General features: G+C 53.4%; 36 protein-coding genes across 36 annotated transcripts, besides 1 other annotated feature; 19 read left to right on the top strand and 17 right to left on the bottom strand.

Annotated features, from left to right (window-relative positions):
• Nucleotides 1-3,151: 3,151 nt before the first annotated feature.
• On the top strand, nucleotides 3,152-4,447 carry CORC01_11067 (uncharacterized protein; the record flags this gene model as incomplete). Its single annotated transcript, XM_022622693.1, has 1 exon — nucleotides 3,152-4,447. One exon carries the CDS (start codon nucleotides 3,152-3,154, stop codon nucleotides 4,445-4,447), a length of 1,296 nt encoding a protein of 431 aa, XP_022470828.1.
• Nucleotides 4,448-4,706: 259 nt separating this feature from the next.
• CORC01_11066 (uncharacterized protein) lies at nucleotides 4,707-4,850 on the top strand (the record flags this gene model as incomplete). Its single annotated transcript, XM_022622692.1, has 1 exon — nucleotides 4,707-4,850. One exon carries the CDS (start codon nucleotides 4,707-4,709, stop codon nucleotides 4,848-4,850), a length of 144 nt encoding a protein of 47 aa, XP_022470827.1.
• A 213-nt stretch (nucleotides 4,851-5,063) lies between these two features.
• CORC01_11065 (uncharacterized protein) lies at nucleotides 5,064-5,816 on the bottom strand (the record flags this gene model as incomplete). The annotated part of the gene is made up of 1 exon (XM_022622691.1): nucleotides 5,064-5,816. One exon carries the CDS (start codon nucleotides 5,814-5,816, stop codon nucleotides 5,064-5,066), a length of 753 nt encoding a protein of 250 aa, XP_022470826.1.
• A 1,099-nt stretch (nucleotides 5,817-6,915) lies between these two features.
• CORC01_11064 (rhomboid family protein) lies at nucleotides 6,916-8,472 on the top strand (the record flags this gene model as incomplete). The annotated part of the gene is made up of 1 exon (XM_022622690.1): nucleotides 6,916-8,472. The coding sequence occupies one exon, from the start codon at nucleotides 6,916-6,918 to the stop codon at nucleotides 8,470-8,472; it is 1,557 nt and encodes a 518-aa protein (XP_022470825.1).
• A 5,408-nt stretch (nucleotides 8,473-13,880) lies between these two features.
• Nucleotides 13,881-14,168, bottom strand: CORC01_11063 (uncharacterized protein; the record flags this gene model as incomplete). The annotated part of the gene is made up of 1 exon (XM_022622689.1): nucleotides 13,881-14,168. The coding sequence occupies one exon, from the start codon at nucleotides 14,166-14,168 to the stop codon at nucleotides 13,881-13,883; it is 288 nt and encodes a 95-aa protein (XP_022470824.1).
• Nucleotides 14,169-14,483: 315 nt separating this feature from the next.
• Nucleotides 14,484-16,386, bottom strand: CORC01_11062 (uncharacterized protein; the record flags this gene model as incomplete). Its single annotated transcript, XM_022622688.1, has 6 exons — nucleotides 14,484-14,522; nucleotides 14,820-15,087; nucleotides 15,158-15,257; nucleotides 15,321-15,629; nucleotides 15,697-16,172; nucleotides 16,283-16,386. 6 exons carry the CDS (start codon nucleotides 16,384-16,386, stop codon nucleotides 14,484-14,486), a joined length of 1,296 nt encoding a protein of 431 aa, XP_022470823.1.
• A 1,606-nt stretch (nucleotides 16,387-17,992) lies between these two features.
• CORC01_11061 (L-lysine 2,3-aminomutase) lies at nucleotides 17,993-19,739 on the top strand (the record flags this gene model as incomplete). The annotated part of the gene is made up of 5 exons (XM_022622687.1): nucleotides 17,993-18,256; nucleotides 18,324-18,490; nucleotides 18,548-18,735; nucleotides 18,807-19,357; nucleotides 19,422-19,739. 5 exons carry the CDS (start codon nucleotides 17,993-17,995, stop codon nucleotides 19,737-19,739), a joined length of 1,488 nt encoding a protein of 495 aa, XP_022470822.1.
• A 2,974-nt stretch (nucleotides 19,740-22,713) lies between these two features.
• On the bottom strand, nucleotides 22,714-23,045 carry CORC01_11060 (uncharacterized protein; the record flags this gene model as incomplete). The annotated part of the gene is made up of 3 exons (XM_022622686.1): nucleotides 22,714-22,902; nucleotides 22,938-22,974; nucleotides 23,005-23,045. The coding sequence occupies 3 exons, from the start codon at nucleotides 23,043-23,045 to the stop codon at nucleotides 22,714-22,716; spliced, it is 267 nt and encodes an 88-aa protein (XP_022470821.1).
• Nucleotides 23,046-26,677: 3,632 nt separating this feature from the next.
• Nucleotides 26,678-28,465, top strand: CORC01_11059 (uncharacterized protein; the record flags this gene model as incomplete). Its single annotated transcript, XM_022622685.1, has 2 exons — nucleotides 26,678-27,964; nucleotides 28,319-28,465. 2 exons carry the CDS (start codon nucleotides 26,678-26,680, stop codon nucleotides 28,463-28,465), a joined length of 1,434 nt encoding a protein of 477 aa, XP_022470820.1.
• Nucleotides 28,466-28,944: 479 nt separating this feature from the next.
• On the bottom strand, nucleotides 28,945-29,178 carry CORC01_11058 (uncharacterized protein; the record flags this gene model as incomplete). The annotated part of the gene is made up of 1 exon (XM_022622684.1): nucleotides 28,945-29,178. The coding sequence occupies one exon, from the start codon at nucleotides 29,176-29,178 to the stop codon at nucleotides 28,945-28,947; it is 234 nt and encodes a 77-aa protein (XP_022470819.1).
• Nucleotides 29,179-30,235: 1,057 nt separating this feature from the next.
• On the top strand, nucleotides 30,236-32,071 carry CORC01_11057 (mucin; the record flags this gene model as incomplete). Its single annotated transcript, XM_022622683.1, has 2 exons — nucleotides 30,236-30,339; nucleotides 30,556-32,071. The coding sequence occupies 2 exons, from the start codon at nucleotides 30,236-30,238 to the stop codon at nucleotides 32,069-32,071; spliced, it is 1,620 nt and encodes a 539-aa protein (XP_022470818.1).
• A 3,765-nt stretch (nucleotides 32,072-35,836) lies between these two features.
• On the top strand, nucleotides 35,837-39,149 carry CORC01_11056 (RNB domain-containing protein; the record flags this gene model as incomplete). Its single annotated transcript, XM_022622682.1, has 2 exons — nucleotides 35,837-35,977; nucleotides 36,060-39,149. 2 exons carry the CDS (start codon nucleotides 35,837-35,839, stop codon nucleotides 39,147-39,149), a joined length of 3,231 nt encoding a protein of 1,076 aa, XP_022470817.1.
• A 377-nt stretch (nucleotides 39,150-39,526) lies between these two features.
• On the bottom strand, nucleotides 39,527-42,137 carry CORC01_11055 (exocyst complex component Sec10; the record flags this gene model as incomplete). Its single annotated transcript, XM_022622681.1, has 2 exons — nucleotides 39,527-41,883; nucleotides 41,942-42,137. 2 exons carry the CDS (start codon nucleotides 42,135-42,137, stop codon nucleotides 39,527-39,529), a joined length of 2,553 nt encoding a protein of 850 aa, XP_022470816.1.
• Nucleotides 42,138-43,088: 951 nt separating this feature from the next.
• CORC01_11054 (uncharacterized protein) lies at nucleotides 43,089-44,906 on the top strand (the record flags this gene model as incomplete). The annotated part of the gene is made up of 2 exons (XM_022622680.1): nucleotides 43,089-43,660; nucleotides 43,718-44,906. The coding sequence occupies 2 exons, from the start codon at nucleotides 43,089-43,091 to the stop codon at nucleotides 44,904-44,906; spliced, it is 1,761 nt and encodes a 586-aa protein (XP_022470815.1).
• Nucleotides 44,907-52,192: 7,286 nt separating this feature from the next.
• Nucleotides 52,193-55,798, top strand: CORC01_11053 (choriogenin Hminor; the record flags this gene model as incomplete). The annotated part of the gene is made up of 2 exons (XM_022622679.1): nucleotides 52,193-53,527; nucleotides 53,585-55,798. The coding sequence occupies 2 exons, from the start codon at nucleotides 52,193-52,195 to the stop codon at nucleotides 55,796-55,798; spliced, it is 3,549 nt and encodes a 1,182-aa protein (XP_022470814.1).
• Nucleotides 55,799-57,220: 1,422 nt separating this feature from the next.
• On the bottom strand, nucleotides 57,221-58,954 carry CORC01_11052 (uncharacterized protein; the record flags this gene model as incomplete). The annotated part of the gene is made up of 2 exons (XM_022622678.1): nucleotides 57,221-58,778; nucleotides 58,839-58,954. 2 exons carry the CDS (start codon nucleotides 58,952-58,954, stop codon nucleotides 57,221-57,223), a joined length of 1,674 nt encoding a protein of 557 aa, XP_022470813.1.
• Nucleotides 58,955-60,969: 2,015 nt separating this feature from the next.
• CORC01_11051 (uncharacterized protein) lies at nucleotides 60,970-63,096 on the top strand (the record flags this gene model as incomplete). Its single annotated transcript, XM_022622677.1, has 1 exon — nucleotides 60,970-63,096. One exon carries the CDS (start codon nucleotides 60,970-60,972, stop codon nucleotides 63,094-63,096), a length of 2,127 nt encoding a protein of 708 aa, XP_022470812.1.
• Nucleotides 63,097-66,110: 3,014 nt separating this feature from the next.
• On the bottom strand, nucleotides 66,111-67,261 carry CORC01_11050 (uncharacterized protein; the record flags this gene model as incomplete). The annotated part of the gene is made up of 3 exons (XM_022622676.1): nucleotides 66,111-66,395; nucleotides 66,449-66,950; nucleotides 67,005-67,261. 3 exons carry the CDS (start codon nucleotides 67,259-67,261, stop codon nucleotides 66,111-66,113), a joined length of 1,044 nt encoding a protein of 347 aa, XP_022470811.1.
• A 538-nt stretch (nucleotides 67,262-67,799) lies between these two features.
• CORC01_11049 (DNA repair protein RAD5) lies at nucleotides 67,800-70,621 on the top strand (the record flags this gene model as incomplete). The annotated part of the gene is made up of 3 exons (XM_022622675.1): nucleotides 67,800-68,507; nucleotides 68,563-68,787; nucleotides 68,900-70,621. The coding sequence occupies 3 exons, from the start codon at nucleotides 67,800-67,802 to the stop codon at nucleotides 70,619-70,621; spliced, it is 2,655 nt and encodes an 884-aa protein (XP_022470810.1).
• A 597-nt stretch (nucleotides 70,622-71,218) lies between these two features.
• On the bottom strand, nucleotides 71,219-73,018 carry CORC01_11048 (uncharacterized protein; the record flags this gene model as incomplete). The annotated part of the gene is made up of 5 exons (XM_022622674.1): nucleotides 71,219-71,690; nucleotides 71,808-71,901; nucleotides 72,039-72,364; nucleotides 72,433-72,502; nucleotides 72,589-73,018. The coding sequence occupies 5 exons, from the start codon at nucleotides 73,016-73,018 to the stop codon at nucleotides 71,219-71,221; spliced, it is 1,392 nt and encodes a 463-aa protein (XP_022470809.1).
• A 1,067-nt stretch (nucleotides 73,019-74,085) lies between these two features.
• Nucleotides 74,086-75,752, bottom strand: CORC01_11047 (uncharacterized protein; the record flags this gene model as incomplete). Its single annotated transcript, XM_022622673.1, has 2 exons — nucleotides 74,086-74,832; nucleotides 74,889-75,752. The coding sequence occupies 2 exons, from the start codon at nucleotides 75,750-75,752 to the stop codon at nucleotides 74,086-74,088; spliced, it is 1,611 nt and encodes a 536-aa protein (XP_022470808.1).
• An 847-nt stretch (nucleotides 75,753-76,599) lies between these two features.
• CORC01_11046 (uncharacterized protein) lies at nucleotides 76,600-77,157 on the top strand (the record flags this gene model as incomplete). Its single annotated transcript, XM_022622672.1, has 1 exon — nucleotides 76,600-77,157. The coding sequence occupies one exon, from the start codon at nucleotides 76,600-76,602 to the stop codon at nucleotides 77,155-77,157; it is 558 nt and encodes a 185-aa protein (XP_022470807.1).
• Nucleotides 77,158-78,368: 1,211 nt separating this feature from the next.
• CORC01_11045 (uncharacterized protein) lies at nucleotides 78,369-80,746 on the bottom strand (the record flags this gene model as incomplete). Its single annotated transcript, XM_022622671.1, has 4 exons — nucleotides 78,369-78,518; nucleotides 78,972-79,933; nucleotides 80,353-80,537; nucleotides 80,595-80,746. 4 exons carry the CDS (start codon nucleotides 80,744-80,746, stop codon nucleotides 78,369-78,371), a joined length of 1,449 nt encoding a protein of 482 aa, XP_022470806.1.
• Nucleotides 80,747-81,954: 1,208 nt separating this feature from the next.
• Nucleotides 81,955-83,535, top strand: CORC01_11044 (uncharacterized protein; the record flags this gene model as incomplete). Its single annotated transcript, XM_022622670.1, has 1 exon — nucleotides 81,955-83,535. The coding sequence occupies one exon, from the start codon at nucleotides 81,955-81,957 to the stop codon at nucleotides 83,533-83,535; it is 1,581 nt and encodes a 526-aa protein (XP_022470805.1).
• Nucleotides 83,536-86,859: 3,324 nt separating this feature from the next.
• On the top strand, nucleotides 86,860-87,967 carry CORC01_11043 (Di-trans,poly-cis-decaprenylcistransferase; the record flags this gene model as incomplete). The annotated part of the gene is made up of 3 exons (XM_022622669.1): nucleotides 86,860-86,943; nucleotides 87,008-87,419; nucleotides 87,477-87,967. The coding sequence occupies 3 exons, from the start codon at nucleotides 86,860-86,862 to the stop codon at nucleotides 87,965-87,967; spliced, it is 987 nt and encodes a 328-aa protein (XP_022470804.1).
• Nucleotides 87,968-88,011: 44 nt separating this feature from the next.
• On the bottom strand, nucleotides 88,012-89,096 carry CORC01_11042 (2OG-Fe(II)oxygenase superfamily protein; the record flags this gene model as incomplete). The annotated part of the gene is made up of 3 exons (XM_022622668.1): nucleotides 88,012-88,639; nucleotides 88,690-88,952; nucleotides 89,016-89,096. The coding sequence occupies 3 exons, from the start codon at nucleotides 89,094-89,096 to the stop codon at nucleotides 88,012-88,014; spliced, it is 972 nt and encodes a 323-aa protein (XP_022470803.1).
• A 422-nt stretch (nucleotides 89,097-89,518) lies between these two features.
• Nucleotides 89,519-91,158, top strand: CORC01_11041 (Met-10+ like-protein; the record flags this gene model as incomplete). The annotated part of the gene is made up of 5 exons (XM_022622667.1): nucleotides 89,519-89,554; nucleotides 89,624-89,879; nucleotides 89,941-90,042; nucleotides 90,095-90,172; nucleotides 90,221-91,158. 5 exons carry the CDS (start codon nucleotides 89,519-89,521, stop codon nucleotides 91,156-91,158), a joined length of 1,410 nt encoding a protein of 469 aa, XP_022470802.1.
• A 689-nt stretch (nucleotides 91,159-91,847) lies between these two features.
• Nucleotides 91,848-91,913: a sequence feature (Short protein (CORC01_11040, OHE93637.1) was converted to a misc_feature.).
• A 10,089-nt stretch (nucleotides 91,914-102,002) lies between these two features.
• On the bottom strand, nucleotides 102,003-102,263 carry CORC01_11039 (uncharacterized protein; the record flags this gene model as incomplete). Its single annotated transcript, XM_022622666.1, has 2 exons — nucleotides 102,003-102,143; nucleotides 102,183-102,263. 2 exons carry the CDS (start codon nucleotides 102,261-102,263, stop codon nucleotides 102,003-102,005), a joined length of 222 nt encoding a protein of 73 aa, XP_022470801.1.
• Nucleotides 102,264-103,570: 1,307 nt separating this feature from the next.
• On the top strand, nucleotides 103,571-104,468 carry CORC01_11038 (uncharacterized protein; the record flags this gene model as incomplete). The annotated part of the gene is made up of 2 exons (XM_022622665.1): nucleotides 103,571-103,639; nucleotides 104,304-104,468. 2 exons carry the CDS (start codon nucleotides 103,571-103,573, stop codon nucleotides 104,466-104,468), a joined length of 234 nt encoding a protein of 77 aa, XP_022470800.1.
• Nucleotides 104,046-104,649, bottom strand: CORC01_11037 (uncharacterized protein; the record flags this gene model as incomplete). Its single annotated transcript, XM_022622664.1, has 2 exons — nucleotides 104,046-104,464; nucleotides 104,568-104,649. The coding sequence occupies 2 exons, from the start codon at nucleotides 104,647-104,649 to the stop codon at nucleotides 104,046-104,048; spliced, it is 501 nt and encodes a 166-aa protein (XP_022470799.1).
• A 5,818-nt stretch (nucleotides 104,650-110,467) lies between these two features.
• Nucleotides 110,468-112,247, top strand: CORC01_11036 (protein phosphatase type 1 complex subunit Hex2/Reg1; the record flags this gene model as incomplete). Its single annotated transcript, XM_022622663.1, has 2 exons — nucleotides 110,468-111,165; nucleotides 111,212-112,247. 2 exons carry the CDS (start codon nucleotides 110,468-110,470, stop codon nucleotides 112,245-112,247), a joined length of 1,734 nt encoding a protein of 577 aa, XP_022470798.1.
• Nucleotides 112,248-121,043: 8,796 nt separating this feature from the next.
• CORC01_11035 (Rad17 cell cycle checkpoint protein) lies at nucleotides 121,044-123,677 on the bottom strand (the record flags this gene model as incomplete). Its single annotated transcript, XM_022622662.1, has 1 exon — nucleotides 121,044-123,677. The coding sequence occupies one exon, from the start codon at nucleotides 123,675-123,677 to the stop codon at nucleotides 121,044-121,046; it is 2,634 nt and encodes an 877-aa protein (XP_022470797.1).
• Nucleotides 123,678-124,551: 874 nt separating this feature from the next.
• CORC01_11034 (uncharacterized protein) lies at nucleotides 124,552-125,890 on the bottom strand (the record flags this gene model as incomplete). Its single annotated transcript, XM_022622661.1, has 3 exons — nucleotides 124,552-124,658; nucleotides 124,715-125,347; nucleotides 125,401-125,890. 3 exons carry the CDS (start codon nucleotides 125,888-125,890, stop codon nucleotides 124,552-124,554), a joined length of 1,230 nt encoding a protein of 409 aa, XP_022470796.1.
• A 1,370-nt stretch (nucleotides 125,891-127,260) lies between these two features.
• Nucleotides 127,261-129,166, top strand: CORC01_11033 (uncharacterized protein; the record flags this gene model as incomplete). Its single annotated transcript, XM_022622660.1, has 4 exons — nucleotides 127,261-128,002; nucleotides 128,055-128,410; nucleotides 128,486-128,942; nucleotides 128,997-129,166. The coding sequence occupies 4 exons, from the start codon at nucleotides 127,261-127,263 to the stop codon at nucleotides 129,164-129,166; spliced, it is 1,725 nt and encodes a 574-aa protein (XP_022470795.1).
• A 737-nt stretch (nucleotides 129,167-129,903) lies between these two features.
• On the top strand, nucleotides 129,904-130,843 carry CORC01_11032 (uncharacterized protein; the record flags this gene model as incomplete). The annotated part of the gene is made up of 3 exons (XM_022622659.1): nucleotides 129,904-129,950; nucleotides 130,181-130,312; nucleotides 130,528-130,843. 3 exons carry the CDS (start codon nucleotides 129,904-129,906, stop codon nucleotides 130,841-130,843), a joined length of 495 nt encoding a protein of 164 aa, XP_022470794.1.
• An 875-nt stretch (nucleotides 130,844-131,718) lies between these two features.
• Nucleotides 131,719-134,194, bottom strand: CORC01_11031 (Ppx/GppA phosphatase; the record flags this gene model as incomplete). The annotated part of the gene is made up of 3 exons (XM_022622658.1): nucleotides 131,719-131,914; nucleotides 132,063-133,631; nucleotides 134,088-134,194. The coding sequence occupies 3 exons, from the start codon at nucleotides 134,192-134,194 to the stop codon at nucleotides 131,719-131,721; spliced, it is 1,872 nt and encodes a 623-aa protein (XP_022470793.1).
• Nucleotides 134,195-135,097: the final 903 nt, after the last annotated feature.

Genomic DNA, 135,097 nt, shown 5'->3' with positions numbered 1-135,097 from the left:
CAATGTACGGATCATGGACTGATTGTACGCGCGCAGGGCGCCATCTATCGGAACTTACCTACTATGTAGGAATGATACCATTGCGACCAAAAGGCGCGACGCGGCGCAAATTGGCCGAGTTGCAGATTCATGGAGCTCCGTCCCGCTTCCGGGTCCCCGTAGGCCGTTGGGTCGGCTATCCAGTGTCGAGACTCGAGCGGTACTGGGCAATTGGGTTAACCGATGGATGAGAGTTGGCGGTACTAGGTAGGTAGATCGGTCCAGAGTCGTGCTGCGTGGTGCATGGTATTCAAGTTCGAACACTGGTCAATCTGGTGCCCCGAGACTAGCACTCCCATCCCTCGGGGGTCAGGTTGTCGGGGGGAGGGGTTATGGGAGGGGAAGGGGACATGGTCCATGGAGGGAGCCTAGGTGCGATCTGGAGCAAGTACCAGCTACATTGGATCTCCCACTTCAGTGTGTAAAACAGCTCGAAGTCTTGGCCAATTGAGATCTTCCGCCCGCACTCTGCGCCGCCCCGATATGAACGGACCTCTCATCGCTGTTTGCAAGAAAAGACGGGTTGTAGAGAGGAGCGACGAGCAGACGGGTTGCAGACGTTGAAAGCACGAAAAGACGGATCAGCGGCCACGAGCAGATGGGCAGCTTGAGTCGGTGCGTTGGCAAGTCTACCTCCGTCTATGCGCATCTTGGACAGACAGACTCCCGTCAGGATTCGAGCGACGGGCGGTGGGAAACACACACACGTTGGACGAGGAACCGATGTGATGCGCTGCAATGCGCTCCGTGGGTCACCGGCACCTCTGTCTGTCCGACTTCCAAGGTTGTCCGTCTTGACCTCGACTTGGTTTGTCCTCCAAGATCCAAGTGACGCGAGGTCGGGTAGGCACACTCGACTTGCATTCTGATTCGACTTGTGTCGTGTGGAACAGCGGGTGACTGGTCAACTCAACAGCGCACAGCAGCAGCCAGACGCAGGCACGAGGCACAGAGCTGCCCCGGATTGGCGTTTCCGGGAGGGGAAGGTGTAGCACAGTAAGTGATGCATACAGCATAGCAGACAGCCATTCGCGGTGTTGTGAGTGTTGTGGAATGGAGGCACATTTACCTGCATAGAGACGACGAACGACGAATCTCGAGAACGGGTGAGGACAGCGATACACTCGCTCCACCCCCTCTTGCGCCGCGCGCCTGTACTGTACCAGTGATTGCGATGATTGGCATGCCCCAGCCTAGACAGTGCCATATCTGGTATCTGGTAGGCCGGACGGCGTGCATGCTCGATCCATAGTCGGGGGTGTCACGGTGTTCAGAAGTCCAGGACCCGTCCGCTTAACCCGTGGAGGGAACCGCAATCTCTCGTGATCATCTGGCGTAAAGTGGACGTTCGTAAGTGTCTGATGAAGATGGGCTACGCAATCAACCGACGACTCAGTCCTGGAATGAATTGGTCGATGTATTTTCTCATTCATTTCCAATATCCTGTACAGTAGCGAGAAGGGTGGCAGACAAACTGTATGTATTGATAGTTCAAGGGATCCGACCTGACGGATGTCGAGGATGGATTGGTAAGAAGAAGAGGAAAAGAATGATGGACAGCGTGTGTTAGGTGCAGGTACATGTACACGGTACAGAGTATCCGTACTTGTCTTCGCTTCCTCCCCTCCCCTTACCCTTCTTTCCCAGGCCCCTGTGCCCCTCGCTAAGATACCCCCGGTTGCCGTCGAGGAACCCACAGTTTTCCCCCCCAGTCCACGCCTCTCAGTCTCCATGCGACTGGGCCTCCACCCACTCCCCCCCCCCCCCCCCCCTCCAGGCCCCGGCCCCGGCCCCGGCCGCTCACCCCCCCCGCTCCCCCAGCCCCCGCGCCCCCCCCCACCCCCCCCCCCCCCCCCTTCATTGATTGCCCGATGGGAGGAAGGGGGCACAGGCAGGAGGAAGAGGGAGACCGAGGAGGGACTGGGTGAGTGCAGGTGAGTTGGGCGCTACTTCCCTTGCGCAAGCCTCCGCCTCCCTTTTCGAAACGTCGTCTCGAAGCAGTTCAACTCCATTTCGTCCTCAATTCACCCGCCTTTTTCTTTTTTTCCCTTAGTCTGTTTTGCTCCCTTTTGTTTCCCGTCCCCCCTCTCTTCCCCCTTCTACGAATCTGGTGTGTCTGTGTCTCAATTTCCCATCTCAAACCCGCCCGATACCGCCAATCGAATCCATCGTCATCCTTCCATGTAGTAGCGCGAGAGAAAGAGAGAGACACGCAGTAGCTTACGGCATACGCCAACGTCTTTTCGCTCACGCGACGCAAGCCTCCGAGGCACTCTCATCTTCAACCATCATCATCTGGTCCTCCCTACTTTCTAAACCGTTCCGTCCGAGCCCGCCCGTCCATCCATCCTCATCCGGCACCCAGACCGCCGCCTCGTGCGCTACGGTCCTATTATCTCACTCCTAACTACATTACAATCCAGCTTGCTTGTGGTGCTTGTCTACTGCATTACAAGTTGCGTTTTTAGTCCCTGCCAGCTGGATTGGACTGCAAACTGCAGACTGCACCGGCTGCTGTCACGCCTGCGCCTGTGCGTGTGCCTCTTACACGCACCCCTCGAGAATAGCACCGCCGTCACTCAACCTTGAAACCTCACTCCGTCCTCCCAACACCAAGCCTCGATACTCCCGGTACTTCGAGGGGCCGCACAGGCCGAGTCACTTTTAAAGCATTCGCGCCCCCGTACCGAAACTGTGTCTTGGGCTCTGCGCCGGTGATTCATTTCAATGGCGCTTTAGACTTCCTTCTGGCACTGGCACGCGGTCCTTTCCCTTCCCTGGGCAACTCATCTAAAGTTCCAAGGCGCCGAGTCCTACCATCCCGTACCTCACCTTATACTGGCTCCCTTTTAACATACGCTTTGTCTATTTGGATTGCCTATTCCTCCTCGTGGCTCCTATCACTTTCCTTCCACCTGGACACTTATTTACTCCCCGCGAACCGCTCGAACAACCAAGTCGGCACCCCCTCCGACACCCACAACCATTACCTCACCACCACCTTGCCAACCCTCCGAATAGACACCTTGCCTTCCATGTATAACAGAACTTCTGGACCCCGAATACACTCCAGACCTTCTCCCCGCGCCGGGGTTACAGCCATACCGCAAACATGTCATTACCAGTCGCCATCCAGTCGGCCATTTTCTACTACCTCGCATGTACACCATGTAACGAGATGAAGGCATTCCGGAAGGCGAAGAAGAAGGCCAAGGAGGACAGGGAGGTGAAGAGAAAAATCGAGATGGAGCAACCAGGGCTCTACCGTCATCCTGACCCGTTTCACACAAACCCATTCTGGGCCGAAGAGATGGCGGCAGGACCACACCTACCCAAGAAGTCAACGAACAAGAATTCGAGCCAGAGAGGCCTGGCGAGTGCCGGCCGGACGAGCACAGCCGCGAGTTTTGGCGGCGCGAGCACTGTCGCTGAGAGTACCAGCCCTGCAACCCCGACAATAAGTACCGAAACCGGTCGGAAGCTGTCCGGCGAGGGCTGGAACAGAGAGCTATATCAGCGAGAGGACGAGGAGCTTTGGGGTCACAACTTCACCGGCATGGGCCACAAGCTGATGGACAACATCGCAAAGGCTGGAAACACGGCAGGGCGCTACATGGAGGAGAAGTTGGGGTTAGAGAAGCCCATCACCGATGAGGACCGCGAGAACTTTTACCGCACGCCGAGAAATCCACCCGTCAACGAGTACCACCCGCCGATAGTAGGAAGCAAGCCATCCCGTCCCGATGCGCTCAAGTGGATGTTGCAGCCGCCGCCCCCTGCCAAGCTCATGGAGGGCCGCATCCCCGTCGCCAGGACGCAGAGTACCAGCACAGTCGGAAGCAGGAGAACAATGGCGTCTGAGGACACACCCTTGGACAGGCTAGTCCGTGAGAAGGCATTAAAGAAGAAGTTGCGGCAACAAGGCGAGAAGCCGCCCTTGGAGGAGACGCCTTCGGAATCAGAGTTGATCGACTCGCTCATCGGGAGACGGTCCCGGCGGACAACGGTATCGAGCAGGGGCATGTCTAACCGCAGCCGCAGCCTCTCGCTAGATTCTGAAGTATCTTCGGACGGCGAGCTGGTAGAACGTCGGCGTATCGCCCGCGCTCGGCGCGCTCCTATGACGCCCGTAGAGAACTCCTCAGATGAGGACGACTTTGTCCAGCACCGCACGTGGGACTCGTTGGAGAAGTCAAGTCCTCCCCGACGGCCCAAGTTGGAGACCATCAGAAGCTCCCGCTCCAACTCCAGGCAGGCATTAAAGGCACGTCCCAACGGTACGAAGCCAGACGTTGCAATCAAGGACAACTCTGACGTCACGCCTAAAGCGTCCGTCAATCCTGTTATAAAGCGCACCGCGGATGAGAACACACCTACCACTGTCACTACTACCACGATAGTATCATGATGTTGAACACATCCCGAGGGCTATGTCGAACGACTAGCCGAACAGGAAAACTTTTTCTCTGGTCGTTGTCTTTGAACCCTCCTCATCTTCATTTTCGAGGATCATCTACTGCATTGTTTACTCCCAGAGAGGGGCATAGCGTTTAAGGGACGGAGCATTTGCATTTTGGGAAACGGAATCGGCATTGGGGCGTTTAGAGGTGTGTGCAAGAAAAGCAAGAGAGAGAGCATGCATACGGTGGGCAATTGGGTATAGTAAAATGGGGTGTTGGGAACCTTGGGTTGGTTTTGTTCAAAGAGGACGAAATCTATGGCTTGTTTCTTTTGGTTTTTTTTTTTTTTACATTGCTTCGTTTCTACATCTTAGACATTTGGCTGCACAAAAAAATGCGAGGAAGCCTTGATTTCTTTCTTGTTTCGATTTTTATTTTGTTCATTTTTTCCCTTTGTCATGGCATTGCTAGCAAGCAATTAGCACTGGAAACATGAGGTATAACCCATTCCAAGCCTATGTCCCAATGATTTACCCTCTTTTAGTCCATCTCTCTCCAATCAGAACCAGCGTCTGTCTCATCGACTGTGAAACCCATGTGTATTCCCAATCTCCGATCATGTTATCACAGGTGCATTCCACCGTCCTCGTCGTCATCGCCAAGACCTCTCATTCGCTCCTCCATGGCCTGCCGTAGCTCTTCGTCCGTCAGCCGACCGCCCGTGCCATTTGCTTGTTGAGCGGCCTGGGCGGGCTGCTCAGGTCGGTCGTCCATCGTAATCACGCCGTTGCGTATTGTGCCCATCTGGAATGTACCGTCCATCCATGCGGGGTGTGACGAGGTCGTCGTAGTCGACGAGCCGCCGTTGGTCGCCGCCGCCGCGCCCTGATGTCCAGCAGCAATCCTATTCTCCTCCGCCGCCGCTGCGCCGAGCCCGTTTGTGGCCGGAATCCCGTTCCCGTTAACGCCATTGGCACCGGTTATAGACTCGCTGGTGATGCCCCGCAAGGCGGCCCCTGACCGCCCCTCCTCCTCCTCGACCTCTTCTTTACTCTTGAACTCATTCCATGAGTGTCCGCGCCCCTCGACCTCGTCGCGAATGATTTGGACGCGCTCGCGCATGCGCGTGATGACGACGTCGTTTTCACGTATGGCTTCTACACAGGTCGGGTCCGGGCGCCCCGCCGAGGCGTCGGTGGCGGAGTCGAGGGTGGTTGCGTCACCGGCGGCGTAGGGGGCGAGCTGGGCGTTTGAGTATTCGAGATGGAGGATGGAGTTGCGGATCTCGAGAGCTTTGAGGTGGAGGGTTGGGAGGGAGAGGTCGCGGAGGGCGGAGGCGAACTGGGTTGGGGATATTGGGCGAGTGTCTGCTGACATTTTGGCGGGTGTTGTTGAGCTTGGTTGTCTTTGTCTGGTGTGTAGATGATGATTTGGGGTGATGAGGTTTTTGTTTGGGTTTTTTTGGGGGGTGGGTTTGGGTGTTTAGGATTTGGATGTCGTCTCTGGAGAATGAGAAGGGTAACTCGTAGGTAGACAGGAAGGATATTTGAGTCTGGTAATTCGGGGAGGGGATAGCGAGTGAAAAATGAGGCGGTTCACGAGGGATGGTTTAAACGAAAGGACGGAGAAAGGGAGGGAGGGAAAGGTACGATGACGATGTGTGGGCTTGGTGTTTGTAGAAGAAAGGACTGAACTCCTCTCTTCCAGGTAGATGACGTGCAACGTCACCGCAGCTTTTCTGTCAGGTAGCTTCCTCCTGTAAAGCTGAGCGCGGGGTGGGATTGAAGGTGCAGTGGAGGGTTCCGGCGGTGGGGATAAGCAGGGGGGGTAAAAGTAAGGTACCTTGGCGGAAAGTGACGGAAGGGGCGTGGTGCTATCTCTTACCTTATCGATTACGTGCCTTAGCTTACGGGTGCTTACCAAGGCCAAATAAAGTGCACCCTGGGTGTGAGCCGGAAGTAGCGTTCGCCGGCCGCCGCTACCCCGTGGTCCCCGTCCCGTCACGATCCAAAGAATTTACGGATTCCTTACGCCTTTGGGATCGAACCACTGTGACAACGCCGCCGCGCGCGACGACGATCACGACGACAAGTACGATTTCGAAACGGCGCAAAAGGCGACAACGCCTACGATATAAGACGAGGTTGACGCCTGCCTACCTATACCCCCATACGAAGAAGAGACTTCTCCAGCGACCGCAGCCGGCGCATTGATGAGTTTGTAGCTCTCAGTGCGCTGCGAAACGGAGGCGCTCTAGGAAGCCATGAACGCCTCACTCGGCCTCGTTCCCTCGAGATCTTTCCTCCACGTTGGCCTGCGTGTCGTATGCCGTTCCGCGCCGAGTACGAGCTGTTCGTCGGCGTCACGACTCCTTTCGACATGCACCACCTCCCGGGCGCCCGCCGCTAGCCGGCCACACTTAACGGGGCATTCACCCCTCCAGCGAACTCAATGGCCGTCCCCCGGCATCGCCGCGATGACGGCCGGTAGATCGATCTGGAGATGGGCATCCTCCTCCTCCGCATTACAAACACCCAAAACCGACTACAAGAACGAGCCCGTACTCCGAGACTACGTAGACCTCCCGCTTGACTACAAGGACAAGCTGGGCCTGCGGTTCAGGGAGGAGGCAAAAGACCTCTCGTCGTCCGAGGTCAGGGCCGTCTTTGGCTCGTCGCTCAAGCCCGCCGCCGCCAACCGGCTACTGAGGATAATGCACGGCCGGCGCGTCGCCGGCACGCTGGAGGATCCGGCATTTGCGATCAATACCACCGCCTTCACTTCGCAGCAGTGCGACGCTGCGTTAGCGTACCTCCGTGAAAAGATCCCCGTGGACGAGGTCCTCAACGCAGGACTCCGGGCCGAAGACGAGCTTGCTGCGTTGGAGAAGGAGCTCGCGGAGAGTGTTGACGAGGATACCTCCTCCTCTTCAACCACCGCCGCCGCTGGCCCCAAAACACCGTCTCTCAGAAAGGAAAACTCCCTCAAGCCCGATCCCGTCTACGGCTACAGCGCCTTCGATGCCATCCGCGCCAGGAACCAGGCCAAGGCCGCCGAGGAGGAGAAGCGCCTCATCGAGGAGGCCGAGGCCAAGGGCATCGAGTACAACCCAGGCACCCTCTCCATCCCGATCAAGCGCCCGCCCATGACCCCGCGCATGCAAAAGTGGACGGAGGAAGGCAGCGCCTCGGACCTGGCGGCGCCCCCGCCCCTGACCCTCGCCGAGCGCATTCTCCCCTCCGCGGCCGTCGTCCTGCTGCTCGTGGGCCTGCTCTCGGCCTTCGCCGCCGTCTACACCCCGCCCCGCAACGCCGACCGCCTGTTCCCCGAGGTCTCCCCCTCGACGGCGACGGTCGGCGCGCTGATCGGGCTCAACGTGCTCGTGGCGTGCGCGTGGCGCGTGCCGCCGCTGTGGCGGTTCCTCAATCGGTACTTTGTCCTCGTCCACGGCATGCCGAGGGCGGTGACGATGATCACGGCCAACTTCTCGCATAGCTCGTTCGGCCACCTGGCGACCAACATGGTGGGGCTGTGGTTCATGGGCACGGCGCTGCACGACGAGGTCGGGCGCGCAAACTTTCTCGGCATCTACCTCGCCTCGGGCGCCTTCGGGTTCCTGGGCAGCCTGACGGCCTATACGTTGCGGGGGCTGCTGACCGTCTCGACCGTTGGCGCGTCGGGCGCCGTGTTCGGCGTCGCGACGGCGTACTTTTGGATGCACCGTTTCGATTCGTTCAAGGTGCTGGGGTTCCCGCCTGACCCGATGAACGGGCCTCAGGGCCTGGGGTTCATTGCCCTGATCCTTGGGTTCCACGTCTACGCCTTCTTCAGGAGAGGGAAGCAGACGATCGACCTGACGTCGCATCTCTTTGGCATGCTGGCTGGAGTAGTGGGGGTCGAGTTCGTGACGAAGGGAAAGAAGGGGGAGGAGGGGGCGAGGGTGGATGGGTTGGAGAGGAAGAGGGGCGATCTCGTCAAGGATGCGCCGCCTCGCGAGAGCCAGGGCGATGGTGGAAATGATGTCAAGGCTTGAGAGACTTAGGGGAGGTGTCTAGGTGTTTGCTCCCCAACAGGAGGGGAAAGGGGGAAGCGTGTAAAGTATGTTGAAGGGCAAGCAAACCCATTTCGGGGGTTATCACCTCCATTCTATCATCATCTCATCGATTGGAAAATTAGATTTTTGTCAATGTACTATACACGTCGATCGTAGACAGAGATACCACTTGTTTGAAGGGATAGGATGGAGTCTCCAATTGTTTTGGCGTGAGATCGTGACGAGGTTAGGTGGCCTGTTTCCCGATCTTACATGTCGTTCCAAGGCTACATACCTACATTCTCGGGCAGGGAGGAAAAAGAGTCGTCAGCTCTTGGGAAAATCAAAGGGAAGCCGATCAAGTGCGGCACAAGACCCTGCCTATGTTTGCAGAGATCCCCAAAATCCGGCTGCGATGTATAAATCATAACAAATTTAAACAAGCCCCCTTTCTTGAGCCCAAGCATATCCTATATACGCAATAGGCCTTTGAGTTGTACAGTAGATATAAAAGCGTTCTAGAATTTACGCCAAGTCCGTTAGTCTAGTTTCGTCTCGAGTACCGACGGCGTCGTCGCACAAGCTTAGTGCTCACGGACAGGAGTCTACGGCCGTAAGCGCCAACGGTGTGGCGTTCTTTTCTCCATTGCAACGGCCTCTTTTTTCGACGACGCCTTCAGAGACGATGATTTGCAGAAGCCTTTCAATCGGGACGGGCGGTGGTGGTCTCTTCGAGCGTGATTTCCCTAGAAGCAATATGTAAGTTTCTAGTTGAGAGCAAGGAGGATCTTGCAGCTCAGAGATTGAAAGAGACACGCAATACGTTCAATTTCACCTAGGAACCATCAATAAGTCTCCGATATGATCACTTCTAATGAAATCAAAGTTTCTCGAGTACAAAGCACGGCTGGTAGTCATCTCGGAGGTCAAAAGGCCTCCACGGCCCGAGACTAGTCAAGGAGAAAGAGAGTTTGGCACCCTGAAAACGAAAAGAAGGCACTCAATGCGTTTCATTATCTCTAAAAACCCTCGTCTATGGTCCCATGAAGTACTTATCGGCCCCGTAAATTGCCGGTTAGTTGTCAATATGGAGTGCTGAGCCCTTGAGAGGGATGGGAGCTAGCGCTGGGATTGCTGGCCGCTATCAAGGAAGCTAAATACACTTCCATGTCCTGGAGTCAGTCTATATATCCTCGTGGAGTTATCTTGCTGATACGTAATACAGCCGTGTGGTGGCTGCCAGCGCCGTAGCCCTGGCACTTGGAGCTTGTAAGCTTGATTGGGCGATCAGCTTACGTCGGTGGTTGGCGGGCAACTACTGGTTGGAGTAGTGCTGTAACAACCTCAACCTTTCAAGGTGTTAATGGGAATCTGGATTGATTTCTTTTTGACACTGAAGGCTTCCTCTGGGATCAGACCTATCCTTGGGCGTACGTCCTGACATGGCTGGCTGATGGGGCAGCCGAATCCTTTGCTTGTGCCTCTTCATGTTCTGGTGGCACCCTGTTCTCATGTCGAAGCCCGCACTTCTTCACAATGCTAATTCATCATGCGGTAGATCACGCCTGTTCCCAAGTATTATGTGAGAAACTCAAGTGGTGCAACGACTATGCTGTAGCGTAAGTCTCACTGACACTTTCCCAGTTGGATCAGCGGAAAGTCGCACAAATCTTGCTTAAGCAGAGATCCATGTACACCATGGTGAATAGCTTTGTAATTTTTATGAAATACCTTCCCTTTATTGCTTGTGGAAACTGGGGAACACGTTGAGAAAAATAGCTGTCCGAAAACAAGGCGCGACCCCAGAAGGTCCAAACTAAGCGGGATACTAAGAGCCACTAGAGGAATGAATGTTATTACGGCCGTTCGCTGAGCGGTCATTGCTCATGATGGCAACTGAAGTTCTGCATTTCAATTCATTGCTATACGGTAAAGGTATCGAACTACTTCCACCGACAAAGTCCGCGCAATAATGATTCCGCCAGTTGCCTCTCTTCGCAGTCGTTGTTAGGGAGAGTCGAACTGGAGTGAAGGGAACTCAGCCTCAGGCAGGAAGCAAAGCATTTCATACACAACTTATCCAATATCGAGGGAGATGCTTTGCGGCACCGCTAGTACCCAAAAAGGCCCCGCCAAAGGTGTGTTGCCGGTATGCAGTATCAAAGGAGGGCCGGGGTCGTAAAATTCTGCGCTGTATCCGCAGAGGGAGGTGTAGTCTTCCGGATGCCACAATGAGCTTTAGCAGACTTCAATGACGACAAGATGCAGAGGTGCTCGAGAAGCTGACTTGGGACAGGTCGTGGTGCAGAAGTTCTGGCTCTTTAGCTCAAAGCCTTCTTCCCTTCCGTCGTTCAGGGGGGGCAAACGAAGCCAAACATCTCACGGGCCTTCACCCAGAACCTTGGGACTCTGTGTAACACTTCCAGGATATGTTCTAGAGACACAGTCTCGGGTTATGTGCGAGGGGAAAAGAGCCTCGGGATGGCGTGAGAGCCTTGCTATCGCTCTACATAGTACGGACCCATCTTGCGAAGAGGTAGCCACTTCTGCTCACTCGGCTCCGCCAGCGTGTGGAGGGACTGGCTACATATGACAAGCTATTCTCTCCTCCCATCAATATCAGCTGAGTGAAGGTCCTGAGCCATGAAGAACTACGTAGTGAACAACATCACTGTGCCGACAAAGCAGGACGAAAAGGACAGACAGCAATACAGGGGTAAGAATGCCTACAGCCATACTCTAGTAAGGTATTTGCGGAAGAGACCGCTATCGCTCCTTGGTACTCTGTATTGGATGGATAACGGATGGTTGAACCCCTCATTTTGGCGGCCAGGGGTAGCGGTACTCAGTAAGCACTTCAGGGGTATGCCTCCAGGCGTTAGTCCTGCTATACAATGAGTATCGCAACAGCTTCATGCTACCCAGCGAGGAGAGCAGGGTTCTCGTGCTATTGCGCTAGGCGTCGTCGTTAAGTCTGGTGCTTTGATCTGGGCTTGCGAAAGGGTTGCCATACTTCGAGGAGAATGTAGACCAATATAGTTGCGTTCCTTGGCTCCAGTGGCATCCTTCGTGTACATACCGGCGATTCAGCAATGAATGACTCCTCCGACAGGGACAAGTAACCGCATGGAAGTGTGTCTACATGGCAAGAAGGATCGTAACTTGGCAAAGAAAGGACTCTAGCAAGGCGAACGACCTACCACACTGCTGAACCGCGCGCCTCGGCAAGCGAACCTGGGCCAGGTGGAAGCGTTTCTTTGTGGACATTGACGGAAGCGGCACACTACTCTTAGGTGATATTCACAACCAAATGGAGACGTTATACCTGAAGAAGCCTCTGTTAGCAAATGCCGTGGTTCGTGGCGACCTGAACGTGGCAGCCGCGCGACCCCCCACAGGGCCTTGTTCGTCCCCCCCTCGGTCAAGATGGTTTTGGTCTAGCCCTCAACCCCCCTTGAATACTATTACAACATTGCTGGAATCTCGAGGGGCCTTACGGCCGAAACGACGACCACGACCTCCGAAGCCAGACTACGGAACAGAAGTCGCACTATCCGTACGGTGCCAAAGATGCGTCACGCCAGCGCCCACCCGCCAACCTGATCTGATGTCTCCCGCCTGCAAGAGACAGTCTGCTGGCGAGCACCTAGTTACGTCAGAAAACGTGTCCTCATTTTCACAACGCAGAGCACACCGAGGGCCCCTCTGAGGTCCCTCCCCCCCCCGGCAGTGATCATATCTCACATTCACAAAAGGGGGTTAACCAGGTCTTCCCGATCCGTTAACCATCTCGGCTCTGCTATATTCCTTGTAAATTTATGCTTCAATTCAGTCATCCATCTCGTCTTGGCAGGGGAGATATCAACGGGCTTGCCCCCTTTCAAAAGAGGGGGGGGGGGGCAAAGCGAAATCCTGTATGTTTTCGAGCTTGGACGCCACGTATCTATATCGTAGCAAATTCGGTAAAGCAAAGTCACAACCCCCTACTCTACTATCTAAATAGGAAGAGAAATTTCATGACGGAGCGTTAGAGTGAAAACATCGACCACTGTTTAAAGTTTCGACTAGTCTCTTGATCGTGACATTTCTGATCCAGAAAACCAAGACATCCGGATCCGACCACGTCGTTTCCCCCCTCATTGCCCCCAAACTCGAACTAACGGGCCGCGCCGAAACCACCCACCTGGCGGGATAAAGAACTCGAGCCGGTGAAAGAGCGCTGATTGCTGTTTTCCACATTCCAACGGATGTGGCTGGCCGATTCCAGAGGAACCGCGTCTCATGCCCCTGTGCCCTCCCCTTCGTCAATCCCAATTTTGGGCCGGGCCCCCATTCGAATGGTTTTCCCCGTGAAAGACATACATACCTTCAGTACATGTAATGACTCGAACCGCTGACCGAGTTTCCTATTTCACACCGGCCCAAGGTTAGATCAATGGAACATCAACTCACACCGAGTGGCCTTCTCAGTGGGCCCCTTCGTCGTCATGTAGGCGGCCAGGTACGGACTCTACCGTCATACGGGGGGTCAAGTTTGTTCCTGGTAGAGGGCAAATTCCTTGTCCCTCGATGGCTCATAACTCGCCACGTCGAACAATGCCGCCCCATGTACAGATAGCTCGTACGGATACATTGCACCTCGCAGGCTCGCGGCGCAGCGGGTATGGGGTTAAGCGCTCGAACGGGAACGCAGCATTAGCGATCTGCTCTCTTTTTGGGATAAGTGACTAGGAATGGCAACATTAGAGGGAGCCGGCGTGGACGTCTTCAAATTTCAAACTCCTTTCAACACCGCCGGGTCTTGACTCTGGCATAGGCTCAATTCAGCAACGGAGATCCCCGTATGTCGGCGCCTGGATTCACTGACCGGTCTCCCATCCGCTGGGTGTTTCCCATTCCTTCCCAACCTATTCAGTCAACCGCGGTATTCATATGCTGCGAGTGGCCAAGCATTTTCGATAGTCTGTCTCACTCGACCCCGGTTGCTGGTGAAGCCTACCTTAGTCTGATCCTACAGTCGCGTAAATGTTGTCCCTTTGATTTCCCCTGAGTCTGTTTGATTGGATCTCTTGATCCGGGCCTCTTCTTGTGGTCTCCCTGGGAAACCTTGACCGGTCATGTCTCACGCTATGGGCCATACCGACGGAATCCTCCAACGTCCAATGGCTACCCCTCAAGCAACGACCCAGGTCCTAATCGGGCCTGTGGATGGGTAATCTTTTACGCAGTAGAGAACCTCCGTGCTGTAATGGAATCCACTCGTTCACTGGAATCATACCCTTCGCATCGGATACGGACAGCGGCGCTCACCGTCCAGGGCCGAGTCAACTGCTCAGCGCACTAACGCTCAACGCTCATAAAGTCCCAACTGACAAGTGGTCAAACTGTGTAAAACGGGGTTGGCTGGCTCATACTCGGTCTTGGCCCACAGGGCCACGTTGGTCGTCCCTTGTCGACCTTGGCCTTGGAAGGCGTAGCGGATTCTCCGGGACACTTTCCCCGCAGGATTGTAGATACGCACGTCTGATAACTTGCATACTCAGATCTTTGATCCACGTAGATGAAACGTACTTCACGGTAGGTATACGGATACGACGAAAGGCACTACTATACCGTTGCCAGCCGGATGACTTGATGACAACCAGTGGAGGCCGCGGGAGGAAGACCCAACGTATTATCAAGCCACATGCGAACATGATTCGAGGACAGAATTACTCGGGGTGAGGGTTTGGCCGAATTACTTGGGTCATGAAAGCTAAGTCAATGAACTCGTGGTTGGGGAAGTAAAACATGAGAGCGCAAAAAGAAAAACAGTTGAAATCTCGGTGTATGCCATCCCGCTGGCTCGGACGAACGTCATTCCTGTATTGCAGTCATACGATTCGTAACCGCTTTGCATTGGGCGGTCATCGTCCTGCAATTTTTGGACTGGTCCTGCAAGTCAATGTCGACGAGGGCTGCATGAGGCGCTCCTCAACTCAGATAGCCAACGCCGTCGTCAGCCAACCACATTAGAACAGTGCCTCACCGAGATAGCCAAGACTGCCGGTCTACCGAGTCATCCGCCATCATCAGTCCGACAGAATCCTTGCCGTCTCCAGTTATAAATAAGAAACCAATCTTCGGCCTTCGAGTTTGGATGGTTGGCCTCAACATTTCTCGGCTCACACCTTTGCTAGCCATTTCCAGCTACGTTTCAGGCACAACCACCGCACAAAGCAGCAACTCACGAGCGCCATTGCGAGTACAACCACAAGAAAGGCAATCATCAAGCGAGGGCGGCTGCCCTTACCGTCTCCTAGCACAGCCTGACTGGCTGGATTACCGACCAAGGTTGCCAGACTCACAACGGCATAGCAGCAGCCGATGTATGTGCCACTGTCTTGCGGGTCGCAGAGACGTCCGAGACATGTAGCAGCCGTTGACACAAAGCTGCCGGTGCCGAATCCAAGACAAAAGGCGACGGCATAGAGCGTAGGTGTGGACGTGTCTCCGAAGGCTAGCCACAACACAAGCATGACCGCCTCGGTGAATATAGTCATGAGTATGGTCACATTGAAAGGGCCTATTTTATCGGTGAAATACCCAGGAACGATCCTGCCCAAAGAAGACCCCCTGAGAAAGTATGAGCTAAAGAACAAGCGTCGGCCCTGGGATCCCGCGGCGATCAAGGGGGTGAACTTACACACTGAAGACAAGGGTCAAGTAGAAAACATCGCCGAGCTTGACTATTCTGGCATACGTGGGCAACAGACCCCACGCTACGAACAGCACCAACTCGAAACCTGTCATCACATTGCATTAGGGCTACTGATACTTGATGAGGCTGGGTGCCACAACCGCCATACCGCATACGCTGAAGGTGAAGAGGACAAACTTCCAACGCCTGAAGCAGGCAAAGTCCCACATCTTTCCCTTGCGAGCCTTGAGTACTCTGGGCCTTGTCAAGGCGCAACCGATGGATAAAAAGGCGCAAATGATGGCAAAGTGAATGAGGCTTGCTGTCGTCCACTCGAAGTTCTTGGTGGTAAATCGGAGTACCACGGAGAAGATCGCGCCACCCAATCCTCCGCCCATGGTGCAAATGCCCATGGCCAGTCCCTTCTTCTCGTCGAACCAATGATTAATAACGGCTAGCGCAGTGGTGGTCAAAGCCGCTACGTGCGTAACGTTAGGGAAACTTCTTGACAGTTACGCTTGACCCGAGATGGACAAAGAACCTACCGGCACCAACACCGGCAGCGCAGAAGCAGACCATGAATTGCCAGTACTGGCTGCTAAACGCGACGCCCAAGAAGGACGCGGTGTACACAATTGTTGCGGGGGTCATAAGCCACCTGGGCCCGAACGTGTCGAAGAGGATGCCAAAGGGGCCGCAGAGTAGAACAGATAGAAACCCAAAGATGGATATAATCCAGGATATGTCTGTATTGGACCACGGGGCCAACTGGTTCTCCTTCCAGTATACCTGAAAGATGCCAATGGTTGTCATCAAACCGAACGTCGGGATCATGAAGGCCGTCGATCCCACGACAATGGACCAAGCTCTCCATCCACGGTCTACAGGCTCTCTCGTGAGCACCCGTACCTGGTCGTTGGAGGGATGATGTACCGCCGGAGGCTGCTGAGTCTGGAGCGACGTCGGGCGGTGTGTTGTGCCAGCAGGGCTGGCACAATTCACCGGTCGTAGCGGCGAGTGTCTGCACAAATGGACGTTAGTCAGGCCCGTTGGAAGAAGCAAGGAAGAGAGCTGAGGGGTCCATGAACATGCCCTATGCCTGTTTCATGGCGGAGTGACGGCATGCCACACGCCCTAGAGCGTGTAGTTTCCCTCACGCCCACGTTGGAACTGGCCGCAACCTGAGACACTGATGCTGTATGCTGATCGATCTGGCTTTGTCTGGGCATGTCCATTGTTATGGTAGTTAGGTACTTGATAACATCTTCTGATATTTCTGATAATCTTGAGAGGAGACGACGACAGGAGGTACACTAGTCTAGCACACAAATCTCATGAAGTTTGGAGCAAGGACAGCGGGCTTCTTTAACACCATTCTGAGCCGTAGCCAATGTTTTCTTTGTAAGCTGCAAACCAACATGGCTACGGGCAATGCCCGAACTTCGTCCCCTTGATTTCAGCCAGAACGAGGTTGGGACTCCAAATTTACCGTTGGTGCAAGTCTGGCAACTCCAGGGCTAGATCAGCAGACGACCCAAGCAAGGGCCCACACCCGGGTCAAATTAAATGTTTGTTGTAGTTCGCAAGTATCATGGGAGACTACATGTAACCTTGACTCGATCCGGGGGGGTTGTGGGTGCGTTATCGCGTAGCGCAGTCGACGGCCAACATCATATCCCGGTGTACCTGGCCAGGACATTCGATCAGGATGCGTGATATCCGAGAGTCGGTGTGCAATCGATGGCTCTCCGGGGCTTTTCTCGGAGTTGAGATGCCAGACATGAAATAGTATGCGTTGACCAGACACCCGGTAGCTAATAGGATGTCAGCGTTTGACGATGAGGGATAGTAGACTAAGCCGGGATGTATGCAAATGCAGCTCAATTTGGATATTGCTCAGCTGAAGGCGAGTACGAGCGTGATTTCATCGACATATCACTTGCACGAGAGGTGGCAATGTTGCAAGGTTGTGGTGGTGCCTCTGGCCTCAAGCGCCGCGGGGAAGTGTAGTAAGGGGTTGCCACCGTCGTGCCTCGAGCTACTGTGACAGAACGCACAGCTAGCCTGCGTAGTGACTAGTGCTTGGCATACAGGTTGGTAATGAAAGGTGCCCCGAGTTATGGCGAAGCAGAGCAATGTTGCACGACACGAGGTTGTTGCGCTTTCCATGCAGTTGTAGCAAACAGGCAGTCTTCTTACTCCTGGGCACAGTATCTTTGTGTCGCCTTTGGATGTCTGAAGAGGAAGTTGACTACGAGAAAGAGGGGCTAATCAAGGTCTTTCCGTGGAGCTGGTAAATGCTCGATCCGTTGAAGGAAAGTTCTCCGTGTAACCTGTTTGCTCGAGGCCGATCTTGGTGTTTGCTCTCCATCCCCTGCCACACTGTTGGTTCTTCACCAACGGCTATGCCCGGAAGTAGGTCGAAACGCCTTATGTCCTTCGAGAGATTGCCATATGTCTAGAAAGCCGTGCAGGAGTGAAATATGGCAACGCCTCCACTTCCTTCCCCTCTTCCATCCAGCCGTTGAATCGGTGTGTCGTTCTCAGATGTTCCTTATCTTACACATCCAGCACCATTTTCATCTGCCAGTTCCGATTTGCTGCATCGATCTTCCGCCAACGAAACCGTCAACAACCTTCTGTGCTGACGGTAGTCGCACAAACAGACGTGGTTGGTGATATTTCGCACATTAACCGCACCTAGTTGCTTTCTACCGTCTCGTAACCGCTCCCCGCCGGGCGCGGCCGAAGGTTTCCACGACGCCCACGGACCGGTAATCGCGTCTTGCAGCTTCCCGCTAGCAAGAATATATCCAAGACTAGGACATCTTCGAGATAATAATGTTATCACCGCGTATTGCAGTCCGAGTTGCGGCTCGATTTGTCAGGCCACAGCGTAGTAGAGGAACTCGCTGGATTGCTACGCCGTCTCGTATGCAGGCGGCTCAAGCTGCGGTCGCTGAAACGGTGGCCGAAGAGCCAACGTGCCATGATCATGTTGCGGCCACACTAGCATCGGATTCGGGTAGACGGGACGAGTTCTGGCGCAAGATCCCTTGGTGGCAAGATGTATCCACAGACGACTTCCTAAGCTACCGTTGGAGCGTAAGTTGGCAGGCATTCCTACTCGATAGAGTTTACCTTTGCATTCTGACACCACCCCCGTGTGCAGAGTAGGAACATGGTCGAAAGGCTCCCGAAGCTGCGAGGCTTCCTCGATGCGACCTTGCCCGAGTACATCCCTGTTCGCGGTTCCAGCAGTGAGATGGAGTCTCGCAACGAGCTTGTCAACGACATATTCGCAGGCATCAAGAAGGCAACCATGTCTGTCCGGCTTACGTGAGTTTGGTATTCCCCGAGACCACGTTGACAATGAGCTAACTCAAATTGTCACAGCCCGTACGTTCTCAGCCGTATCGACTGGAAAGACCCTCGCAACGATCCCATCTTTCGCCAGTTCATCCCGACTCAGTCGACCATGGTACCCGATCATCCGCAACTGACGCTTGATTCTCTGCACGAAGAAGCTGATTCTCCAGTCCCCGGGCTGGTTCATCGATACCCAGACAAGGCCTTGTTTCTCCGTAAGCTCAAGCAACAGACAGAGGTCAAGCACGGCCCTCCTCAGTTCATTCTCTAACGTCGTTTTCCGAAGCCGTATCCGTCTGTCCGACTTACTGCATGTTCTGCACTCGCTCTTACGCAGTAGGCGCCAACACAGAAACCGTCGATAAGCATTCTTTTAAGCCTACCCTTGCCAGATGGGAAAAGGTGTTTCAGTACATTGAGAATACTCCGGATCTGCAGGACATTGTAGTCTCCGGAGGCGACTCATACTACTTGGCGCCTCACCAAATCGAACTGATTGGTGACAGACTGATCTCGATGCCCAACATACGCCGCTTTCGGTTTGCCTCCAAAGGTCTTGCCGTCTGCCCGACTAGGATTCTTGACCCCAACGATGCTTGGGTGAATGCCCTTGTCGCCGTGTCTAGCAAGGCGAGGAGGGCAGGCAAGGCGGTGGCGCTTCACACCCACTTTAACCACCCCAATGAGATCTCCTGGATCAGCGAGGAGGCCAGCCAGAAGCTCTTCGAAGCCGGGGTCGTGGTGCGGAACCAGACCGTTCTACTTCGCGGGATCAACGATGATGTCGGCACCATGTCGACGCTAATTCGTAAGTTGGCGGATAACAACATCCTCCCGGTATGGTACCCCTCCCAAGATGTCTATCGTGCAGCGCTGACTGGGCCAGTACTATGTCTATCAGTGTGACATGGTCAAGATGGTGGAGCACTTGCGGACGCCTCTGCAAACAATTCTCGACTTGGAGTCCAGCATCAGGGGGTCGATTGCAGGATTCGTGATGCCGCAGTTTGCAGTGGATCTCCCTGGAGGTGGCGGCAAGCGATTGGCAAGCACATATAGATCGTACGACCGTAAAACGGGTATATCGACGTATGTGGCACCTGCAGTGACGGGTCGTGACAAGGAAAATAAGGTGTATGAGTACTACGACCCCGTCGACTCTCTTCCCGAGAACTTACCGAGCGACGGTCTCAAGGTGAAGTCCCAACACAGCGGTTGAGTCTGGTCTAGACTCTGCAAGTCGGCTCAACGTAAACTCCGGGTTTCTGAGATCGGCAATAGCATCTTGTTCCAGGGGGATAAGCAGGTGTTTTTTGCGCGTTGCATACATGGGACACTGACGAGGGACCTTGTCAGCGACCTAGCCGGATTCCAAATGTTGCTTCCTTGTACATAGGACGTATCAAGGCCCGGCTTCAGGCCCAGGTAACCATTCTGGTCTTCACCTGCATGGCCTTTGGAACTCACGTCGTTGGTTGAAGTCGGAATGGAGCCGACTATTGGCTCTAGACCGCGTTTGGGCTTATGTAAGGCCAGTGTGGTTACCGTGTGCGGTGAGAGATGGATGTTGGAGGGACAAGCCGGCGACAAAGTAGATATAGAAAGAGTCACGAAGGGCGGGATTTAGGTCTTCATACGTCTATATATAAAGAGAGAGAAGTGTCCAGAGCTGATCTGATGGTCTCATGCTGTGAAACGTTGATATCGTCTCATACGGACGTTTTGCTCCCGTGTAGAAAGGCACGGCCCCGTGTGATGACGGCCATATCATGCGCTTCTCAAGCATGACATGAGCTGAGCCGGACACAGTGTCCGCAGAGAGGGAGAGGGGAGGAAGAAATGGATTCATGTTTGCTTGTCAAGGGGTGTGGACAACACCCTCAAGGCAAGCAGTTGTTTGGCGGCTGAAGGGTGCGAAGGTAACATGACCCAACAGGACACCCGGCATATGCTGTTGGTTTGTCTTGCAGAGTCATCGCCATGATGGGTAATCGGTCTGACGAAAGAGGGGCAAAGTGTTGCGATTCCGTGTCAGATGGCTGGAAGGGCAAGAAAGAAGGGCACAGCAGTTGGAATGCTATCTTCTGTTTGTCCAGAGAGATTGCCCAATAGAGAGGCCGAGGGAAGTAAAGCAGCATGATAGAAGAGGTTGAAGACAAAGGAACAGAAGTAGGTCGCTAGTTTGTCGGGGCTTTGCCATCTCTAGAGTCCCTCCACCACACCCTCTGTAAATAAGTATGTCTCTCAATAGGCACCCGTAACATGTTCGTTGTTCGAATATAACCAACGAAACAAGCTGACCACCCTCCTTCTGCATTCACAGACAACTTGGCGACACGATATTCGGGAGCAGCCCATATCGTGACAGACGGAAAGACATACAGAGACAGCGTCATGAATGACATGCTGCTCTCCCATCCTGCTTGGACTGGAATTACAACGCAAGGCAATTTCGCACGTCGACCGGGGTTGTTTCCTTGAGCGTCGGGACATGGAAACGTCTGGTCGCGGCGCGAGGGCTGTCCATCTCGAACTCGCAATCGTGAAGAGGAGGGCCACCATGAACTGCGAAACGAGACTTCTCTCGGGACTCACCTGACGTGATTTCATTTCTCGTTTCCCGGAAAATTAGACATGGCTTTTCGTGGTCCTCCCAAAATACTTGTTCCATGTCTAGTGTAACATTCCCGGAGACTATGGGAAGGCGGGGGTATCGTTGGCAGAGATGAGGTTAAGATTGGCTTTTCTCCATCCAACTTGTCGTCTTTAGCGACGTTGCATTGACACAGTTCTGGAATTCGACTCTGTTCACAATCGCGACGAGGAAGGGAGAGGCGATTGCACAAAGTACTATGCTCGTGGACTGGGGTTTGCACGATACATCGCCACCCCATCCAGGACTGCGTCGTTGTGAACACACTATGCGGGGGGGGCGACAAACGTTGCTTTAGCCGATTTGCCGAGCGCAAACCCTGGATCTTCTGAAGGAGTGTGCTCTCTGGATTCTGACTGACTGGAAGTCCAGAGCATGGAACAGTTTAGGCGGAACTCGGCCATTGAGCGAATGGACCAGTCGCATGCACGTCGGAAGACGAAGAAGGTAACGTCGGCGCGTGGCGGCGAGCTAAGGAGGAGGGAGCGGAAAAGTTCTCGAACGTTTGTCGGAGAGTGGCTTGACTACGGGGTTGAAGATCACAAGCCACGTCATAGTTGACTCAGTTCTTGACAACTTCAACTCGAGGTTGCTATTCTATCCATCTTGAAAGACGATCAGTGGACACCTTTGCTCTCAATATTCTGAATCCACGAAGGAGCTCGTTGCCCTTTTCGAACGAATGGTTGCCCTTTTAGGAACGGAGAAGAGCTCATTACGAGAAGTTTGAAGCTGCGCTCAAACCCTCGTACGACCAACACAATGACTCGCCATTGCTTGCTCCCCTACTGTGGCGGGAGAGTATAGAGATGTGTGCGACTCAGGCGCTTTTCGCCTACTGTCCGTCTCGAGGTAGCAAGACCAAGGATTTGTGGACGGGCGAACACTCTCACACAAGGCGGATTCCACCCGTGCAAGCCCACGAGACAAACTTGACGGGACTCCCATGAGAATCGAGTCGGCGGTGAAGAATGTACGTTGCGCAATTCCTTTTTCTGAGAGAGCCGCGAAACGTGCCGCATGCGCGTAACAGGTGCGAAGAAGAAAGAAACAAGTCCAGAGGCAGGCAAGATGTCGTGGAAGAAGCAGTTTGCCCGGTTCGAAAGACCCGCCGGCACAGACGCACAAACATCAGGGAATGCCCGGACCACCTTGGGACCCCGTAGGATTTCATCCAAATTGTGCCGACGATCCTGCTTGCTTGAGGACCCTGCTCGACGGCGAGGGCATGTTTGCTTGTTTTCGGGCTTCATCGACAAGCGACGCATGCGGTGAGCCCTCGGGCATGCCGTCGGTACGGGAGACCCGAAGTTCGAGAAAATAGCGGAACGAGTGGGCTACGAGGGTGAGGAGTCATTTGTTTGAATCGATTCCAATCGATCAGATGAGTTGACAACCTGACATGATCGCCTGTGGGTTTTCTGGAAGAAGCCGAACCTGCGGTGTGGACTTTGCGAATCTGTTAGCTTTTTGGTGGTTGGATCAACAACAGACCAACCCTTATTGACGAAGAGCCTGGCGACTTGAATCACGAAAGCGGTCAAGCGTTCAGTTGCCAAGGCCCAGACTCGTCTCTCTTCCACTTCACGCTAGGGTTCCTGCAGGCAGGGGAGGGATGGCCAGCCACAGAGAGATGAGGCTCCGGTCGATGACTACCTACGAACACCCAGTAACCCAAATCATCAACAATTACATGCTGAAACGGAGAACCGGGACCCTGTACCTCTTTCTTGTCTGACGAGGCACAGGACCCCAACGGGTCCCGCGATTCTCTGGGGGTTTAGCGCTGTGGAGGAGGAGGAGGAGGAGGAGGAGGAAGAAGAAGAAGAACAAGAAGAAGAGAACTGGGATGAGGAACAAGAGGGCCCTCATCGGGTCTTTCGGCTCTCTTGCGTGCGGAAGCGTTGGCGAGGAATTAAGCGATTTTTTCATTTTTGTTTCATGATCACGGTGAAGGCGAAGACGTGTCTGTCAAAGGATGGACCCGACAGACGACATATGGAGAAAGGAAGTATCCGTACGGGGGCAATGGCTGCAGGAGAGACAGGCAGAGACGGAAGAGGCTTCCAGAAACGGGTAGAGAAGGAGACAATGGACAAGGAGAGGTTGCCTAAGTTCTCGGCCGAGGGGATCCCCGCCACTCTTCACAATCCGAGTCGTGCGTGACCTTTGTGAACACTCGGGGCCAGGTTGTAAATTGGTGTTTCGACAAAGGGGGAAAACCTGTTCGATGTTTGGCCAGAACCCCTCCAAATTTTATCTCTCGACTATTCGTACCCTGGACTGCTCTGCCCATCTTGAAATGCCAGAAGCGAGAGAAGCACGGTAGTTTTTTTTTTTGCACCGATGACGATGATGTGCAAAGATTGACGATACTCGAGATACGCCTGTCTCCAGAGAGCTGGAAAACGAGGGGGGATGCTCCCAGCTCGTAGCTGCATAAAAGCTAATCATGGGCCTCCACTATTTCGGGAATCGGCGTCGTAATAGACGTGGAGTTTTTGTCTCCCTGATCGAATGTCTTTCGAAGGGTTCGCGTCAAGTTACATATACCAGTGGTGCCAGCAACTTTATGCTATCCCATTTGGTATGTTCCCACTCACTCTGTGCGTGGAGCTTCAACGGTTCGTCCGGTTTGCTGCTGGCCATGCCCATTTTGGGGCCAGAGTCACAAGATCTGCGATACAGCTATCCTATTTCGTCCCAAGGTTCCCCTCGAGTCAATGGCGGGACGAAAAGAAAAAAAAAGGCAAAATAAAAAAAAGAACGGACGATTCGTGAACCAGAATGGAGGCGTTAAGATGAAGGGAAAAGTGGAATCGGGGATCGCACAGGCAGAAGAGGCTAAGGCGACTCACGGATGGGGTTGCACCGGCAATGAAACTATCGTAGGACGCTTCTAGGGTCCGTATGATTGCTCGTTCAAGGGGTGAGCGGCGGGCAAGGCTGGCGTCGTCACGACCTCTCTCTCTCTCTCTCTCTCTCTCTCTCTCTTTCTATCACGTCTCTGCCATAGTTTGTTGATGTGCCGAATTCCGTCAGAGGGCGGAAATAGGGGCGCACGCATCCCTTCTTTGGTGTTGCAAGTTTGTATCATGGATCCCTTCAAAGTTTAGACTCCAATCTCGTGTGGCTACCCCCCCCTCGTGGAGTCGTGTCCGGCGTGTCGGTGTGACTGTGACCTCAGAGCCCCAGGACGGCGTGCCGATCGGTAGGCAGTAGAGAAAGGGAAGGTTCCATTGCGTCCGAATTTCCCGGAGGAACCCTCTCCAGGGAGTAGGGTTGCTTTCTTGCCAAATTGCTTCCCCTTCTCCGTGGACCTCGTCCCATCACTCCATATCATGCGGGCTCTATACCAGCAACGCGCAATGCCTACCCGCAAAGTCGCGTCGGGCATGAATTCGGTAAGCAGCTCAAAGCTGACAATCACGCAAAAAACGATATCCTTATGTCCTCAAATAATCCTCTCCAGCGGCCGCTGTCGGACGTTGCTGCTGACGAAAAGGCAAGCATCTAAGAGCTGACTATGACATTGGCGACCAGGCACACAGCAAGGGGGCACAGCCATTCAACGGCTCGCAGTGTGGGGGCCGCGACAATCGAGAGAAAGGCTAGAGGCAGCCTTGCTGGTCGCTCTCTGCTGACAATTAAACCTTCATCTCGGACTCTCTCGAGAGTTTGCCTTTGTACACTACGTCCGTAGGCTCATGCAGTGAGTGAGGCTGGTCTAGGCTTTTCCCCCCTTGGTCCTCATCTTAGTTCCTAACTTGAGTGTCCAACGTTGCGAATGGGCTGCCTCGATTAAATTGCAGGATCTCTGCTTTTTTTCTCCGGTTTCGTAATCTCACGACAGGGAAAGAGAGGCGCGAAAGTGAGGAGTGGGAGAGAGGAAAGAAAAAGCAAAACTTTTGTGCTCCCGCACTATTCGTAAAGGGTTTGGGTCCAGTTCCTGATCAGTGCTCCCGCTAAGCAAACCAAGATTGTCCCCCTCTGCGACGTCGGTAAAACCGTGAAACAAAATATCAATGCTTTTCTGTTATTATACGGTATCGTGCTTCTTCGCTGTCCCGTGGAGCTGCATTACGTATCCATACTGATAGGGTTTGTCGACTGACTAACCGACCATGTCCAATGATCGCCCGTCAGCAGGGAACGATTAGGCGCCACGGCGATGTTGGCATTTTCCATTCTCGACAGTTTTCGCGCAACTTTACACTACAGAAAGGGTTGTCAGGGTTGCAATCCCGACCCTACCGAGAAACAAAGTTCCCGTGATGAACGCGAGAGAGAGAGAGAGAGAGAGAGAGAGAGAGAACCGTCTAGGTTTGACTTTTGCAGAATAGGTAGGCAGAGAAAGGTTGGCTGGGCTCCGCGACACGGCATTGGGGCTGAACGTGGGACGATGGGTTGGTTACTTGGGGGTGGATGATGATGTTCAGGCACACAAGCAGGGGGGCGACCAAGTAGCACAGACTCACGAGATGGATGTGTGGTTTGATTTTGCTTTCGTTACCTTAGTTTTAGTGTGTTTTTTTTTTTTTTTTTTTTTTTTTTTGCAAGAGAGAGGGAGGGCTGGCAATTTGCGGGCGCGGCATCCGTGTGCAACCACACCAGAAGTCTTGGGGGACATGGGGGACATGGGGGGGATGAAGCTGTCTACACAGTACGAATGCATGACGGTGAAAGCTCTACGACCGACGGTCTTGACTGCTTCGGGATACGGGGACGGGCGAGACTTGCAGAGGAGCCGAAATGCTGTGCTACAACCCGAACGTGTGACAAACCTGCCCGGCCCTCCCTCTCGAGGAATTTCCTTCTACTGGCTGCCACCTCGACAACCTGCAGAGCAACCGCTGAAGATTTCCCTTGTAACCACAATTGCTTTGGTGTGCTTTTGCGAAGCGCCTGTGCTGTGAAATCATGTTTATTTTTTGTTGGCAAGCTCATTTGCTGGTTGTCCTTATCTCGTCAACCAAGAGACGGGCGTTCCTGGTCAACAGCAACCGTCGGGATACGAGATATATGATGCAGGTGACACCTCAAAACTCTCTGCCAGACCCCCTCCAACCTGTGATGTTGACATCTAAATACAGAATGAATCCTTTCCGGCCTCTCCAAATTGGCAATGCTTCATGTTTCCTTTATTGCAAAGTCATGCCCGAATGTGTTGGTGATCAACATTATCAATACCATTCTCGAGAGCTGCACCCCGGTCCCTCTAGAGTGACCCTCTTCTGGAGTCTAGGATTCTGGAGCCCTGTCGGTGGATTGAACCATACTTTTTCCTTGCCTTACCTTTACGCTACCACTCTACGGATATTCGCCGTTTGGATACATGTTCCCCTGCTCTCTGGCTCCTCTTCGCCCAGTGGATCCGGAGCCAACAGGAAGAAGACCCTTACGCACCCCCCCCAACAGCTGGCAGGGACTCCCGGGCTTTGTGAGGTCAGCTCAATACCGGATCCGGCAGTATCTCGTTGGACTTGCTGCCTCAGCGGAGCACCATGATTGCGCTGCTGGGGATCAGCCAGCAGGATCCAAGGCGATTGGGGGAAAGTTTGTGGATGTCGTCGAGGAGGACCACAACCACGGCCGTGTCGTCCTGGGCAGAGGCAGAGGAGCGGGCAAGTGGGGGGATGATGGTCTTTGCTGGCATTGCTCTCGCCGCCCCGGCGCGCGTACCTGGTGTGATGGGCGCGCTGCCGTGGGACCCATCACGACTGTCACCATCGACTGGTAGGCCTGGACCGGGGGAGAAGGAAAAGGGCAGCAAGTTATGCCAGCACCGCCCTCGTCCCTGGGCGGCGGCGGCAACGATGGATAAGGACGTGGGCGGCGTGGACCAGCATGAGCTCATAAGTTTCCTTGACGACACGGATACGAACGCAGACGAGTTTATCCCGTCTTCTTGCTCGACTCCTTCTTCTGCTCCCGTTGCGCACTCTTTGATCGACGAGGACGAGATCGACATCGATCCCTCATCAACATCAGCAATAACCACCAGCACCGGCGACATAATTTTCAACAGCAATACTACTTCGTTCTACTCCTCCGCACGCTCGAGCCTCTCGTCATCGACAACGAATTTGACCTTTACGACATCGGCATCAACAACCAGCACAACGACGGCGACAATGGCGCCAATGACCATTACCATCGGCTACATCAGCACTGAGGGAGGTGACAACGCCGCTAGGAGCAATGGCAAGACAGCAGCGACGGTGGAGACGGCGGCGGCCGGCGGACGGACCAGCGAGGATAGCGTGGACTGGTCTCACGGCCTCTGGAACTATTTGCATCACGGACTCGACGGGTACAGCTCGCCCGATCTGCGGTTGCTCCAGCAGCACCAGCAACAGCATAAACAATCGTCATCGTCATCGTCACATCATAATCTCCATCTACGGCCCGACTCGTCGAGGAGCCACCAACACTTTCACTTCTCCCGGGCGAGCTCCGACGCGGGTTCCCGCTCTGGCCCTGGGTCTACGGCCACCGCGACCGCAACCGCAAATTCGTCGACTACGTGGACGCTGTGGAGCGGCGAGAGCCACGAGAAGAGCGGCAGCAGCGGCAGCGGCAGCAAGAAGACCGTGGCGGCGACGTTATCTGCAGCAAACTCTGTGGCAATGATGCCGACGAAACCAACAAAACTCGGCATGCGGGAACCATCGATGTTGTCGACCGCCACAACCCTCGTGCCTCCTCCGCCGGTATCGCCGTCGGGCTCCTTTGGGACGCAGATGACGAAGCAGGAATTCGAGGCGCTGCCGGAAGCCATTCAGCGAAAGGTGAGCAAAAGATATTCACATGGTTTTTTCTCTGTTTGTGTCTTGCTTTTCCTCCTTTGCACCTCGTGTCTTTTTTCCCCTTCACGGCCCTTTGGCTCGAGCAATTCTGTCACCCGAAAAATCTGCCTTAACCATGTGGCCGTCCCGATTGGCGTTTCTTTGCCCGCCGCAAGTGCCGAGTTTATTGTTGCTTTACTTAGCGTAGTCAACCCAAATTTCCCTCTCTTTTTTTTTTTTTTTTCCCCCAGCGGACGGACTCTGGCGCCCGTTTTTTTACTTTACTTCATCTTGTTTCTTCTCCCCTCGGGCCCTGTCAGCACGGGCTTATTTTCCATGGCCGCCAGCCCTGGGCAGAGAGAAGGAGAGAAAGAGGCACAGACGCGGCCCGGGGAGAGTGTCAAGGACACGGATGAAGTGGGCTCGGCCGATCCTAGGAAGACGAAGAGGCGAGTCGAGGCCCTTCTACATCTTCTCGGGTTCCTGAGCGTTGAGATGAGATGAAATGAGATGCAATGAGATGAGATGAAGTTCATCCTCCTATGACGGTACGGCGTACGCTCACTCATCATCGTGGGTCAAAGGCCCAGACCGACCCCGGGCACAGCTATCCTTTTCCTCCAATGAGTCTCCGACCCGATTTCAGGGTACCTTCGCCGTGTAGCTGCAGCGGGGACTTGCGGCTGGGGGGGCCGCCGTTCAGGTACCCATCGACGCAGGTTGGCTCTCCGAGTGGTTGCCCCAACTGCAGTGTCGGCGGCACGAGAGACTGAGAGAGACACACCAAGAGTGAGAGCGAGAGCGAGAGTGAGAGTCCACTGAGACATGCACCCGGGAAAAGAACAGCCTGCTATGGGGTCTCTCCCGAGTCCACCAACACCCAGCACCTCCTCTCTCTCAGCCCCCCCAACTCGTGTCTTCGCCCCCACACACTCATGCACTCGGCTCCCGATATCACCTACATTCGCTCCAGGGGCAGCCAGTCAGCAATCCCTCGTTAGGCTCAGGCACAGGCTCAGGCACAGACACAAGCGCGGGCGGCACAAGCTCCCCTCCTCTTCTGACCAAATGCGTTCATGCTCATGCATATGCAAAGCTGCCAACCGCTGAAGAGAGCGTTTTCCCCTTCCGCACAGCTGAACTCGAGGGGATTGGGGGGCGCCGGCCACGATGCAGAGAGATGCAGCGTTCACCACCTTGCATATGACGAATCGCATCGTGTTGAAGAGCATCACGAACATTTTCATCACAACATCAATAACAACAACAATAATACTAACCAGCCATCCTTGATCACTTTACCGCCCCTACACGCCTGCACAGCTCGATAACGCGCTCCCAGCACACTCATCATCACACATCACAAAAATAGGCGTGTCTCTCTCTTGTCTCTCACTCTCACACTTTCACTTTCACACACACATACACAACGAACCCCGGCCCGCCAGTTCAGCCATGGACAGTTCCCGTGTCCCGTCCTTGTGCAACCCAGGACCGAACGACATGTCTCACTCCAGTGCAGAACTGGGGCCCAACATGCATCATGTCTCTCCCCATTACCTCCTTTCGTCGCCCCGATCCCTCTCGGACTCTCTCTCCATCATTTGCAACGGCGGGCCTCTCTACTTTGAGGAGCCAGCGCATCCCGTTTCCCACAGTCCATGGAACCCACCTGGGCCACCAAGTGGTGCCGCTGGCTGAACGAACAAGCCAAGCTAAGCCGCAAATGTGCTTGGTGAAGTTGGTGCGGCGAGGATTATAGAGCTATTCCCGCATGGCGTATCCGTACGCCGTCCGTGTCTGCGTCTGTCTGTCTGCCTGTCTGTCTTTCTGTCGTCTCTCCTCAAAAGGCACCACCCATGCACGGCACATGCACCCGCACTGACGCTGGGCACGGTGCTGATGCACTGACCTGACTTGACATGCATCACGGACTCTCACACTCTCCTGTCTCAATTGACGGGTTGGAGCTTTGCGTGCAAGTCTTGGGGTCGGCTCCCGGGCTATTCCTGAATTGGCTGTACGTAGAAGCATTCCCAATCCCAGAACCCCGAGCTTGTCCCTTGAGGGGCCGGGGAGGGGGCTGAATTGAGTTCGAGCGTCGCTGATCTCGATGTATTGGGTTGGCGTTCAAGTCGATTCGAGCAAGTGCTCCTTCTCTCGGTCTCTCTGCCTACTGCAGCTCGACTGCGGTATCGCACCCGCACCAGACAACTGTCTAACCAGTCCTATTTGACTCCTTCCTGTACATCCCCAGTAGCTGCTCCATCCGTCATGCACCTTGGCAGATGCCATGCAGGTCCCGCTCACAAGCACCACCGCAACACGACACAACACGACACAGGCGCGGACGAGCACAGTCTCCTCTCCATATATCCGTACCTTGGGCACATGTAGTGCAAGGAACTACGGATACGTCTGCCGCATTCTTTACCTCTCCCTCCCTCTGCTCGTTCCTGCATTAAGACACTACATGCCCCCTCTCTGTTTCTCAATTCCATTCTTGCCTCCATCTGCATTCCGGTCCACGCCTTTGTATCTTTCTTCTCTTCTCCCTCTCCCACCGCGTACTAAATTCTTCCTCAGTACTTTAGCTCCCTCGAACGCCTTCATTTTGCCAGTCTTGCTCCGGCTCCCACTCCGCCATCCTCACATATCGACATCTACTGTGACCTTCCAGAGACCGCACCTGCACCAAAGACGTTGAAGCAGCGCCGCAAGGAACGTCAAGCCAGACTTGCTTCCACCCAGCTTTCCGACCGCGTCAAGAGACGGTCCTCCCGCCGTGTCGGCTTTCGCGCTTCGACGAGCTCTTCCGTCTACGTACGGCTGCCGGACAAGATTAGGAAGAGGCACTTCACCACCGAAGAGCAAATAGTTGCTTCCCGAAATCGGAGACACGACATCATCCTTGACCCGGCGGATGAGGCCATTTACAAAGTTCGAAGACGAGCCTCTAGCCTGATTATACAGGACGAGCTGTGGAGCCCGACTCTGTCAGTGAGACCTCAGACGATGGAGTCCCGGCGGCCGAGCCACGACACGGGGAAGCAAATGCCCCAGTCGGAGGACAAGAAGGCCCCTCAAAGTCAGAAGAAGCGGGACTCCTTCTACGACAGCTTCCGGTGGTTGGAAGAGGATGACGACCTAGATCTGCGCTTGTACCTCGATGACTACCACGCCAACTTGAGAGAAGATTTGCCGGCCAACTCGAAACAGCGCAGGCCGTCCTTTCGCAGGCACCTTTCCATATCCAAGATACCTTTCGGCCGCAACTCACTCTCTACCAACCGGCCCGGCACGACACCCGCCGGGGCAAGCAATCCTACCACTCCGCTGTTTTCGAGTTCCCCGGTCAGCCCTCTTACAGGCTCTCCAGGCCACGGCCGGCGAAGATCGCGGGCTCTGTCGTTGATTTCGCCAAAGCATAGTCCTCAGGATACAGTTGCTGCCTTTGACCCGGAGGCGGCCCACTACCAAGATCCTGAGGCTCGCCTGAAACTGCGGTTATACCTCGCCTCCCCTCAAAAGTTTGACGAAGCCATCGAGTTTGGGTTTCCTTCAAAAGAAGCCATGGCCAACAAGCCGGGCAAGGATGTCAAACAACCCAAGCGCAGACAATCCAAGGCGGCGCTGGTAGACGAGTCGGAAAACCTCGGCACTTTTCTCGCCGACGATCGGTCGTCAATCTTCAGCGACGACGGATCCCTTGATTCGGACTCTCCCAAGACACCCCATACAGTGGAGATGACAGCGCTTCGACCGCCGCCCATCAAGAGTGATCAGCTCCAGTCACCAAAACCGTCAACGGAATACGCACGGATGCCGGCAGAGGCGAGAGAAATGACACTGCGCATGACCCTCACTCGACCCGACCTCCGGGCCCACGAAGATCAGATGTACGGCTGGAAGCATAAGCCGCTACCACCGAGGAAATCTCAATCCAACGGCGTACGAGATGAATTTCCGACGTCGACGTACGTCCGGGATGCATCCTCAAAGGAGAGCATAGAACGTCAGTTCGCAGCCATGGACCAGGAAAACGCTCAGGCCAACGACCGAGGCGTTATGAAGCGTTTTTGGAATAAGGTCCGGCGAGCACCGGCATAGCTCTCGCCACTGCATATTGGCTGTCTCTACCTTACCTTTACCCTGCTCGGACCCGATACTCTCGATTCACAAATCTTAACAAACGCCCGTTAGACACAGGCAGCAAGATTGCAACAATAACAACAACAACAACAACAACAACAACAACCTGCATAATGAATCTGAACAGCACTGTTTCTTATACCCCCATTCAATCTGTATAATGCCATATTCCATAGTGTCTATTATTTCCTATCTCTACAAAATTCTTGCAAAGCGACCTTTCATGGGGTAATTGTATTGAAGCTGGGAGTTACTATCAGGATAAGCATATAGGGGCGGCGGGACGTGGTAGTTTGAGACGAAAGAGGCCTTTACCGCCCTTTCCGCCTGTCACATTTGACAGAGTACTATATTGGAGGAGACAAAGGCCGTCGAGAGGGGTAGATGTTTTACCAACAAGGGAGAAGAGCAAGGGATTGCATAGGGTAGCATCGTCCGTGGAGGAGGAGGCGCTCGCGCACAAAGCGTCGACCAGGTAGATATGCCGAATCAAAATAAAAGAAACCAAATCAAGTAATGCCCGCTCAAGCTTTTCCCCATTGTGTACCATGTGGCTGGTGGTGGGTGCATGACCACGAGGAATGCATTGGTGACATGCAATTTGTGTTACAGAAACGGGAAGGGGGATGCAGTGTTACCGTGAAAGCGGCACGCACCAGCCAGACCGGACTGCCTAGTGTCACTATGTCAAGTCACCCTGTCAGACAAGTCGAAGAAAGGGTTGGTGCAGAAAAAAAAAATAAAACAGTGTAGGCAGGGAAATCCGAGCGTGGTGGCTCTCTGGGTGCTTGGCTTACATTATCTGACGGACCCAGGAACCTGGTTGATAGCCAACTAGCTTTTAAGCTCACTCGGACCTCTCCCTTTTCCTCGTCCAGAGTTTTCTGATGTGTTATGGCCTTCACATAAAGTGGTGGGTATGGATTATGTTGGAAACGAAACGAGCGGCATGGGGCTGGGGGGGTGGGGGGAAGGACGGAGTGAATGTGTGGATTGCATGAAGTTGAACTTGTTGTTGTTGGTTATCACGTTATCCGGGTGTTATACCTACGTGCCAAGACAAGATCCAGACGAGGAAACTTTGGATTAAGATATGTTTTGAAGACACATGGAAATGAGCAGTTGTTTACTCTGGAACCTCTCTTTTTTCGAAAAATAAATAAATGAAGAAATGAATCAATATGGGCGCCCGAGGGTTCGGAAAGGTAAAGACGAGCTATTTTGACTTTTGACGGGAAGTTTGTTAGTGTAGTGATGATTGTAATTGGGATAGAAACCCCCCTGCAGCGTAGTGTACTCCCCAACTCGTTGTCGTGACGAGCGCTCGGGTCTTTTTTTTTCTCCCTCCCCCCTAAATAACCCCTTGCCTACGGAGTAATTCTTGCCCAAACACGAACACGGAGTTGCGTTAAGAGGTTTGACGGGAAAGAGGGGGCGGGGGCAATGGGCAATGGGCATGGGCATGGGCATTATACACTATATTAGTGCCGTAGTGGGAAAAGTCGGATACCGTGGGAGCCGGATGATGCGAAAGTATGGGCTTGTATATGGAATGGCTGGCGGCGGAAAGGGAGAGAGAGAGGGGACTGTGCGCAAGGGATGGGGGTTTTTTTTTCGGGGGGGGGGGGGGGGGGGGGGGGGGGGGGGGGGTGGGGGGGGGGGGGGGGAGGGGGGGGGGGGTGGGTGGGGGGGGGGGGGGGGGGGTTTTTTGTGTGGGGGGGGGGGAAGGGGCATGGTCAAGATGGAAGGATTCCCAGTTGTTTCTCTGGAATTCAAATGGTATTTTCCTAGGGGTGGGCACCCGGGGAGCTTTTCGGCAAAGTTGCGTCCCGTTGAGGTTTACCTCTTCTGTCGAATTTCCCGGGGTCGCGATGATGCTTAGGCCCAGTTCAGGCCCGGGTGCCTGTCAGTGGGATTGACCGTTTTTTTGGTGGTTTATGGGTGTGGAGAGGAGGCTTGACATTGCTCATGATGGGCGTTTGGTACTACCTAGAGTCCCCTGTGTTGGTCTCGGCACTTTTTTTTCTTTATTTCGTAGATCGAGGGGGAAAGATGGAATCGAGGTGCCAAGTTTTTTTCGTGCCAAGCTAGAAACATTTGTGAGAGTCAGATGGACTGCCATGTTTTGGTTATGATTTTTTTTTTTTTTTTTTTTTTTTTTTTTTGGCACTAAAAGTCTTTTTAGAAGGGCTGAAGAATGGGAGGGGGGGGGCTAGATGAGAAATGTAGCCGTTATTTGTAAACTCTGCGCGTGCGCGCGCCAATGGTTCACATGAAGAAGAAAGCAGAGGCTGTTGTTGTACCCTGGTGCTCAGAGATTTGGAAAACCCATTGCTTCTGTTGCAGTTTTTGAGACGAGAGCTTGGGCCCGGCAATGGGAGAGAAACAAGTCGTAGCGTTTTGGGGGTGGGGGGAGGATTGTGCAAACAAAGGGACGAAAAGCTGGATTCAGCTTGGGGGGGGGGGGGCCCCCCGAGACATGCTTTTTGTGGGCGACAATGGGACCCACCCCGGTGCCCCTTTGCGCCGTTCCCCGCCCGTTTTTTTTTTCTGGTGTTTTTTGCTGTTGTTTGTTGTTGTTTTTTTGGGGGGGGGGGGGGGGGGGGGGGGCACCCCGAGACATGCTTGTTGTGTGCGACAATGTGAGCCAGCCACGTGCGCCTTTGTGCCGTTCTCCGGCCGTTGTTTCTTGCTGATGTTTCTTGCTGATGTTTCTTGATGTATGTTTCGGGGTTCGCAGGTGGGGGAAGGGGATTGGATGGCTTGGAGGAAACGAAACGATGAGAGGATTCTGGTGGTGCGGAGTTTTTTGCGGATTGATACATTGCCGAGAAGAAGGACTTCAAAGCTCTGGGGGGCCATCTATCTCACTTGCAGGCCTGGAATGGATACGAGACGGGTCAAACTATATTTTGAAGGCAGGGGACAAGGAAATGATGAGCTGCAGTGGAAATCCGTTTCCGAGCTGGTTCTGGTCCTGGAGCTATGTTGGGCAATCCGGGTGGGTGGCTTGTCGCGAAATCTTACAGGGTATCGTGGAAGACGGAGGAATGCATTGCAACACTAGACAATCGATGCGTCGTTGTAGAGGCTATGGGGTTAAGATGATAGCATGCGGAGTACGCCGCGGCGTGCCGGATGAAGTGGTCGGGAAAGGGGATGGCCGGTGTGGGGCCGACCGGCACCGGCGGCGGAGGACATCAACCGGCGACTTCGACAGGCTCCACTACCTATTCAGGAAAATGAAGGCCGGATTTAATGAAGAGGCCGGTCGATATGCGCCCGAAGAACCTCAGCCTCGCAATCCGCATCGATGGAGGACACGGCTTTGAAGTATTTACGATGTCGCTTAGTGATCTATGACGGCGAGACGACGGTTTCCCACACAGATGGCCAGTGCCTGAGTATGTTCATCCTCTCTCACAACGACAATCCCGAGAGCTCCCATGTACCGAAAACCCAAATTAATTGCTCGTATACTCAACGAGCATGCTTCCCCCCCTTCCTCTAGTTTTTAGTTTTCTTTTCAAGGCCGAATCAAGACCAAGTTGTAGGCGGATACCTGTCATGATCACGTGATAGCGCGAAAGTGGGGCGAAGAGTGGATAACATGTGGCGCGGCAAGACGACCAGAAATTTTGGTGAGCTGCTGAGACGGAATTTCGTGGCGAAGGACGCCGCTCAACACCACGTCCTCACAGCATTGCCCGATTTTCGCCCGCAATGTTGAGAAACTCGGGCAGACCGTATGTGTGCTGGAGATGTCTTACATCCAGGACGTCACGGTCACCAGTCACCAGCGGCTTGACCTTTGCCCCATCCGTCCAGCTGCTAGGGATAGGCTCACCCGCGGAGTCTAGAAGAGTAAGTCTTACTTTTGATGAAGACTCTCTCTCACCAAGACTGTCATCCCAATGTTTACGAATTTTACTAAACTCATTCGCAGCCATACACTGGTGGAAGATCCAGCTACGGTGGGAACCATGGCGGGAACTATGGCCACCAAGGCGGAAGCGGTCGTGGGGGCAATTATGGCAGAGGCAGAGGTGGGCCTCGCAAGCCCATCAACATAGCCACGGAACAGGAAATGAAACTTATCCGTGAAAAGTCGGATATCAGATCGCGGCTCCGGGGCTGGGAGGCTACACACTACGAACCCTCCCGGCGTCTGCTGCAGGACCTGCCCATGCAGGACACGCCGCTGTTGAACTACCTCACCAGACCGGACCTGCTCCCTGCCTCTATGGAATCCATGGGAGCTCAAGACAGCGAGCTGCACGAAAACGCCAAGAAGAACCGCGGTTTGTTCGAGGACGACGAGCTTCAGGACCTGCGCGGAAGCACCTCGGCGCTCAAACCCGGCGACCTGGTCGAGACGAGGTACAGTAGCGGACGCCTGCCCATCCTGGCAATCTGCGTTGGCCGTCACCACAATGTGCAGTACTTCTACATGAGCACCGGTGAACTCGTCCCAGAGCGCAACATTGCTACACTTTTCCTCCTCAAAAATTTTATCGAACCCTCTAGGCTCAAGCCACTGGTCGACATATTACCCGAAGAACCCGATACGGAGCGGCGGAACGCGCTCTTCCACAATCACACGCCGGCCGCGCTCAAGACAGCCGCTCGCTTGCAGGGAGAGTTGATCAAGTTCTATCAGGAGTCGGTCTCGTTCTACCAGACCCAGCTCACCCTGGACACCGCGAGCAGTTTCTTGGCCAAGGACGAGCCCCAGTATCTCAGTCTCGAAGAGCTGGCGGACAAGCTGCTGCCCGACTATGTGAGAGTCGACGACAAGTTCCTCCCTCACCAGCTGTATGCCGTGCACACCGCCCTGAACCGCGACGGATGGGGGTTCCGGCCGCTCAACATGAAGTGGCACAGGCGCAACTACATCTACGAGGTCAGGTCCGCCTCCGACCTCAAACTCCTGCGCAAGGTCGAGAACCAGGTCCGCGAATTGGTGGAGGGCGCAGCGCTGCGTGAAAACCCCGCGCAGTCTCTCTCCCTGCTCCGCCAAAACAGCCTCGGTTCCTTCATCCTCAAGGCGCGCGGGGTCATCCAGGCGAGCCGACTGAGGCGAGAGTGGACGCCCCACGGCATGATTGGGCCCAGCAACGACAAGGTGGAAAACTTGGCGACGTGGAGCAAGCAGGACATTGACTACATCCGGTTCATTGAGCTCTGGGCGTGTCACCGCATCATACCGAAGCCCTCTCAGCTCGAGAGCCTGGGCTCCACCATTCTCAAGCTGACAGACTGCTACAACGAGTCCGACTGGGTCGCGCACTGGACGGGCTTCAGCTTCCTCCAGGAGATTGGCTGGATCCCACCCTGGGACATTCCAGCTCGCTACGAGTACAAGCTCGCGGGCGCCACGGTCCAGCGGGGCGCCAACATGGAGACGCCCCTCGTGGACGTCAACGCATCGCTCCGACCTGATATCGCCCAGGGCCACCGGCGCGACTGGGGCCAGACGACAATCTTTTGCGTCGACTCGGAGCAGACGGCTGACGTGGACGACGGCTTCTCCGTCGAGGCGGCGGAGAAGCCGGGAGAGCACTGGATCCACGTGCACATTGCCGACCCGGCCTCCCGCATCGACCCCAAGTCCGCGCTCGCCCGTCAACTCGAAAAGGCGCCGTCGAGTTTGTACATGTCCGGATACCACAAAAAGATGCTGCCGCGGGACCTCGAGCAGCAGTTCTCGCTGAACCCCGGCCAGCCGACGCTGACGTTCAGCGCCAAGGTCAACGAGCAGGGCGACATCCTGGACCACAAGGTCGAGCCGGGCACCGTGCAAAACGTCGTGCATGTCCCCAAGAATGAGGTCTCGGCCGTCCTGCCCGGCCTGGAGCCGGCGCCCTCCTCCGAGACCTTTGCCGTCGGCCAGCCGCCCCAACCGCCGCGGCCCGTGAAGCACATCACCGCCGCCGCGGACCTGTCCCAGGAGGACAGGGACGACCTCCTCCGCCTCAACCGCCTCTGCAAAGCGATCAAGCGCCGCCGCGTCGAAAAGGGACAGCTGCCCCCCTTTGAGAACCGCTTCGGCTCCCCCGAGGTGTCCCTCGACCACATCGTCGTCCAAGGGAACGCCGAGGACCCGGGCACGTCCATGGCCTGGCAGGGCGACCCCTTTATCCGATTTAACACGCCCACCCGCAGCAAGGCCGACCGCCTCGTCGAGACGCTCATGCACACCGCCGGCGAAGTCGCCGCAAAGTGGTGCCAGGCCCGCGCCGTCCCCGTCCCCTACAGCACCCAGCCCGACGCCGTCGTCAACGCCCGGGGCCTCGCCGCCTACCGCCGCGAGCACATTGACCCCCTCGTGGCGCAGGGCAAGCCCATCCCCGCGGAGCACATCCACCGGCTCCTCATCTACGTCGGCAACTCGGAGCTCTCGGCCAGCCCGGCGCCCTTTTACGCCGTCGGCGTCGACGCCTACGCCAAAGCCACCAGCCCCCTCCGCCGCTTCGGCGACCTCGTCGTCCACTGGCAGATCCACGCTGCCCTCGCCCGCGAGCGCGAGACGGGCCGCTCCCTCGTCGGCGAGACCTCCTCCTCCTCCTCTGACGATGCCGCCTTCCTCCCCTGGACGCACCGCTCCCTCTCCCACGCGCTACCAATGCTCCAGGCCCTCCAGCGCCAGATCAAGCAGGTCGACGACAAGCACGGTCCCACGCAGTGGGTCGCCCAGGCGCTGCTGCGCGCGTGGCGCTTCGGCGAGGCGCCGCTGCCCAAGACGTTCCGGTTCATCGTCGACGGCGTCTACTCCTTTGGCTTGCGGGGCCGGCTGACGAACTTTTACAACCTGGGCGCGTCCGTGAACCTGGTGAGGCTTGGTTCCTTTGCGAGGCTCGCGGACGTGCAGGTCGACGACGTGATGGAGGTCGAGATTGCCGATATCAACGTCGTGACTATGCAGATCTGGTGCCAGCCCCTGGGACGACGGCGGCCGGAGGGCAAGGATGATGCGCCTGTGGGAGATGTGGCGGATGCGGTGGCGCAAGGCGGGGAGATTCCTACGCCTGCTTGATCGCTTTTGGGCGGCAGCTTTATCGTACGTGTAAAAAAAAACTATCTAGAAGGGGGGGACTCTCCCTCGTGTAAGAAGAAAGAAGAGAAGAAGGACAACCCCAAATGTACAAACATCACATAGACTGTATTCGAATTTGTAAGATAGCAGAGAACCATGGAAATTTATCCGCTCGGAAAGGCGGTAATGAATCAAAAGTCACAATCACCTTGAAAGGGCTTGATACGTGCGCATCAAACCTGGTATCATATTCGATCATTAATAAGACAATACATGCATCCCACCTCCCCTGGTGCCCTCCCGGTGCCCTCCCGATTCTCCCCTTTTCCCATTCCATACCAAGGTAAAGTATACACACCGCCCCCCGCCCCCCATTCTCAAAGCCCAGCCAGCACGCTCTGAATACCAACACTATTAGCATCATCGCGCCGCTGCACAAAGGCCTTGAAGTCGGCCTTGGTCAGCTTCTTGCCCTGGCCAGAGGGACCCGCCGCAAGCGTGCGAGACTTCTCCCTCAGCGCCTCGGGGCCGACGATGAAGAGGGACCCAATGTCGGTGAGGAGCTCGGCCGAGGTCTCGACGTCCGCCGCGAGCGACCACTCCTTGAGAGTGGACGAGTACTTTGACAGATCCTGCGCGACCATGAGGCCGCCCGTGGCATTGATCTGGAACTTTTTGAAGTGGTCAAACAGCAGGGCCAGGACGGCGAGCGCGACCTCGGAGCTCCAGACCTCCAGGTTCTGGCCGTCGACGGCCTGGGCGGCGTGCTTGGAGACGCGCGAGAGGAACTGGCTCATTTGCAGGCACGTGGGCGTCTGCAGGGAATCGAGGTCGGCGTCGCGGGGACGGAAGTCAAACTTCTTTTGGCTTGCGAGAGAGCGCGTGACCCAGTTGGTGACGACGTCGATGGAGCTGCGCATGACGGCGTTGGTCTTGCGCTCGATGCTGTCAATAGCAGACTTCGTCTGCGTGGACATGCTGCGGCGGACCGTAGTGTTGGATTCGGCCAGCTTGATGAGCACGGTGGTGATGAAGCGTTCCATGATGCTGGTGATGGTCACGGCGGGACGGATCGAAGGGAGGTAACTCAGGTCGGGCTCCGACTTGATATTCTCTTGCGAAGTCGCCTGGTCGAGGGCGGCGTCCAGGGCCGTCTCGACGTATACGCGGCCCATTGTTGTGAGTAAAAGGTTGAGGAGAACATTGACGTCCTTTGGTGTGTCGGCGGGGGAGCCGAGTTCCAGGGTTCTGCGGACGGATTCCGCAAGCCACTTCATCATTCTCTTGGCGTTTGCGATGCTCAAGATACCGTCCTCTTCTGACACCTCGACGTCGTTCTTGTTTTCGTTGGTATCTTGTATCCCTGCAACACGAAGCATCATTGCCTTCTGGGTGGCTGTCAACTCGGACGAGCCGAGACGCTCGAGGTACGCATCCTTGGCCGATGACAGCATTTGTGAACTCTGTTGTGCGAGTGAGGCCATGAAGCCAGTCGGCGCCTTCTTTCTCTTGGAGTGGTATGTTGTGAATTTGAAGAGTAACGAGTTGTACGTCTCCTCGAGACTCTTCTTCTCTCGGTCAATGTACGAGTTCCCAACAAGATAGGGGACAAAGAGCTCTTCCATCTGCTGGTCCAATGTCTGAGAGATTTGGGGGGAAGCTGGCTCCGGGTGCTCGGTAAGGCCGTGGGATTTGAGGTCTTCGATCAAGGAACTGATATATGTCCTCGACGAGTGCAGCGATCTGAGGAACGCCAAAGAAGAGATCTCGTTGGCCTTGTCAAGCACCATCTCGAGCCGTTGCTGAACGGATTGTTGAAACACTCGTTGGATGAATTTGATCAAAACGGTCTCGTAAAACGGGAATGCGCGCTTGATAATGAAGGATTCCTCCTGCATGACGAGCTTGACCTCATCAACAAGAGATTGCAGGCTGGCTTCAACCCCAGGTGGATCGGAATCCGGGTCTGCAATCTGTTCCCACGTATCTCCGTCCAACATGACTTCATCGGAAATCAATTGGTCCCTGTCGATGAAGAACTGGTGCTGGTTGACAAAAGTGGCAATGACGCTGGAGCCGCCGTTGAAGTCGTATAGCACCTTGGAGCACTCCATCATGTCGTCAAAGTTTTGACGTCGATAGCTGCTGTTGAACTGCTTGAGAAGCTCCTGCTCCAAGGACTCGGAGAACTTCTCGAGGAGTTCCCTCGTGTTGTGTACGCGATTCGTTCCCGTCACACCGTTCGTCACGCCGTTTCCTCGGAACCCATTCGTCCCATTCGCCTGACCCCATGAAGACGGGTCTAGTCGCTGACTGATGCGCATGAGCTGGCGAGAGATGATCGCACACCGGACCTTGTTCTCTGCGCCTCCCTGCCTCTGAACTTCCTCCAGCGACGTCAGCTGGCCCGTTTCGCTGACCTCGATCCAGCACTGGATGAGGAAGTTGGCGTCCTGGGCTCGCCTCCGTTTTCTGTCCAGCTCTTCGAGCTTCTCACCAATCTGCACAGCAATATTACCGCCTGCTTCTTGTCTCGCGTTTCTATCGCCATTCGTCGCGGATTGATTTAATGACAGATCGAGGGCCTCAAAGGAAGCCATGGACTGGTCGAGCTTTCGGCCGAGGGTATCGAGGGTTTGGTCATGCTGGGCTTCGGCCCTTCGTACATTGGACTGGAGTTCCGATTCCTTCTCTTGGAGTTCTTCGGACAGCGATCCAAGCTGCGAAAGCGCATCTACAGAGACGAGTCAGCGAGGGGTACACCACCGAGCAAGGAAACCGCGATGCCGTACTCTCAAAGGTGCGAATAAGGGGTTTGGAATCAAAGGCGGGTTGCGAGGGACCCGATCGACGGTTCGCAGGTACGGCGTTCTCGGCGAGGGTATCAACGAATTCGCGGACCACAAAGTCCTGGTTCGAGAAGTCTTCGAGGGTGAAGCTGGGCCCTTGAGGGAACAGGGACTTGGCCCCAGACCCGGCCCGCTCCATGATGGTGGTCGGGTGGGAAGCGAGTTTACTTGTGCAGATTCAATGAAGGGCAATCTGCTACATGGCTCTGAAGTCTTGATACCGTGTGCTCGAATTGCTACCGGCAGCTTGTCGCCCAATGTGTCATATCGTGGTCGAGGCCGTGTTTCGGGAGCACGGCTATCCGCGTGGCTCTCAGCGAGTGACGAACTGTCTGTCCCTTGCTTGTGCTTGGACCACCAAGGTAGAAGTCACTGCCCCGCCTCAGCTGGTCCGTGTGTAAGGTACTTCGGCTTGTTTGGCTTGTGTCACGTGACATGAACGGTTCCCGACGACCGTAACCATCAAGGATCCTTTCTTCGGGTAATACAACGAGCAATACAACGAGACTGCCTCTTGCTAGTCAGGCCCATGTCTATCCCAAGGCAGAGCACCCTGGAATGAATCGAATGTTCTTTTTTGAGAAGTGTATCGTCAAAAACAAGCCGGGGAGCATCCATCTTGCCTCTCGCGACTCTGCTTGGAGACTTTCACAGATTTGGCATGGCCCTTACAACTGTCATATCCAATACGAGTTTTTGACTGTTACAGTCCGAACGAATCTGTATCTATGTTTGCTGCTGCTTAGGTAGGACGGCTTGAAGCGCGCCTTGTTCCTGCAGGTTCCTAGGCTGCCATGAGATGTCTTCAAACCCATTGATAATTCGCAACTCACAACTCGAAATACTCACAAGAGATAGGGGCTGTTGTTCGCGCCTTGCCTGCTTGCCAAGGAAGCAACGGGCAGAAGTCAGATAGGCAGCCAGGTAGGGGTCCCTGTCTGGCCCACCCTTGGTCTGGTAGCATAGACGTATAAGTCTTCAACGAAGTCTTCAACGAAGTCTTCTTATCCCCCCTAACACTCGACAGAACTGTCACAGTCTTCTTTTGTTGATTCGCCTACACAAATCTGCGTCTCAAACCCCGGCCACCATGGCGTCCGAGCAAGAACCAGTCGAGGGGAAAGACTTTCTCACTCTACTGCCAATAGAGCTTCTCGTAAATATCATTGAGCACATAGACGTTGCTTCGCACCTGAACTTTGCCTGCACATGCAAGAAGATCGCCGAATGCTCGGCCGTTATCCTGCAACGCCACAGAGAAGCACATGATCAGTACGGTGTCGTCTCAGACCTCCAGCCGTTGACCATACCCACGTTGTTGCACAACGCTGTCGTACGCAAGGATCCGTTCGTCGCGTGGCACGTACGCTCACTAGAAATATGGGGTCCCCGGAAGTCTTGGAGCCACTGGCGGCCGTTCATGCTCCAGCCGCCAAACCGGTTCGACACGGGTGCGCCACCGTTGGCATGGTCGTTTGGAAATGAGGAGCGGGCGGAGTATATCCGTCTTCTCGGGGATGTGCTTCACTTGGCCGACGATGATATCAGCAGGGCCATGAAACAGCTCGATGAAGGCAACGATGGCATTCTCAAGGTTCTGTTCACGGCTCTCTGTCCTCGTCTGAGGAATGTGAAGTACGTTTGGTGCAGCGAGGGCAACGAGTGAGTTGAAGTTTGTACTCTCCTGATGTCAACCACGTTCTAACACTTCTGGCATAGGGATGACAGCCTAGAATGGCTCGCCTCAACAATCGAAATCAGTCGATTTCTCGAATCGTGGGCACCCGGGCTGCGCTCTCTCCGTGACGTCTCCATCGGAGTGAGCTCCGGCACCTGGCTGGACCGAGACAACCAAGCCCACCACGATCCCCGTCTCCTGGCAAGTCTCCTCCAGCTCCCCAGTATAGACTCGATCTACTTCCACGGCTTCTACGAGGACGGCAGCGTCCAAGATCCAAGCCGCGGCCTGTCGCGCGGCTGCTCAACCCTCCAGCACCTCTTCATCGACGGAGCAGAAGATATGAGCGAAGAGTACCGCGTAGCCCTCCTCGACGCCCCGCGCTCGCTGAAAACCCTCCGTCTCCGCGGCAACGTCAGGCGCGACCAGGGCTACTGGTACGATATTGAAAAGTTCCTCCTCAACGCCCTCAACGCCCAGTCCGCATCTCTGGAAAGCCTCATGGTACACGAAGCGTGGGGGATGCGATCTACTCGCGAATCAAGCCGCCCCCTATACCCGCTACACTTGATCGAGCCCAACACCCTCCCGCACCTCCGCCACGTCTGGCTCGAAAACGCCGACCTCGTTCAGCAGGCCTCCAACTACGACCTCTACACGGTACCAGAGCTATGGCAGACCCCATCCGAAGCAGCGCTCGCATGGGTCCTCTCGCGTCTCCCCACGTCGATGGAGGTTCTCCTCCTTGGCAACTCGACGGAGCAGAGTGACCCGAGAATGACAGAAGATCTCCTCATCGGGCTTCTGGAGTCGGGCAGATTCCCTAGGCTAAAGGCAATCTTCATCGAGGACGACGTCGTCCGGCGCGGACAGTGTCGGCAGCCGAGTTGCACGAAGCACGAGCCCAGAAACAGGCTCTACTTCCAGCGCCTTGTCGCCGTCGGCGAGAAGCACGGTGTGGACGTGAATTGTACGGCTAGCGGGAACAGGAGGCGGATACATGGCGACGACGCCATCGGATTCCCCCCTAGTCCGGATGACGCCACCGCGCTGGTGTTTTCGCCGCTGGATTCCCGGGCCAGGGCCGGCACCGGCACCGGCGCGCGCGAGTTCAATGTGTTTAGTGGTCGATGGCAGCCCAAGAGATGCGGCAACTGTGGCACTTGCAAGAGGTGCTTTCAGGTGTATACGAAAGAGAGTTGGAAGACGAGAAGTGGGGGTTCCTCCTGATGAGGGACCATCCAGAAAGTCAGATATGCCTGTCCGCACTAGAATTCAGACTGAGAACCCTCACTAGCCATCATCGGTCTTGTCCAAGTGCATGTTCTGGTTTCTAAAAAGTCAGTGACTTGCAGCGGCTCATGGGCTACGTAGTTGCCCAGACTACAAGCCGGATACTGCTCTATGATTTTGCAGTGCTGTGCCATCCAGAAATCAGTGGCCGCCGAAGTAACTTACATTACAAAGTGCAGACGATCCATCTGCCAATCGATCGCCATGAACTGACCTGCTCTTGGAGACCCACCATCCTGTCATATAAAAGCCGCCTTCCAAACACTGATTCGAATCTGGTTCAAGAACTTAGACGGAAGTTCTGGTGGTTGGGTGCTTCTAGGAACGTTCATCGTAGGGCGGTCTGGCCGGCTTGAACCGGGTACTTTCTATTCTCTTCCAACATGGCCCTCATGATGTCTCCGTCTCTGCTTCATACGCATCGTCCCTTGACTATTCTGATCAGAACAAGTAGTTGGTAGGGAATAGAAAGGGCGCTTTATTGACCTTAGCGGGGGCCCATTAATCTCCTTCTCACTACGCGATCAAATAGAAAGCTAATGTACCATTTCGCTTATCCGTGTCGGAGGGTCAGACTTCCTTTAAGTCTGCCATATCAGGGAGTTGCGGCAGTCTTAACAAAGCTTAAATCTGAATCTTTCATTCCGAAGAGCAGTTTCACGTCAGAGACTTGTACCTTTTTGTACCGATCTGGCTAGGTACTCCAAATAAGGAAATTGAATCTTACCGGAGGCGAACAGAGCCCGGCCAAAGCATCACTATTCTTTTTGCCCAAGAACACTACGATGGAGACCTACGCCATGTCGAAGCTTCCCCGTCTCGATTTCTTCGGGACCTGACTTCTCAGGTAAGTAGCATGAAACCGCAAAGAGACTTGAGAAACTATTCAAGCGTTTCCTCGTTGTAGCTGTTACCACGGGAACGCGTGAGATGCGCTGGGAACAAATAAAAGTTGTTATCGACACCCCGCAGGGGAGGACAGTATTCAGCTGCCACGCCGTCACCTCTAAAAGATCATGGGAGAAAGGAAAAGAAAACTCCACCCTACACATCCAAAGACTGAACAGGCTCCTTCGTCACTAGAGTCTGAGAAAAGGGCGAGTACATGACACAAAGGGTATTTGATGAATATATACATACCCGTCGCCGCTGGAATCTCCGCCTTCTGCCTCGCAAGCATCTCCGAGGGTAACTTGTAACTATATTCCCTTCACAACGTGGAACCAACCCCCAGTCCCAGCGAGATGCCACAGTACTCGGCTTTTCGCCTCCAACCTTGGTAAACACCAGGGTGGTAAGTAACACTGGCTTCGATCCGTTGTAAGTAGCCATACTCCACCCACAGACCAGCTGTAGATGAGAATGGATTCCAACAAAGCCGGAAGAACTCCGGGGTAGCAACGGCCTTGGTTTTTGAAAGCTAGGATCTGTGAAAGCTAGGATCTGTAAACGGGCACAGCTGTCTCTCTTACGCGGCGGGCGCGGATTAACAGTGCGGCTCTCACGAATGTCACATCAACCGCTTAGCAAGGTACAACCCACACCGGCATAAGCCTCGCTCACCCGGGAAGGTGAGCGTTTGAGATATACTGCCAGCATTTCAACGATTCATCCGATAGCCAGATTCGGGAGCGATTTACACTGGGGTCAGGGCTCGTCACGTCATGCTTAAACCTTCTCTAGGTTTCGCAACCCCGTGGGCCGTTGGTAGAGCTAGGCGCGGAACGCAAACCTGGCTAACCTTGCCAAGGTCGATATCCACTTGGATAGAAACTCTAACGAGGGCTTCCCGTGTGGCCTGAGCCGCAAGCGTCCTAGAGTTTACGAGGTTTGACTGACGCAACTAGCTATCCATCCAGTCAACATCGGCCATGTCGGGTATGTCTCCCAACCGTACAAGACAAGTCTCGATGCCGAAATGCTTCCACGGAGGGGCGGTACCTCCACCGGAGCGAACACGGCCTTGACCGGACGGACCTCTCGACCGCAACAGGCGATTGCGCGAGTTTACCTCAATGGCCTATCAATGTCACGTACTTTGAATGGCCATCAGTGAGACGAGGGATTCAAAAAATCTGTCGGGGTCCGATGTAAACATGGCGAGAGCCAGACCGTGCGGATCGGCTCAGCCATGCGAAAACGACGCAACCGGAGTCGTCAGCGCGCCCGGTTGTTAGGTTAGCATACTGCGTCTTTCTCGCAGGACCCGAACTCCGACGGCGGGGACGACGTTGACCGAGTCGCGCCGGAGTGTGGGGATGGTGCTGCAATGCTGATCCAGGATTGGAATGGTCCCGGGTTCCATAACGCGGTCCCTGAAAAAAGGAGCCACCCCTTTTAAATATGGAAAATGAAAAAGGTAGCCCTCGTGCCCTTGTTTCCCATCCACTTTTGCGGAGTGAGATGAGGATCCAGAAATGCGGCGCCGCATTGGAAGATTGGAATTTGAAGTGATCGGATATCAAATCAGATTTGGGGGCTCATGCCCGGAGCCTCATCAAAATGTGGCCAGCACGCCACGCCGAGTATGGTACTTCTTTGAGGCACGACTCGTTGGCTCCTTTAGTCTGAGCACCAGCCATCAGCTGTCAGCAGGATGCGTCCAGAAGACGGAGTTAGGACGAGATAATGGGCAGCAAAGTTGGCGGTCGGCACGGGGAGAGTTAGTAAGCGAAAATAGGACCAGGGTGCGGTATGACAAAAGGGATGGTTCGGAAATCCTAGATCGACATATATTGCGTGGACCGGCAGACTAGGCAGAGCGAGAGAAGACTAGACTAGACGGTGAGATGCGTTGTCTTGTCTCGGCCTCTCGGATGAGCCTAGCCAGCCGTCAGCTGGTGAGAGCACGTTGGCAAATGGCGAGATCTGAACGGGCCGGTTGGAGATGGCGGACTTTTTTCCTTATTTTTGCTTCCCTTTCCCAAGGCGGGTGCAAAGGTGGCTGTGCTTGGTCCGGCTGGGCGGGCAGGTGGGGAGGATGAACCGAAAGCGGGTGGATCTGCCGCGACTCTGTCGACTGTGGATGAGATGATGCGTGGGACAGGGCGCAACTGGGGAAGGGAGGCGCCGCGAAGCTATTTTTACCCAAAGCTTCTTGTGATTGTTCCTTTGGGTGTGGTCGTTTGATGGTTGGTCGTTGAATGTAGTGGGACGAGGCCTTCTTTGTGCACATGTCTCCGTAGGGTACGTGGGTGCTACCGTCCGCTTTCCCTTCCTGGGCCACCCTGCTGGGAAGACCAAAACCTTGTGTCCGGATCGAGTAAAAACCAAAAAAGACTTTCGGGGAGTTGCACACAAGGTCTGACGGGACGCCGCGTATACGGTTTTGCCTCTTTGTCGGGCCACCCGCTGCCCTCGACGGCTTTCGTGTTCGATGGCTTGGGCAGGGATCGGTGGTAAAGTGAAAGTCGCCAAGGCAGATATAGACCGGGCTCGGCCTGTTCGTTTCAAACTGCTGCTGTGGTTGTGGCCGTTGCTATTGTCGCTGTCAGTCAAGAACGGTTGGACGCATCAGCAGCGAAACTGCCCCGAACGCTAGCGAACGGTGAACGAGTGAAAACGAAGCAGGATGATCCGTGAGGAAAGGGAGGGAGTGGGCAAAGCGCACGTTGCTGCAGGAACTGAGCTGCAAACAGATAGAAAGGGGAGCGAAAGTCTAAGAAATGAGATCCAAGTCAGCAGGATCAGACGGAATCGCAAGATCGGCACCAAATCGTCCAATGACCGATGCCAAAGTATGTAAAAGGTGACATGTGTGCAACATCAAGAAGAAAGCATCAGACTTCATTGGCGAGTCTGGATGATGAACGACGCTGAACAAGCCGCCCTCTGCCGGGCGCGAGGTGTTTCCGTTGTGTTTGTTTTCCATCACGTCACCAGGTGTGCAGCTGCCGACATTGGACGACGACGGATTCTCGGGTCCCACGAACATGTTCCTTCCCAGGGAAACGAATGACGGACGATAGAAACGGGACGAAAGTCAATTGGACGAAACGGAAGCAAACCATCAAGGTCAGACGTGGCAGGACCTTGTGCAGACTTCGCCTTCCTACCGATGTACCAAGTCAAGACGTGTGTCAGACTCGCAAAAGATGGTGTCATCTACCTTTCAAGTCAACATTTCAATATATTCCCAAACATGGAGTTAAATGCCATGCTTAATTAATCACAGCTGGGAAGAGACAGCCCCGTGGCACGCCTTACCGCCAGCTCGCCTCGCCTGCTCTGCCAACCAGCCAGCCTGACGCCCATTCGCCCTAGGAATACACAGCTAGCTAGCTGTGGTGAGATCTGGAGTACATGATGTTCCAGCGGGAGAAGGAATATCTGTTCCTCGGCCTGGGAAACTGGCATATCCCCGCGGCTTTCCAGCACTTGCCGTCCAATCAAACATTATAAAAGCTCGGTTGAAGTTCCTCTACCCCTGATTCTCTCGAACATGGCAGACGGCTAATGGTGATCCAGGTAGGCTTGCAGACGCCAATGAGCAACTTGCTTGGGTCCAATAAGTCAAGAGAGCCGCTCTCTTGGGGTCATCCGAGTGGCATTATCATTGGGATTGGGGACAACGTTTCAAGTATATGCCCGGAACCCAGCAGCAACTAAGAATAAGCAAAGTTGTGGAATCAAGACTAGGGAGACCAAGAACATGAACTGCCAACATTTTGCCAACCTATATACTCTCGAGAGTTTGGTACACATTGGAGCATGAGGATAGCGAAACAGCAGCCAGAACAATAAGACATAAGGGCCGAGAAAATGAGACTTCGTTTCGTACGCCGCAAAGCACGCGTCCGCACGGCAGTCCGGTTGCAACGGTACGCGACGCTGGGAAAGGGCACTGACAGGACCCCGTGTTTCCGGTTTCTCGGGGTCGGGTCCAATTGAAGGTCTGGCTACGACCCCGAGCTGGGCCAGCGTAGCACCGGACCGCAGACGTTGCGGCTTTTGGGAGTCTGGAATCTGCAAGAACGAAAGAAAAAGCCCGAAGGGTGTGCATTAATGGACACACAAATAGGCACTGCAAAGTATTTCCATACACACCCAGCGCTCATGTGGCCCGACCCGGTTTCGGCATCGCCTCAGGTTATACTACTGGATCCCGTATGTAGGTCCGAATTCAATGCAGCACAGTCCAGTCGGTCCCCTACGAATCGCCGAATTTCATCACCAGGTGGTAACCGTGGTACAATTGCACCCACACTCACCTGAAGAAAGGGAGAGTCCGTAATTCTCTCTCACACTCTCACGCTCACAGACACACGCACATGAGAGCTATACGAGGTAAAAAGCTGCCGGCTTTATCCGCCAAAGAAATGGAACCGGCCAAGATGAGCGATGCGTGACTCCGCGCGAGGCGAGGAAAAAAAAAACAAGGGCCCATCGCAATTGCATGGCGCTACCTGAACCACTACCGTCGATGCCGGCGGCCAGCTCCCAGTTCCGGGAGTTGAGGGACCACCCCAGGCTGGGCCATGCTGGGCTAATGCAAGAACGAGCCTGGGCTGGCAGCTTCCTGAGTTGAGAACTTGAGATGAGATGAGCTTGAGCTGAGCCGAGCTGAAGTGAGTGAGGGACATGGGGGTATGATGGGATGGAGGAGAGACGGCTCACTCTCCAGAGAGTCACGAAAAGCCCTGAAAAGTCCTGAGAGTCCCCCGTCGTGAAATTTCATCTTGAAGCAAGCCCAACCTCAAATGGCCACACGTCCCCTTTGCCTGCCGGCCCTAAAGCTGTCGATCCAAATGGCGATTACGTACCTTTCCCGCCGTTGCATTCGCGGTCCCCCTTTACTATGCTGCAGTACCTACATCTGTCTCCGATGTACTTGGATACTTGTTGGAGACCATGAGAGTGGTGCTTCTTTGGGTGTACATTCTTTCCTTCCTGTCCCTCCGTCCAAGTCTCTCGTCTCCACTCCGCAAAACGAAACGTCATCCTTCAGTCGGATGAGTGGTCTTGCCCCTCAAAAAACGCCACGCAGAGGTTGGCCTTGGGTCACAGTCTCCCAGATGCCACCAATAGGTACATGGAAGAGGGAGGAAGATACGGATGTACATTGAGGCAGTACGTACCACTTTGAATAAGGATGAATTGATGTGATGTGGGGCATGCACAAAGATCCAAACTGGAAGGGGACCAAGAACTGCAGATTTACCGTGCTGGACCCACCGTAAAAATTAGAAGAAGCAGCAACGGAAGAAGAGAAAGATGCACCGGACAGGGCTGCCCTTGCCGCGCCGTGGAATAGGTATGTCATCCACATCCGTCGCCCATCATCAGACTCCCCAGAATAGAGAAAGGGAAAAAAGAAGTTTTGTGAGGTGCCTTGCTCCGTACCTTACCTTACCTCATAACGCCTTCTAGTACGTACCTTGTCCTACCGCACCGTTTCCTCTCCTAGCTCTAGCCCTCTTGCTCTGTTTCCCTCACCTCACCAACTTACGTACTCTTCACCTTTAAACGTAACGGCTCCGTTTCCCATCCACCGCCAGCACCCGACGGCTGAGAAAAAGCGCGGCATCCCGAGCAAAGCCTCACGGGCAGGCAGACAGACTGACAAGTTGACAACTAGACCGGACCAGGCCAGGTAACCTCCACACCCCTCCCCTCCCCTCGCTGAGCCCGTCGTCCCCTCTTCTCACCCTCGTCCTGTCTTCCTGGTCCGTCCTGTCTTGCAATACCTACGAATACCTTAACTCGCTCACTCTGTGTATCCGCACCATCCCAGAGACTTTCTTCCCAGGGATCCGGTGTCTTGTGTCTTACCTCTTACACTAGACTCGAGCAATGTTCATGGTCTAGGTAGCTCGTACATGGGCTTGTGCACGCCATTCCATATTCCCACTCTTCTCTCTCTCTCAAGGAACTAGGTCTCAGTCCCGCAGTCGCCGTCTCTTGGCCTGCCCTTCCGCCCTTTGTTTGAATTCATAATCCCCGCGTCCGCCCGCCGTTTCCTCCTGCCGCCCGGAAGTCTGCTTTGCTGTTCCTGGTCTGGACTGAACTGTTTGTTTCCATTCCTGCTGCTCGCGCAAAGAAAAACGGGAGAGGGACTAGCTGGTTGTTGGCTGCGAGATCGCTCCTCCAGCTCCTACTACTACCTTGCTACCGCCACACGCTTCTCCTACTTGCGCCGCAGCGAGGTGACATTCACGCCAGATTCAGGCGAGGATTAGACTAAGCAAGACTGAAAGACGGCTCGGCTGCTGATTATGCCCAGCATGACGTCGAGTAAGTTGTCGGTTTCTCGAGCCTCTCTTAAGTCTTCTTTAAGCCACTTCTCCTTCTCTTCTTCTCAAGTCAACCTCACCAACCCCGTCTCGCCCAAATCACGCCGCGAAAGGCACCACAGCGTATCCGAGCCCGTACACGAGCAAGCTGTCCACGGAGACGCCGCTGTCACCAACGCCAACGGTTGCACCTCTTCCCGCCAGCAGCATCCCGCATCCCCGAAACGATCACAGACCGACACCTCCGTTAACTCGCCAACGACAGCTGCGGAAATCAATGCCGGAACCCTGAACGTGACGCTCGAAGAGAAGGAGAAGCCCTCCGAGCCAGTGCTCGCTCCCACTCGGCCCCCCAACAACAGAAAGTCCCGGTCTTGGGGCAACCGTCTATCTGCTCTGTTTCCCTCGCTCATCATCCAACCCACAGACCAGCCTCAGACTCAATTACCGCCTGCCCAACCCCAGCTGCAGCAACACCAACAACACCAACTACCGATTCACCGCAAACCGCTCTCCGACGACTCTCCTCCCGCCTCGTCTCCCTCCGACAGCGCGCCCTCCTACCACACGGCTGAGCATCCCACCGTGAGACCTGTGACGAGCTCCGGCCTGGGTCTTGGAATTGCTCCTGCGGCATCTGAATCCCTCGACCCACCTCCTCCGGCTGCTCCCTCTGATGCACCGCCTCCTATTCCTAGAAAAATCGCCCCCGCACCTCTAGAAGCTTCAACAATATCATCCCCGGCTGCCGATCAGCCTTTGGTCTCTCCCCCGCAACCTCCTACGCCCACAACACCAAGTATGATGGCCGCCCCCTTGCCGCCTTCCGAGGCGCCTCCTCCAGTTCCCGGCAAGCTGCGAAAGGAGAAGAACTTGCCGACGCCTCCCGCAGGACCACACGCCAAGGAGACCCCTTCGCCCAGAGCTGTCTCCCACCCGGAGGCGACGTCTCCTGCGAAACTCAAGAAAGAAAGTGCCGAGCCTAGGAAGCGAAGCAGCTCCTTCCTCGAGAACCGAAAATCGGCATTTCCTACACTTGGCGTTCGTGCACCGTCGCCAGATGCACGGGGTAGAAGCACCTCTGCACACCCGCACGGAGCCAGAACCGACACTGGAAGCTCACACAACACCGGGTCCAACGAGAGCCACAGCCCGACCCGCGACGAGAGACGTGGCCGCTTGCGCAGATCTTGGCTGCCGGGTGGTGGAAGATCAAGGTCGAACTCGCATGACGTTTCTGCGGATGTGAAGAACTCACAGGCGTGGGTCCTGTCGCCGGACACGCCTGGAGAGTATAACACGTCATTTTTGCTCAATGCTGAAAAGGTAAGCTTTCTGCCACGTGCCGCACCACATCAGACGGAGAGACTGATTCACTCGCAGGTCCCAGAGTTGTGGAACGAAAACGGCAATGTATATGTTTACCTTCAACCTAGAAGCAGTAATGCTGGACCTTCCTTCAAGGTTCCGAGCTTCTCCATCATCAACTCGGTCATTTTCAACGAGCTCATTCAAGCTGAAATGTCATCGCCATCGGGACGGAGCCGGGGAAGGAGTTTTGGGGGCAGTCTCTCCGTTGACGATGCGCTTGTCAGGGCAACCCTTTCCGGCTCGCCCCCTGCGGAAGATCAAGACAGCCCTGGCGACGGCGAATTGAAGTTGTACCTGCCGGCGACGCCCCCACAATACACGCAACCCGGAAACGGTCTCGCCGCGCCGGGACCCCAACTCCGTGCCGATGTCGACCGAGCTATCGCAATTCGCAACCTCTTTGCGTTCTTGACCGGCCAGCCGCTGGTGGCCACCAAGGCGCACCCTACTACTTTTGCCGCATTCTTGCAGATCTCCAAGTTGCTGAAGGAGTATGGCTTCACCAACGCGGACGGATCGTCGTTCGGCGAGGCCGTCGACCTTAGCTTTGGCTTCTTCATGGAGCAACTTTCGCTTGCAGACGTTCGTCACAGCCGCGAAAAGACGCTGGAATCTTTGATCCTGGGTGAGAGCATGAAATCAATGGATTTGTACAACGAGGCATTTGCGCACGCGGTCGGCAAGTACACTGCAATTCTCGACTTGCACTCTCCTCTGTTCGAGCAGGTATCGCTGTACACCAGACAACGACTGGAGCGCGCGCATCTGGATCTCGTCAACCGCCAACACAACGTCAACAGCAGACTGGAGCGGTTTGAGTTCCCTTCACTGTTCGCAGGTATCGCCAGCTCCACGTCAGACCCCGGGCTCAGGGCTGTCCGCTTCAAGGTCTGGGAGAAATACTTCAACAAGATGAAGCAGTTCGTCATGGGCTACTACAAGACAAATTTTGGTTCCTGGCCCCCCAAGGCCAGCAGCAAGAAAAACCCGTTTTCGGAGAGCGGTCTCAACCGGTTGGTGTTGAAGGCGCTCTTTTCTGACATGACTGCACTGTACGACCTTTTGGTTGAGCGCGAAAACATCACCACCAGAGTGATGGATGGAAACGCCGATGAAGAGTCTGCCAAGTCCACAGATCCCCTCTCGATCATCAACCTGCGCAAGATGCTCACCGAATTCGACAACTCGACGCCTCCTGTATTACCGCCAATCCCATTCGATGTCCCCAAGTTGCCCTCAATGACGTCCATTCTCGCGACATACGATAACCTGTCAGCCAAGGAGCAGGCCAAATTTGACAGAAAAATCAAGGAGCACGAGTTGACGCTGGTTATTCAAAAGGCGTACAACTGGGATGCCAACAGCATTAATGTTCCCTTCCTCATGGAGTTCAAAGACTTTGAGCAGCATGAGGCAAAGGGAAAAAACGCGGCAGATCTCGCTGATCAGCGCATTGGCTACTGGCTCTTCCTTTACGTCGTTATCCAATCGCTGCCCATGCTCGTCGTTGACGCGCCCAACCTCAAGTTCAACGAGGGCGTCGAATACTTCCTCTGCGAGCCCCCCATGGGTAACCTCCCTTGGGTCGAGGATGCTCGCCAGGTACGCAAGATGTGGTACGAAGTCTCTGGCGGCAATGGGTATGTCGAGCTCTCGGCCGACAGCGTCCTGTTCAGTGTGGAGGCAGTCTACCACCGCAGCCACTGCTGGCTCGCGGCCAAGGAGTGGGAGGGGCTCTCTGGCGCAGACGCCCCGCCCCCACAAGACGCTGGCATGTCTCCTCTTGAACCGCCCCGGCCAGTTTTCCCTGGGCCGGACGGCATTGTCGGCACCCCTCCGGCTCTCGGCACGAGTGGAACCCCGCCCACGCCTGGATCTCCACAGTCCCATCTCCGGCCGCGTAATGCTTCGCCAGGCGGACGTCAGCTTGCTAGCCGCAACGCCGCGCATCGCTCCAGCATGATCTTTGGCCTCGAGCCCGTTCCGTTTGACGAGGGCCCGCCTGGCGATCGTACCTCGCGCGTCGGTAGCGCACGAAGTAGCTCGGCCGGCTCTCGTCCCCTGAGCATGGTCATGCCGCGCCCGCCATCTGGTGCAAACTTGCGCAACATGTCTGTTGACCACACCCACGATGCCGCTACATCAACCATGACATTTGACGATATCCTCGGAGGCGGAGGCGAGGATAAGAAGGCGGCCAAGAAGAAGAAGGGCAAATTCTTCTAAGCGACTTATTACTTGTCATGAGGTCTTCCGCTCCATTCTTTACTGGGTGGGAGATCTTTATTTATACCCTCACTAATACTGCGTGCATGTGTGCTTGGCTGGGGCTCATTTTTCGGCCACGGCGCGGAGTCGATACCTGCATTTCCACCAAGCTATCGCGGGTGCCTGTTGATTTGAATCTGCATTAAAAAAAGGGGGGGGGGAGACAGCGGCATTTACGATTGCGTCTATTTAGGGGAGATTGGTTGGTTGACTGCCTCGAGGGGCCATTGACATCAAAAAAGAAACCTAGTGCATTTTGTGTTGGTCGTTTCATGGACATGACTCCCCCTTGAAAAGATCCTTTTTTTACATTTGGGGATTGGTGTCTCGACGGGATGACGGCACCCCTTTACATAGATCGATAATGATATCTGCCACGGTGGATAGAGGCAATAAGGGGGTTATGAATACAAAGACTTTTGACCAAATTATGTCTTGACCTTCATATTTGTGATTTGCGTGTTTTTGATGGATTCGATGGGGAATGTGGCAGGTTTGCGAATAATATCTGCCGTGCATACTGATCATCCAGTACGCCACCGAAGGCTGGCTGGTGATGCCATCGCTGACACGCTCTATGCCTGGTGCCGCGATGCGTTGCTATGTAGGTCCTTTATGTACTGTCTTATTAGTCCAGTCGGAAGTGCCTGTTCTAGCACCGCCGGCGTGAGGCCAGGACACTTTTCACTTTGCATCCATCTCTGTGACATTGAGAGAGCACTGTTGTGATGGGCCATGGACATCGGCAGCTAGAAGTAGAAGAATTCCCCTGTGTCTGAAGGTTCGTCACTAGCCATCCAACGGGATCGCCTTATGAGTATTCTAATTAGAAAAAGCACCGCGGCGGAAGTGGAAAGAGAGGATGTGTGCTCTGTCGACAGATAAGACCTATTTCCCTTCTGTATAATGAGACAGTTGGTTTGCGGCTCCGACATGTCATCCATTTCGGAGTTTACTCTGGATGGAGCAGATTTGACAGTGTCAAGTCAATGACAATGAACCATATAATTGGCGCTGAATCTCAGGACACTTGGTGGGCTGGCTTGCTTGATATATGTATAATTTTGCTACCCGGCGTACTGCCTGATAAAGGAGGCTTCACTGCGCTCCGCTCCATGAATGTTGCACCCGCTGACTTCCAGCCTTGCGCTTTCTAACACACACCCGCTGAAAGACTCGAGTGGACGTTTGTAGAGCGGGAACGATGAGTTACTTTCTGCGTTCATATGGCGGAATGGTGTGGTTTCAGACAACCTGAACTCATCCTCATGAAGTCACCTCTCAATCCCTTGCTGTCCCAAATTACAAAACTCCCAGACCAGTGACATGTCGCTATCATATGCCTGGTACGTCAATGCTGGTTTGACTTAATCCTTCCTCTCAAGGGAGATTAATTCTGTACTCCAAATCATCCGGGCTCACACTCGCAGGATCGTCCACCTGCTTGATCCACACCACAGACTTGTCCTCGTAGACGACCTCGACATCAAACATGTGCTGCTGCTGCTGCGAATCCCTCTCGCCAACCTGCGTCGCAATCGTCGGGTTCACCTCCTTGTAGCTCTGCAGCATGCTCAGCCAGGTCTGCGTGTCCCACAGCCCGTCGCGGCGCGGGTACGCGCGGAAGAGGCGCAGCGCGTCCGCCCGCACCGCCTCGTCCGCGCACAACAGGGACGCCGCGCCGAGCGGCCAGGTCGGGCTGTTGCTGTCCATGGTGAACATCTCGCCCGTCGTGCGGAGGAGCCGCTGCTGGGCCTGCAGAAACGCCTCGCTGAGGGTGACGTAGGCGCGGAAGCGGGGCGTCATGGCCGCGAGGGCAGCCGAGTCGCAGTAGTTTGCCGTCCTGATCGGGATGGACAGGTACGTCGAGTGGATCTGTAGGCCCAGGGCCTTGAGGTACTCTCTGTCGTTTGCTTGTCTGCCGTGCCGCTGCGTCTTGAGCAAGGGCAGGAACCTCGCGCGCCACGCCTCCACGAAGCGGTCGTGCGCCTTGACCTGCTCCGGGTCGATCGGGAGGCTGGCGTTGGAGGGAAGCACCGGCGCCTTGTTCCCCGTCCCCTCGACGCGGAACCCGATGATGAGGGGCGCGTGGTGGATGACGTGGTGTTGGGTGATTTCCCACCAGCGGTGCGCCTCGTCGAGGGACCCGAACGTGTCTGGCATCTCGTCGACGGCGTATCGCTCCGTCTGGCCCCGGCAGCACCACGGCACCTGCGTCTCCGTCTCCTTGGGGTGGTCTCCGTTGTGGCTCCATGACTGCAGCGTCAGGCGCTGGAAGTTTGTGGCTATCGCGTCCACCAAGGGGTTACGGGACGTCGTCGTCTTCTTGTTCTTCTTCTTGGACCGCCGCTCGTACTGGTCGAGAATGTTGTAGCCATGGTTGAGGTGAGTCAGCGCCGACCTCCTGTCGCCATGCAGGGCCTCGAACGTGATGAACAGGAGACAGGTCATCAGAACGCTGGGGAAGGTCTCCTCCGTCGGCGGCGACTTGACAGTCAGCTGCAGGGCCCGGCTGTAGTACTCCAGAGCATCGGCAAAGTAAGGGCTTTTCCCCGTGAGGCGCTCCTCGCGGGTGCTGCTCCCGAGGGCCGCGGCGCCGATGGCGAAGGCAGCGTTCCTCACGGCCAGGTCCGAGCGTGCGATTTGCGGAATGGTCTCGGTGATGAGCTCCGACGGGAAGACCAGCGTGTCTGTCGCGAAGGACAGCCACTGATCAAAGTGGTCCTTTTGGAGCTGCGTTGTGAAGACGAGGCTTTGGTAGCTCGGCTCGATGGAGAGCGGGGAGCCATTGGTGGTTATTGCCGCGAGCTGTTTCGAGGAGGCGGCGGCGGCGGCGGAGGAGTTTGACGATTTGGGTTCGTATCCCTCGCATGTCACCCGCCGCTTGAGGCAGTTTTGACAAGACGGCTTCGTCTCATCGCACTTGATTCTGCGCCGTCTAGATCATAGTGTTGGTATGATGAGAGGAGATATTTGCCGTCGAAGAAGGTGAACCTACTTGCAAGTGACGCATCCCGTCCGGACTTTGGGCTTGCTAGCCCTGGTGCTAGGCCCGGCGTTGTGAGGCCAGTTGTCAAGCGCAAAGGTGAGAATGTGGGGACCGGGGGAGGGCATCAGGGCTGAATATATGCTTCGTGTAAGAGGCTGAGATCTGAGAGGGGGAGAAAAAAGTGCCAAAGGTGGGATCGTGAAGGTCCAAGGTACTCGGGACTCGGAGACTCAGTTCCCACTATAACGTCTTTGTGCCAAATATGAGATTGCCGTCTTTGGACTCGAGCTGGACCTCTGCGCATTTCCAGAACCGGAGACTTGGCGACTTTTCTGCTGGCGGCGGCGGCTCTTACAAAAGACTGATGTGGCTGTGTTGAAGTTGTCCTCTCTTTGTTGACGCTCAAAGAAATGAACGACCGATGTTACGTTGCTGCCTAAAAACGCTTTACATTATCTATGTCCTGGTTTTTGTTTTCCCCTCCAGATGAACGGCCTGGGATGAGCAGCTTGAGATGAGCAGCTTGAGATTAACAGCTTTAAACGAACGGCTTTCGATGAACGACTTCAGATGAACGGACAGGGGAAAAGAACAAGGGAGGTTGAGTCCTGCTGCAAGTCCACAAGTTGAGAGATATCAGTCAAGTATGGTAATGGGAAGAGGGGTTCGTGGAGGATACACGTGGAGCGTCATCTCCGAGCCATGAGGTTAAAACTAATTGGAGATTGAGGATTGGGTAACATTGGGGAATTCGCACCGCCACCCGTAAGCACAAGTTGGCGGCAGGTCAGCATGGGTGCCAGGAGTTCAGGCAATCGATGACGGCTAGATCAGACATGACAATTATTACATAACCTTGGACAGCACCGTTGGGTTCATCGACTTTCCTAAGCCCGTTGGGCATTCTCAGATGTTGCCCTATTGCAAGGACTCGAGGGACGTGGCTATGTCGCGCCCTTCCCGACTGCGCCGTCGAAAGACGCGGTCTTCAGGTCTGGAACGAGCTAGGTAGGTCGGTAAAGGTTAGTCAAGTAACTAGGAAGGCGGCCCCGCGTGGTGTCAGATCGCTGTTTATCTGTGTGGATGTCTGTGTGACAGGTTCAACTTGCCCCGCGCGCGGGGGGGAGATACGGGGGAAGAGGCAACCCCAGCGAACTCCGCAACGTGGCCGACTCGGGGACCGAACCGGATTAAATCATTGTCGGTAGGTTTTACTGGATCAGTCCGGCTCCGAAGGCGTGACTGAGGGGACGGACGCTAACAGCCCTGTAGGATCCAACCGTTGCAAGGTAGTGGTCAGTTCTTGGTCGACAGTGTGTGTCCTCATTGGAGGGGAGGGAAGGGGTTATGCAGTCATCTAAATCCACCCAAAAGATCCAGAGCCTTCTCACCTTCCTCCCCAAGAATCTATCAAAACCACGAGGGTCAAGGCTGGAGAAAAGGGAACGTGATTGCATGCGCTTGCTCCGAAGAAGATGCCCTCTTTGAGACCATTGGGTAATCCAGAGCCTGGCCCATTCGTGCCATACAGCCAGCCTGTTGGAGTTCGATATCAGTTGATCATCCCGAAACCCAGTTTCATTCGATGTTGAGAGGCGCCTACCCTAGGCTCTTGGTGCTATCAAGCCCCGTTCCGACATCATTCATAGCTAGTTTGCGATAACGATCCAGTGGGATCCGTCATTTCCAACCAGAGTGTTTATCTTAGGTACCAACTCGGCGAGAGGCCTGACCGATACGTTCAGTGCGGTACTCATATTCCGCAGAAATGGACCCGTGAACACGACGAATGAGGGACGTTTTTAGTACACCCGGGCCAATCGACCAATTCTGTAGAGGTAGCTGGAGCCTCCATGATCTAAATCAAGGAATGTGTGTTTTTCCGGCTCAGGTATGGGCCCACTTCCTCTCTCGCAGACGTATGGTGCAAGGCTAGTTTGCATGCTGTTGGATCATCACCTCATTTGGGGAGCACTCTCCAACGAACAGGAGTTTTCCATACGGATTTCAGACCTTCGTATGCGCTCCCAAAGTCTTCTTCGTGGTAAAGATTCAGTCATCTTCCGAAGACCGACTCTGTGCAACGAAAGCTCCAGTTTGGTGACCCCGTTCATCCGCCTTCGCAATCATACTACCCAAGATGCAAGCGCCGCAACAGGACAATGAGGTCCCGGACCTTCACGATGATCTCGTTCGAAAATATAAGAGACACGGCGCTAAAATCCAGCAAATCTGGAGGGAGTTCAATGTAGGCCAGCGCGCGAATTGTGTGAAGGCTGGAGTGATGGATGGCGTCTTGTTAAGACACTCGAGAGATACTTCCCTAGGCAATCTTTACGCGATCATTCCCGAATGGAACTTATGCGACTTGACTGAACAACCCGAACATTTTCTAAGCATGCTAGAGTATCGCGCCAAGAACACACTCGAGGAACAGTTCTTGAAGGGACCTAACGGCGGTGAGGGCGATAGCGGCATCATCAATAAGAGCATGCGGACCCGGAACCTAAGTCCTGTTACGTCTTACAAAGACTCTTACATCCTGTTTTACAACGGGAGACATTACGGTTTTCCTGTTCATTTACCCGAAAACGACGAGGAATCCTCGCGTCGATTCGCTCCAGCGAAAAGAGCAGGACTGTTGCCACCAAGAGCCACTGGCGAGCTGGTTTTGCGACGTCAGACCGACTTGCTGCGGTCACTCAACATCCTCATCGACGATGTCCTGGAGCAGGGCTCAAAGGTGCGAAGCGAGACCCAGCGCCCAAAGCATTCCGAGGAAACAGCCACTGAGACATTCTCAAAATTGAACATCAGTGAATCACCCGCCAAGCTTTCCCTGACCGATCTCGTCACCGCTGCTCGCGACCAGGCGGCGTCTCTCAAGGAACGCCTAGAGTTGTACTCAGAGCCGGTTGTCCTTTCCCACGACGTTAACTTCTGGTTCTTCAGTCGCCCGGAGCTTCTTCCAGACGAAAAAGGACGTCGGCTGCCGCTGGTTTCCGACAAGTACATCAGTGCTAGTGTCTTCGACGCCGTCCATAACGCCGTCAAGATAGCAGCCTTATGGAGCTACATCCAACAGCTTCTCGAACGTTTTGAAAGCCTGAACAAAGACAAGGCCCACAGAATGATTCTGTTACAGGAGATAGCCAACGCCGCCCAGCTCGCATACGCCTCCGCCCGGTCCCTATTCAAGCGGTATATCCAAGTATATTCGGGCAGCAGGTGGTACAAGCGGATTTCCAATGCGTACGACGACGCCGGCAACGCGCGCGTGACGCTCAAAGGCAACCCAGGCGACTTGACAAGGAGCGATCCTCAACTTCACTACATACTCCGCCTTTGTCACCCTGACACCACTGCCTCCAAAGCTGTCGATTGGCTGAAGAAGTTGGGCGATCTTCATCAGGCCTACCCTCAAGAGCGAGAGAACTTGGTCGAAAGCGAGTTTGAGTCTCTCTGTGATCTGGCCACTACTGTCGCCTTCATTCAAGATGTTACCAGAACGATCTCGGCGCCGGCTCCGTCCCGCAAAAGGGGGCAATTATTCGTCTCCAGATCCCAAGAGCTGGAAACGGAACTGAACAAGCTCAAGACAGGCCTTGATTTGAGGGACTTTGCTGTACCTATCGACAACCTTTTGGAGCCTGGCATGACCGAGGCCGCTCTGAAGACCCTCGACCAGTTTGTCGTCGATAATGCTGGTGCAAAGCTCGGTGTGCTATATGAAGATCTCGTTGACGAGTGTTTCTCCGACCTTGAGAACCAGTACGAACAGTACAAGGCCAAGATCGAGCAAGGCCACAAGGAGTGGACACCCGTCGCGGTGCCTGCTCCCGAGCCGCGAGAGGCCTTGGTTGAGCAGCGGAAGCAGAAGGAAAAGACTCGCCCTGCTCACATGTCTGCCTATGAGATCGGTCCTCCAGCTGAGGCTACAATTACAGAACCAGCCAACGAGAAGCAGACGTTCAAGGTCACACCGGCGACCGCCGAGGTTTTCAATACCCTCTTCAACAAGTCCGAGTCCCGAGGTGCGGTGAACTGGACGGCGTTCGAAGGCGCAATGGCGGAGCTTGGATTCTCAGTTCTGCCCAAGTACGGTTCGGTCTTCACTTTCATACCGCCTGCGAGTATGGCATTCAAGTGGTCTTTAACTGTCCATCGGCCTCACAAGTCCCAGATTGAAGGATACATGACGCTAGTTTACGCTCGGCGACTCAAGAGGGTGTATGGATGGGATGAGAGGACGTTCTTGGTAGTGTAAATGAGATTTGTGGTTTTCATCGCAGGGAATTTGACGTACTTTACTTGGGGGTGCACTGGCTGAGCTGGCTTTTGGCGTTTGAAATTTTACACCTTCGTTGAGGATTGCGATGTAAGGGAGCCAGTGAATTTGAGGAAGCTGTAGGCGGCTGGTAACCAGATGAACCGGACCCTGAAAGAGCGAGATTGGCGTCTAACGACAAGGATGCGCAGGTTTTTGGGGAGGATAAGGCTCAGGAAGGTCGGTTGTCATGGTCATAAACACCATCCAGACTTCAGAGTAGAGACAAACACGAGTTCTCGTTCTCGTCCTGCGCACAGATAAACTTCCACACCTGATACACATGACGCTTGGCAGGATGCAAAATCTTGCGGAATCACGAGAAGCACGATACAATGGCCTTATGGATCTCTCTCCAGGAGATTATGCACCGCCCGTTGAGGTTCATAACCATTGAGGTTGGATGAGTCCTCTCGTCTACGATAGTTATTGACGTCCGCGGCCGATTACCTTTATAGCCGACCCCTCTGGCCGTTGACCTCTGTAACCGACGCCCTTGTTAGAGGTAATTCGCCCACAACCCTGTGGTGTCATACAGGCTTCTTGAAATCGCCAATTGGGGTTATTGGCATGGCTTTGTGGCATGGCTTGTGTGTAAACTATCGTGTATTTCCCATTGAAAGGTGGACTCCACTACAGCTATCAAAGCCGAAATGCCACTTGTATTCAATGCACCAGAATAACAGTAAACTTTCAAAGCTCGGCTCTATTGAATGTGCCGTCGGGCTATTTTGAAGATATGCTAATTCTGTGTCTTGTTATTGGTATAAGTATCAAGTCCCAATCAGCCGCTGTCAGCTAAAATATAAGAAATCGCTGATCACGATCGTGAGAAATCGCTACTTCCGACCGCCGGAAATTGCTGATTGCGACTGTGGGAAAATGTTAACTACGATTATATAGAGTGCAGCTGGCGGGCACAGCACACGGTCAAAACAGTCGGGCTTAATTTTATGAGACGCTTAGTCGAAGACATTTAGTCGAAAATATAGCCGTAGCCGCAAGGTCGCAGGCCAAGGTCATGGTGGTTGCTTGAGGACATTGGTACGCAGACTGAGGACATGGTGCCGATGATGGGACTGCGGAATGCCAGGACGACAAGACCACCCTGACCCACTCCTTGTCGTCTTGTGCCGGTGTGTTCGGTGAAGGAAGTCGCCAGGTTATGCAACAATTTGTGCCGTCCATGGGCAATATTCTGCATAAATCGCCAATGGGCGGGACCTGATGGCGGAGCATGGTGAACCTGTTTGTCACATTTCCCACCACAGTCCCTATAGACCGCAATCGGCCGGACGCTCAAGAAAGTACATAGTAGACCAAAAGACAGTGGGACTCAATAGTTGCAGTAAGCCAATGGTTGTCGGCTTCAAGTCTCACCGTCTGTTTGTGGATCGTGGTGGATGTTTTCGCGTAACTCACCGGAACTGTCTCTGGTCCAACAAGCTTATTGGACATGTTTGCAGCCAATTTCCGCACGTATCCACACGGTGTAAGGTTTCTCCTTGCCCGGAATGACTCGTGGCCTCCCGAGTTCTGCCGCCGCACCGATCCGCGGCTCGCAACACCGCCCAACAGACTTCTATATTTATTTTGAAGACTATTGTAGATTGACAGTCTTTTACAAAAGCTATCAAAGAGTATTAACAGAGCCTTATAATCATGCCTAGCTTAGAAATATAAATAGCCTCGGTAGCCTGAATAACATCAAGATGTGGCTGAGGAGGGGGGGATCAAATCATGAACGCATAGTGTAACGTTGCTCGCTAAAAACGCTTTTCATTATCTACATCCTGGTTCTGGTTTTTTCCCTCAGACGAACGGACAGGGGACAGGAAGAAGGTAACTTGAATTCTGTTGCAGGGCCACAAGTTGAGAATATTAGTCATCGATATTGGTGGGGGTATATCCCGATTAGGTCTAGCCAAAGCGGGCCGCGGGTGGGAAGTGGCCTGTGCTGACGGGCCGATATGCGGGGTACGACTTAGCGCCGAGCGCCGATATCACCGAGCCATCTCGGCCGAGACTCCGGTGCGCGCATCAAAATTTCAACAAAATCAATAACTGAATCCCACACAGCGAAAATCGGCCAGCCCTTAGCTGATGGCTTATTGGGAAGCTGGCAAATTACTTGCAGTCAAGCGAACCTCTGGAACACGACGGATGCCTCATACAGCCGCCATTCCTCATTATCACGAGCTTCTTCTTCATGGCCCTAGGCAAGCTAGAGCGCATAATGAAAAATTCGCGTCGCCTGGAAGCAGTGTAATACCAGGGACACAGTGGGAGGAGCCGTGTGCAAGCACAGAGGGCTCCCCCCGCGACCAAAAATAGGAATAATCACGATTGGTCTCCTTGGAGACCTTTCAGAGATTAAACTGAAAAGAACAGATACTACACTTGATCTAAGCCAAAAGGCGAAGAGAGCTGAGGAAGGAAGGAGGAAAACAGTAAATGAAGAAGGGGAAATGGGAGTTATATAGTTGATTTGGACAGATACTGCGGATCGGCCGGTCATACCGGTGGTAGGGCAGCTGAACCCTAGTGTCAGTGCTTCCACCGACGCTGAGTCGAGAGTGAGACATGACTGGTCGATAAGACGGAGATAAACCGGAACTATTCGTAATGAACACGTAAGAGAACGTTGGTACCCCGTACGGATTCAACCGGTAACGGACAAAATTGTTGATCACAACCCTTGTTGAATGCGAGTATATTGTATTGAGTGCACGATCTGGCTTCGTTTGGCTATGCCAGTTTCTCTCTGTCTCTCGTCTTGTTGCTGCTGGCTAGGTACCGCGATAAGAAAACCCTTGAAGCAACTCCGCCGGCCGTCATGTTAAAGTCTCCCTCTGAGCAGCATGCCTCTCTGCGTTTCATCTCCCGTTGGGCTATCTAACATCCGGCCCACCTGGGAGATGTGACCCTAGACTGGTTCTCTCCATCTTCCTTGTTTATTCTTGTTTGCCCGGATACTCCCCCTTCAATCTCGCGAGCATTGGCCAGGCGATCCTGTCTGAATTCTCGACGGTTTTAATGCGGATATCCGCATCGACATCGTCTGCAGACACCCGTTGCGCAATGACGGCGGCAGGGAAATCAAGCTTCAAGACGAGAAATCTGAGCTTCTGGATTTCGCTGAAGAATGTATCAACCAGCTGCTGGATGCCTGGGTCGCCAGGAGACCCTCGGCTCACGATAGAGAGATATGTCAAATGTGTGAGGTTGTCACCCAACGCCTATGAGTATTAGTGAATGAGAACCTCGGTATAATAAAGTCAAAAATGTTTACCTTAGCAAGCTGGTCGTTCCGGTTGGTCGGGAGGGTTAGAGAAAGGCTTTTAGCGAGGCAGAACTTTGTGGAGAGACACGCTAAATGCAGGTCCGTCAAGACTCCTGTTTGCCCGGTTCTCCCCAGCTCGAATTCTCTGGGTTTCTGGTTCTCGAGGAGAAATGTCAGCATTGAGTTGCTGCTTAAGCCGAGTAGGGCTAGGCTCTCTAGTTGGCGCGCGTGGAGCCCCTCCATGATCAGGGATATCGACTCGTCATAGCCGTGTATGCGTAGTGACTTTATTGTTCTTGGAAGGAACTGAGGGGTGACATAGCGCCTAAGTCTTTCCAAGTCCTCAGTGTCTAGTCCGAGAAGGTCCAAGTTGAGAACTCTCAGGAAATCGCCGTCGATAAGAACCGCAATCATGTTGGACACGAGGCTGGGGCACCCCTGAACTCTCCAATTGGAGCCAAAAATCTCCCAACCAACTGGTAAAGAGCGGACGATGACGATGGTAAGGACTCTAGAAAGACACGATGAGTTGACTGGTCACCAATCGAGACGAGCTTCAACATACCTGTATGCTGATGGAATTGACCGTAGCTTTCCTACGGCTTGTGGTGCTACGAGTCTCTTTCTCAACAGCCGGTTGAGTTCCATTGGCAACCCAATAAGAGAGACATCTCGATAAAGATGGTCGAGAACTTCGTTCCGGATCTTGTTATTTGTCCACATGAGCTGAGTCAAAGCCTCCTGCTCACTTGCCTCGTAGATCTCGCGACGGATCTCCGAAGGCAACTTCTCAAAGTAATGAAAGGATCGGGAAGTAGACATATTGTTTGTATGGTGTTGCCTTATCAAATGAGAGGCCTCGGAAATCTTAAAGAGTGGAAACGAAGCTAGTATGCAAATATTTAATTCGAGTCTGGAGATGGAAAAGGCAAAGGATTCACGGCTTTGATAAAGAATAAATCAACTCGCTTCATGAAGGCGTATTTGGGCAAGCACGGCCACCGCATCCTCTGATACCTCCCCTCTCTGCGGCTCCTTCCCCCGATTTGCTCGGACTCAAACCCAACAAACACCTACCCACCTTAGCATCTCCTCGCGGTTCTACTTTCTTTACACAACAACGTCGCTTCACACGTCGACCATTGTCTCGACTTCTCTTCTTATCTTCATTCATCGACCCTGGCGATTAACTATATTACCGGTTTGAGCAGCGGACCGTCTTCTCGTTCACAACCACGTACCGGTTGAACAAGAGGTAGCTATTCCCTCACCCCCAACCCGATTCGATTGAAAATACTAACAAACATCTTGAAAACCAGATTCGATATCGTCAAAATCGCTACCTAGGGAAAAAAAAAAGATGAGCGGCTCAAGAAAGCGAAAGGGAAACGGCGAGGCGAAACGGGGTCGCGACAAGAAGGCGCGGAGGGGCGAACATGAAGCACATCCACTGGACTCTCTCTTAGGCGGTGCTAGAAGAGCTCGGGTCTACAACAGTCTGCAATCAGATGCCATTTTCAGGCAGCATCTGGAAAAAGAGCTGAGAGAAATCACCGATCAATTGGACAATCTCGCCCAAGGCGTCGCACAAAGGCCCAAGCTTGACGCATACACGAAGGCGACCATTTCCAGCCTAGAGATGCTTGAGAAAATGTTGACGGCTCTCACCATCGAAGAATCAGATACAGAAACTGGCTCTACAGCTCTCGATAATGATAATACCGACGCAGAAATAGAGGAAACGGCATTTCAGAAAGCACGACAAGATCTGGAAAAGCTGATACATACCGTCGAGGATAGCTTCTGCGATGAACAAGACGATTATGAGATATTCTTTCGTGATCACGACATACAGTATACTGAGGCACAAAAGATTGAAGAAGATGAGAAGCCAAAGTCTGACCAGCCCAGCGAGGCCGGATCTATTCAACGGTCAATCACGAGAACGAGAACCGCAGATCCCGGTAGCCTTGATGGCCGATCCCTTGTGGACCGCGACTACGTGCGTTTCAGAGGAGAATGGGTGCACATTGATGAGTTCCTGGGTGACAAGTGGAAAAACAAGGCAGTGAGTGGATGCGTCGCCCCTAACAAGATTATAGCACTGACATGTAGCTTTACAGTCTGCCATTCACAATATCAGTCTCCCTTTTCTTCCTCCCATCCCAGGTCTCAAGACGAGCCTGACAGTATGGCAAAGATATGGTGTGAAGAAGATGCTGAGATGCATCGAGGAGTTCAAAGGCTGCATCCTTGCGGATGAGATGGGCATGGGGAAGACTCTAACCTGCATTATTACGGCCCTTCTTTACCGCAAGTCAAATCCGACGACAGGATTCATCCTCGTTGTGAGTCCAAAGTCGTGCATCCGAGGCTGGATCAAACAGCTGAGTGTACACTTTGAAGAGGCAAGTGACATTGGTCCCCTGTTCAATATTGGCTACTTACTAACTGGACTAGGGAAAAGCACCCAAGTTTTTCGTCCTCGAGGATGCTCGTACGACGGCGGAGGACATTATTCGGATAGACCCTGCCTTTGTTCTCGTCACCTGGGGCTTCATAAAGTCACGGCACAACGCCTCTAAGCTGAGAAGAGCGCTTCAGCGTCTGTCCAAGATCAGGGGTTTTGGTGGGCTCCACTCGGAGTATTCAAGCTATCTTCCTCAAGGAAACATCCCCGAGCGCGAGAATGAGGTCTTGCACTCAGATTTGTACGATTTCCTTGGGAAGTCATCGATCGTCTGCATACTTGACGAGGCTCAGCTGGCGAAGAATCAGGAGACTGTGGCTCATCAGGCGGTTCTGAGTTTACCTATCCCAGTGAAAATTCCGGTCTCCGGGAGTATAATTCACAACACCTGGGCAGACGGGGGTGGCATTGTCGCTCAAACAGGACTCGGAATATTCAACAACGTCCAGCATTTCCAGAATATGTTCTCTGTTGCCGGAAAGAATGACAACAGTGGGTATTCATACGAGCTTGCCCCTGAGAGAAAGAATCACTTATTGCGGCTTCTTCTCACGATCACCATTTCGAGATCCGCTTCCCTGTTGCAGCTGCCAAACCGAGAGGAGCATGTGGTCGACTTTACTATCTCGGATGCTGCCGTTGCACTGATTGGAGACTCGATCGCGAAGTTCTTCAAGGTGTGTCATATGCCAAAGACCAAGGGAGGGAGGAAAGCGATACTTCATATGGTCAAAGCTCAGAAACACGCATCCAACCAGTTGCTGCTTATACCGATCAGACCACCAAGAGCAGAATATGGAACGGATTCAGAGGGATCACAGTCTGGAGTTGACAATGACGAGGACCAGGATAGCGAGGCTTCCTACCATGCTGACGAATCTCTCAGCTCCGATGATGGAGATACAGAAGAGTCAGATGGAGAAAACGAAGCTACGCATGATGAGTCAGATGGAGAACACGAAGCTACGCATGATGAGTCGACTCGGAGCAGCTCAGAAGTTGAGCTAGAATCTGACATCGACATCGCAATGCATGACGACGAAGATGAGACTGACACGTGGACGGACAGCGAGAAGGTGGTCTGGGAAAGAATTCTCAAAAACGCCAGCAACGAAGACGTCCTGAGCCCTAGAGTTTCAAAGATTCTCGAATGTCTTCAAGGGATCTTCCACAGTCATCCAGGAGAGAAGATAATCATATTCTCGACATATGTCCGCTTTCTAGACATCATTGAGCTGGCAATCCATCGAAACGCGAGTCTCAATTTTCACCCTCTCCGATTCGATGGCAGCGTAGGAAGAGAGGAGCGAGATCGACGCGCTACAGAATTTGACGAGAACCCGAGTCTACCGGTCATGATGGTGTCAAAAGGTGCTGGTGGTGTAGGCATGGATCTCACTGTCGCTTCTCACATCATTCAATGTGAAGCATGGTGGAATGGAAATGATGAGGCCCAGGCTCATTTTCGATGTTGGAGAGGAGGGCAGACGAGAAAGGTGCATATCTGGCGGATCATGGCAACCAACTCTGCAGTTGACCATTACATTGTGACCCGAAATCAGCAGAAGATGAACCTCGTCGGCGAGTTCATGTCTCTTCTACGGAGAAATGACGAAGATGCAATCATCCTTCCACGTCTTTTCACTAAAGAAGACGAAGAGAGAGAGATTGAAGCGGGTACCGACACTGAGGACTCTGCTGATGATCCTTGAGTCTAATAGATAGCTAGCATGGTGATGCCGAGAACTTAGAATAATAAGAGATGCAGGAGTGGTAGAATAGCACCACCAGACACCACTTGATAGGAAACGACCGTTCCGTGGGCTCGCTGCGTACGGCATATGAATCCACGATCCCGTACAGGGTCTTTCCTTACCTGAATCAGGCCACTTACTATTATACATGCTCGGTATCTTCTCTTTGCGACAGTTATGACTCCAGCCCTCCCGGAAGCCTAACCGTACAAGTAGCTTGACGTAAGGACCACATCCGAGTCTTCAGGTTCGAATCCCGCTCGAGTAGGCGCGTCTAGGTACCTAACAGCAGGTAAAAGTGCCCCCAGTGGCCCCCTTACTGCACTAACGTAAAAGAGAATCAAAGCAAGGAAAATGTTTATTAACGCGAAAGTGATGCTGATGATTCACTCTAAAGTGAGGAGTAGAGAAAATAGAAGGGGATCATGTAAACATGCCCCCATGTCAATATCCCGTCTCAAATGCCAAGACTAGGAAAAGATGAAACGCGTGCAAAAACATTTAGAAATCTAGAGGCATCAACTTCCGCATTTGATGATTTAACCTCATCCTGGTTTAATCATCGTCATCCTCCCCTCCATCTCTCGTTCCTCTGAAGTGCTGTCTGTTTGCCTCGAGAGTCTGATTGAGATACTCGTTGGGGTCGGCGCCTGTAGCATGCTGCAACATTCTTAGAACTGTCTCATTGATCAAGTATTGCTTTGCTTCCGGTGCTACCGTCTCGATATCGGCAACTCTCTTAAAAAAGCGGGATCTTTGATCCGCTCGAGTCTCCTCTGTCTGTTTCTGATGGATGCTCTGATCCTTCTTCGACTTCGTCAGGTAGTACTCCATGGCACTAGTGACCTGCCTCTTCGCGTCTCTCTGTGAGCTATCCTGCAATCTTGCACTTGACGGCTCTTGGTTAGTCTCGGTCATTCCGGGCTCGCTCCATTTTCTCTTCGACGAGTTGCGGTCAGGGGTAGGAGAAACGTTGGTTGCTCTGCGATTGTCAGAGAGTTGTAGGTTATCTGTTGGACGATTATCCCTCTCCTTAGCCCAGTCCTTATTCTGCCACGTCCCTGACCGCACTGATTCTGACCGCACTGATTCAGAACTAGACGATTGCCTGCTTTGTTCGTTTTTTTCCCCGAATAGCAAAGACCATTTGTGTCGACTGTCGTAGCTGCCAACCTCTTGCTGGTTAGACGAGGCTCGAAGACCACCAATCGAATTTACGTCGTCGTTCTCGTAGTTTTCTAGATGACTTTGTCTATATCGGTGAATGTTCTCAACCGCAGACTCACGGCCGTGAAGGCTCAGTGACACCGGCTCGGATATAGAGGATTCTATTGTGAGACGTGCTTCATCGAGATACTCTAACTGGGGAGTAGACTTAGAGTATCCTCCAAACACATGCGGTTGGATGTTGTCGGAATAGAGAGCAGGCGGTTGAGTAGCAGGCGGATGAGGAGTAGGTGCCTGAGAAAAAGGCGGTAGAGTGGCAGGCAGTTGAGTAGCAGGCGGTTGAGGAGTAGGTGCCTGAGAAGCAGGCGGTTGAGAAGCAGGCGGTTGAGAAGCAGGCGGTTGAGGAGTAGGTGGTTGAGGAGTAGGTGCCTGAGAAGCAGGCGGTTGAGAAGCAGGCGGTTGAGTGGCAGGCGGTTGAGGAGTAGACGGTTGAGAAGCAGGCGGTTGAGGAGTAGGTGGTTGAAGAGTAGACAGCTCAGATGCACTCGGCTTGCTGTTATGGGCGTTCCCAGGGATAGAGGCTGCCTTATCATTGTGTCTACCTCTCTTCGAGGTAGAAGTTATGTTGCTGCTCTGGGTTCTTGGATCTTTCCCTGATGGAGAGGGCGCGGCCTTTGGGTCCCGAACGACATTGTCGTTACTTGGTAATGTAGCAGCACTCCTCGACCCAGTCTGATAGTAGAATATCCCGCTGATACCTCGGGACTTTTCCCATAGCGTCTCGATATGATTCCACCTCTCTTGATTGGGATTGGGATTGGCTTCCACCATATCCAAAACTGCAGCAAATCGATCGACCTTTTCCGTAGTCCAGCGTGCCCTCTTGTCCGCGGGGACTTTGAACAACCATAACCATAGGTCCAGCTCATTAATAGAGCGCGAGATCTTCTTGCTTTCCTTCACGGCTTCGTGTTCATTGGTATTCGTAAAGTTCAATGTTTGTGCCGTGGTCGGCTTCTTAAGCGCCTCCAAAATCTCGACTCTCAACGACTCGCTCCAGATGATTTTATTGACGTCGCACTCAAACGCCTTCATCGCTCGCTCAATCCAGCCGTCTTGTTTGACAGGGCGGCCACTTTTGCTCTTGAGGACGAATTCTCCTGTCAATGCTTTGTTGCGGGGCGCCATCAGTGAATTGTACCAAAATTTGTTTCTTCTCCTTAATTTGCTCCTGAGAACGTGTCAGTCATCGATCGCGGCTGATCTAGACATATTTCCCCTGAGCCTAATTTTTACTTACATGCCTTGAATATCGATGGCAACCACAATATGCTTGTGTTTTCGTGTGTCAGCCTCAGCACTTACCAGGCGTCGGATTGTCGGGCAGGAATGCTGTGATATTGACGGTGATCAAAGCAAGAGATTGCACAAGTGGTCGAGAACTCTGATGGAGATTCTCGAATAAAGGGTGTCGAGAAGCCAAATTTTAGAAAAAGAACTTCCTGTTGATTTGAAATTCAAGATAATCGATCCCAGAGATGGTTTCTATAAGAAGTAAAGTGAATGGGTTAAAGAGAGAAGAATGAAGAGCAAGTTCCATGCTTGGTTGCTCTACTTCACCTGCTTCATTCACCGCCGCCCCTGCCACGCCCGCCGCGTCTGCCGCGCCTGCCGCGCTTATTCACCTCTTTTTATTCAGGTGCACAGGTGCGTTCTTTCCTTGCGACTATGAAAACCTGGGGTCTGGAGGGGATTTAATATTTTACTGGGGCAGAGTGTGTGGTCTTTTCCGATCCGGGTGAATAAGGTGTGAGATGGGAGACAGTATTTGCCAGTTGAGTGGTTCCTTACATGTTCTTAGTGTTTCAAAAGTTTTTTCAGAGGTAATGGACATTTTCTCACATATACATGCTTTATTCTCTGATCAGGGCAAGTGTTGTAAGACATATTCACCGTCAAGTCTGAAAATTTTCAGTTAATAATTCTTTTCTTCAACTTGGGGGCCAGTTGCTAGCCGGCCTATCTTATCCCGACGGATATCATAAGACACATTTATAACAGTGTTGCTGCAAACTTTTGAGTTCTTGAAACGAATGTATCTTTGCAGGTCATTTAATTATCGGGGCTTTTGCTTCTTCCACTTGGCACGGGGAATAGTTTTGCTATTTATTGTTCGCCCAGAGCTACTCTTACATGGATGGGCAGCAGAACCAGGGCCGGCGACTTCATCGTTGCCCTACATCCATTCCAGTGACCTAATTCACCGAATAGCTTGCCATGTTCTCATCTTCCTCGCTGTTCTCATTCTCCTCGCTCTCATTCTCCTCACTGTTCTCATTTTCCTCACTGTTCTCATTCTCCTCGCTCTTCTCTTCCACCTCGCTGTTCTCTTCCTGAGAACTCTCATCAATCTCTTGCTTGGCTTTCTCGCGAATCTTCGCTCCGAGATCTTGTAGGCGTCGGATGTGAATTTTCATCGGCGAGAACAGGTGTTCATCTTGGATGGTCTTCATTTGCTGTCCCAGGGCGCGTAAGTAACTCTCCGAGGCGACGTGGGCAGTGGCCCGGTCTGAAGTTGTTCGGAGCTTCTTTGCTGCCTCTTTGATAGACCAACTGCATGGAATGCTGTTGAAGAACTCAAATAGAGCTCTAGAAGCCCCTGTATAGCTGGCGGATAATTTTTTCAATATCTTGATCTCTGACTCAATGAAGTTGAGAACATTGATTTCTGAGAGTTGATATGTCGCCGATCTATTCGGCGCGACTGGGTTTGTGTACAAGGATACGAAAAGGCTTGAATTCTCGATGAGGGACTCAAAATCTTTGTCACAAGTGGGCGGATTGCTCTTCAGGGTCGTTGCGAGGTGCGTGAAGAACATGCGGGTTGTTGGCCAGCTCAGGCAAAGTTTGTCGGGGTTGGCGCACAAGACCCGCGACACGTGCCCAAGTACTTCACCTGTCACAACTCCCATCGCTTCAAGTTCTGGCTGAGGGTAAATTCGCTATCGAAATATTGGTTAGTTCGCTTCCGCATACATCCATGGAGTGGTTTACTCACAAAGAACTCCTCCACGGCCTTGTCGGCCTCCCAAGGAGTCAGTGCCTTCGCCTGAAGCAATTTTTGTAAATACTCGCTCCCTACCCACAGCGTCGGATCACACTGCACTGCTTCTTCAATGATTCCGGTCGCTGCATCAATGTGTCGCTTATCCTTCGTGACCGAAAATTCGGCAAAGTGCGTATATAGGTCGATGAGGATGTCTTCGCCTTGTGGGATGCTCTGCGCCACCTTCCCAGAAACTTGCTCCTCTTGATTCTTGTCCCTGAACAAGATCTGCTTCCACTCCATATCTCTTTTTTCGGTACTCGTTACGGCATCGTTCCGGAACTCGGGGTGGAAGAACACATGAGCCTTGCCCCCGAGGAGGATGGCTTTGCAGATGCCTGTCATAGGGTCCGGGTAAGCGAGCGCATAATACCTCTTCCCGCGATCTTTGGCCACCGATCGACAAACGATCTTCATTGCAGTAGCCTGGTGCTCAAAGACGCGAACCAACCTCGACTTCGACGTGCTTGTACCCTCGGTGAGATCATCAATGCTACATCCTTTGAGTCCTTTATCCGGAACTGGAAGCTGGACAAGAGGCAAAAGCCACCCAACCCAGAGGCCCTCGAATTGAGGGTTTGTACCAGAAGCTTTCTCGGCCTCGAGAGGCAGTCCAATCGTCCCTGTGGTTCTCCCTGCCTCAAGATCGCTCTTCAGCTGCTGGCGGTCATCAGCCTTCTCAGATAGGCTCGAGAAGCGCAGAATCTGATTCCGTTCTCGTTTGAGTCCAAGACCGTCATCGTAAGCGTGGAGATTTGTGGTCCAGGCGAAGACGTTCGAGGGCTGGCGAATGGTTGTTTCAGTAGCACTGTCCATTATCGAAAACGTAAGTTCGCCTGTCGGACAGATGACGCAGAGAAGGCTCTTTGAGAATGTGATGTCATAGAATTTTTCTTGACGAAACTGTTTAAAGAGTTAGTGAAATGTAGACGAGGAAAAAATTGATGGGTACGAACGAAAGTTGAGGTTGTCACCGATTGAGGACGTCGTAGACAGTCTTGAACAAACTGTGCGAGGTTGATTGTGGGTAATGGTTTTTTGACATGCAAAATAAGCCTTAAAAATGGAGAGAAACCCTTTCGCTTGGCATTGATTTTGGGAGATTGAAGTCTGAGTAAACTTGGAAGAGCGAGTTGAGGAGGATTTAATGGAGATGCTCCTGCCAGGCTGCCTCAAGTTTCAATTTTGCCCTGGACCTGCCAGTTTCGATAAGGGCCTTTTAGACGCCATAAAACCTGGGCCTTCAATTCGGAGTAATCCTTCTATCTTTTTAGAGTCTCTCTCCTGTCAACACCGGCTCATTCGCGTATTATTTTCACGTGACCTGCTCAACCATACCTTCTTACCCCTTTGCTGGGCGAGCAAAGACTTCCTAATTGCTCTTCCACGTATTTCTCGGACGTTGAAATTTCAATCAAGTCAATCGAATTTTCTCCACACTGCCAAGAAGAAAATCATCCAGATTCGTTCGCAGCTCATCAAGATTACCGACAAAAGATGGCGCGCAAACGCATCATTCCCCCCAATATGACCAAGAGTCAACTTTTACGGTGCGTCGAAAAAGACCTAAAAAAGGCTGAGGCATGGGCAGCTTCTTCTGTACGTCCAAGTCCATCAATTATCGATTATGCGTTCTGACGTTGTCTAGACCGGAAAAGCTTCCATGAAGCGGCGGAAGAATGAATCTGATGAGGCTTGGAAAGAATGGCTCCAGAACCGCGCACAGCTACGAGACGACAGACTTCTTGCCTTCAAGCAACGCCTCGAGAATCAAGAGACCATTTTGACAGATGCGAATCTCAGAGGGCCATTAAATGTGACGTCTAAATCTCAGAAACAGATAGAGATCAAGTCGCGGCGGAGTCGGAGATTGAGAAGAGTGAGCAAAAAGCAATATCAAGAGAGTTCTCCAGATGATGACGGAGAAGGAGAGGTTGGAGAGGAGACTCTGAGCGAAGATACCGAGGAAAATGAAATGGATTCTTTCAAGAAAGAGGAAATGAATCGGATAATGAAGAACTGGGTGGAGGATGAGGAGGAGGATGAGGATAATCACTTTGGTCATTCTACTCACGAGTATTATGTGACGAAGAATACAACTCCAGCAACTATCCTCGACTACGTTGAGGACGCTGAAGATGATCTTTATAGTGCTTCAGAGTTGGAGGATAGCGAAGAGGCTTTACTGGAGATCGACGACGAGGAATTGGCGGATCTTTAGGATCCCACAACCTGATCATGGATTAGATGAGGGGATATTCTCAAGTCTCAAGAAGTGACAGAATCCCAGCAGTGGCATCACGCATTATTCTTAGTACTTGCATTATTTTCCGAAGAGGACCTTTTTGTGATCAATATTGTCATGAAGGGTCTTATGGGCCGTAAGTAATGCCGTTTGGTCATCACAAGCATATCCGTGCGCGTCATTATGTAACGGGTGAGTCAACTAGGTATGAGAATAGTACTCCTCCAAAGGTAGGTCTGGTATTGAACAGAAGCTGAATCTTGGCTTTCTGCCACTGTGGCACTGGTGGTGGGTTAACTTAACAACCGCATTGAGGGATTAAAAAGGGAGTAGACTGAATAATGGCAGATTCGACTGACATTCACCAGTACACCGGTACTACGTGCACCTCTGACCCCTTCACATGATATGACGCAGCCTGACAGAGTGCCTCAATCTCAAGCTTCAGTATCAGCCGCCATTGTGAGAATTTCAAATAAATTCGCTTCATCAATACTTGCCAGAGCATCGAGAAAACCCAAAGTTCAGGGAAATATTTGAGCAGCAGAAGCGAGAACCATGTCAGGATCTGTCGTGCGGCACGGATATGTTACAGCCTATTGAAACTTGAGATCTCTGGGCCACATTTTGTTCCCGAGGCACCATGAAGGCAAGGCTTGTCAAGGGCGTTGAATTTAACTTCCAACAAGTCATTTCAGTGGGGTTGAATATTCGCCCTTCGCAGACGATGCTGGATAGCGGCCGAAAGACTTTCGATATCTATTCCACGATTGATACCTGTCTCATTGACTCATCCAGTTTGAGAATTTGTCTACTTCTCTGAAGTTTCGCTGGAAATCTAGTATTCTTTCATTTATTTATCGTGTTGAGCCATCGGACCCACAAACAATTCTCTGGTCACTGGGTATGGAACTTCTCCGGACTTCTCGTTTCGAAAACAGATTCATCTCCTTCATGACTATAGTACGAAAGCAAGCAAATAACGACCTCTTCTCACTAACATGCAATTTTCTCCCGTGTTCTAACCTCAGCTCCATGTCCTTCGCAGCAAATATTTCCCCTAACAAAGCAATGCGATACCGTCCTTTCATAAATAGTCCCGGAAAAGTCGATCTTTGATGTAAAGCAAACCTCTCCCCGTGACCGATATCCTCAACATGGTTCCGTATTTGATGCTTCGACTGAAACTATTTGGTCGTGCTCTTCGAAATGATGTATGACTTGTAGGCCGCTTCGGCCGCTGCCTTCGTCATCTTGTGGACATTACGATAGTGCTTGATTAAACCCTCTTTGCTTCTGAAAAGCCTTGCCTTGGTCCTGGTACCGGGACAGACTTCCTGGTCGCAATATCCAGGGGGAAAGTCAGAATGAAACCTGGACCGATGGTTTTTGAAGGCTTTATCATTTTCGAAGTCCCTGTTGCATTCGTCGCACCTCGCGCGAGCGCTGACATGTGCCTCTAGTCGATGCGTTGCTAGTGCACCTTTGGTCGAGAATCTGAGATTACACCCCTCGACCGGGCACGGCAACTTGTCTGTCCAAGCGCTATAGGCCTCGAGAGAAGTGAATTGACAACTCTTCTCATGGTCCTTTTTCTGCCATAGCGTCTTGAAAGACATGTGACAATAAAACTTCTTATTTTGGCATGGAAGTAAGAAGCGAGTCGCATCGTCTCGACTTCCACCATTCAGGGGGCGACTTGTAAAGCCAGCCGAGTTGTCCGGATCATACCTTTCATTTCTCTCTCCAGATCCACGATAGAATTGATTAATTCTCGAAAAGTAATCGACAAAATCGGACACTTTGCCGTCGAAGGGAACCTCCGACAGGTTCGTAGTGGACTCCTGCTCAGAATCCTCGATAGCTGTGTGATCAAGAACCTCGAAAGCGTCATCTTCATCCAGAAGATCGCAGTCAGTGTCAATGAGATTTGCCCCGAAGGCTTCTGTGTCTCGATCCTCAAACTCATACTCATTGAGGCCTTCTGATTCTGCTTCAATGACAGGGGCCGGGCGGTGACCTGTCTGTCCTTCCACCCAGTCTGTTCGATGTTGCTCACGCATCCGCTTCGCAGCTGCGTATCGTTCGGACAAAATCGTAGGATCCAGATTGTAGTGAACACAAGCCTCATTGACCGGCTCGGGACGAAGCTTGCCCATGGGCGTGTAGGGCTCTTGGGCCAACCTCGGGCCGAAGTCCAGAATGTTACTGTTGTCCAAGGCCTGAAGGCGGGGCTTCAGGTCGTCAACAAGTCGGGGGCCAATGTAGTGATCTGTCAATGCAGTGTCTCGAGAAGAGGTCGTATGGTTTAAGCGGCGTCCCACGTGCGTTGTCGATGCTTGACTGTCTAGGTTTGCTGCAGCTAAATCTGCTGCAGCTCCACGGCGTATGTCATGTGTGACGGGCGGGATCACCATTCCGACCAAGTCTGCTGCTTGTCTCAACGTAGTGCCAATCTGTTGCACGCCGGCTGGCTTGTCAAACTGGATGAGGTTGAGACCAATTGTAAAAGCTCCGAGGAGAGGCCACTGCGGGTTCTCCCACACAATCTCTCCATTGAGAGGCGTAGCGAGAGAGTTCTTACAAGCTTCATGTAGGGTTTCGTAGGATCGCTGCTTCACCTGGCCCACCCTCAGGGCCAATACCAGTATCCAGCGTAGTGGACACATTGTTGCAGCCTCGTTTATGGCTTCCTCGAAGACGAGCACCAGGTTACGGTCCGACCGCCTGACAAGTCGGTTAGCTTCATCTCCTCACAACAGATAGGGAGAACATACTTGTATCCTTTCGCATTCCTCACCGTCACTTGAAGGCTCCACTTCTCGCTGCCGTCTCCAAGTACATTGAGACGAATTCGAATGTCTTCCCATTTCATACAAAATGTCGGTCCGTATTGGTTTGAGACAGCCACATCTCCGACTCTCGTGGCGAACGCGTACATTGAGGCGATGCTTAATACTCGTGAGACTAACACGTCCTAGGCGCTGGTACCTCGTTCGAGTGCGTCTTGAAGCATGGCATTGATCATCTTTTTGATTAAGGCAGCCTTGATCCATTGGCGTTGGATTTGATTGTCAGTTGTCAAAATGCCGTCGTCCAGTAGCGTATTGGCAACACTTTCTATGGAGTGTCAGTAAATCACAGAGTTCTTCAGGGCCTTTGTCAAATTACCTAGACGAAGAGCGTGATGACTACTCCATGTGAAGTCTGGGTACGTGAACTCCAGATTCTTCAAAACCACAGTCAAGGCGTGCTTGTAGTAATTCAGTGAAATCTTCTCGCGCTTGCTGTCCATGAAGCGATGAATGATCCAGAAGAACTTTTCCACGTCTTCTCCGACCGGAGTTGTGGTGATACTGTCAGCCTGTTAGCTGTGGCTGCGAGTGAGCGACTAATGTGTCATAACAACGTACTCCTTTTTGAGAACATCCACTACGAAGCGGTTCCAGCGTACTCTCCACAAGGACAGTGTCTGATTCGTGCCGGGAGAAAGTGTATGTCGCTGGATCAAACTCTGGCTGCGGCTTGTGGCCTCAGCCAAGACGGTATCGGCGAGGTCCCTCATGTTGTCCAGGGTGGCACTGGCCCTCGGATGATGAAACGTAGCCATATCTACTTGGACGCGAGGAGTGGAGATTCTTGGAGCCTCTAAGAGATTGGAAAGCTTCCGTCGACCCGTATGTGACGTCGTGTGAAGTACAAAAGATCCTGGTCTCGTCACGAGATAGTGGGTGGGTAGGTGAATATTTCTTTCTTGAGAAGGTATCCGTATCCGAACAGAGACCTACTGAACCAGGAAGAGTCAGACTGGGAACATGTGTTGTAATGATCTTGGATTTGGTCCTTGCCGTCATACAAGCACCTACTGGTTGCGCGGACTTGTCTTGCGGCACGCCAACAAGCTCAGAGCATCGCGTGTTTTTTGACCTCCGACCTGGTGGACAATTGTCCAAGTACGAGACGTTAATGTAAGGGCGAGGGGGGTGAGATGGTGGAGAAACGAGACAGTTTGAACTCGTGCGCGCGCGTTATGACGCGTGTTTACGGTGACACATACGCACTTCCGTGCTGGATGAGGCCAGTGGGAGAGACGAGGAGTTCAGGAAGGTTAAAACCGATAGGAGTGCAGAGAAATGAGCGCAGTGTCGATACTGCGGAGTATGGCTGGGTATGGATGGAGATGGATGGATGAAGAGGAGGAGGTGAGGGAGAGTGGAGGAGTTTCAGTCGCGTGGAAGTGAATCGAGGCAAGAGGTGGGTGGGGGCGGTCAAAATTCCTTCCTCCCGTGACATTATCAAGGACATGGCGCCGTCAAAGGGAAGGCAGCTTGCGGGCATCAGACGTCCGCCTAACTACTTTCCTATCTAGGTATCTACCACTCTAAAATACCTCAGGTAAGGTACCTAAGAGCCTCTCAAGATATTCAAGTTTGAACTTTTCAATTTTCCCATTGCCTCTCTCCTCCTTCCATGACTATCATACAATTACATAAAGGTTCTTTCCGCTTTTCCCCCTTCTTTTGTGCCTGCCTCGATTGATTAATCTAGTCAATCTGGAAGGAGGCATCCATAGAGCTTTAACAAACCAGAACCCATTCCTCCCCACTTCACTCAGACTTCCCCCGTGCCATACATCTTTGACTATTCTCTGCCTTCTACTACCTAACCTCCTCTCCCTCTCATCCTCGCCTCGAGAACCTTCAATACACATTCGACAAAACGCAAAGCCAATTCTAACAGTAGCAACCACAAGGTGGTTGCGTAGCGACGAAGATGGGCGGCAGAAAGTTTACTCTCGAGTTCAAAACTAAGGACACCGAAACCAACAGACCCAAGCTTCAAGAAGCCAGGATCCAGTACTGGGAGAAGATTGAAGCTAGCGACATCACCGGTGCCCTCTGTGATGACCTCAGGAAAGCGGTCCATACAATCCTCGAGGGCACAGTTACCGAGACTACTCTGAATCCCGTCAACACAGTATCGTACAGGGAGATCAGCAAGTTTGCAAAATGTGAGGACCGCGTCAAAGAATGCCAAATTTGGGCCGGCGTGTGCATGCAGGGAGGTTCCACACCGCGGGCCTGGGATACAACTTCCCACAATGGTCCAGCATTGAACCCATTCTTCGACATGGCGAAGAAGATTCACAATCCTAATTTCGACGGAGATGTGAGAGAATTGGTCAACAAAACCCACGGAATCTTGGGAATTGACTATGCCCATATCGAATCCGACCCCCTAGATAAGAAAAAATACGTTGATATCATGAGGGCGGTGGCGATGACGAATGCGGAGAACGAGCGGAAGAGAAACGGGGAGAAGGACTTTACCTCTGACGAGGACACGGAGGACGAGAACGAGGACGAGAACGAGGACGAGAATGAGGACGAGAACGAGGACGAGAACGAGGACGAGAACGAGAACGAGAACAAGAACGAGAAGGAAGACAAGAAGAAGACGACGAGAGCCACATCAAGAAAGCGCACCAACAAACCGAAGAACAACTTAAAATTATTGGGTTCGAAAGATGAGAAAGGGAATGGGTCTGAGACTGGCTACTTGAAGACCACGAAGACTCAGATGGCAGCTCTTAATAAGAAAAACGCTACACTTATCGCGGAGGTAAAAGCGGTCAAAGAAGGAGAACAACGCGCCATGAAACAGGTAGAGACCCTCAAGCAGAAGTTGAAGTCCGCAAGAGAAAATGCAACAGCGACCAAAGAAGGAGAACAACGCGCCATGAAAGAGGTAGAGACCCTCAAGCAGAAGTTGAAGTCCGCAAGAGAAAATGCAACAGCGACCAAAGAAGGAGAACAACGCGCCATGAAAGAGGCAGAGACCCTCGGGGAGAAGTTGGAGTCCGCAAGAGAAGAAATAAGAGTGGTCAAAGAAAGAGAACAACGCGCCAATGCAAAGGTTCAAGATCTCGACAAGGAAGTCGCGTCAATGAGAGAAGAAATAAATATGGGTAAGAAGGTCCAAGATTCTCTGCGAGGAGCCCAAGAGGGTGATAAGGAGCTGCAAGAATCTGTAGAACAGCTGGAGACTCAACGAGATGGACGCAAACTCGAGACCAACCCTGAGGATGAGCCAGGCCGGAAACGGATCAAACAATGGGACCCAAGAGAGGAAGCTCAAGGAAAGATCACCAACACTTTAGAGGAACAGCACCTCGAAAAGTGCCAGGAGGAAACTCGCAAGGCCTTCATGGAAAAGTGGCACTCCGTGCCGGCGGCTCAGAAAACGCCAACCTTCTTTCAAGCAATGCATCTTTACTATACTCGTCCAGGTGGGGAACCCCTCCTCGCAGACTTGGACGCGGCCATCAAGAATACCAACAATGGCACGGGTTGAAACCAATGACAGGTCTCGATCTTTCAAATTTCTCAATATTCTTAATTTGGTTTTCAACATTCTTCACAGGATTCATCGGAATTCAAGGAGAGAAGCGCTGGAGTAAGCGATGAGGACGGGGATCTCCTCTTCTCAAGCGCATATCCGGGCATCGGGAGAACAGGGGCAAGGACGCAGAACTCATAGCAATAGATTAATAGATCAATACGCACACTCAGTCGAAATTTTGCATGATGGCGGTATCTCTGTGAGAGAAGTTTTAGTCTTTTAGCAACTCTTGCTCAATTGAGTTGGTGAGTCCGAGGGTAGTTCTTGTTAGAGCAAATTTGCAATCTGAGAAAGTTGCGTGTGCCAATATCGGGACCGCGAAACATGCTTGAAGTTGCTGGTCGACTCAGTGAGCCGTCAGGCATAATCCGATGCCGGAAGCTGGCAGGCTATTACATCCGGTTTACTAAAGTCAGTGGCTTTTGTATTTTGCGCATAAGGGGGTGTATTTCTATGTCAATGGCGCTGTTCCTCCAAAGTGTTGGTGGTTGTCGGATTGGAAGCCCAATTCGACCTCGAGTCAGCGCAAGCGCAGGGGCCAACTGAGGGTCTCTATATCAGCTTTCAACTGACGGTCTAATCTCCGGTTAGAACCTCTCTTGTTCCACTTCACGCAGAGATCAATATACAGTTAATTGACCCTTCGTCACCACGGTTCGATCGAACAAATCACCGTGTGATACGTAATCCAACAGTGGTCTTTCCTTGAGATTCCTCTCTTGGATCCCATCGTTTGATCCGTTTCCGGTCTGGCTTATCCTCTGTATCAATCTCGGACCCATGCTGCTCCCGTCGAGCCTTCTTGTCAGGCTTTCCCGCGGATCCTTGTTGCCGCTGAGCGAGTCGTCATATCCTTGTTCTCGTCTCTAGCACCGGAAAGGCTGTCGTCTTCTTCAGAACATTCGTCGTTGACTTCCTTCTTTATACCATCGTTTTCGGTGTGAGCTGGAGATCCCTCTTCCGTTTTCAAAGCGATCTTGCCCTGGATGGCGCTTTGTTGAGAAGCCTGTTTGCTGTTAGATTACGGGAGACTAACTTACATACAAGGAAGTAGTCAGTAAGCTTACCTGTGTATCGGATTATGTCTTGGTCTTATCCGGAGATCGAGTGAGCCGATGACTCGGTGAGATGATTTTCAAGCTTTTTTCAAGGTGCCATAGTAGCAACTCTTGCTCAATTGAGTTGGTGAGTCCGAGGGTAGTTCTTGCTAGAACAAATTTGCAGTCTGAGAAATATCTTCCTTCCTTGGGAGTTTGGTAAGAAATCCAGGTTGTAATGAGAGAAATTTTGGAAGCGAGAGATGGAAGCGAGAGATGGAAGCGAGAGATGGAAGTGAGTTGGATGGAAGTGAGTTGGATGGAAGTGAGTTGGATGGAAGTGGGTTGGAGGGGGGAGGGAGGGTATTTATAGGCGAGTATAGACGACCCTCGGGCTAGATGGGCGATAGGTCAGGAAGTAGCACCTGCCCTGACACTCGGTCTTTCCTGCTTCAGCGCTGCTTCATATTCAGAACCAATGTCAGGAAGTTACGAAAATTGGGGTTTAGGCAAATCCTGTAGGCGGCTCTATAACCTCCTATCAAGTCTTTTTCAGGTAGGAAGGTATTAATGTCACCAGAGCTTTTGGTTCGTCTACAATTCCCACGTCCCGTCTTCGGCGAAGCTCCTTCATGAATCATAAGGTAAGCTTTAGGGTAGTCATCGGAAGTCGAGCAGATGAAAAGAGTACCGATTGATTTTGCTTAATCCGATGTGTGCTTCTATGACTGATTTCTACTCTCTAATTGCCTATCGACCTGCTTCTTCTGTCCTTGTCTGTCCTTGCTCGTTCCTGCCCGGCCTTGGCCTACATTGTGAGCGTCGGTCCTGCCGGCCCTGTTACGTGTGAAGCCACTCCGTTCCGGTTCCGATCGGCTCTGTGTCGAAACTTCGGTTCCTTCTGAAAGCGGAGGGCGCCTTCGTTGCGGAAAGGTGATTCTGCGAGTCCCTGTCACAAGAATATCTTGCGCACGAGCTTTAAATAAACTTGCCGCGTGTGTGGCACACCCACCTCTCAGGCGGAGCGTTCTTACCGACTTCTTCCAGCCACTAACAATGTAATCCAGCATCTTGCTTTCATCTGATTGTCGTCTCGTCTCTGGTCGCCTTTGCTCTTTGGTCTGGTCTTCTTCCTTGAACAGTTTCATTGCCCCGGTATACAGGCTAGCGTAGGAAAAATCTTCTACCTTGAAGTCACCAATCATCCAATCTCATTTGCGTATGGATGGATGATTGTTTGAGTGTGGTCATCCTCAATCCTAGCCATCCACTCTAGGAACTGGCTTGCTGGCTTCAGCGGCCGTCTGAGAGTTCGAGACTACAATCGCGACGCCTTTCGAAACAAAATTCATCTGAAATCATTTGAACCTTGAAATCCTGGGATTTGAGCCACATATATCTACTAGGTATGCATTTGCTTTTGGTTGATAATCCCGTTTTTGCATGGCGTGCTTTAGAGAAGTTACGAGTGCCATTATCGGGACCCCGAAACATGATTGAAGTTGCTGGTCGACTCAGTGAGCCGTCAGTTATAAATCGATGCCGGAAGCTGGCAGACTGTGGCATCCGCTTTGCTGGAGTCAGCGGCTTTTGCATTATGCGCGTAAGGGGGTGTATTTCCATGTCAATGGCGCTGAGCCCGGCGTCCCGGAAGTGTGCTCAGCTTTTATGGCTCTATCGGAGCTTGTGCCGGCCGCTGTCAACGGGTGGCTGGAGGTCCAGGACCTAGCCCAATTAGGACAGGATACGTACCGTTTATTGTCCCGCCGGGCCTGTTCCTTGCCTGCCCTCTGCGCCACCGAAGGGAAAGATTGGGGAAAGAACACCTCAGCTGAGCCCTCAGCCACGGGTAGCTTTGCTGGACGTAGCGGCGCAGCATCCACTAGGAATCCACCAGCCCATCCAATGTCGTACCTATTACCGTGTTGTTCTTACGGGAATCCACGGCAGACGCCGAATCGAACTGACTCTGGGCGACAAGACCAACTCTGACAAGTTTTCTTCGCCCAAGCCGTCGTCATCCTGCCAAGAACGAATGGCAAACTGCGTGAATACGCCGCGTACGACGTAAAGTTCACATATCCCAAGCAGCGCATAGCTGGTCTCGCGGCAGCTTTCAATTATACTTTTTTTTCTCCCTACGCTCAACAGATTTCCCAGCATCCCACTTTGCACCTTCACGCCCGCAACCGCGCTTCTCGATAGATCGCGCGGAGAGACACCACCAATCTCCTTCAATATGCCCAGTACGAGGCTTCGCAAGGTCTACAGGACCGACGATGTCGTGGACCTGAAGGACGAAGAAAAGAAGCAACTGCTCGAGGTATCTTGAGCTCCTCGCGGGTCCCCCAGAGCTCGACCATCAGCTGACAGTTCTGCCCCTCCAGAGCTACCTCCCAGACGGCCCCCCGGAAGACGCGCGGCGAGAATGGCGCGACGACGATATTCCTCGCAAGGGCAGGTTTGGACTGAGACGCGCCCTTCGCTCGAAACTACACCTTGCGATTTACACAATCCTGCACGCCATTTTCTCTCTATACATTCGGATACGACAGGCGTGGCACCTGGTGTGCTACCATGTATCCTCCGTTATGTTCTACCACCACCGAACCCCGGAGTACATCGAGCGGGATGTCGTTGGTCTGAAGAAGAAGCCGAAGCATCTCAGTGTCATTTTGAAACGCGAGCCGGGTGGAAGGCACGGAGCTGAGTTGGAGAGATTGGTTGCTGAAGCGGCCGAGATTGCCGTGTGGTGCGTTTGCGCCAAGATTCCCATCCTGACGGTATACGAGCGGACAGGTAAGCTCCTGATTCTACGTGCATATCCGACACCTCCATTGACCTCCCTTCTCCTAGGTCTTCTTAAGCATTATCTCCCTCACCTCCAGCAATCCATCATCCAGAAGTCGCGGTCTTATTTTGGTAGGCACCAGCCAGCTTTGACCGTGGCCATGCCTCACGCCGACGATGTCCTCGAGTCCCCAGCCCACGGCGATTTCGTGCGCAACGACCCGCGACACCTCAAGGTCCTCTTCATCTCCGCCGAGGACGGGCGGGAATCCATGGTAGATCTCACTCGCACCTTGACCGAAATGTCCCAAAAGGGCAAGCTTCACCCCGGTGACATCAGCACAGATCTGATCGACGCGGAGCTGTCCGAGGGAATCATGCCGGAACCCGATCTGCTCATTTCGTTCGGTCCGTACGTTGACCTTGATGGCTACCCACCCTGGCCCATTCGCCTGACTGAGATCTTCTGCTTGCCGGACAACCAGGGTGTCGGATATCAAGTGTTTTTGAGAGCGCTGAACAACTTTGCCAGCGCGCAGTTCCGCAAAGGCAAATAGAGAGGTGTTCAGGTTGCGTATACCCCATAAGAGTTTCATGACGTTCACTTGAGCTGGTCTTTGGCGGATGATAACCGCATTTCCCGCATCGTTTTGTCCCACCGATAGACAGGTCCGGTTCCAACATTATAGTTGTAGTAATTTTCAGTTCCCTCCTTCACCATGGCCCTCCTGAACGTGATGTTGATTCTCCCACCGTCCTCCGCATTCTTGCCCGTTCGCTTGGGTATTGAATGAAGCCAATTCGATTGAGTGCGCCCACGCATGAGAATCATGTCGCCGCTGGCTAGGGGCAATTTGATCTGTTTGGGCTGCGGTCTGTCTGGATGCTCAAGATCTGGGGGTATCGGCTTGTGCTTCATGAGGAAATCCCTCCTCGCGCCGAGGGAGAAGGACGCAATCGCTGGATCCGGCCCAAGAAACCTCTCATCGTCGCTGTGGAAGGAAATGCTGTCTGTGCCTGAAGCATAGTAATTAACGAGGCAGAAATTGAACTTGCAATCCGTTGCGGTCTCGGCTGAGCGACGGAGGTCATCAAGACATTTGGGAATTGGTCGCGGCGGGTATCGCTGGTACAGTTTATCGACAACTTTGAAGCCGGACTTCTTGTCTATGACTGAGCCATCGTCGTCAAACCGGGCTGTATCGTCCAAGCCAAATACCGTGGTGAACCTGTTCATGTCAGTCGGTGTGATACAACCAAGCACGAAACGCTTGCTTACCTTGGTGTGCGAATATGAGTTTGGAAGCCGCCCCTCTGAATGTCGTACTCGACTCGGTAGAACGGCAATTCAGAGCGCAGAAACTCAAAGAGGTCTTTGGCCAGATATGAGGGAATGTATGGCTCAAAATACACCAGATCCAGATCCGGCTGATCATTGATGTCCCTGCCTGGGCGAGCGGGAAGTGACGAGAGCTCCTTCACGATGCTACTGGGAAGCTCCGAGATGGGAACGGGATAATTGACATGAGTGGAGTGGCCAATCTGATGGAAGTAAGCTTTTGTCAGTGACCTCGCAACGTTTCAAAAGTGCAATGGGGCTCATACGGTCTCAGCCGATTCATCTCCGTTGCGCGACTTCTTCGCAGACGGGGTGAAGAATGAGTCCAGCGTCCGCTTCTTCGACATGGTGTATGAAAGACTTCGAGACGGTGATGAGGTGTTGTGTAAGTGGAAGGGCAAGCTTGGAGAAACCGGGGACCGTTGAGCAGCAGCCACAAGAAACGGTAAGCTCTAACCAATAAAAAGTAGTCAGGCTTTTGATTTGACCGGAACAAGAACTCTGCAAAGGAAAGTCAAGAAGACATGAAAACCTCAATCACCATGAACGGTTGACATCGATTGGCCTCTCACATTCCTCGCGGAAACGCATATTGACCAATCATCAATGACGCTTATATCACGGAGCTCCAGTGACATCACGCTGCCCGTGGCGCCGCCCAGAAAGTCTCCACTCTCCCACAAGCACTCAGCCTTGCCCATGCGCCACATCCTGGGGACCCCTGCCCCTCAGCCCTAGACGGAAGTTTTTCTCTCAGCCTTGCCCCTCTATGACTGTGCCTGACCATCGACTCATCAACATGGCGGTAAGTCGGAGACCCCTGCACGGCCGGCCCATCTTGATATCTGAAAATCGTGCTAATTACATCGTGAAGAATTCAAATTCTGACATGATTAGCCTTCAGGCGCCTCTTGCCCGCGCGGCCACAATTCTTAACCGTTCCCTCTTCTCCAAGAAGTTGGAACTCGCTGCTGCGACGGTCAAGGACCCCCGCAACATCTCCAAGTACCGCAAGCAACTGGAGAAGGGCAATGAGCTCCTCAAACTCGATCGCCTGGATTCTTGCAGGACTGATCCCAAGTCATCTGGTTTGAAATGTCTTCTGCTGCGACCGGGCGTGAAAGCTGATAGTATGCGCCCCCCTCTGACGCGTGCTGTATGTCATGACTCTGTGATTAACACGAGACTCAGCACCGACGACATGGGGTCCCGTGTTCCAGGAGGGTATCAAGTCTGGAGAGCTGGATGTGGTGCCTTATGAGCTGGAGCTCGACTATGACTACTGGAGCTACCGTGAGTGTGGTTCGTCTCAGAATGCAAGTGGACGTGCTAACCCCTGCCGAAGTCGATGTGATGACATCCATCTTGCCCGAGGAACTTCACGTAGAGATCCCGGTTGGTTTCAACACGGCTGGACATATTGGTATGTCATTCAAAGCCATGCGGTGAAACCTGTGATTGACCGTCGCAGCGCACCTCAACCTCAAGGAACAGTACCTTCCGTACAAGAAGATCATTGCAGAGGTCATCCTCGACAAGAATCCCAAAATCACCACTGTTATCAACAAGGTTGACAATGTCGGTACCGAGTCGGAGTTTAGAACGTTTTCGTACGAGGTTCTCTGCGGACCCGAGGACCTGAACGTCGAGGTCAAGGAGAACGACTGCATCTTCCAGTTTGACTATTCCAAGGTGTACTGGAACAGCAAGCTCGAGCCTGAACACACTAGGCTTATCAGCATGTTCAAGCCAGGAGAAGTTGTGGCCGATGTCATGGCGGGTATTGGACCGTTTGTCGTGCCTGCAGGAAGGAAGGGCGTCTTCGTTTTTGCCAACGACATGAACCCCGAAAGTTACAAGTACCTTGACGCCGCGATCCAGAAGAACAAGGTCCAGCAGTACGTCCGCCCGTACAACATGGACGGCCGCAAGTTCATCCAGGAGGCTGTTCACCAAGTCTACGACGCTTCGACAAAGGGAGAAGGCGCTGTCATCAAACCCAAGCAGTCTAGGAGCAAACCCCAAAACCCGCCCCCTCAGCCGAAGCACATCCCGATCCCACCCACAATCTCGCACTTCGTCATGAACCTACCGGCTTCGGCGTACACGTTTGTCAAACACTACAAGGGCATCTACCGCGGGCACGAGAAGCTCTTCGAACCTCACACGTCTGCTAAACTCCCCATGGTGCACGTTCACTGCTTCGCCCTCAAGAGCGACGACGAGGTACCTCTGAACGACATCCTGGAACGCATCTACGCCGAGATCGGCTTCAAATTCAAGCTCGGAGATGCGGATAAGCAGGGAGAAATGACCATCTACAATGTGCGGGACGTGGCTCCGAAGAAGCGCATGTTCTGTGCGAGCTTCCGAATCCCCCCCGAGGTCGCCTTTGCGGCAGAAAGCTGAGATTCGCCCGCTCGGTTTTCAGCATCGCCGCCCCCGCAGGTATCGTTTGATGGCACTGTTGCTGAGTGGGCGTACGGATGCCCGTTCGGTGACACAACGTCTCAGTGACACCTTTACCCCGCGACTTTTCTTCTCCTCACGCCATACAGGACTATCATCATCCGTGTTCGCGATCGATATCCCAACTGCGCCATCCAGACGTCTCCCAACCCCGCATCGCTTCGCTCACCTTGCAGCTGGTGTAAGGCTGACAAAGCTCCCAGTGAAGACTTTCAGCGCCTTCCGTATATCTGTTGTAGATGAAGGACTTGCCTGATCGGCCGTCTTGCAGGAGAGGGGCTGGCCAGCCGAGATAACGTACTGCGACCTGACGGTGTCGTGACGGGAAATCTGGCCACCATTCATCACAACACGGAGAGCAGAGAGGCTGCACAGTGAAGAGAAAAGAAACAACAACATGCGAAGGAGGAGGAGGCAGGTCCACCTCGTCTCGACTCGTCTCGGCGACTACAGCTTCGATACCAACCAATACCCACCTCCAATCGCACATTCTATATCTGCCCTCCGATATACATGCAATCATGACTACTTGCATCCATCCCAGTTGTGCATATGCGGGCCCATCCCCTTCATCTCTACCCTGGTGGTGTCGTTGTTGTCGAACGCAACCACCAAACGCCCGGCATGTGATGCCGCCTGCCCAGCCCGCCCAGTCCAAGGGTCCGGCGTGGTCGAGGCAACCCCTACCTACCTAGACCGAGCCTCCATTTCGCGACGCCGTGCAACCCATCTCGCGACGCCCCAGTCCAGCCCAGCCGAACGTCGACGCGCCTCCCGTTCCCCCGCCCCTTAACGCCCCCCCTTCTCTCTTCAAGTCCTGGCTGCGTTGCTTGGTACAGCTACACTCACACGAAACGCGTCTCCATCCCCCCCCCGTACTTTCCTTCCAGGCGCCGCGGCGGCTGCACCATGACATGTAGATGATGACGAGGTTTTTTTTTGCTCCCGGTGAGGCGGGGGGCCGCCCAGAGGAGAGCAAGGCCTAGAACGCGAGGGATTCGATTTCCGTGTTTGTCCCGTCCCACCTTTCAACAACCTCCTGCGACCTGTCAAAGCTGTATGCGTGTGTGTATGTGTGTGTATATGCATGTCTTGTGTGTCTCTGTGTTGTCGAATCTACAACGATCTAGGGGTCATGTCTCAACGGCCGGCCGGTTCGTGTGTATGTTCTGCGTACCGCGAGAAACTCGTAGAGCCCTTCACATCAACTCATCGAATCCATCCCCATCCGACACCATGAATAACGTTCTCAGTACACACCCACGCCCCAACATTGGGCATCCACATCACGCATCCATCCAGTATGTCCCGTCGCAGCGGCAGCGGATCCGCGCCCTGCCGCGGCGCGGCGCCGTCTAGGGACCCTCCCGCCCCCCTTGCCCCCGGTCCACGGAGAAGGGGGAAAGGGGGGGACCATTCCTGGCTCGGGCGATGGATATTCCTCAGAAGAAGCCAAAATGATTTTTGCCATTCCCCCGAACCACGATTCCCGTTGAGATGTATGATTTCACGTCATCTATACGTATACCCAGTCTTTCTTACCGGAGGGAATCCACTCCCTATCGTGCTCACCATTGAACGGTGCCCTATCGAGTACGGCCCCAGTACTCTCATCCAACCGTAGAATTTCTCGTTGCAATGTCTATATCGGTTTGCATACGTACTGTGGAGCCCATCGTATGCGTGGCATGGGGGTTGATTGGGAGATAGGGAAAGAGAGTATGTGTAAGTGTCTGTAGAAGACTAGGAAATTGGGCGTAGGCACGAGGCATGGCGTGCATGCTGTATAATGTACGCTGTACGTTGTACGCCCGTAGAATGCATGCCGCGACGTTGTAGTGTTCCCCGGGGGGGTCAGCAACGCCAGCGAAGCACATATGCGTGTAAATGTATGTCTGTATGCGTGAACAATCGCCCCCTTCAGCAGATACTTTGTACTACTTCCCCCACCCTTTTCCAAAGATCCAATTCCATACACCCTCATCAAAAGCAACGCCATGCAACGACGATACGACGCATGTACCGCCCGGGGAACTTGGACAAGTGACATTGCCAAGCGATATGAACAGTCCAATGAACCAATTGTACAGACATTGTTACACAGAATGAAGAGCTGTGCCCAGAGAAGGGAACCCATTCGACCGCTTGCCGGCATCTCTCAGAAGAGACACTCTCCACCCCACTACATGCCGCCATGCGAGGCGAGGCGAGTCTCGGGACTTGAGAGTTGGCAAGATGATGTGCGTAAACGGCTGAATGACATATTTCAGACTCGAGAAACAACGTCAACTTTACATTTCATCACGCCTTTTTGTGGTTGGGCTCGATTCAATTGATGAACCAACAGTCTCTCGAGTAACCCGGATGGGGTGTGTGTGTGTGTGTGTGTGTGTGTTGGTATCCGTAACTACCAGGTGAACTGTGCCGTGAAGCCTCTCGAATCCTAGCATTGATCGATAGAGTCAACAAGTCAAAACTGTGGGTATCGTTTAGAAATACATGGTAAAAAAAAAAATCCCCGAAAACAATTGCCCTGTTAGATTGGCACGATTGGTTGGTTTCGCTGATCTTATTGTCTATTGCAGCAAGTACTTTATTGTAGATCAATTTTTAGTGTACGTCCAACACACACACACACACACACACCCTGGACGCCGTACCAACGAATTGGGAAACCCGAACTCGAAGCAGAACCCGGATAGTCATCTTGAGATCACTAAGAATCTGCTGATTACCTCGCAGCTATTTCTGCTTTCCCACGGGGAAAAGAAAATAAACTCCACCTTTCTCTCCATGTTTTTCTCTCTCTCTCGCGCGATCTCTGGGGGCGTCGGCGGCGGCTCAATCACGTACAGCCAAGAAAAAACCCCTAGTGTCTTCTCCCCCGTCTCCGTCATCCAAGTGGAGAGTACCAAGGTCCCAGTCCCCCCCTTAGTGGAGGGAAAGAAGCGGGACGCAAGGCCACAACTGAAGCTGGTCACATCACCAAAAACAAGCCCGGCGTATAAGCGCAAGGTACAAGAAAGACGCGACAAAACCAAGTAGCGGACGACACCAACGCCTCATCGCCCTGATCGACGATCTCTCCTAGATTTGGACTGAAATATGATCAACGCGGGCCTAGCATCCTCTCTTTTTCTCTATCTCTCCGTTTCTCTGCTTGTGTGTGGGTGTCTCGCATTCTTTAGCCTCGTACACCATTAAACGGGCGTACTCGTGGTGAAATAGCTTTAGCGTCTAGAACAGATCCTCAGAAGACAAAAAAAAAACCACGTTCGCGGCGAATCTCCGTTGTGAAACCCGTATCGGTCCTCTTCTCTCGCCGGAACAACAACGAAAGAAAAGAGAGCGAGAAAAAAAAGAGCACAAGGCCGGGCGCTGACTGGTCGGCAGCGACGAAAATAAAACGGGAGGGCCCGCCCCCCATCCGCCCTAGTTGCGTGCGTCCCCTTTTTCCTTCAAAATTCGGCCGCCGTACCACCGTGAGAAACTCCGGTCTCGTGGTGAAGAGCTCCGCAAACGGTGAGGGGCCATACAAACCCGGAGGCGGAGGCGTTCTTTTCACGAGCTTTTGAATAGATAGGTATCCGTATCTCTAGTGAGATGTGAAAGCCGGACGAAGCCCGTCGCAGGCAACACGCCCTTTTCATGAATCGGCCGGGACTATTCTGTACTGTACGGGATATCTAGATACCTCTGAGGACCACCACGCAACCCAGCCATGGCCAGCCCCATCCACGTTCCCGAAAACCTGACCACCACATCACGGACAAGCGCATCTATCGACACGCGTGGGAGATGTGAGCCGTCAAATTTCAACAACGCCGCCAGAGCCGCCTTCGGTTTGCGGAAAGCACAGATAAGCGTCGTTCATCCCAGCGGGTGGAAGGGGGAAGAAAAAAACAGATAGAAACCCGCCACAGAACCGCCGAAGGAGGAGCGAGCCGCTCAGGCGCACGCCTCGTTCGCCTCGTTCGCCTCATCCGTCCCGCCCATCCACATTCACATCACCATCACCATCTGGCAAATGATTTATCCCAACGAGCCTCCTCCCAATGGAGCTGGGATAAGTCTGTGTGCACGCGCGTATATGTGTGTGTATGTGTGTAGGTGTGGAAACACCATACAAACCCTTCCAAAGACGACCGACCGGGCCCCAACTGCCCAGAGCCCTCGCGTCAGACGTCCCGTCACTTGCCGGCTCGCTATTCCTGGCGGAAATGGCATGTTGGCTTTGCTCTGCTTTGCCATGCTCTGCCCACCTCTGAATCCTCGTCCATCTTCGCCCGATCATGAACCGGAAAAAAAAAAAAAACAGTGCCACATCGTCCAAGCTCTATCAAACCTATCCGTACCCCCCTTCCTCCTCCTGTCCACGCCGCAGTTGCCTGCTTTCCACCTTATCGGAAGTCCTCCGTCGAGGCGTCGACGCCAAATCTGGTTGCACCTGTAGCTCTTGACCCCTCTCGCATAACCCAAAACATCCCAACCTGATCACGTCTGCTCGGTCTGCTCTCCGTGCCCCGAGAGTAGGAGGAGGCGGGGGGGGGGCGGGGAGGGACGAAGTCGACATGACGTTTCCCTTTTCCCCTCCCTCCAAACCGAACACACGCAGAGAGACAGAGAGACAGCTTCAAAGGGGAAAAGAAACGCCGAGGGAAAACAAGTCTCTTTGGTTTACAAAACCCAACAAGGTCGTCTTCAACCCGGTCCTGCCCCCCTGCCTTGTCCCCGCGAGGACGTCCCTCCGCATGGCACGATAATCACACACCTTACCTACCGACCCCGGTACCCTCTTTCCCCGGTTTCCCCGGTTGTGTACCCGTAAGCACGCACTTACCCATCATCTGTTGCAAAGCGTGAAATGGCCCATGCCCTGGCACCGGCCGCCGTCCCACGCAGACCAGAATAGAGACAGTGACAGAAAGGGAATCGGATACTCTGCACGCCCTGTGACTCTCTTGTCTTCCTCATCTGTAATAAGAAAGCGAGTTGGGGGGGGGAAAAACTGCCCATAGCTTCCCGACCTCCCGGCCATCCGGCCGCGCGCCGCGTTTGTACCTGGCTAGCCCTAGCAAGACTTGTCGTTCAGAAGGGGCTTTTTTCTCCCCCCCGACCGCGTCCCTCTACTAGGAACTCTGTCCATTTTCACCACATATTGTAACCCCAATGAGTCTTGAACCCCTATCAAGAAGCTATTGGCGATGACAATCCCATTCCTTTCCCCTCCTCGCGTGCCCCCGGCCAGCGCGGAAGTCTGGATCCTTTGCCGGTGGCGCGGGAGGGGGGGCGGAGGGACACGGCAGTTTGGCAGGGTTCCCTGATGCTGTCATGCTGCCAGGCGCCTCCAGAGCGTCGCAGTCCAAAAGTTTGGACCTCAAAATCCACAAACGGGTAGGGTTCAAGCGTACGTTAGGAGTTAAGGGCGCATCCCGTCGGCTTTTGCATTGAAGGGCATGGCTCCCAGACCTAGACCAAGACCTAGACCGAGCCGTGAGTTCATCTGTTCCGGCGGAGCCTCATTCGTTGGCAGCTTTTGTCATCCTGCGCGCTATGCTGTCTCTCTCTCTCTCTCTCTGTCTGTTCGACAGCATCGCGGACGGTCTGTCAGTGTCACGGAAACGAGTCCTGCCCACGTCCCTGGAACGTACTGCGTACTACTACCCCGCGAAAAAGAGAAGGAGGCTCGATGTCAAATAAACAAAGTTTTTCCAACATAGGCTTGCTTGGCTTGAACTTGGGCCTTTTTTTTACCAGATGTCGTACAAGTTTCTAATAAGCCTTGTCAAATTATACGACGAAGCTTTTTGCTTTTCCCCTCTTCTTCCTCCCCCCCCCGCGTTTTGTAACTTGCATAGTTTTGTCTCTTGTCAAATATAGACTTTTTTCCCTTTCTTTTCCCCTATTGCGGAGGCGTGGCAAACCCTTTTGGCTTACACTCGGTTCAGAGTACGGATTACTTTCGTATGCAGGAAGTAAGCTCGTTCGACCCCGCGCCGCCCCCCAGGTCGGCGATAAAGGCATCCGTAAGATGCCCTGTCCTTGCCGACTTTTGTCTTTTTTTTCTTTTCTTTTCAGGTGTATCGCCGACCCCAGAAAGTATCTGCTGATTCAACCCAGAAAAGGCTCAAACTGGTAAATTACCCCAACGTCTGGGGAAGGATGGGGAAATGAACAAGGAAAATAAAAATAAAAAGACGTATATGATTGGAATTGCTCGGACCAACAATGGGGCGTGCGACTGAACGTCCGTCATCACCACAGCCCGTCGGAGCAAGAATGATGAGACGGGTACACCCCGGGGCAGCAGGATTCTGCGCGCGAATACGGCGCACAGTCCGATAGAGAGAGGGAGGGGTGTGCGTGTGTCCAAGTTCCAGATTTCGAACCGCCCGGTTCCAAATCGCCCTTTACAGCAAGCTGAGCGACATGCCTTGCGGATGCAAGCTGAAAAAGAAAACGCGGGGAAGCAGCTCCAGCAGTTCCGGTTGAGCTTGGGCGGCAGCAGTCAGCAAAGCACTGTTGTTTGACCATCTGTGAAAGCTCTGGTAATGTTGAAATCGAACGGAAAGACTCGGCTCTAGCTGGGCCTTCCGCCGGGCCGTCCGAAAGGTACGGTCCGCCCTCCGGCCAATTCAATCGGCTCTCCTCCGTACAGCCCCGGTCTAGAGTTACTTTTCGCAATTCTAAACCTCTTTTGGGCCAGCAGCTTTGAGAGACGCGCTAGGTATTCGCAACGCGCCCCTTGCTTGATTGCCGCCGCAACTTTGGACGTCGGCAACGGCCCTGGCTAGTGCCTGCCAGCCGCAATGAGCTCGAATGAGCGTCGCGTCTCAGTGAAGCTACGCTTCGATCTATATCCGTTCCACCCAATTGTTCATGGCCCGCTTTGTCCAGGTAACATGGCCGAGGATCACTGCAACTTCTCTGGGCCGGCACGAGCGGATGCAGCTGGTATGGCGTGATATCCCAAAGATAAGCTGACTTCGGCCTCGACCGTGCAGCTGGCTGTCGCTCCTCGAGGTATCGTGTCGTGCACCTCGTTGCAGCGCATCACTCGTTCTGGACCAGATGAACGCCGCGACTTTGATCATCAAGGGCTGGGGTACCGAAGTACGCTCCAGACAAGGTTTCCAGGCGGGAGGGCCCCCCCGGCCATATCCCGAACACGGTTGAGGCCGTCACGCAGCATATGCTTCTCGGCTGTGCGGCAGAGGGGGCTCGGCCTTTGTCAAAACAGGTAGGAGGTAGTGGCAGCCTAGTACACAGGCGGCCAAACAGTGAAAACACCCTCCAGGTGAATGATATCGGGTTACCAGATGAGGTTGTTGCGGGGGGTCAGCTTGCAGACGGGGAAAGGTCGCGAGTGCAGATCTTCGCCGTACCCGAAGTGACGTGAAGGGATTCGGCGGAATCAAATTTGCAGCAACTTTGCTAGGTGGAGAAGGGCATTAGTCCAACGTAGTAGACACATGCTAGCTTATGGAGGCTCACCAAGCCGCCTACTGATTATTTCAAGTTACGATAGGCATGAGGCGACACGTAGCCGATGTATGCGTCAGCCAGCTATCATGGCTTTAATTGACACCAATTTCAAGGCGTTTAAGGTGAGGCTCGCTAGGGTGCATGGGCGACGCACTCCGTATCTCGTGTCTTCAGGCTAAACGATACGCATACCTGATCATCGCGTCTCCGTGGGGGGTTGATTGGTTTCGGGGTTTTTGTGATCTTCACGATAATTTGATGGATACGTAAAAGGGCCCCGGGTTGTGACCTGTGTCTGCAGACGGAGCTGTCGCAGGGCTGCGGAGCTCTACCTATGTTCTTCTTCTCCCGGACATGTTCTGAAAACGAGAAGAGGCAACAAGGCCGCCAAGAGGATGCTTGACCCACTTGCGCGCGTAACAAGCCGAGAGCCTCCGAATTCCACCTCCCGCTGCCTGATATGAATGTTTGCAGAAGTCTGTTCACCACTCGGTGCTGTTGGCGAGCGGGCAGGTTGTCTGCGCTTGTGGCTTGTAGGTGTTCTGACGAAGAGCTCGCAAGACTGTAAACGACGAGAGCGGAAGCCTAACCCAACAAGACCCATATATCGAGCCACAGTCCTGCCCTGTCGGCTACTTGCGATGAAGAGGCGCAGGAGTACGGATAGTGGCATGGCTGTTCGTATTTTCAACCACAGAAATACCATAGTCGGCGGATCTAGACCTCGATCGGGTGAAGAGTCATTCAAATGGGCGTTTGAAGGTAGCTTGGGAGTTGGGGGGGCATTCCACACACATCGAGAGGCGCTCGTTGCAGACTCTGGATGCAAGAGGCTGTCCTCCCCGGCAAGATGGGGGTTGCGGCAGGGGTGGCAGCCCTTGTATGTTGACCAGGATTCTCTGCATCGTGGGTAGCATCGGGCAAGTTGTCAACTTGAGAAGCAACGCATCGAAAGTGCCTCAATGTGACGAGTCACAATATAGAAGACCTAGATCTCTGGGATGCGCACCTAGGCCAGACCAATGAACCACGCTGGTCGAAGCTACACAGCGGTTGGCGAAGACGTGCACAAAGCCTTGGTCAACGAGCGGCGTCAGTTCCCCCCCAGCTGCATGTCGTCTCAGGATTTCTTTGGTCCTTCTGGTTGCACCAACGCGTTGCAGAGCTGGATCCTCCCACGTACATTCATTCCTCTGCTTCGGCAAGCTCCTTTACTGCTACAGTGTGATAAGACGACGGGCATTGAAGGGTATCGAATGGACGAGGCAATGGTGGGAGAGCTCTTTTGTGTCTGTGCAGCAAAAGTCTCTTTGCGGAGTTCAGCCCGGCAACCGCAATAAGCGGGAGAACCCACCGGCTTTCACTTCCATGTATGTGATCTTTTCGCCGGGTAAGGCAACTGATCTTGATGCGAAGAACTGCTCCACGGATGGCGACCCGCGAGTCTTCGAGTACTCCATAGCTGGTTCCTCGGTGTGCTGTCCGCAGCGGAATTGGGCCTGACTTTGGCATGAGGCCACCACAGTCAATATCAATCAGTGCTCGGGTCATTGCCATTTGCCAGGCCTGGAGTCGTCGGCGTCCTTGGCGTCGGTCCCAAAGTGCTCGCATTCGTTCAGCCTCTTTGTTATTTGAATGACTGAGCTCCGTCTGCCAGGCGGAGCTGTTCCGTCGCGGTCAAGTAAGCACCTTGTCAAAGCCCCCCCAATTATCAATGCTTCGGCTCGGATGAAGTTTGGACTCTGGGGTGATTCAATCCCACTGAACCGTGCTGAGGCATTATACGGTAGAAACCTGACCGAGTTTGCTACACTGCGCCGATCAGGGTCCTGACTCCCATGTGCCCTACGCCCTGAAGAAAGTTTCGACGAAGCGAACTCTGTCGCCAGTGCGGCTTAGCGGTATAATCCGGGTACATTCTCACCCAATGTCCACCGCACGACGGCCGCGCCCGGACCTTGGGCGGTCGGCGCGGGACCCGTCGCCCCGGATTGCTTAAGAAAGGTATGCTGAATGCGCTCAGGGTTCTTCAGCAGGTAGCACCAAGTCTACTGGCTTAGGTCTCAACAAGAAGCTGCTTCGTTATATGTCGTTGCCGATGAAGCAACAAATATTTTTTTTTCTTTTTACAAGGCCAGCGAGAACGATCGTCCGCGCTACCATACCGGCGAGAGAGAGAGAAATCTCGGTGACTGGGTTGAAGATCCAGCAGACGGGCGCCGCTGAGACGTCTGCTGTGCGGGAGGAGGCTGGCAGCAGGGAAGCCAACGACACTCAGGGATCTCCTGGTTCTGATATCTTGCAGCCATTTGTTGTCGTCCTTATCTGGTCTCTGGCACCCGCACACCCCGCTGCCGTACTTTCCAAGTCGGGGGATAAGGTTGACGACCTGACTCTTACTAACCCGCGATGATGCATATCAGCCAGTCAATTCGCTGATGGTGGCGGATGGACGTCTTCTCTGTTGCTAGGCACGCCTTCGAGTCTCCTGGTGGCATCCCGCCATTGTGTCTTTTAGTGGCAATGATATCAAGCAAGAAGTATTAGCTAGTGTGGCTTGCGTCCAGTTGCAAGGTTGCATAGCTTCGAATGCCTGGCGCTGCCACTGGCTGAGCGGGGCTGATAGATAGTGGCGTCGTTTTGAATGCCCGAGAGACGAAATAGCAGCGCGATGGAGATGCGGAATGACTGGTTCGCTGGATGGTTGACTAGTCCATGTCTTGGTCACGTACGGTAGAATGGTTGACTTTGTTACAAGGTCTTCATGACAGACTGTCCGCAATTATGCATTGGCAGTCAAGGTACCCGTCGCTAGGAGTTCCTCGAGGAGAGCTCGCAACGTAGAACAGAAGCGTCCTGTGTCACAGCGGAACAGACAGCTGTGTGCAGTCAGGATGTCGTGAACTCTGTCCCTAATCGCGTCGACCTGCAGCGCGGCGCCCTTTCAGACGCCCGGGCAAGGCCATGAACGAGGCACGGTTTGAAACATGCAACATCGATTGGACGACTCAAGCTGTAGCCGGCGAGGCGCGGAGAAGACAAGGTATGGCAAGGTATGGCATGGCAGGCTAGGCCAGCCAGGCCAAAGCAGGACGACGACCAGACCAAACCGGCAAGACAGGGTAGTTAGCTGCACGAACCTGGAGCCTTTATTGCTCAATCTGTAAGTTTGCGGAGACAGAAGAGAGAGCCTCGTGGGTTTGATGCGTGCGACAAGCAAATACCGTTCAATGGCCTCTGCTCCAAAGATTCGTGTTTGGCCGATGAAGTATACCTGGATTGTGGGGTGTGGAATTGCTTCAGATGGTGGAGGAAGAAACCGGAGACGGTGGAAGACCGGGGTAGGACGAGGGTCGGACGATGCCGGGTCGGGTGTGTATGTAGACAAACCAAGGGCGAGGGGCAAGAACCCGAACTGTAATCGTCGACGTGTTGGCAACTTGGTCTTGTTAGTGTTACTCGCATAGAATTCGCCATACCTGTACCAGATGGTGCATTAGCTGTCGAGGCATGAGGTGCAGATGGCAGGTTTCAACGCACTCGCTCTCCAGCCCGCACATTTCATCGTAGCACAGAAAACGTAGGTAAACGAGAGGATGCACAGCCGGTATTCCCTCTGCCTGGTGACTCGTGGTCTAGACCGACCTGCATTGCCGTCTTAGCAGACCATTGTAGCTGGCAGTGTCCCTGCTCTCGAAGGCCGCCGTGTTTCCCGAACCCGTCTGTGCTATCAGTGTCTGTAGCGTGCGGCATATCATTGCAAGGTAGCCCATCCTGTTCCACGAGACACTGAGAGAAAGAGTATGGCGGGGCGACAGGAGGCAAGTCCATAGCAAAGCTCCACCATCTGGCGCTGTCAGGAACTGCTTCCCCGAGAGTAAGAGTGATGCTGAGCTACAACACGTACGCGACCAAGGAGAATCATCAGCCAGGACAAGGACAGAGGCCTAGGCACGCGCTAGGGATTCTGGAGAAACCCGCTCAACTAGCTGAATGGGCATGGATTCTGGATCTGGGATTTGATATTCGTGGGGGATCTCCAGAGCCAAGCCAGGCCGATGGAAATCTCCCTGGAGTCCGACCCGTCCAGTCAGAGATAGTCAGGGGGACAAATTGCTTTTAACCGCGTTGAAAAGGAGACTTTCCCCATTCGCCCATTGCTGCATTCAGACTTTGGATGCGTCAATCGATTCTCACCAGCAGGCTCCGTGGCCGCAACAGTGACACGCGAGATGCCACGACAAGAATAGCCTGCGTCTCATGAGACAACTCTTTTGAACCTAACGTCAGATTAGGTCGGCGTGAGTCGGGTCTTGTTGGAGTCGTAGCCGAAGCAGATACCATCCCCAATTGGTCGTCAGTCAGGGCATTGTCTGCCATGACCCTGCCTTTGGCATCAGCCTGGTCTTCTCCTCGCGCCGTGCCCAATGCTTCTCAGCAAGTTACGCCTTCCGTGCATGACATGCCTCTCCCGGGCTCAAGGCGGAAGGGCTGTTGATGGCACTGACCGAGTTGACTTTGCGTATACCCCAGAGTGTTCGTCCATGTGTATGCGTGTGCCCAAATCCTGAGGTGCCATTGGGGGCACAATCAGAGACACAGATAGGCTCGCTGGCTACATGATCGTATACTTTGGTGAAAACTGGGGAAGCCAAGGTCGGATGTGAATTGTGGTCGCTTGCAGCAGCACGAAGCACCGTGTCGCTGAACCGAAAATCTCCCATTATGATGCCTCCAGGTCGATATCAACCCGCAATCCATAGGGAACCGCGGTAGAAGCAAACCGAATGTACGTATTTTAGACCGCGTTAAAACCACGCCTCGTAGTTCTAGAGTCTCAACTTTTCAAGGGGTCAATCGTGCCAGCATGGCCCTCGCTCTTTGCCTCTGGCCGCTGCAGCTACTCAAGCTCCACAACGGCCGCGGCAGGGGCGAGGTATGCGTAAGAAAAGAGCGAAAAGTAGTGCATCTCATCGTCAATGAGTGGGCTCGTCGACGGTGCGCCAGGTAGACCAGTTCGCAGCAAATGGATTGATCGCCACATTCCCTAGCGGTCGGAAGAAAAAGCAGGGTGCACTGGTGCGTTCGATGTTGCGCAGCTAGTAATTAGTTGCAGTTCACTCTCGTGTAAGAACTTGTCGATTGAGGACCGTTTGTGCAACATGAGCAGCCAGAGAGGCCTGGAGCTCAGTCTCGCTATTGTAGTGCAAAGGGTCAACGCCAGACCAGGCGGGGTAAAGAGCTTGGCGCAACTAAGACAACGATCTGGGTTGGAGCGACTGCTATCAGGATACCTAGTAGCCTGCGGATCTGACATATTGGGAACTGGGGAGAAAACCGGGTTACATTAACACCAGCTTCCAAGTCGTCTGGCGACAGAGTTTGTCTGATGTGTGCGGAGGTCGCTGCTGCGCTTGCTTTTGCTGCCTTTTCAGATGTTCTCTAGTAACTTTGTCTGGTTGGAGACATGGACCCTTGAGGTTTGAACAGCCAGCCATCAGGGGTGGACCAGCCGCCGAGCCCCAACAAAATGTCGATCGATGTCGACGTTCGGCGAGGGGAAGCTTGAAGCTGGCGCTACTCGCTACCATTGAACATAGCGAACGTCTGATATTGGCAGCCAACGAATTCACATTGGCGGTCAGAACTCGATGAAGCTGGAGCTGGCGATCAGCGAGCTTGGTGAGGTAGCTGACGCACGAGTACATGCCAATGGCGGGGAAGGCCATGCTTCCTCGCCTGGTGGTCTTGCCATCGCGGCCTAAAGAAAAAAGAGTATACCAAAAGGCCGTTCTGGCGTATACTGTCATACCCCCCCTTCGCTGCAGGGACCGGCGTGCCCATAGTGTGTGGGACCGGTTTTCCTGACATGCAGTAGGACAGAATCGAGATAGAGCATCGAGATGGCTGGGGCTTATGGTGAGAAGCAGTCACCTTGTCTCCCATTCGGAAAGCAATGATGCCATAGCTCGGCTTTGAGAACCAGACGATATTATCATACTTCGTACTGCCTGCGTGAGTGGTGTCTCTGCTTCAATGTTGGGGTGTGGTATCCGATCCTAAAGCCCGACCAGCCGAGCCCTAACTACGGAAAGATGAGCAAGGTAGATCCAGTGAGTGGAACATGCTAAGTCAACGCCCTGGCATGCCTGGATGTTGGGTCACTCTAGGCGTACGTACAGCATATGTGCATTGCGTTCTTGTGAGCTGGGTGATGGCGTAAGGTTATGAGAAGAAACGAGGCGGGACCCCCAAACTTCCGAGTCCCCCAGGAACCGTGGAGCCCGTCGACGGGGTCTTTGTGGGGCAGCGTATGGAGCCAAGACGAGACACTCAGAGACGCATTGAACCTGCGGACATTCGGCTGAGCTGTCGTACCGAGTGCGGTCGGCTGTGCGACGTGACCCGAGATGATGCAACTACCTGGCGCTTGTTTACAGGTAGGTGGACGAACGGCGAAAATGGTGGAGAGGAGAAGCTGAACGGGGTTTACGAGCATTGAGTGGTTGAGGACGGAAATCCGTTGCACGATGTCTTGTTCGCTGTTGCCAGTCAGAAGTCGGGGAAAAGTCAGGTACGACCTGCGGCTGCGGCAATGGGGTCTTGCCCACGCGAGTTGACGACATCATCATTGTGCGTCGCTGTTGGCCCTGTTGCCAACGTCTCGGGAAAGAAAGGGGCCTGCGCGTAATTGTTAGCGAGGTACAGCTTGCCCCGCAATGTCCAAGTCCATGGCACGCTAGATTACAGCGCCGAGTGACCAGACAGTCAGCCCGGGGAAAGGTTCCGGTCATGCGCAAGTCTCCATCTGGGGCAAGGCCGCAAGCCACGACCAGGATCCACATCATCGCGGCGAAATTGCGGGGCTGCTTGGACCTTCTCCTGTGTACGTACATTGTAAGCTAATTCCGACGCACGCCCCCGTTCTTGGTGGCTTGCCCTTGCCTTACTAAGACACGGTACGTACTTTGCACGGCTTACCCGACAGACGCGGGTACGCAGGAAGGAGGCTCTGGATTTAGATCTCCGTTTGCTCCTTGCCCGACATCAGGGCAGAATTGCATCTCCTGGTCTAATTCAACATCAGGCCTTCACATCCGCTCCATACGTAGTAGCGAGCACACACCGCGATGCTTGACATCCCCGGGCAAAGATCCACCGCCGATACCAGCTTACGTCAATTGCATCCAACATCTCTACTGTTTACTGGAACCTCCTGGGGGGGGGGATCAGCACGAGAAAACCCCCGACTTGCATATCCGCGCAGGACAAACGGCACCCAAAACCGCGGGGCACAAACTTCAAGAGTGTGAAGGGAGAGAAAGTACTACAAGAGTACCCAATGTCTGATACTGGCGCGCCAAAGACGCTTGGGGTTCCTTGCTCCATATTTGTCACCTTTGATATGAGCTTTTCGGCCTGGTTCGGTCGTTCCTTTTCCTGCCCACCTGTCGCCACAGCATCCATTCCTGGCCTGTCTGGAACCCCCATCTTTGGCCAGATAGTCTTTCGGCCTGAGCGGCCATCCCTCCCGGTAACGACGGCGGCGACTTGAGTCTCCCGGATCGGCACGGACCATGAGGACTTGTTACGCGGACGTATACGGAAAACGAGAATCCCACGGGCGAGACAGAAGGACACCGACCTACTCGTCCCCGCCGTCGGAGAGGTTTTGAAGTTGAGAGCGGAGATCATGTCGTTAGCGGGCACAGCAACGTGGGATTTGACCGGGGCGAGAGCGCGACAGTTGGTAAAAAAAAATCTTCTCGAAAATAATTTTCAACTCCATTTGCCCTCCTGCCCAGGTCCACTGTCCAGCCGACCTCACCCCTGTTGTTTGGTGTCCACTGTCGCCTTGCCAATTTCGAGCCTGCCGAAAAGCGACCAAGAAGACCCATTGCTTCCCTCGCTTGAGGCTTGCCTGGCCAGCCCTGGGCCAGACTGGCTTGGGGCTTGGGGCTGGGGAGCTGGCCCGGTTCGAACCCTCAGACATTGAGGCGTCCGACTATCCGAGGATCGCAACTTGGCCCAGGTCATTGGATATTGCCAGTGCCATTATCGTTCTCGCACCAAAGTCACTGGAGGGATTTTGGCTTCATCACGAGGTCTCACCGTGCTCAGGCCCCGTCAAGACCTAGAGCATTCCAACCGAGAGAGATTCGATGGCATCCGCACCGCAAAGATACACGCTGCTATCCGCAGTCGTAACCCCTAAATCGCTGCCGTGGTTGCACCTTAAACTGGTCGGTCAAGTTCCTTGAGCCACTCAAAAGGGTGTTGGCACTTGCGCTTGCATCTTTTCTCTCGGGAAAACGAATTCGTGGCTTGAACACACAAGTTTCGTTGTATCCGACATGGTTCGACAAGACGACAAACGTCCCCACGTTGACGTCTTCTTGCCGAGAACACAAAGTGAGACGGGCGCCCATGACCTGGATATGGCTAAAGATCAGAGACCAAAAGATCTGAAGATCACCTGTTATTTCACTCCTCTGACCGTCATTCCTCCGCTCATCAGCGCTTGATACCTCATACGGTACCCATGACTGGATTATGTGTCATCTCGTCACTTTGGCCAGTAATACTTTTTATGTTGGCACTGTTGGATGCGACTGCACAAACACAGGCTTGCTCTCATTGGCACCACATCCGCGACGGGCTGTCTCGCTCTCTCTTCGTCCAATGTGTGGTGGCATTCCGGGATTGCAACTTCCACTTCCCCAGGACCGCCTTACAGTATGGCTACAGTGTTGGACAAGTGTCCCCCCACACGGTCTCTCTACTCCTTGCGGTAACGGACAATCAACGCCCATTCCCAAGTCCGTTCCGGTGGCCTCGTCCACCAGACACTGGCATGCCTTCATTTTCCAGCTCTACGATTTGTTCAGGCTGTTGTACCCGCGCACCCGCGGCCGGGACGAATCCGTGCTTTCGAGGGGTTTGTCCCTGCTGAGACCGTCTTCATTTCTGGACCCTGGCTTACCTCCCTCGAGTGGCCTTATCTTGCCTGCCCCGGATCATCCTCCATGTCTCTTGTTTATTATCCCGGCCGCCGCTATGCAGGCGTGGGAGGCTGCTCAATCGCTATTCAGCACCCGTCCATGCTTGAGCTCTATTTATCCCTTGTGTTCCGGCGAGGGGTGAATACAACTCGGGCTTTACCTCTGTTCTGTCTCTGAAGTTTCCATGAACGTGGAGAGAGCCCCCATCATCCTGCCTCCGCATCTCCTCAACTCGCCTATACGGCTCCTTGCGGATCCCTTTTCTGCTTCGACGACCTTTTCCGGGTCATATCAACCAATCAATTGACCACTCGCAGAACGCCGCATTCGCCGCCTCGCCGTTGTGTGTCTTATTCTCGTTCAATTCTACATACCTGATGTCGAATAGAGGAGTTCCAACCCCAGAAACACAAATATATATATATGTGTATTGTGCGCCTCCCCCCAAACCTATGCTGTCAAGACAAGTTTCCCCCCTCTATTATCATCACTATCATCACCATCACCGCATTGGTGGACGAACCCTGACGAATAGACATTGAGGTAGGTACCGGTGTGTTTGTTCCTCGCGGTTTTCCTGCACCTTGGACCTCTCCCTCCGATACCCTCCCACTTCCACCCCAGTTGTCGGTCTGGCTGCAAGCTGCCACACTTGCATCTCTGGTGCGTGCATTGGCTAGCAGGGGTCCGATTAACGCTTGCGCAGCGCAGCATAGCGTTGCGTTGCATTGCGCCCCTACTTTGTACACCTGCGCCTCTTTCTCTATTGCTCTCTCTCTGGTTCGCACAGCTCCTGTACTTCCCTTTGCCTTGATTTCCCTCAGCATGATACATGCCGCCTTTACAACACCAACCTACCGGTATATTCACTCTGTGCTTGCATCCGTCACTTCGTCCACTACTCTGCCTACACGGAGCCAGCGTACATCCATCCATCTGCTCCCCTTGCACCCATCTTGTCCTTGCTGAGTGGCTACGAGTCGTCGTCCCACCTGCCCCAAGGTATCCCGAGGTAGGTAGGCACTTGGCGAGATACAAGAGTACGTATCTCCTGGTCTGTCCGTCCGTAAGGAACTACCTTGTACGTGAAGTGCTCGGTGGCGCGCCGGACTATGGCAAAGTACCTCTTTTCGCATCGCAACTGCACCGCACATTCACTTGCCGCTTGCTGCTTGCTGCTTCCCTGCTGCTAGTGCCCAGATCCCTCCTCCCCAGTCCACGTCCACGTCGCAGTCCCATCCCACATTGTCCATCCCCGGGCCCAGGACATCTCACGAGTCCCCCAGTGTCTCTCCTCGAGTTCCTCCCCCTCCTCTTCCTCTCTCTCTCTGCAGTTGCCAAGTGTCTGTCGCCCATGCGGTTCAGCAGATTTCGGTCCAATCCCAGGCCAAGCCTCCCTTCCCCAATCAACCCTTCTTCTCGCTTGCTCTCTCTCTCATTCTCTCTCTCTCTCTCGCTTCCCTCCAAGCCGGGTCCAGTCCTCGCTACTTCTCCACACAGACGAGGCCCTCCCCTGCCCACCCTTGGACTCCTTACCCACCATCACCCTTGCTTGCACCATCGAGGCCACCCCGAACGACCAGACGCAAAGGCAAAAAAAAAACTGTGTCTCCCACACACCCCGGAGCGTCATCTCCCACGCCCCTCCTCTCTTCTCCCTCGTCGCTCTGCCTTTCTGCATTCTGACCCCCTCCATATTGACTTGGACCCCCCTCATCTTCCATCTTTCAGTACGGAGTACGTCTTCACCCCTCCCCTGTCATATCTTGCCCTGACCTGGCGTGTCCGTACGTGAGTGTGTCCGTACCTATGTCTCTCACTCTTTCTCCCCTACACTACCTTTCTCTGTCTCTCTCCTCCTAATCCACCGACAGACTCCACTGGGGCGGGCAAAAGAACGAGACTTGCAATCAGCCTTTGGGGCTCGAACGTGCCGGTGGTCGTTCCAGTTTCTCGATCCGCTCCCCTACCCAGTATTTTACTTTTTTACCTTTTTTTTTTTTCCTCTTCCCCTACCCTGCCTGGCTATCGAGCAGCCCGATTCTCCATCCCACGGATACTTACCTACCCTTTCCATCCGTCCACCCATCCCTTCTTTTCTTCACACCTCGGGTGTTCCTCTTGTTCTCACTCTCCACCTCCCCGACTCGAGACTCGAGCATATACAAACCACCTCCCACCCGCTTCCTCCCGCTACTACTGCGACCCGGTTGAATTTCACGTCTTCGTTTGCGTTTCCCAGTTGCAGCGATATCATTTTCTGCCATCGTCTCTCCTCGACCGTCGTCACTGACCCTCACGCGTGTACCGTCAGTCCAAGCCAGCGCGAGCCAGTTTTGCTCTTCCGTTTCGCCCTACGTGATCGACTACTCCTCCGCCTTTTCCACTGGCGAATCCCCCGCGCATCGCTCCAGTCACCGCCTTTGTTTCTTGGGACGCCACCACGCTAGGTCCTGAGCCATCGAAAACTTGCACGGTACAACCAACGGCCTGGTGTGGGAGGAATAAGAAAAAGGGACCGTCATCCTCCCGGACAAAACAGCCCCCTCTCCGTCCTTCGTAGCCGTCGCCCCGATCCCGACTCTTTGGTCCACACGATCTACGACCTGCTGCTATCAACTCTTCTTCACCACCTACACAACAACACCAAGCCGACGACCCCAACTTCCATTTGGATACTTATGACCGAACTTGCTCCCTTTTGTACCGGATTAACGGCGATTAGGAACTAACGTTCCTCAATTCGCCTCAACACATTCACGATGGCTGTCGTTTTATCTTCAGAGGAGAACACCTACTTCTCCTCGTCTAACCTGCGACGTTCGCACTCACAACCAAAATTTGTCACAAAACAATCAAGCTTCCACTCAGCTCCCACCCCCACCCACATCAGCGACGTATTTGCAGACGCAAAGGTGTATCCTGACTCCGCGCCATCATCGGCTCCTTCCTCCCCCAGGACTACTCATGCCGAATCTACCGACCTGTCTTGCTCATCAACGCCTGCCAGCAACGTCTCCATTGCATCCGACTGCGACGACACACTAGACCTTGCGGTGCACGCCAACGACCACTTCGTTATCCCCCATTACGGAGAGTCTGGCTATTTTGACCAAGTGGAAGACCTGGAAGCACCAACGAGTCCCCGGACGGGTGACTCGTACACTGTCTCGCCTGTCGACAACGACACCGATGGAAACACCTCCAGGCCCAACACACCAGAGTTTATCCTAGATGTAGAACACGCAGAAGACGACACGGCCGTGCGAGCCCAGCCCTCGCGTCACGTTGACTACCTCTCGCACAACTGGAAAGAGGAGGATATCTGGTCATCATGGAAGTTTATCGTGGCCCGGAGATCCGAGTACAGCAACGCGGCTCGCTTAGAAAACGCATCATGGAGAACCTGGATGAAGGCGAAGAACAAGTTGAAAACTGTCTCTCCCGAGACCCTGAATTGGTAGGTATTGTGAAAGCACAAATAAGTTCAAACTAACTCGTAGCAGGCTCAAGGACTGTGATGTCACATGGCTTTACGGACCACTGCAGACGGGTCCAAACACGCTGAACCCCATCACCACCGACCCCAACAGCGCCCGGCTCACTAAGAATAACTCATTTGTCAACAAGAAGCCCATCCTCAAGAAGAGGAGTATGTCCGAAGTCATGCTGCAGAGGTCACTATCTGCCTCCTCCTTGCTGAAGCAGGCTGCCGCTGCAGTCCAGGCCCAAGAAAAGGACGGACGTAGGCGGCTGGCCAGACCAACACTGGAACGAGCAAGCACAGACTACGTTACTTTTCCATTCTCATCGAGAAGACTTAGCCGCGAAAGCTCCAACCTGTGCCCGTCCAGCACCTCTTCCGGCATCATCTCACCGTGCAGCGAGAAGAAGCACATCCATTTCAACGAGCAGGTGTCTCAATGCATCGCAGTTGATATCAAGGGTGACGAAGATGATGAGGAAGATGCCGATACTGAGCGTTACGACAATAGCGATTCGGACGAGGGAGCTATCATGATGAAGAGATCACGAACGAAGAAGAAGACGCCCCTGCTCCGGAGAAAGTCGGCAAAGGCCGCTGCCGCTGCTGAGGGCAAGACGATTGCCATGTTGCCATCAACCACTCTCAAGTATCGCGAAGACACGCCCGAGCCACAAGAAACAGCCATGAAGCACAGCACGTCGTACAGAAGTCCTGTGATGTCTCCATCTTCGTCGCAAGAAACTCTTCGACCTTCAAAGGGTTCCGGCAAGTTTTTTTTTGATGACGAAGATGACGAAGAGGAGGAGGCCGTTTCCACGGGTTGGCAGTCACCGACAAAAACCGACGACAAGTCTACAGGCTTACAACGATCATCATCCACCAACAGTCTGAACGCCGAACCAGCTGGCATGCGTCGGACCTCGTCAGGTATGTTCATGCCATATGAAGAGGGGGAATCATCTTCCAACGAAGGCATCATCGGCCGGGTCATTGATACAGTTAATACAGCCCGGGATATTGCTCATGTTATTTGGAACGTGGGATGGAGGAAGTGAAGCGCCGAGTGAGGGCGGCTTGGGTTTCAGATTTTCTTGCTCAACACCCGCGAAACTCAATCGGCACATCGTTCGTGGTAGTGGGTGTACGATACGGGAAAAGGTGGACGCGGTTATATCCAGGTGCCTCTGTGAGAGGCTGACGGGGTTTCACATCTCAGCTGTCATCACGAAGATGTAATCAGGCCAACGCAGAGGATTCAGGCAGGATTGTGGTCTAATCACACCATCGCACGGGGAGCATTATCACGCATCGAGTCGACGGCTCATCATATATGGTCGCACGCTCAAAATGGAATGGTACATGGTGGGATACCGGCGCTTCGGCATGCGGATCATGGTAATGGGCTGGTCAACGCCCTCACTATCATAGCAACTAGGAATGTTGCGTGGGGGTTTAATGACGATACACGGAATACGTTTGTAACAATCATTTTGGGGAAACTTTGGGTACAGGTTGGTCTTCACCAGCATGGCCTGGCACACGATTGGGGTCCAGGTATTGGGTTTCAGCAATGGCGTACTGGGAAAGAGGGCGGAGAACAAAAGAAAATGATTTGTTTCACAACAACAATTGGCTGGGTCTCATCAGGTTGGGGTGTAGGCGGGTTTGACGTGCCTCTGGCACTCGAGACTAGTGCTGCGGGAAGAAGTGGAATTTGGGCATGGCGTAGCTGCGAACTTGACGTCGACTCCGCAATGTAGACCTTGTCCATATCGGGCGCGGCGTGCTTTGCGTGGAGATATCGAGCATTCTCGGCGACGATGGCTTGCATGAAACCCCCGGGCATCAAGGGATGGATAGTGGGAAAGTTGCGTACAATGTGTACCGCCGAGGGGAGCGGGATACCAAGATGAGACCCCGGTTCAATGTATATAGAAAGGCAGAAAAAGGCTCGAGCAAATGAACTCGCCGTGGCAAAGATGCCAAATCCACACGACCAACAATACTCTTCCTGTCCGTTCATTCTCGCGAGATGTTCATCCACCCACGTTCAGGGGGTGGACCTTGACTGTTGTGTACCTGTCCCGGCCGTTTACCTCGTGGTCTCTGTGCACCATTACGCCAGATGTCTCCAGTGTTTCCAGTGTCTAAGCATGTTTCCTTTTTCTCACCATCTCTGAAAAGCAAGGGAGGAGATGGCTATTGGGCTTGACCGCCATGGAGGCAAGGAGATTGGCGCTGCCGCTCCTGATTAGGTGCGGCGTCTGTAAGATGCAGGTTTTTGAGGGCCAGAGGGGGGGGGGGGGGGGGGGGGATGATGAAAAAGAGGGGGGTGTTGGGGGAGGGTGTGTTGATTCGATCCGAGTCAAGTCTGGCCGGCTGGCAAGGGCAATGACAGATTTAGATACAGGGTACAGAGGTACAGTATGACTTTGTATGAATAGATGACGTGCTTCTAGACTATTCTTATACGTAATCTTGGTCTTGTTCCCCTTCCCTCCTGGGGGTTTCTTCTCTCCACTGGGCGGCCCTACCCCCATGGGGCGGGAGGATGGAGACATTTTTTTTTGTGAATATCCGGGGACATGTTTTTGTTTGATTATGGTTTCCCGCGGCCTGCCGGGTGGTGCACGCCGGGAACCTCTATGAGCGGGACGGGGAAGACGGGTCGAGGTGAACTAGAGTGCTAGCCAAGGTACCTTGAGGGAAAGGGGGGGATGGGGTTCGTAAGGCCGAGAAGGACGATGGTTGAGGGTTGGAATGCGGCTGATGTTGACATTTTGAGGCTCCCTTGATCCCTGCGGAGATCTTTCTCTTTCTTCCATCCCTACTATCTCAGTATCTATCGATCCTTTTTTTTGTTTTTGTTTTTTTGGGCTGCCGCACCCTGCTTCCCTCTTCTCTCCTTGGGGAATTAGGGCAGGGCGTTCGTTGTATGATGGTTGTATGGATTTAGGCTGCTTACGTTGGAACTTAAGATTGGGGCATCTTCCGGGGATTATACAAGGTGCTTGGTGTGCTTATGGCTGACTGGGTTGTGATGGTGTTGATGGTGATGGTGATGGGGGTGGTGGAAAGCGTGATAGTGGTGGCTGATGATGCAAACGCCTCTCTACGCGCTTACGGGCTTCTGTAAAGTACTGCTAGATGGGGTGGAAACTTCAATACTACGCAAACCTTTTGCCCTGTTCCTTTTTGGTCCCCCTCCCTTTTTTTTTTTTTTTTTTTTTTTCCTTCTTTTTTTGCCATTCCCTTGTGTGTGGCGCTTTTCCTCCCAGGTGTTGCGTGCTCCTCATAGTGGTTCCCCGTCTGCAAAGAGTAACAGATTTTCAGGATTTTCAGGGTCCAATAAGTAAGTGGCTCCAGAGGTATCCCAAGCCTTGGTCGTTGTGGGGGGCGTATCTCTCCCCCTGCCTTTATGTTCTTTGGTTGCTGTCAAATGGTTCTTGAACAATTCTGCTTTTCGGTCTTGCTTTTTTTTTTTTCATATAGTTTTGCTCACCTTTTATTGTTTTTCCTTCCTTTGGATTTTGGGGGGGAGGTACGGAGGGAGGAAGTTCAACTGCAGCGTCCTGAATCGCTGTTGTCCATTGAAGCCCCGGCGGGCAAACCTGAAATGCACATGTCACTAATCCCGCTCTCTATCTACGTGTATCTCTCTCTCTATCGGGTTCGCCGCTTTTGAGTTTTGGGCGGCAATTGTGTCAAGCGGGAAGGGAAGGGAAAGTCTTGCCGCCGGCTTATCTCATGAAATCGGCGTGTTTGAGTAATGGCCCATCTCAGATACGCGCGCAGTTCCTGGGTAGGGGGGCGATGGTACATCAACCGGACGGTTTTTTTTTTTTGTTTTTTTTTTTTCATCTCTTGATGGATGATTTAGGTTCCGGGTTGCACCGATATTTGTGACTAACACGGAGCGGCGAATTGGAGGCAAAAGGCAAGACATGGTGAACAGGAGCAAGAACAAGAACAGGAACAAGGGTCTGTGTGGCATGTCGTGATGATATGCACGATGAGAGCATGATACCGAAACGAAGAGAGATTTGCGGTATCGGGACGACGCAGGGTTTAGTTGTTTACCCCCTTACCCCCTCCGCCCTCATATTCCCCCACTGGAAATCAGGGTCCTGGAGCAGGGACGCAAGGTAAAATGCACGCAACCGGGGATTGGGACTGGAGTACCTACACTACTTGTCTGGAGACGTGTTTCTGTTTCTGTTTTTGGTGGAGGGGGCGAAGAGCTTCATGTGGAGGTGGGAGGTGGCGAAACTGAATTGAAAAACACGCATTGCCGTATCCGCTGTCAAGCTGGCCTCCGTGTCGATCACTTTTGAGGATTGGGGACAAAAAAGGCGGAGAGAAACCCGCTTTTTGGATTTTGGATTTGTTTTCTTTACATGTCGCATATGCTGCCTCTTTGCTTACGTACATCTTGCAGCGATGATCTGGAGGGGTAAGGAGGAATTTGCCGTTTTCGTTCGTGGGGGACGACGGACGTACACCAAGTGGCAGCTGAATGAATCAATGGGTAGAGGAAACCTCATCACACCCGTCCGCTGTACCTTTAGATGCCCCCCCTCCCCCCTCGGTGAATGAGTGCCGAGGAAAGGGCTCGGACTGGGTAACCTACCTCACCATTCCCCGTGCCGATTCCCTCCGTGCCGGGTTTAGTCAGCGAAGCATAGAAAAAATGCCGTCCGCCGGACCGCGCGCTGCGGGCAGTGGCTGAGCCGGAGACGGGGTGTGTGTGTAATCGCTTTTCGTAGCTCTATTCTCGGCGGCGAGATGCATGAAGAGAACACACTTTTTTTTTATTGGTGATGCCATGGTACGGACCTGGTCTGGGCACAACGATGGCGGGAAAAGGGGGGGGGAGAAAACGCAAGAGATACATGCGTAAGCCACGGGGAGACGGATCCGAGATATGTGCGCTGATGCAAAAGGGCGGGAGACGAGGCGTTTTTGCGGTTCGTGTGATGGTGATAACACAGATGAGAGAGAAAGACATGGACACGGCGAAAGCGTGGGGGGGAAGGGGGGCCCACCCCCATGGGGGACGTGCCATGGAGGCTAGGCGGCTCCGGAAGGGCTTGGTGGATTCTCTGGTGAAAGGGTGGTGTATTAACTACGTACTTTTCGTGATAAGGGTGTGTGTACCGTAGGTATCGCAGAGCAGCGAAGTAGGGAAAGGTTTCTTCGTACTGGAGCGACCTTGGGGAGGGAGACCTGGAGGGGGTCTGAGGGTGTGGTGTAGACAGATGGTGTGCGCTTGTTTGCGTGTGGCGGTGGTTTTCTTGTTATCTTTGCCCTTTTTGGGAGCATTCAGTGTGTAACACGTACGCCCGTAGCTTTATCTTGGATGATAGGGATTGGATGGCCGCAAGGTGAGCAATTGGCCAATGGGAGTGCTGGAGAAAGAGGCGTGCTCGTCGTACAGAGATACACACACACACACATCAGTCGGTGCGGACAAGAGTCATGGATGCTGTTGTGAATGAGGCCTGGAAGTCTTGAGGGAGCCGCAATGTCCCAGGCAAGCGTCCTGTTGTCTCGATGGCATCGGCGTCGGGCGTGTGGACATCAAAAACCATGCGTTCTTTCCCTGGGGGCGGAGAATGATCGATGGTGTTTACTTATTATTTGGGAGGGGGGACGGTGTGGGTGGAAGGTATGGATGAAGACTCGCCATGACGCCCCTAGGAGTTTTGGGGGGGAAGGGCTTATCTCCCGGATACACTACATTACCTTTGCCTTGGCTTACATCTTGTCTTGGAAATGTCTCCGACTCCCTTGCTTGACGCTTCTCCATGGGGATTCCCACGGGGGGAAGGGGCGGAGAGAACGTGGAGATGGGAGAGAGAGAGCCGGGGGGGGGAAGGGCCGATCCAGGCTCTGGCTTATGGGGGCCAAAGTTCCTCTGCCGCCATGCCGCCGCGGCCGCGCCGCGTGTTCCACCCGTTTGTCGCCTTGTGCGATGTCTGATTGTGTGTGGTGTGCGAGACTTTTGTATGGTTTTGTGCAACCAAACTCGAGGGGGTGAAATAAGGATGTGTGCGTATGTGTGACAAATTCCATCATCGTAAGGGATGCTGTTGGAATTCTGCGCGGATATGAATTTCTGCCCTGAGCAGAGAGACTCAAAGAGTCAAGATTGACGACATGCGTGTTTGCGTTGTTCATCAGCCTCCCTGTTGTTTCTCTTGCTGCTTCAGCCACGCCTGGGTGACAGAGGACTCTCCCCGAGTAGTTGATTTGGCAAAGTTTCTACGGTGCATGTGTGGTCGTCGTCTCTCTCGTAGCATCAACCGAGGGCCCGGGCCGCGGAAGCAGCAGCCCATAGACACTTGCAGATCGAAGACGTTCCTCGCAGATCGAAGACGTCCCTCATGTTGCTTCCGATAGTAGCTGGACTTGGTTCGGTGACGACATACGCGTTTGCACATGTTTCCCAAGTCATGTTTTCCAGGTGTCATATGGGGACCCTTTGATCGAAAATTGTTAGCGACACCGACAGTCTCGGGCAGATTCTGCTCACCTGTGGTCGAAAGAACCCTGCAAGCTTCACATCGAGGTTGTTAGAAGTATCGCTACTGACTCGAGGCTAACGCTCTTGCCGCCGCGCGGGCGGAACGGTTGCATAGGATCACCGGGATGCTGAACTGTACGAGATGGGGGGCTCTCTGATGAGAGTGAGCAACCGCAGCTAAATGCGATGGAGCCTCCTTGAAACTCATGTGATCGAGGGCTTGATTCTTATCAATGGAGATGATGGAATCCCGAGCGCGAGGCTGCGTTGGTCGGTAGTACTAGGACGTATCTTGACATCTTGTTGGACAATTGCAGCCCGGATTACAGCAATGATGTTAGTCCAGGCCCGTCACTTCAGAAGGCGAGCCAGACACTCTTCACCATTCCAAGTCAGGAGTCTGATGATTGAATATCGCGAGAGTTACTTCACAGTACCTCTTGGACAAGCAGTTTTGTGACTGTATAATGCTACCATAGTACTAATCTCCAAATCAACCCGGCTACGTATGAGACGCCGAGTTCAAACATACATGTCTTCGGCGGCCCGGGCTCTTTCTCTGCGACATTTGACCTTGTTTCGGGCGCGAATCCTTGAGTATCAATAGTATGTCGGTGAGTTGGCGGACCCCTACACTTGTATTCAGACACGCCCGTCTGGGCAACAGTCCACATGTATATCCGGGTATTTACGTATTTGGACGACATCAAGCGAGAAGGTTACGAGGACCAATACGGAATTTGCTTGAAGACGCCGGTGGTGATATTGCGGCAACTGAGGGCAATTGCTAGGCCCAAAGAAACATTTGATTCAACCGAGACCTGCTGTGGTTTCGTAGATGTTTGTTGTAGTAGCAATGCTCTTCTCACGACACTTTGTCCACTCGACCATCTTATATCGTTAATCTTCTTATTTCAATGTTGAAAGCCAGACATGTTCAATGCTGATACTATATTCTGGCTAGAAGATGTAGCTGACAGTGTGGTTTAAAGCCATCGATTTCTCTTACAGACGGATTTACCAGGCTTCGTGGTGAACAGCATATGAGTAAGCCTAGGAAACACTACGTATACTTACCATAAGTGCTTGAGCAAAATTGCATTATTTTCCATCAGCGAAGACTCTTGTGTCTTGAGTATTTCAATTCTAGAAAGCTCGAGGTCTAGTGTTTTCGGTCAGAATCTCCTCATGCTAAAGCCACAAACTAGGTCGAGTGAGCTTTCACCTCCGGGAGATTACCATTCACCCTGATATAGTAGTCATGGCCCAAACTGAAGGGAACCAATGCCTCAACTCATTGTCTTCTGCCATGCACAAGCGGCAAGAGATGAACTTGAAGCGCGGAAGCCTCAACATAGCTCGGCGGCCGGCTAGTGTAGCCTCGGACCCTGGACCGCTCGCTGAAGCCCGGTATAGGTGTGAATATGACTTCTCGGCAGTGCCCTCACGATTCCAACGATATGGAGGTGGAAGAACACTGATCGATATTTCTGCCATCGCGCCAGATAGACTGCTGCTCGTTGGAGATGGTACTTGAGACTACTGGTCTGGGATACAGGGTATGTCGAAAATCACGGTGCTGTTGCTTGCTCTAGAGTCGGGGAAAAGAAAAACTGAGCTTCAGCGCCATTTCCTTGAGACCAGAGGACTATACTAAGCTTCGAGGTGTCTACGAGCAAGAATCGAGGTGAAACGAAGATGGATATCCCTCGGAAGGGAGGTAATATGCCATCAATGTAGTTTGCATCGTGCTGTGTCATGAGGAAACTATCTAGCTATGTATTCTATCCACCGAAACAAGTCATCTACAGTACGCTTTTCCAAGACGTGATGATTAGAACCCTAGTCCACTGAAGAGAAGACTCCAAGCTTTTCTCTTCCACCGTTTCTACTTCAAAGGACAAGCGAAAAGACATTTTCGTTAGTAAATCCTTGGTTGCTTTTAGACTTTGCAGCAAAGTACACCAAGCAGAGAGGAGTGTCTGATAGGAAACTCAACGCTTCCACACTAGACAACGTTCCCTTACAAACCGCTCTCTTCGTAGGAGTTTTCTAGTTGTATGATCCTAAGAACCACGAACGGTAGATTAGGGTGGCGATGAGTAAACGAGGTTGAGCGCTATACGCATGATGCTGTTGTAAAGTACACTTGAGCAAATCGTAGGCCGCCGACTGCTTTTCGAGTTCCTTCACATGTGAACTATAGAATACGTCGCGGTGCTGCCGCACTTGAGCGGTGGATTGCAGTCCGCGCGGGGTTTTATGCAGCAAGCGAGTCGAGAGAAGCACGCCGATACAGGCCTTGGACATATACATGGGTGCAGGAAGCCTCACGACGAGGCGGTTAGCGTAGTCCGGCACTGTCTCTATGTCGCTATATATATGGACCAGCATCTTGACAACCTTTCTTCCATCGTCTTTGGCGGTCACGACTACCTTATAAATGTATGCGATTGTACCACCTAGGGCGGTAGCGCAACAGCTGCCACTTTATTGACTTGGTTCAGTTTCCACGGAATCGAGGCAGGAGACGAAGTCATCCCACGGACTGGCGAGAGCCAATGCCAAAAGCATCTCACACTCGGACTTCGCCTTAGAGTGCTCCTTCCTCCCGCCGTCTTCCTCTCTATTCAAGTATTCCTTTCTCAACGCTTCCAAGGAACAAATGAGAGGTCGAGAGCGCTTCCGCGTTTGAAAGGTGCCGAGATATGTAGGCTACTCACAAGCGGAAAGGGAGATATTGGCTTCACAACAAGACAAGTGTGTGCTCGTTAGCTTTTTGACAGTGAACTTCCATGTCGTTTCGTCTCGCTTCGTAAGTCGAGGGCCTCTAACATGTGTATATATAGGAAAACGAACCTGGATGGTTTCGAATATCTCCAAGTACCTCGGTCGACACATTAGTGCTCAAGCAGAAGCCCAGTGAATTTAGAGGAGTATCTCGAGAAAGTTCACATCACATACACATCAGCAGAGATCCACGAGACGAGGGAGCGCCAACGACAAGAGGTCTCTCATCAAGGTAGCGAAACACACACACGCGACTCACAAAAAGAGGGAAAAACCAGTCTCTCAATCAGGGTACTACGTACGAGATGAGATGATGCCACGATCAAGACTCTCTTCAACCGTTACATGTTCCTCAGCAAAGACACCGCCTCTACATAGAGCCCTCCCCACGAAGAGACCCCAATTCTTCAAGACGACATCAAGTGCAACCTTTGTTTTCCCACACCAAAAGAACTCCTCGCCAACCCTGTAGTCTTCCGAGAGTGTATGTGTGTAAATCTAAGCCCGTCAGTCTCCCCATTCATCCCTTACACCCTTAATCATCCTCAATATCATCGTCACTAATGACTAGGTTCTGCACCGCCAAACCAGCCACCGACCCATCGCCCTTGTGCCGGAAAGCAGAGCCCTTCTTCCGCGGCGACGCCTCCTCGGACGGCTTATCAGTAGCCCACGCATCGCCCGTCATGACGCCGTCATTCTCCGGCGCGTCCTCGGCATCCGTTTCCTCGTCGTCGCCCGTCTGCGGACCAATCCCCTGAAAGGAAACAACCTTCTCAAGATCCTTAAGCTTGAAGGAGTGCAGCGTCGACCTGCGCCCGCGGACGATGGAGGCCATGTACGGCAGGCGCTCGAGCAGCATCTCCCTGCGGGCCGAGCTGCCGAGGGATAGCAGCGGCGCCGGTGCCGCGCTCGCGTCCGTCTTTGATAAGGTCTCCCGAGCCGACTTGGGCTTTGACTGGTGATTCGCCATCCAGCTGCCCACATCCGCCTGCTTGGGCCGGCGAAACGCACTGGCGCCCTCGGTGAGGCTCTTTCGCGGCGCGCTTTCTTCCCCCCTCATGAGCTTCGTCGACCAGATATCGACGAGGGCCTCAAACTCCTCCTTTGTCCGCCACAGCTTGAGGCTAGTTGGGTAAAACATCTTGAAGGCGTCCGCGCCCTTGGCACCGGTTGAAGCCTTGCGCTTGACGGGTGAAGGTAAGGAGAAGAGCATGCCACGGACGGCGACGTGGAAGGCAATCTCATCTTGCCGAAGGATATGGCTACCCGAGTCCTTGCCAAAGCTGGAAGAGCCTCTGCCGCCAGAGAAAGAGTCCCATGACGGAAGAAGCAAGTCGCTCTCGGACAGGTACTCTATGCATCCGTTGACGTAATCCAGGGGTGTCGACGCGTCAAGGGGGGGTACATTTTCGCAGGAAAACATGTAGTTCTCGTGGAGAGCCGAAATGAAGGTCTGCGTATCTGTGCCAGTCTCGTCCACCAGCGTGTCGACCATTACCTCTGACGGCTTCGGGCGGGAGTTATGCGCGAGGTAGCTGGGTAAGCGCTCGGCTGGATTCGATGTTGAGGGCGCTTCCTCCCTCTTGTTGTAGACCACTTTTCCAACAGCGTGAAATATGCCAAGACTCGCCTCGCGCTGAGAAATGAGCTCTAGTGTATCTTCTTCTCCTTGGGTAAGAGAGATGCCCGCCTTGGCGCCCTTGGACTGCTTGCTCAAGGCGACTTTGGCTCCCCAATCCGCGTCTTGGTCGCCCTTCAAGCACATGAATTCCAAAGAAGAGATTGCGCTGCGGATGTCCCCTATCTCGCCCAAGCGTTTCAGCACTTGCGGCCCTGGCGTGCGCTTCCTCCCGGATTTGCGTGCTTCTTTCATCACGATCAATTCCAGTGCTTTCGCGAGCAGCGTAGGCGCAACGGCATTGAACTCGATGACCCGTGTCCCAGGGTGCCGCAAAATCTCGGGGCCAAGCAGCCGGTGCGCGGTGAAGCTATCTGCCGATGCTGATGTTGTGGTCAACAGTGTCTCCGAGATGACCAAAACGACTGGCGTGATGGGCTCATTTGCAGGCCGCCGCCCATAGTTTGAAAGTGACGGCATATTCGATGCCAAGTACTCGAGTATCGTGTTTCTGAAGGAGGTCAAGGCTGTGGAAGACCTTGAAAAGGTGTTGGGGAACTCTTCTACGAGTATGATCTTCCCAGGCAAGTCGGGTTTCGCGCTGGCAGGACGCGGTGCCTCGGTTGTCAGATCGGTATCCAGTTGGCCAAACTTCCCGCCTCTGCCCAGGAATTCCTGGAACTGTGCGGAAGCCGATGTGTACCCAAGATGTGCGCCGAGAGCGCCGGTTGGATTCCTCCACTCCAGAAGCTCGTAGCCCATGCCCCTTGCCAGAAGTCGCATAGTGGTGGTCTTCCCCGAACCCGCAGCACCTTTGAGGATCAGGAGCCGCTGGCGCATACGTCCGGCGAGGACGTCCTCCAACCACTTTCTCACGTCTGACACCTTCCTCTTGTGTACCGCCAACTCGTCCAAGTTCAAGGGCCCAAAGCGTTCCGACCACGGTCGCAAGTCGTCGTCGAGAGGTGCCGGCTTATTCGGGCGCGGAGGCTTGAGAAATCTCTGGCTTGACACCAGCGCTGTTGACGACGAGACGGGCGTGTTGTCTCGAAACCGTTTCCGTGCATTCTGCCCGACAATGCTCGAGGTGCTGGCTTTCTGCTCTGCAACATCGTCGTCCTCGGATATCGGGTCGCTTACTATGTCGTCGAGAGGTACCGTCCTCGAGGGAGCAGCTGGCTTTGCGCTGGACTTTGATGCCTGCTTGGAGAACAGTGTCATGAGGTTTCCATTGCGGCCTTTCTCTTCCACCTTGACGCGCTTCGTCGGTCTGCTCTTGGACTTTTCAGGACTGGTACTCGGGCTCTTTGTGCTCTTGTTCGACGAACCATTGCGGGATTGGAATATAGCTGGCGCCGCGGTAGTTCGGCGCTTCTCAGGCAAGCGATTCTGCGGTTTCGTTGGGCTGGGAGATGCGGTCGCGCCTCGTGATTCTGATTTGGAGGGTGATGAGAGGAGGAAATTCGTGAGGGTGTTCGTCTTGGGTCGGTCATCCTCATCATCGGACTCAACGACGTTGCGCCTCCCTCGTTTGGCTGGCGGAGCCATTGGGCGGGACAGTGGTGAAGAAGCTCAACATGAGCGCATGTTCTCTGCAGGTTTGCAGGCCGGCCGACGCGTCGAATTTGTGCTGACGATCTGGGATGTTGAGGCTGTGAATAATCTGCAAGAAATACTGACCAAGCATGCACTTTCCTTTCGGCGGCTAACAATACCTTAACCTGGAAAGCATAGCTGGAGCTGCTGCGTCCTCGTCATCTTGGAGCCGCGCTAATCTGGCCCCCACTTTGCTGCACTTTACAGCGAGTGGACACTAATTCGTCGCTAAACCATCCGGTCTCGCGGTACCTTACCTGACGAGCCCGGAGTGGCCCCGGCCATTTCCGCAGCGGGTTTCCACGTCTCTTGCACCTTACCTTACTTAGGGTACCTAAGTAAAGGTACCTTACCTTGATGAACAACCATATTGGCTGTTATTTCGTCAAGTTCCTGAGATACGTACCTAACTAAGGTAGTGAACGATTTGAATTCAACCCGACATACACGAAGCTGCAAGAAAATCCTACCATCAGCTCCGAGTTGGCATCTGGGTCAAGTGCAGAAGCGGGGAAATTAGCTACACAAATCTGTCTTCATGAATGCAAGCTGCACTTAGATTGCGTACTCTGCTGTTTTCACAAGGGTCTCTATCAAATGGCGAGATTCCTTGCGTGTTTGAGCAGGAAGTCTTTGGATAGATTGGCATTTTCATTACACGTTCAGAATCATTCCCATGCTATGTACCCTGTGTTGTACAGTAAAGCTGATGTAAAGACAGTCGAAGTTAGGCCCGTTTTGTTTGGTCAAGTTATACGTCGAGGGAAAATTCGTTGCCGGTTGCATATTTGTTCCATTGAGCCCGCCCAGATATCGGGCGAGCAGCTCAGTGCGTCCATCCACGGAAGTTGTCAACGAATGTCAGAGCAGACGCTAGGTACCGCTCGTGCACATCACCCCAGGTCCTGGACGCCTCTTTCATGGCGCGGATCGCTGAGACATTGGTCAGTTTCTGCATGCTAGACTTACAAATGAGTTTGCGGACTGACCTTTAACATAGTGAGCGTCAGAAGCCCATTGAGAATTCAGAGCTTCGTGCTCGACATGCCCCCAGTGGCGTTGCTTCAAGTCTGTTTCCACATTGTCGGGGTCGATCTTTGGCCGCAGGAGGGAAATGTAGACCCCGAGTACAAGCAGCCACCACTCCCTTACTAAGCTTACGTGAAACTTGGCCGGAATCACCGGGAGGAGAATTCGGACGGCGTGGCTCGTCGTGAGGAGATGCACAGCGAAGAAGTTGTATCCGTGGGTACCAGGGGGTACGGTTGCAACGAAGAGCGCGACGGCAAGCTCTTGTGACTCTTCAAACTGCTTCACCGGATCCGTGATGGTCCACGCATTCCAGTATTCCAGGACGATGCTTTCATGCTTTGCGAACAAAACATCGAGGTTGCCCAAGGACGGTTCCTTGAACAATCCATCCAGTTGCTTGTCCCCAGCGACTTTGTTGATCAGCTCGAACGTTGACTTGGAGCTGAATGACGACGGCCTCGTATACTTCTTTTCGTCCAGGTATTGGTGGAAGAAGTTGTATTGCGTGGCAGCCAAGGCCAGTGCTTCAATGGCGATCTCCTTGGAGTTCATCTCGTAAGCATATCCGAGGTGGATGAGGGGGTGGCCAACTACGTGAGGGGTTAGCTAGATGTATTTTGTTACTCCACCAGGGAATACGCACGACCACCTATGAGCCCATGGACCAGAGGCTCGTCGCTAGTGAACATGAATTTGTCGACTACCTTCTTCCAGTCGTAGGAGCTGTAGGCCAAAGAGTCCTCAAAGAAGTCAACATATGCCCTCTGGTACGTCTTGTCACCGAGGAGGTCTCTCCAGTCGTCGTCGGTGACCTCGGCGGGAGACTCCTTCCACGGTTCGAGCTCCTTGGATTCGACTTCGTAAATATGTTGGAGCTGACGGTCGGTTGCGCCCAGCAAATAAGCCGATGACAGGACGTGTGCCGTGTGGTTGTCAAACTCGAGGTTGTGGTAGATTATGGAGTGGTTGACGTGGTTGGCCCTCAGCAGGTGCTTGAGGCATCTCGCCCGTCGGTCGTGATCGGTCTCGACATCGTGAACTTCGACAGGAGGAATGTCAATGGTTTGCGCCGTCTCGCCGTCTGAGACAAAGCGGTTGATGATTGGAACATAAGATAGCAGACCGGGCGCCATTTTGGGTTAGAAGCTTCAACTGGTTCCCATTGTTGGAGAGGGAAGAAAGTTTGCGACGCAGCAGCAGATGCAAATTGCCGTTGAAGACATGGCACATGGCGCGACCCGAGAAGCGTTGGGAAAGTGACGTTTGATGGGTTTGACTGGGTGGGGCCATTTACCCAGGCAGGCAAGTGCACGTCCCTTTTGCAGGGACCGTGGGACCGTCCCACCTCACCTCGGCACACTTCACTGTACGGAGTAGGAGTACCTGAAGGTAAAGTGTCCAGCTGCTGGACGTTGGCAACCTCAACCCCGCCATCCCCGGCCGGCTGCCCCGCTATCGGTGGTCCGGGGACGGAACGCTAAACAAGTTATTTCTTCCGAGGGCCGTCTTCGGCACTGTTCCGTCTTTCTGTATCTCGTCTTGCTTAATAATCTGTGCGAGACACAGATACCCTCGATATGGAGTTACTCGGGCTCTACGGTGAATATGCAAGACTGTGGCTGAGACTCTCGAAACCCCACTGAGAGTCTGAACAAATGACAATCTCAAAATTCGTCGTGGCAATCATCATTATCATCAACGAAAAGGTTGATAAAGCGAGTTTACGAGGCTACGAACCAGGATTTCATGTGACGGGGGAACTTTATCACTGGTTACAGCATCGTCCTGAATGACTACAAGTTCAGCGGCACCGCAAAGTTCGCTCGAGGCCCGGGCAATGCGCGGGGGGTGTAGCGGAAGGTAACACGCGTGTGGCATCTTTCCGCACATAAACACAGAGCGTCGTTCAGATGGCTCCTATCAAGGCAACATAAGTAAACACATATTCCCCTACTTCAAAAGGCATTCGTAGGTTGAACCTTGACATGGTCTTCCTCCATGATTCCACACCAGCTTGACAAAGCGAACGCTGTCGAGGTCCTCCCTTGGGTGGATATGGATCGCGCCCATGCTCCAGACTCACAGTCACGCTGTCTGGCGCTTACTGGCCATCTTCAGCTGCGATGCCCGGCTTATGTAACGCTCAACTGCCAATGAACCATCGATCGGTCTTCGCATAAACGGTTGCAATTCTCGGTCAACCATGGGTGTCTGATTGGTATACTAAGGTATTTACGGGGCGGAAGTTGAATTGGCCAATAGCGTGTACAGCTATCACCGAAATCTACAACACCACGTTCGCGATGCATGAACTCGAAGAGCCTCAGCACAAGATGGTCTATAAACTGATTGAGGATGTATCCAAACCCCTCACAAAACTTAGAAACAACACACCCCGGGATCACCTTACAGCCGCAAAATCCTGCAATCCTTGCCAAACACTGGGTCTCTGAAATTGCCCTTGTGCATGACCTATCCACTCATATCGACTTACATGACCGAAATGGAGATTGAGAGTGATATCCACATCTTCTTGGGCACCTACCCGAGGAGGTCGGCAAACATCAAGGCGTCCTTCCATGTCACACCTAGGGTGGCTCGAGGCGGTCAAGTAGTCTTCTCGAATGACGAACAACCTCAAGAGACCTATTTCGAAGAGGCGACCTGGGCCCAGTACCTTGGAGACACCTCCAGCTCTTCAGGTCTCTCCTCAGATGACGGCCGAGCGTCTGAAATGTTCCCTACCTACCCAGCCTCCGTTGGCACCCGCTCCATCACCGACGACTCTTCTTCCGTTCACACCCCGGAGCCTGTAACACCCAACGATGAACCGGCCTCCATTCTCTCCAGCTCTCCATCCTCTCTAGAGGTCCAGCTACCTGGCCAAGGATCCTACAGTGACCTCGGGCGGCTGCGTGGTTACGACGACAAGTTGACTACGCCACACTACGACCCAGCCCAGAACCCTCCTAGATCTCTGACGCTTCAGGTTGATGCTCCTACACGCGTCACTAAGAAGTCTGCCGCTTCCAGGCCACGGGTCGTCAAAGATGTCAAAAAGGTGAACCAAGTCAGAGGAACTGGAGCCTGCCTCAAATGCCGAATCCAGAAGGTACCTTGCTTAGTTACCGATCCATGCGAAACATGCACGAAATTCAGCATCAAAGAAAACATGAACTCTTCCGAGGTCTACTGTATCCGGGGAGATTTGAGCACCGTTGCCAAGGAATTTTCCTCCAGGAGGTGTAAGTATTTGGAACCTTCCATTGTTGCATGCGAAATCCTGACCGGTCCTAGTTGCTTGCTTGGCTCAGAAGGAAGATCGTGCTGTCAATGATACATTGAGACAAGCAAGCCCCGAGTTCCGAGGGCCGATCTTCTACGGACGAATTCTGTTCGAGCGGGATAACACCAAAGCTTCGATCCCGGCAGCCTTGAGGAACTACTCTTGCACGGCACCCAACCACGGTGGTTGCACCTTTTCGAGGGACCATCCCAATCCGGCATTGGTGCAAGAGGAACTCGTCAAATGGGCCGAACTCCAAGTCTCGTCAGAAGACCACAGAACATTCGAAGGCGGCATTGAATCATTCATCAAGCTCTACTCAAAACCTTTCCAATGCGACCGCTTCAGCGTCAGTCACCGTCCTCAGGTACGAACGGATTTTTTGCATGAACTCTGCGGAGAGACATCCGAAAGGAGAATGTCCACCACTAACTGCTTTCAGATTCAACTTTTGCAAAAAGTGCATACCTTTAAATCAATGTACAAAGTCTATCGGACACCTAATTTCTACTTTGCGCCGTCAAACAACGGTCCAGTAACCGAACTATCATTCTCTGCGCAAGCCCAGATCCGCGGTGTCGCCAAGTACGCTCTAGAAGCATCTGAACGAGATGTTCTCGCCGAGTTAGACAAGTATTTAAAGTCAAAGATTGAGAATCATGAAAGACCGGCTGTTTGGGCAGCGTTATGGCAGATGATGCTCGTCTATCGAGACTTGCTGAAGAACATAAGGTCGTGGCATACCGCCAACAACGCCGAGTCTCTTCTTAACGCCGTGGCGGTCTTCTACGGAAGCTCTTTCCGCACCTCGGCGGCGCTCAAAATGTCTTTGGACAAGACCCATCATGGAGAGATTGCTCAGTCGTTTGAATATGCCTTGGGCCTCCGCGATACTTTCTGTGAGTGCCATAGACTGCTGATAACCCGAGGTCAGCGATGCTAACCTCCACCAGATCGACAGATCACTGCAGAGGTTGACATTATTGATCACCGCCTCAAGGCCCTAGTTGTAGACCCAGAAATGAAGGTTCTCAAACGAAGGCAAACCAAAAAGCCGGCCAATGGTAAACGCTCTGGTGCTGACGAACACGACGACGAAGATGATGTTATGGGAGGTTGCTGAAATACCTTTGGTTTTTTTTGTTATCAAGCGGTGGGACTGTTTCCTTGGATCAGAACAGCAGATGGAACACGAATTAGGAAGCGAAGCTATGCCAAAATGCCATCACTTCTGTGTCTTGATCGGTCTGAAGGGGGACGTTGACGGACATTCTGCATTCCAGATTCCAGGACCCAGGAATGGTCATGAGCTCGAGATCCGTCCGAGTCGACCTACACATTAAATCCCAATCAAGAGCTCATGTGCGGACTCACTGTTGTGCGAGAACCTGGCTGGAGTTTCTGGAACCTGGAAAGACAGCAACATTGGTATTGTTTGGTATGCACACAAAGACAAGACACGACGAACTTAGCTCTGATCTGTGACGGAACCAACGGCATCAAGGAACACCCTCCCTTTTGCGCGGGAAGCCCGCAACACTTGACCGAGGGAACGTAGACACCATAATGTCGGACTTCGCGACACTGGAGGGTAGCTTGACGAGCTCCGCGTATAATTTGATTTTGAACTATCATGTACTCGTCAACTCCATTGTCATTCGAGTTTGGAAACGAAAATCGAGTAAAGCACTCACCCGATGGCATCATCAAACAATCCCTATCAGAAACTCGACGTTGACGAGCGAGCGAAGCGGGTTCTGCTCAAGACGCCGCTCATCGACGGCCACAACGATCTACCTCAGCGACCACGGGGATGTTTTCATGGCAAGATTCGCAACAACCCCAGATTCGATTTCGCAAATGGATTCAAGAGAGAGGGATTACGGATATCCCCCGATTGAGGGAGGGTGAGTTGCACTATACCCTGTCATAGTTGAGTCGACTTACACGAAGTAAAGCTGCCGTCGGTGGACAATTCTGGTCCACCTGCGTCCCCTGCCCGAGGCGTCCTTGTTGAGTCGTATCCGGAGACTTTTGAGTTGGTGAATGGACCGAATTATGTAAAGGGAATATACGAATCTGGAAACATTGCTCGATTGGTATTGAAGGGTATATGCTCATTCTGGGTGTTAAACAGACTTGAAGATGCTGTGACTCCTGAGGCTGATTCTGCTAGTGTACTCTCACTCATGTTTGCAAACGCTTTCGCCGATAGCTCAACATCCAAAGTCAGCGGTGTCCACGCCCGACTCTCCAAACGAGGCCAAGCGTAAGTTGAGATGAACCGTCTGGGTGAGTTCGTCACTCCGCAGTCGTCCCATGAGTGGCAGCAAGATTCGAGTAAACTGGATGAGATCCACCGTCACGCGCCTCTGTAATTCATCGCAGTCCATGTCGTAGCAGCTTGACCTCACGCTGTTCAAAGCCCCTGCAACGAATGGCTGCGGGCCCAAAGCTTGACGCTCGCAGCAACCATCCCCAAAGACACCAAGACTTTCCGGACCTGACGTCGGCGAAACTGATCCAATTTGTTATCCTCAACCTCAAGAGTGGTGATACCAGCGATGCTAGCACTGCCAACGCAACACCTGGGCGGACTTCGTTGTCATATGCCCACCAGCTTCACCTTGCTTTGACTGCGTCTCGCTTGGTTTTGACTAAAGATCATCAAAAAGATGACCAAGAGATCGTGAGGGGCCCCCAAAGAAACGTCTCCATGGGAGGCGCGACACTCTCTTGGACTGTCCACATCCGCCGTCACCACTGGCATTTCACCGGCACTTCACCAGGCTTCGAGTAGCAAAGATTGATCTCCCTGAAAGCTTCACCCGTCGAATACCCGTCCTCTGCTCGTTCGGCATCGTCTACTAATTCGCGACAAAGTCCAAACCGCAGCAAGCATCAATCAAACGTAGACTCCCGTCAATAGGGCAATCTCGCCCAGCCAGATGAGATAATGACTTCATTTACTGTAAATGTCAAACCATCATGTCGACCTGCACCCGCTTCTCCTCGGTGTCGTCCTGGTTGATTCACATCCGCGTCGACTCACAGAGTGATGTGGTCCCGCTCGGATCTGATACGACGCAGAGCTGGAAAAAAAAGGGGGGGAGCGGTGATTCTCATCCTCCCATGATGATTGAACCATTCCAGGACAGCTCGATATCATTCAATTCAGATACTCTCTTGTCACGGGGCAAGGCCTCGCTGCAAGAGGAATGGTGCACCATTGCAGATGATGCTGCAGAGGAAGAGAATAACGTGCATCCCTGTGTAATCCATGCGCTAATCAGGACCTGCTTTTTACAATGTAAGGGTGATTATGTTGCCTACGATTAGGTGAATGAGAAAGACGCTCATGGCTGTAGAGCAGTGTATCAAACATTACGAGGTTGATGTCCAGAGTGTGGTGAAGCACAGAAACTACCCTCCTGCGGTACCAGTTCTCGAGCCGAATCTCCATGGCAGTAGCCAACCCCCTTTCTGAGCATAACCGAAAAGTAAATCAACAACCACACAAGCAGACTCAGATCCCCTACACGATGAATCACTCATACAAGAAACCGGGAATTCAACGAGGACCAAAATAAGGTGAAGTGACGATGGAGAAGGGGGGGTATCTTTATAAGATTCATCGACTCGTCAAAAACCCAAAAAAGGAAGAACTTGTAAGTACTACTTCATTTCCACAATCTTGACAGAAACCTTCTTATCGGGCTTCGTCCCGTCCTTGCGCTTCTTGCCAACGTTTGACAACCGGCCCATGACATCGGCGGGATCGATACCCACGGCCGCGCCGGGGGCCACGTGGACAGTTAAATCGATGCTCGCCCGCTTCTTCGTGGGGTCCGTCGTCTGCGTAGCTTCGAATCTGTTTAATTCGCATTAGTCTTCATCCATTCGTGGTCGTGGGAAAAAACCCCAGCAGCGAGCACCTTGCACTTTGTTTCAAAAAGTTGACAGAGACACAACCGGAGGAAGCCAAAAAAAAAAAAAAAAAAAAGAAAGAAATAACATACCTCAAAGTCGACTCGAGCTCCTCGACGCTCTGGGGCCACGCCGGCACAAGATCAACCATGATAGCCGCCACGGCGCCCAGGTACTCGGCCCAAAACACGCTCTCCGACTTGGCCTCGGCGACGAGACCCCTCAGGTTCTCATACAGCTGCGCGTCAATCGGCCCCAGGTTCGACCCCCACCGCGCGCACACCGTCAGGCCCAGCACCGCCCTCGCGAGGTGCGTCAGCCCCGGCGCGCTGGGGTCCCGCGTGACGGCCTCGTGCAGCGCGTACGAGGCGTTGGCGTCGTCGTCCTCGCCCTGGTGGATCCAAACCTGCCTCGCAAAAAGCGGTCCCAGACCCAAGGAAAACACCGTCGGCGTCCGCGAGACGTCGACGTTCTTCGGCACGGCGCCGTACAACGTCCGGAGGATCGCCTGCGCCACGGCCAGGTCCCCGCCCGTGGCGCCGTTCTCCTCGGGGGCCTGGATGGGGAATCCGGCGAGCGCCTCGAGCGGGTTGCTCTCCCGCACGCTCTTGGGCAGCTTCATCAGCAGGGCGCCGTCGCGGTTCGAGCCTCCGCAAAAGGTGACGGTCCGCAGGTGCGGGACAGTGCGGATAAAGGCCTCGACGACTTCGATGATGGCCGGGAACTGCTGCCTCCTGCGCTTCGACATGCCGTAGATTTTCCCCTCGTGCTCGCGGTTGACGCGCCGCATCTTGTCCGTCTGCTTGAAGAAGTCGCCCGTCACGGTGTAGGTGCCCACCGACGGGATCGGGTACGGCTGGATCGGGTCGTTGTGCTGCAGCATGCACCCGTAGCCCCTGAAGCCGCCGCCGCAGAGGTACGCGTCGATGCCCCCGGGTACCCCGATGCTGCCGTTCGTCGTGGTGGTGGTGGCGGAGGAGGAAGAGTTGGCGGCGGCAGCAGCCTCGGCGTGTTGTGCCTTTGCTTGCGCGAGCGCGGGGAACTTGTCGCACAGCTTCGCAAAGGCGCCCTGCATGCTCGCGTTGAGCTTCTGCTTCTCCTGCGTACGCACCTCCTCCGACTGCCCCTCGAGAATACGAATCAGCCTAGCAGCGCCGAATGGCATGCTCTCACCCGCCTTGGCGGCGGCGATCTCGTAGTCGGGCAGCCGCGTGTCGACCCAGGTCATCTGCACGGAGCCCCCGCCCAGGTCGAGGAACAGCCCGCCGCGCGCGACGTCGACAAAGGCGGACCGCGATCCCATGACGGCGCCGAAGAGGGTCTCGACCTCGGGGGCCAGGACGTGGACGCCAATGTCGGCGGCCTGGCGGATGGCGGTCAGCATGTCGCGGGCGTTGGCGGCGCGGCGCATGGCCTCGGTGGCCAGGACGGAGAAGTGGGCCGGGGGGACGCCATAGGAGACGGCGATGCGGCGAAAACGGGCGAGGGTCTTTGCAACCTGGGTGATTGTCTCGGGGGGAAAAGTAAGAGGTTCGGAGGCGGCGGTGGAGGCGGAGTTGAGGGCGTCGAAGAGGGAGATGCCGGCGCGCTCGCGGTAGATGGGCCGGAGGAGGCGAGTCTGGGGCGGAGTGAGGTCCGAGATGGAGAAGCGGATGCCGTTGCTGTAGCGGGGCCGGGGCTCGGGTCAGTTTCGAGGCCAGCTTTGTTTTTAAGGTATTGTAGTTTCAAAACAGCGGGAACTAAAAGCATATCCGGCTGGTGTCGTCCGCGGTCGTGGTGTCAAGGCAAAGGATGTATGTGTGCTCTTTGAGAATGAGGCTTAAAAGCACAGGCACAAACAGACAGGCTTTCCCCAGGTTTTTCCTCTCAGCGAGGCGATCCTGGAGGGCGATCCGGAAGGAAGAAGAAAGAAAAAAGAAAGGATTAACAGGAATGATCTCAAGGGGGAACGGAAAAAAAAAAAAAAAAAGAAAGGGCTTTCCCAAGGTTTTTCCTACAGGGGGGGCGATCCGGGGGGGCGAGCCGGAAGAAAAAAGAAAGAAAAAAAAAAGGATTAACAGGAATGATCTAAAGGGGAAAAAAAAAAAAAAAAAAAAAAAAAACCCTTGGGTACTGACCTGCCCATATCAACAATGGCATATAGGTGATTGGAGCCTGCGGGGTCCCATCTTGGCAGCAGCTTCTCAAAGTTGTCAAGCGTAATGATGTCAGAGTTGGTAACCATGGCCGCAGCGGAGGCGCAAGCCGAATTTGGATCGGAGGGGGAGCGGCGGGGGAGGAGGGAGGGGGGAAGAGGGTAGGGTGAATTAGTAGAAGAGAAAAGAGCGGATGGTTGGTGGGTGGTATCTCTCGTCCTCAAAGTAGGCGCTGTGCAGAAGGAGGGGGGTTTCCGCGGAAGTCGGCAACCGACATTTGCCTCTTTCTCTTTTCTCTCGGGTAAAAAAAAGGTGTGTATATCCGCAGGATTCGTTTCGCTTTTCCGATTTTTCTGTCGGTGTGTGGGGGACGGAGTGGCGCGGCAGGTTTGGATTATATATGCGTCCAAGTGGCAGAGACGCGAACGGCTGGCTGCGAGACACGGAGAGGAAGAGAGAGAGACAGAGGTGGTTCGGTGTTGTCTGTTGGAATTCGGGGGAGAGTGAGAGCAGCAGGCGCGTGAGTAAGAGCGACAGTGAGTGAGTGAGTGAGTGAGTGAGTGTGAGAGAGAAGGAGAAGGGGAGAGGCGTGTATGTGAGGGGAACGACGGGGAAGGCAGCGATGTGTACTCTTCGAAAACGGAACGTGTTGCGCGTGTGGATTTATTATTGCCATGGGCAGCGGCACATCTCTTCCTCTGTTTCTCCCTCGCTCTCTCCCAGAGTGAGCGGCCCGCGGTAGAATTGCAGCCCCGGAAACCTGGAAAACCAACTGCGAGTCTGACTACCTAAATGATGCAGCTCGTGTCTCTGAGCTAACGTCCATATCATGCAGCTCAAGACAGCTAGCTACCTTACCTCAAGGTGCCAGGTAGGGCATAGGCAGTTCAAGGCGGCCACGTGAAGATGAGCAACGCAAGGGGGGAAAATTCCAGAAAGCAACTCACTGGCCTCGCAGAAGCAAAAGTAGTAGCATAGCAGAAGCCAAAAAA

This window comes from Colletotrichum orchidophilum (assembly GCF_001831195.1).
Source record: "Colletotrichum orchidophilum strain IMI 309357 chromosome Unknown Scaffold_115.1, whole genome shotgun sequence".
NCBI lineage: Eukaryota > Fungi > Ascomycota > Sordariomycetes > Glomerellales > Glomerellaceae > Colletotrichum > Colletotrichum orchidophilum.
Note: the sequence above shows the minus strand (reverse complement) of the source record. Positions and strands in the feature narration are given on the sequence as shown.